The 144179-nt window shown below is 38.3% G+C and overlaps 1 protein-coding gene and 1 long non-coding RNA gene across 5 annotated transcripts; one reads left to right on the forward strand and one right to left on the reverse strand.

Moving 5' to 3' along the window:
* Positions 1–47584: 47584 nt before the first annotated feature.
* On the reverse strand, positions 47585–56713 carry LOC112970930. The gene is made up of 5 exons (XR_003255204.1): positions 56625–56713; positions 53266–53423; positions 50599–50871; positions 49962–50181; positions 47585–49856 (listed from the first exon to the last, which is right to left on the reverse strand). It is a non-coding gene; the product is annotated as an uncharacterized LOC112970930 (long non-coding RNA).
* Positions 55575–107198, forward strand: PCMTD1 (protein-L-isoaspartate (D-aspartate) O-methyltransferase domain containing 1). 4 transcript variants are annotated; one of them, XM_026075846.1, is made up of 8 exons: positions 55575–55813; positions 57654–57780; positions 80908–81333; positions 85252–85354; positions 97817–97988; positions 98506–98526; positions 99558–99681; positions 104500–107198. In XM_026075846.1, exons 3-8 carry the CDS (start codon positions 81027–81029, stop codon positions 104868–104870), a joined length of 1098 nt encoding a protein of 365 aa, XP_025931631.1. In that variant the 5' UTR covers positions 55575–55813; positions 57654–57780; positions 80908–81026; the 3' UTR covers positions 104871–107198. The 4 variants fall into 4 exon arrangements, with proteins under 4 accessions (XP_025931631.1, XP_025931630.1, XP_025931633.1 ...); XM_026075845.1 differs by lacking the exon at positions 57654–57780; XM_026075847.1 differs by lacking the exon at positions 55575–55813 and having other exon boundaries at positions 57737–57803.
* Positions 107199–144179: the final 36981 nt, after the last annotated feature.

The following is a 144179-nucleotide window of genomic DNA, read 5'->3' on the forward strand; positions in this document are numbered from 1 at the left end:
AAATAAGAGTAATGGTTTCCTAGAGTTCTTCAACTGAAGAATGCACATGGGCTACTTGGAGGTTAATCATCCGTGGTTTATGTGGGTAGGTTTTACAAAAGCTGTACTTTTAAACATTTCGGATAGGATGCTATAAACAGGGCAACTAGAGGCAATCAAGAGAACACCTTTTCCTTCAACAGCTCCTCTCGTGATGACAGGGAAAAGGTAGACTTTCAAGTAGAGCAACATTCTTGCAGCTATTCTTGGCTTTAACACCTTAATCCTTCAGAATGTGGGGAAGTCACTTAATGGGATGAGGCTGAACAGGAAGATAAATCTTCTTTAAACTCCATTTACGCTTCAAACAGTTTGGTAGGTGAAAATAGTGCATGTGTGATTTCTCACTCCTGTTCACACAGAAGCAAAGGATGTGTGCAGGCATTTGGCTGCCATTTGGTTATGCAAGTGCATGAATCAGCAACTGTGAACATGCTGGCACCACTTCTGTCTCACCTTTTGCCTGTGAAATGGGAGCTAATAATGTTCTTCTCATCTTGCTGTTAGCAGTAGACATAACCAACATCTATAGTGGTGTCTGGGATGCTCTCGGTGCAGTCCTAAGTGTTAATCAGTGATACAACCATTAACAAAGTCTCGGGCAGTTCAGACAGGACTTCTGTGCCTGGCATACCAGGTACAGAAACAAACCAACAAAAAAGAAAACACCTCTTATTGTCCCAGAACTTGTTCAATAAAACCTCATTCCAGTAAAAGCAGCCTATTGCCTAGTTTGGGTTCCTGATGTTCCTCAAATAAAATAGGTAGAAGAGAGAGTCACAACAAACATCTCCTTGGAACTCCAAGTCTCCCTTGGTTGACACAATTTTAACAGAGGTTCACTTGTTCTGTTTCTGTGTTTTTAAAATTGGCAAGGCCAAAGTTTGATTGGCTTTCTTTAAAACAAAGACTACAACACTAGATCAGATGTTTGAAGATCACTGACATCCAAATTTTTGTCAGGCCCGGATTGCAAAGAAGTGGTTAAATAGCTGAACATCTGTGTACTCACTCACGTATAGTTGCTGTTTCACCCACAAGCAGCTGTGGAGTACACAGGCAAAAATTCTCTACATGGAGATAATTACAGTGTGCATTACAAAGGAGGCATAGTCACAAAAGCATGCAATCAGCTTTTTTTTTTCTTTCTTTTTTTTTTTTTTACTTTATTTGGAATAAGGCAACTCTGCTAGATCCAAGGCTAATATTCACAAAATGGATTTCTTGGTCAAAATAAAGAAAGATTTGTTCAGATCTGAACAAGACTAGGAAGCCAATTACTGAGCAGAAAACTTTTCCTAAGGTCAAATTTTCTGGTCTCAATTCTACTCAGTTCTGCTATAGAAGCAATGATTAAGAACTACCCCAGTCTACCAAACTCTTCCAGAGACTGAAATATGATTGATTATCCACGGATTTGCAATTTGCTTTAATAAGATCTTATTGCTCACTCCACATGCCTGTTCTGTCTTAGGCAGAAACTATTAGCCATCATATTGCCATTACTTGCTACTAGGTTAGTGGTGAAAGCTGAGCATCCTTATCAGAGCTCAGGATCTTTTCATGGCTTATCTTATTCTCTTTCAGCCTCTTGGTCACATCTTTGTATGAATGCTATTGCAGCCAGGAAAAAAAAAAAAGCTAACAATGAAATCTCTCACGCAAGACAAGCAGATATGCACCACAGAAAGCCTATGAAGTAGAGCTTAAATGAGATAATATGGGATTTAATTAATGCACAAGCCTTGTATGCTTGTACCAGACTCTTTTTTTTCCTGCATTCAGTATCTGTGAACTCAACTTTCTTCTTTGTTGTTAGGAGCTGAAAGGCATTCAGGTATGAAACAATGCTTTCCTTGGGTTAATTTTGACCTTTCCAACTTGTTATTTGAAGGTTAACATATCTGATTTTGGAATAAGAGTGTGCCAGCATACTATTTGGGGGATCAGCCTCTATTCATGCAACCACAGAGCAGAGTCTCATCTTAGGTAAACAGAGCAGACTGGGCTGTGACAGGAGTTAGTCTTAATCATAAAACACAAGAATTATGCCAAAGTACGAGAAGATTAAACTGTGTCTGAGTTCAAATCCCATATCTTATTGTAACATGGCTGTGTTTTATAATCACAAGGATTTCTGGTACAGTAGAAACTGGTGATTACACGGCAAATAAATCCTTGTAGATATACCAAAATCTTTTTCTAAGCGGTAGTTTGTTTTATGTGTTTATATGACATTTGTGGTGAAAAGAACAGAAATAAAGTTATTAGTGTTTTTTTACCACCTGTGATCCTTGTTTTCCCACCTGAAATGATCAGCAACTGTGTTTTATTCATTACCTACACAAGACCCAAAATTTCATTTTTTTTTCTCTGAGGGAAGATACCAAGCACAACAAAATTTGTGAGGGGAAAAAAAAAAGAAGAAGAAAGATAGGTCACTCTGTGAAAGCAAACCAGCTGTCAAGGTATTGCTTGTTCCCTTAACAGCTAGCTACAGAGTAGCATTGTTTTGATAGAATGATTGCAAATCTGGGATCATGGCATTATGCTTTGTGCACAGGAGGAAAATAAGGAAAAGGCAGGCTAGGTTTAATTTAAATGGGAATCCTTCAGAAGGTGAGAGAGAGCCAAGGAGCTGGAATGGGAGCTGTGCTCCTGCCCGTGGTCAGCACCCATGAACCGCCAGGCTGGGCACAGGGGCAGGCTTGGGAGAGCTAGTTTTTGCAGAGCTTGAGAATAACTCATTGAAGTACCAGGCACAAGGGTGCGTGCAGATGCCTTATAGTGCTGCTTGGTGCCCAAAGCACCAGGTACCTCGCGCCAACAGATGATGCAGGGTCATCCCTTGGGTGTGTCGGCACTGGGGGTGTGAGCAAGCGCTGGCTCCCTGAGAGGCCTGGTTTGTTAGCAACAGGGTTGGATCTGAACAGTTCCTGGCTTTGGCCTGGATGGCAAATATGCAGCTTATAACATGTGTGGAAGCTTTGGTCTGTTTGTGCCTGGCCACACAGCCATGCCCCTGAGCTGTGCTTCATGCTCCTACCAGCTTTAATGCTGTCAGGAGAGACCCTTCTGGTCAATAATGTAATAGCCTGCAGAGACCTGAAACAATTCATTGGACTTGTAACAGTTTATATTAGCTGAGATTCATCCCCTTTTATTTTAAGCTCTACAATAGAGAACCAGAATTTGGCGAGATGGTGGAGTTCAGGATCCTGCGAGGAGGGGGCAGGGCACTAAGTAGGATTGCAACCCTGGACTTCAGGAGAGCAACCTTTGGCCTCTTCAGGGACCTGCTTGGAGGAATCCCATGGGTTAGGGCCCTAGAAGGAAGGGGCGTTCAAGAGAGCTGGTTAATATTCAAACATCTCTTCCTCCAGGCTCAAGAGCAGTGCATCCCTATGAGTAGGAAGTCAAGCAAAGGAGGCAGGAGACCTGTATGGATGAGCAAGGAGCTCCTGGCAAAACTCAACCAGAAGAAGGAAGTATACAGAAAGTGGAAAGGGGGACAGGCCACTTGGGAGRAATATAGRAAYGTTGTCAGAGTATGCAGGGATGCGACGAGGAAGGYTAAGGCCCGTTTGGAATTAAATCTGGCTAGAGATGTCAAGGACAGCAAGAAGGGCTTCTTCAAMTACATCAGTAGCAAGAGGAAGACTAGGGAAAATGTGGGCCCTTTGCTGAATGGGGTGGGTGCCCTGGTGACGAAGGATGCAGAGAAGGCAGAGTTACTGAATGCCTTCTTTGCTTCAGTCTTTACTGCTCAGGCCAGCCCTCAGGAAACCCAGGCCCTGGAGGCAAGAGAGAAAGTCTGGAGAAAGGAGGACTTTCCCTTGGTGGAGGAGGAGTGGGTTAGAGATCATTTAAGCAAACTTGACACCCACAAATCCATGGGCCCTGATGGGATGCACCCACGAGTGCTGAGGGAGCTGGGGGATGCCATTGCTAAGCCACTCTCCGTCATCTTTGAAAGGTCATGGAGGACAGGAGAGGTGCCTGAGGACTGGAAGAAAGCCAATGTCACCCCAGTCTTCAAAAAGGGCAAGAAGGAGGACCCAGGGAACTACAGGCCAGTCAGCCTCACCTGCATCCCTGGAAAGGTGATGGAGCAGCTCATCCTGGAGGCCATCTCCAAGCATGTGGAGGAAAAGAAGGTGATCAGGAGTAGTCAGCATGGCTTCACCAAGGGGAAATCATGCCTAACCAATCTGATAGCCTTCTATGATGGAATGACTGGCTGGGTAGATGAGGGGAGAGCAGTGGATGTTGTCTACCTAGACTTCAGCAAGGCTTTTGACACTGTCTCCCATAACATCCTCATAGGTAAGCTCAGGAAGTGTGGGCTAGATGAGTGGACAGTGAGGTGGATTGAGAACTGGCTGAATGGCAGAGCTCAGAGGGTTGTGATCAGAAGCGCAGTCTAGTTGGAGGCCTGTAGCTAGCGGTGTCCCCCAGGGGTCAGTACTGGGTCCAGTCTTGTTCAGCTTCTTCATCAATGACCTGGATGAAGGCACAGAGTGCACCCTCAGCAAGTTTGCYGACGATACAAAACTGGGAGGAGTGGCCAATACACCAGAGGCTGTGCTGCCATTCAGAGAGACCTGGACAGGCTGGAGAGGTGGGCGGAGAGGAACCTCCTGAAGTTCAACAAAGGCAAGTGCAGGGTCCTGCACCTGGGGAGGAATAACCCCATGCACCAGTACAGGTTGGGGGTTGACCTGCTGGAAAGCAGCTCTGCGGAGAAGGACCTGGGAGTGCTGGTGGACACCAAGTTCAGCATGAGGCAGCAATGTGGCCTTGTGGCCAAGAAGGCCAATGGTATCCTGGGGTGCATCAGGAAGAGTGTTGCCAGCAGGTCAAGGGTGGTGATCCTCCCCCTCTGCTCAGCCCTGGTGAGGCCACATCTGGAGTACTGCGTCCAGTTCTGGGCTCCCCAGTACAAGAGGGATGTGGCACTACTGGAGCAAGTCCAGCGAAGGGCTACAAAGATGATTAGGGGATTGGAGCATCTCTCTTATGAGGAAAGGCTGAGAGAGCTTGGCCTGTTTAGCCTGGAGAAGAGAAGGCTGAGAGGAGATCTTATCAATGTGTACAAGTATCTGAAGGGAGGGTGTCAAGAGGATGGGACCAGACTCTTTTCAGTGGTGCCGAGCAACAGGACGCGAGGCAACGGGCACAAACTGAAACACAGACAGTTCCATCTGAACATGAGGAAATACTTTTTCACTGTGAGAGTGACAGAGCACTGGAACAGGTTGCCCAGAGAGGTAGTGGAGTCTCCTTCTCTGGAGATATTCAAAAGCCACCTGGATGCAATCCTGTGCAACATGCTCTAGGTGACCCTGCTTGAGCAGGGGGGTTGGACTAGATGATCTCCAGAGGTCCCTTCCAACATCAACCATTCTGTGATTCTGTGAGATACTTAAATGTGTTAGTCTGAATTAAATACAGTTGTTCTGCTGACCTTAATGGTGCTATTCACAAGCTTACAGTAAGGAATGCTTTGAAGTACTTTGCTGAATCAGCTCTTACACATCTACTAAAATATAACAGTGATTTTTCTAATCAAGGCCAATGCCAAGCTCTGGTGCATCCCTGCCTAGAGTCAAGATATGAGGCGATTGCTGCTGTGTGTAGTAGCTGGCATTGCAGCTCCTCTTCCCAGGCCTGCTAAAGATGAGCAGGAAGCATCCACACAAATTGGCTCCTGCAGCTTCTTTAATAATTCATGTATTTTTGCTCTCTTCTATAGTTAATGAACCTCCCCCACTCTCACCCTCATTCTCTCTCCCTCTCCCATTCAGTCAGTTTGTTGTGGTTTCATGTATCTAATCCATCTGTCACTCGATTATAGCTATCGAGCACCTGTTATGGATTTCTAGAGTTTCATTCAAGCTGTTGACAAGTTATTCACAAATTGGCCCTTGTCATACTGTCATCGTGTGGAGTGCACTTTAGTGAATTCTTTTGGGTACACAAAATAATGAACAGAAGACAGCAAGGCTTCTGAATTAAGCAGTTTCATGTCCCCAATATTTAAAGAACCGTTAACAGATTGGAAGTTTCTTGTTGGTGATATATTTTTCAAGCCTTTTTGTTAAAATATTTTGTCTTCTCCATCCAGACCCTTTTGCATGAATAATCACAACATAACTTGCTTGAGTTGTCAGGGTGAGCTATGTTGACAATGACGCCTTATTTTATGCAGCCTATGTTGCAGCTATGACGATGATTGTTGCTTCCTCTGCACAGTCTTCCTTGCGTACTCTGTTTTTATGCTAGCAAGGAAAGCAGAGAGGTAGCTGGCTAGCTCCACTCATTAGATGTTAAGATCTTCTTCTCATCTATTTATTTATTTTATTTTACCCTCTTGGATGCCAGGAAGAAACCAGGTATCAGAGACAACAAGCATATCTATCCAAGGGTGAAGTGTCTCCTGAACAAAGACCCCACCCTTAAGAAGAGTTAAGGTTAGAAGCAGGGTCAGCTATTTCTGATCTTTATAGTCTAGAAAAATTCTCACTTTCCTTACAAAATTTCAAAAACCTCAGTAGCGGAAGGTCCAGAAATGAACTGTCAATCAGCCAGTTATAACTTCTGCTTCCATACTGTTGTTGATTACTCGTTACCACCTAGACTTTTTGTCTTGTACTGCCCATATATCTCTTAGCTTCTGATTGCGCTCTGGTCTGATTAGCCAAATACTCTTGCCACTGTAAATAGGTTTTTAGTATGTAGTAAGGATCTTGAAAGTAACATGGTACCAGAATGCCATAAACTAAAGGAGAGTTCTAAAAATATTCCCATATTGCAGTGTAGTGGTGGTATAGAAGAATGCATTTACAAATAAATCCAGAGTGATTGATCTGTTTGCAGTTATGAAAGAAGCTATTTATATGCAGTTTGGCTGGAAGTAAGTAAATGTAGTGCATGCATATCTGTATATTGAAATCTATTTTGCATCAATAAACATATGCATGCTTTTCTAGGGATGTCTGTGAATCCTTTCAATAAGATTCCATAGCTTCAGTGTTTAGATCTTTGAAAAACATTTTTTTGTTGTTTCAAATTTGAAGAGAGAGCTAAAGTTTAGCAATTGCCTAGACCAGGTGGGGTGCTAATACAGCACTAAAAAACCTACCTGACAGATGCAAAGTGGCTACATCACTTCTGGTCACTTACTAGATTTCTTACTGCTTAGGGTTATGATGTTGTAGAATATTTTCATTTGTGGTATTACAGAAAGAAATCCACCCGCTCTGATCATTGCAGTGATAAACCAATAGGTGGCAGGACTTCAAAGCAAACTGTAAAATAACAAAGCAACATTACATCATAACATAGCTTAAAATAGAAACTGAAGCTGTCTCAAGCTTAACAGTTAACTCAGAGGTAATATACATTCCTTTTTGAATTTTTTTGAATATATTTATAATTATTCAGTGTTCAGCCTGTGGACTGCAAATCAGATATCCATAGAAGTTCTCTTTCTACTTAAAAAAAAAAAAAAGTAAAAAAAAAGGGGGGGGAGTTATGGGCTCCATTTGTAAAGACTTTTAGGTATTCAAAGATGCAGATATGCACCCAGGACTTTTGAAGTGTGTAAGGACCAGATTTCCAAAAATAATTAGATACCTAAATATTTAGTTACGTATGTTGATGTGAAACCGCTATGTCCAAACACCTTTAAGAGTCTAAGTGTAAGTAGGTTATGATAATAAATTCTATTTTTGAAAACAATTTATTTCCTCCAAGCCAGATCATAAGACCAAGTTAAGCACCTGAAGAGGTTTCACTGAGCATTTTAAAGCTGCATCGTAGTGAAACCATCACTGCAATTCAGTAGTAACACCTTCCTACCTGCCGCTATTTGATGTGTTCAGGTCAGCCTAATCACAGCTTCAGGTCCAAGGCAGGACAATAACCAGGGGCCACTGCTAGACGGGAGGAAAGCCCAGCACCACCCTACACAGCAGCTAGGGAGTTGCAGAAGAAGCACGATAGCAAGATTGTATTTGAGATGGGCAGAGGTTTCAAAAACTAGGACACGGGCTGCTTAAGGAGTTGACTTGGCCACAGTGCTGGGGTCCGGTGGGAAGCTTGCAGCCGAGGAGCCTGGGTGAGGGGCTTCCCTACGCTGGCAGCACATCAGTTGCTCAGACACATAAGCCCCATTCTTTAGTCTTTCACTACTGGCTAATTGAGGCAGCTCCCTGCTCAGCTGTTTGCCTTAAAAAGATGAAAATCCCTTTCTTACAAGCTTAACAATTCCCATATAGGGATCTCAGGCTGCAAATAGGCACGCAAGTTGGTGCTGAAATTGCAAGCTGCAAGCTGCCTAGGAGTTGTGTTGGTATCTTCTGCCAAACACCACTGAAAACCATCTAAATAAATCCCTTCAAATCCTAAATCTTGTTGGCTTCAATGAAACTAGGCTATGGGGGCTTAAATCACTTTTGAAAATGATGTAAGATCCTAAGTTTATGTGCCTTTGAAAAATTTACCCTTGCTCTTCAAGGGCGAGCACTGAAAGTGAATTCCCTCACAGGTAGCAATGTTAACTTTGTGAAATTATTCATCAAGTTTGCATGAATAAACATTATTCACAGAAAGAAGGGTATCACCATTTCTCTCAATAAAAAGCAAGGCACAAAACAGGACCAAAAACATTAAGGTATTTGGGCTTTTCCAAAGAATCACTTTTTAATTAATACCTTTTTCCTGTTTTTTTTTTTAAAAAAAAACCATAAATAATGTATTCCTTCTAATTTTTTAGAACATACGAAAATTACAAATTCTCTAAATATCTCAGACAGATGTTCTGGGCATTTGTTTAAAGGATCTGACTAATGAGGATGTGTTAGCCCTTAAATTGTTTTCTTGGGTGATGCCAAAAAGAAGTCTCAGGTGTTTTATAACTGCTGAAGTATTTTATTGAAAGAACTCTCCCAACACCCTTGGGCTTATTTCTGTATGAAAGAATAATAAAAGTATTATAAAAATGATGTATTTTTCTTCCATTTCAGTAAGTGTTAGTCCTTTGTTTTCAATGATGAGGTTTATGGATGCTCCTTCTTACCCTGAAATGGTTCAAGGAGTGAATAATTCTCAGAAAAAGAAGTGCATATCCCCACCCAAAAGTAGCTGCTGAGGATCAGTGACAGAACTGGATGAATCTGGGCTAGTTACACCATTGAAAGGTCAGCACAACTCTAATTTCTCTACACAGTTCGTATGTCACTACATTTCCATGCTCTGCACCTCTGATGGGATGTGAGGCTGAGCAGGTCACCCTCTGTGAAGACTGCTTAGTTGCCCTGGTCTCTTGAGCAAGAGCAGTCTTTGCATATCTGTGTTATTTCCCTCAGAATGCCTTTCTTGTTAGTCATTCTCAAACATTTTAAAACTGTGCCTTTCTCTTCAGTAGTTTGGGCTTCCCTTATGCCTGTGTATGTGAATACTCTATACGTATTTTCATCTCTAGCATGCCTCAGACTCTGCATCCAAACTTCTCCCTCGCTTCCCATTTTCATTGTTATACTCCATGATATCAAGTCTTCTTAAAAAGATAGTTTTTCCACACTCTAGGAAAGCCACCATTGCCAAAGTGATCCATTCTGATCTCTCCAGCAGCCCATGTGGCTCTCAGCAACCCAAACCAGAGCTGCCACAGGGAAAGAGAATCTGTGAGAAGTTTGGCAAAAAGGGGGGGAAAAAAGTGAGCACAGACAAAAACAAAATAAAATTTTTATGGGGTCTTCTCCTGCTGTGAAGATTTATTCAGTCTTCCCTGTACACCACTAATTTAAGAACTATTGGTCTAAGTCGTTGTCTCTTCAACACATACACACAATTGTGGTGCTGAGGTGGCTTTATTGCAGGTAATTGTGGTATTTCCCCTACTTGACAAGTGTATTCCCCTGCCATGTTTTGTTCCTTTACTTCTCTTATTACTGAAGAGATGCTCAGAATCACATGCCCTGAGAAATTATGTGAACTCTTTCTTTCATAAGACCTGTGTGCATGTCTGGCACTCTGATGGCCTAGAGAAAGTAGATGTTTGACTTTGCACAGAACAAAGGCTCCCAAATTCATTGTTAGGGTGTACCTGTGGGGGAAAAAACTCTCCCTACTTGCATTTTGACATGTATTACAAAAGAACTGAGTTGGTGATAAATAGCCTATGTGTACATGTAAATTTGTGCTCTATCAGCTTTCCTTGTTTGGAGACTGCTGAAGAGAAAGTCTATTTTTAGTGCATTTTTTTCCCCTGGACTCAGAGAAAACCAAAACTCTACAATATGAACAAGGTAAGGATGCTAAAAGAATGTATGTGTGTGTAAATATGTTGAGGGTTTTTTTCTACTTAATATTGCTGGATCTGAAGCTTGCCTTAAAGCTTATAACTAATTGCTATGTGTAGACTACTTGGTCATAAGTGTCTATAAAAATATAAATATTAAAAATCTTGTTAACACTGATGAGCATTGAAATAAATGTTTGCTGTAGTGCTTATCCCACCCTCTTTCATTCAGCTCCAAATAGCAGACTTAGATAGAGAGGCTCATAGTAATGCAAAAAAGTAGCAGCTAAGGACTATAACTATTTCTATACAGCTAGCAGAATGGATCACCACTTACTTATATGTATGTATATATATGTATGTGTGTATATTAGCTGAGCAACTATTATACATATGTTGGTTGCTATGGTTTCATAGTTATATATTAGTTTAAATATATATGTATGTATATAAAAATTGCTCTTGACTACCAGTGTATCTTAGACAGGTGGAAATAATTGCATAAATAGGAGCTGATCAGAGATGTAAATTCTTGCGCCTTTTGTGCAAGAGTATATAGACAGTATCAAACTCCCCAGGTCAGTGACGAATTAGGTTTGTCAGAGGAAGTTTTGACTCTTTAGCAGGCCTTCTATACAGCAGGAAGAGTGCCTTTTTCTAATAAAAACTTGATGTCAGTCAAAGCCACCATATAGAGCATTTATTCTAATCCAGCTGCATAAGAACACAACATTATAATCAGTCAGGTAATGGTAAGATTCTTTTTCAATGATTTCTCATATGAAAAGGGCTGCATTTCTGAATAAATCTCTGTGTAAAAAGCTTTCACCATATCTATGCATTGACCTTTCAGGAAACATAGGGTGAGTTGCTATTAAAGGTTTTTAAGGACATTATTGGTGAGTGCCATTTTTTTATTTTAATTTTCATGCTACTTTGCTTTTGACTATGCACCAGGGATATTTTTAGATTACTGATGACTGCACCATCTGGCTGTATTCTATTAATACCAATATAACTGAGTTTTGAAAACTCTCTTTCTCCTTTAGTACAGACCCTTAGGCAATGTATACTTCCACAGTTAGAGAAGGTACTCTAGAAAGAATGACCTTGGTTGCCTTACTTACACAAAGTATTTGGCTGTGTTTTAAGCAGTATTTCTACCTGTACTTTCTTACAGTTGCATGCCTGGGGTTTCAAAGTAAAGGGAATGAGATGATAGATTTCAAGGTTAACTATCTTGTATCTTCCACTAGTGAATCCAGCTGGATTTTGTTGAACACAGGATTTTGACACTAAAGGTGCTGGGCAGCAATGACATCATCCAAAGAAATGCTGAAGGACCTTCCTCAGTATAAAGAGCTGCAAGAGGGCTTTCACCAAGGAAGCAAAAGTTCAGGGTTAGATTCATCAGTCAAGTGGTGGAGGTGGACTTGGATAACACCCTGATTTTCCTGTGTGTCAGGCTTCTTGCTTGACTTTTAGCAGGTGGCTATTTTACACAGTGTTTCCAGTGTTGCCATCACCAAAAAAAGCCCCACAGTGATTCACAGATTTCACAAGAAACTTGGATGAAACTCTTGGCAACTTACACAGCACTGCATGCTGTATTTTATTTTCATTGGTAATAGTGCAACTCTTTAAGTAATCATAATTTTTTATTCCCAGATCTGTGATGTTTCCTATTGACTTTTTATGAGAAGTATTTGTTAAAGCAAAAATTTAGTTCAATTGCTTTCAACTACACCAATAGGTGTTTTGATACTACAGTGCTGAGTATCCAAGAATCTAAAAACAAAAGCTATTTACAGACTTAGAGCAAGTGAATTGCAAATAGCGAATGCTCTGCTTCCGCCACTACCTGACACTAAGGGGTATTTGCACTTAAAAAAAAACTAAAAAAAAAAAGACCCACGAATTGTTTTGGGGGTAATTCTTGATGAGAGAAAAGGCTGAATTAAAACTTTGTAAAAGTGACATGAATTCTTTGTCAGGCTAAACTCAGAACAAAGAAAATTACAGTGATCTTATGTCATCTGGATATACGCATGTATGTAAAGATATCTAGATAGACAGACAGGAAGAAAGCCTTCTTAGAGAGCTGACAACGGGATTTGAACCAAGGACATCTCTCCTGTGTGAGCTGCAGAATTAAGTCCATTATCTGCAGCAGGAGCAGGCGTTACTGACTCTTATTCAGTCACAGCAGAAAAACAGTCGTCTAAAAACATATTATACTATCTTTGTGTTGGTTACAAACCCCTGACTATAATTCTTATGGAAATTAATTTTATCTTCTTCAAAGGGAAAATGTTTTGGAAACTCCCTGTGGGTTCCTCAGGCTGTTGGTTCATACATGGATTACTCCTGCAGTGTTTCGGACTCCCACACTCTGGTCTGAGTTTTGATTCTATATCTATCTGCATTTCTTTGTTTCACTGCCTTTTTCTTTTTCCAACCCACATTTTTCCCCCACTGGGAAGTAAATTGTTTCATATTTTTCCTTTGAAGCTAAGGTTCCTTAAGTGACTTCCATTGAGTTTTTCCAAATCAGGTTCCATTAGCAGAACAAAAATGAAAACAATTCCTGCTGTGGTGAGCCTTAAGAAATGGATTGTGTAATGAAACAAGAGAATGGATGATTGACAGTCAAGGATTCAAATGGCTTTAGCCCACTTAACAAAGCCTGGTTGCATACAAAAAAAAAAAAAATCACAAACAGATAGACTCCCATGTCTTTCCTAACCTCAGCAAACAGTCAAACTTATATACCTATACCAAAGTAAATAAATAATCACATTTAAGGACTTTAATAGTATATGTCCTTGATAATGAAAAAATTGGTTAATATTCTTTCTTGGTGCAAATTAAAAGTAACTTCAGAACTGCTATTGCAACACTGTTGTTTTGGACTAAGGCACAGTGAATAATGGAATGAGTGGAAGAGTTAAGCGGGATATTGCAAAAAGCACTGGGAATGTAAAGTAGGGATGTCCAGGCATTTCTGTAATAAAATGGCCTGGTGTCAGCTGGGCTCTTTCACACAAGCTCGCCAGGTTGGGTCCTGCTGAGCCACTGCAGCATGTGGCTCCCATAACGACTAGTCCTTCATGGTCAGGGGAGACTTATAAGTGTTGTTGAAGCATGGCACCAATGCACGGAGGCAAGTTCAAAACCAGCACTGCCATGAAATGAATAATCCTCCCAGAACATGCATCATGATGGACTGCTGTGCTAAGGCAAAGCACAGGCTCTTCAGGAACTGGGTCTGATCCAGCAGAAATTAGGTAGTTTGGTCCAGCTCATCTTACTAGCTCTGGTATACCACCAGTTACGGCAGAGACAGGCTTGGTCTACAGAGAGCTGCATGGATGTGTCTGCCCTTTACTCTAGCAAAGGATCCACCTAGCTCTGTGTGTTTTCCTTGGATGTGACCCTCCCTGGATCTGCAACGTGTCAAAGCACAGGGAGGAACAGTAATGCTGTAAGTTGTCAGCACAGGTCTACTACAGCCATATATAATAAACCTTCCTGGGCTAAGTGGCCTAAAATGATGGCCTGCAAAATGATGAGGATGTCTTATCGCTGTGCTGTTTATTGTAAGAATGTGTTGAGGACCTCACTGCAAATGTTTTGGGGTACCTAAAATAATCCACTTCAAGCAGATCTGATGTTTTAGACAAAAGATTGACATTTTCTGAAAGTCTGTCTTTGTGATGTCTCAAATAGTCACACAAAACCCGGGAGTGACAGTAGCCACTAGATGATTCTGAAAAGTGTGGTCTGGGTTTTATGAAATGTGTTAGCCCTTTTAGCTAGCCGCTAATCTGTTAAAATGATGATCATCCAAAATATGACGTGTGTGATTTTTCAAAGCCATTTTAAAGTATTAGCTAGTTTTTTATGAAATGAGAGTGTAGTGTTGTGAGCAGAGATTAGCATTTGAATGGGAAATGAATTATATTTGTAAGGAGTGTGTATACTTTTCAGTCCAGGAGGAGTTTAGAAAGGGTTCATACTCAATATTAAATCAATTGTATTATCCTGCAAAATGTTCCCATGAGATCTCAGAGTCTGTATGATATTATAGGTCAGTTTAGCTTTTATAAGCAGTGAACACTTGCAACAGCCACAGATTCAGAGGGAGTAGAAAGCCTGCAGCATTTCATGTGACACACCCTTTCATCTGCATTTTTTCCATCCCAAAGTGTATACTGGTGTCTATCACATTTTGGGTGCCAGTCTTTAGATTCCTCAAAGTTCCACCTCAAAATCTAAGGAGACTGAGATCTGAGCATTCAAAGTCAGTCCATACCTACCTCACTGGTAAGGAAGAGAGAAAAAGCCTGCTTTGCACTGAAAATTACCCGTTTTCTGCTTGTCTGTAATTTTTTTATCTAGGAGTAAGAGGTGACTCACTCAAACCTCATCCTACATATGTTTTTTGATGAAGGCAAGATGAAAATACCCTGAGCTAGGGAAAGTGTAATGAAATTGCTATGCAGCGAGATAGGATGGGGAGAATTGTGCTTTTTGGTTAGTCCTGTAACACATTTTGTGTTGATAGCACTTCTGGATAGCTCTGGTCTGGACAGATGGCCCACACAGTCCCTATCTTAAAAAGACATGTGTTCTGCTCTCTTCTTATTCCCCTGTACTACTGGAATGGGTTGATGAATAACTAGATATTATTTAATAAAATAGAGGTATTAACACAGAAGCCTGTGCTATGGAAAGCAGTATGTGTTCTTCTCAGCTTGGAGGATATGACCTTAAATAAAGCTGCAGCACTTACTTCTCAGCCATCTATGCTTGCTTAATAAGAACCAGGACCAGCAATCAAAAGTGGGATTGCAAAAAGGAAAGCTTTTGGGGACCACCAGCATAGGTTATCGAACTCCTCTTTTTTTCCCCAATAAAATTTTTTAGATAAACCTTAATCCTAGCCTCAGAATCTGCTAATGCAGTAGCTGGCAAGGTAGAAAATTTATAAGTAGCTTATTTATTAAGTTTTGTATTCATTAAGTTTTGTATTAATGCTATGTGGGAAGCAATAAACCAGCTTCCCACTTTTGGTATGTCTTGCAGCATGTAGGAGGATACTAATTTTTTTGTTCAAGTTGTAATAATTCACACTCATCTCATTGCCAGTGTTAAATAATGTTGCAAGATACACTCAGGCAACCTTTGTTCAGAAAAATTGTATGTTATTCAAATCACTGGACCACCACAGCTTTTCACAAGGAGCTACTCTACAACCTAATAGTGCTATTAGAAAATGTTTCATATGAAGACACTCTATTGCTTTGCTCCATTTCATTTCACCATGCTCCATATGTAATTCTTTTTTCTCTAATTGTCCTTAAAATGCTTACAACCGTATTGGTTCTTGGAAGACTTTGGGTACCTGTAACAAATAGTCTCTGGCATAAATAAGGAATAAATTTGACTGTAACTGGAACGAAAACTTAACCAATAGGAAGGAAAATCTTGTTTTTATCAATCCAGTGTATCTAGGCCTCTTTGCTTTTTATCTGCCAGCTGCAGCAGAAATGGAGAAAAGCTCTTTATCCTAAGCATCTCACACCAGGTGTGGGTAGGTGGGATTTCTCTGTGAGAGATGTGTACAGCAGTCACCTAAGGAGGTGCTCTAATCACTAAGCTTTAGCACTGCTTTTACTACTTCCTCCCACTCTCTGCATAAAGTGATCACAACTATGTTTTTGTGGAGACATCTTGCACGTAGGATACTTTCTGAAAAAACAATCGAAATTGGCAGAATCTGAGCGAAGTGGAGTCAAACCTGATTTTTGGATCCTAACAATAACCTAGGCAGGAGGCAGGCACTGAACTGCACAAATAAAAGCATTTCTGGGCACACATAAAAACAGAGCTCTAGCTGCCTCGAGAACTTCCAAGTCAAACAGAGCTGCAGCTATTAAACTCAAATATCTCCAGGATTAGGGAGGATTTTAGGTCTCAGTCTGGGATTTGGGGACCCTTAATTCTAGCCAAGCCCTTCTGGAGGATTTCCTTAAACTCCATAGCAGGTATTCATTTCAACTAATTACAGACAATCTGTTCTGGAGAAACTGAGTATTAGTACAGGACTGAAATGTAATAGAAGACACATCTGAGCGTTTGTGAAACATTCCCACTTCCAAAAGCATCAGGAACATTTACTCATTATTTTAAGGAACCTGAAATCATCTGATAATCCAAGTAGCCCTTCCCCAAACCTTCAAAATCCACAATTAGCTCCTAGCACTCAGCAACTTGTCCTTTTTGAGAATTTTCTCTGATTCTTTTTCTACTGATAAATATCAGCTCACCAAAATGAAAACAAGGCAACCATTAGAGTGCCTCTATTTCAAGTGGTTAGAGTGCAACCTGAAAATTTCAGGTTGCAGCATCAACAGTTAATGTTCAGGATATATAAAAAGGACATCCAACAGACATGAAGGAGTTAGTCTAATCTGGAAGTATTACCCACATCATGATTGGTGCTTTTGTGCAGGTCTGTCTGGATCCAAACTACTAACATTTTTAGAGTCTCCACTCCATAAAGTTAAAAAAATGATTGTTTGTATAAAAATAGAAAGCCTAAAATACCACTTGTTCTTGAAAGAATCTATTGGAAACGAATTTTCTACCACTAAAATAAAATATACTGGGACCTAAAAATAAATCACAGCCTAGTATTTTATTAGTCTTGTAGTTTTAGTGTGCATATTTCATGAAATGTCAAAAAATTATTAAAGATAACAGTTGACTATAGCAACCTAATGAAGCTTTAGGGCTAAATTTTAAGGAATCTTTACAAATTCCATTAGATTACATATTGTAATACATGAAATAAAATTGTCTTCAGCTTATAAACACACTTACAAACACAAGTAACTGCTTTGAAGGAAGTGAAGCAATGAATGAAGCTTAAAGCATCAAATCAAGGAATACTACTAGGTATTTCCTCTGGCAGGGTAGTTCTAGAGGCACCATTAGGATAACAATGTACCATAGACCACAACAAGAAGTAATAAAAAATGCAGCCTTGTGTTGATGAGCTGTAGGGTAGTGCTTGCAAAAAATCACAATAAAAAACAGACCAATATGGAAGGAGAAATATGATGGAAAGATGATAGACATCGATGTATTACTCACAAACAGGAATTAACAAAATTAAAGCTAAAAATGTCCATTAGTTGGCTTCTTTGTTTTAAGCTGTAATGTTCTCCACAGTCAGGAATGAATTTTTTAAGCTGCATCTAGGAATCATCATCTGACATAAAACATTGAAATGCAAACACTGATTTTCATTTTTTCTGTCCAACTTTCATCCTGAATTTCCTGCTTTAGTAAGCTAAATAGACACAGAGCTATTTGTCTATAAGGGGTTCAAGGTTTGTTTGTTTTAAAAGAAATTGTGAAATATCTATATGCTGTTACACTAGGCCATAGTGTATTTAATTTTTACTTCGATAATTAAAGATGCATTCTCTTCAAAGCTATCACACTAATAAACTAAGAGCTTTTATATTAGGTGAGGCAAGGGTGGATAAAGACACATTTTATCATGACTGGAGAATTTCCTCAGCATTTCTTGATGAAGCTGCAAAGTCCTTCATCCAAAGTTGCATAAAAGTTGTCATCTTACCTTCAATACAGATCCTCAGTCATTCATTCAATTTTCTCCTCTCTCTCTCTCTTGCTCTCTTTTAAAAGTACCCTGAAAATAACCTGCAGCTTCTTTAAAACATAAAGCTTTGGCATTTTGGAGAAACTGTAAAGAGCCAATAAACCCAGTTTGGAGGCTGGTTAGTATCACATAAATTAATTTCCCTGCTAAATGATCAGAGTCACATCCACCTTTTTCACTACCATCTGCCTCACAACAAAGTTGGCACTGTACTCCTTTGAGAGGTGGACTGTAAAAGTGTCATTTAGAAAAGGCTTATTAACAAAATCCTTTCTAAGTTCCAATTTTCCTGTTCCAGGGTAGTGATCACAGACAGCCCATATATACCACTAGTAGGAAGCACTGAAATGTCCATATGGCATGCACTGAAAAGAATGTAATTGGAATGTGTGTATGGATCTATACAGATATCTACCTCCATTTTTAGGGATTTCCCCAGGTGTTTTATCACGACAGTTTTGCTAGTTGTTATTTCTGCCTATGAAGAGACACTGCTTGACAGTTGGGGTATTTCCCCTTTTTGCACTCTGGACCGTATAATCAAGCATTTTGCCACACCTACAAAATGGTAAGGGGACAGACCACTTTTCCAGAGCTTGCTCTTGATTTGTTTTCTCTCTCACACCTCTTCTGAGGTGTGACAGACATTCGAGGTCATGCACTCTGCAGTCTCACCTCATTCTTCAACACAGCCAGGTACTTGGCAAGTACTTTGTAACAAGCTGATTGTGGGGCACATGCAGCGAAATTAATGTGTGCTTCACCTCCACCCAAAAAATATCCTTAATGTCAGAAAATCTCAATTCTTAATTTCAAAAAGTATCCTTAATTGTAACAATCCAAAGCTCCAGATGGGTCTTTCGCGAGTGACTGGAGCTCCTCAGAGTTTGCCAAGGAGGGATGTGGTATCTTCCTCCAGCTGAGAGGACGTGATGTGAAAGCCGCAGATAAGGACTGCAGTGCCTCAGCAGCTTCTAGTGGAAAAAGTCAACCGACAGTCACAGTATAGATGCTCTGCGGTATCAGTACTGTGATTCTGGCTTTGCACTGGAGCCACTTATCACCTGCAGGGTCTCTGGAACATGATCTGCAAGTAGCAGGCATAGGGCAAGCTGTGCCAGCTCTTTGAGCTCTTTATCCCATGTGGGATAGAGGGCTCCCTGAAACCTCTTCAGCTTTCTCAGGTTTCTATTTCTGTTTGTCTGGTTTTGTCTGCAATTTCCTGCCTATTTTTATCCTCTCGCCATGTTTCTTTTTTTTTTGCTTCCTGTGTAATGTGGAAAAGCAAGCTGTCTTTGTAGTTTGCAGAAGCCATTTAAACTCTTCAAGCTTAGCCTTTATATTCAACAACTGGGGTAAAGCAGGGAAACCTCAGTACATGGTTTCTAAATTCAGCTTCAAAACATCTTTCTGGAACTTTGTACAAGTTGTGGGTAAAGATACATGCCTAAAGTGAAGGTGATGAAGTTTTAAATTTAGACAGAGACTTTGGTTTCCTTTTTCCATCAATGAAAAAAATATAGTGACAGCATTGATTCATGGGACAATGGGGAAATGTTTTCCCATGTGAAAGAAGTGAGGATAAAGTTTATTAACCAAATTAAAAGCTATAAATAAGTTTCTCTTTTATACAGCAGAGCCAGAATCTAACAGTGACATCAAATGAAATTTTACCCATGCCATTTCTTTTGCAATGAACAGCATTGTCACTTTCTGGGCTGAGGTACCTCTGGCCCTGAACATTCAGACAAGGGAACAATATCAATATGCTGTGCAAGGATCATGTTATGTTGTTCTCTGTTGCTAAATCTCCACCCAGCATGTTTTTATTCTACCATAATCAAGCCAGTAGCTTTGTTTTATTTTCCAGGAATAAACCTTCATTATTTTTCTTCAAATTGTTAATTCTCCATTTTTTCCCCTTATCACTAGCCATAAATCCTGAAATCCTAGAAACAGGAGTTTTTCTTGGGTTATGATGATCTCTGCATTCTAAATAACTGAAAAAGACACTGTTAAGATAGTTTTCATAATTTTCTATCTTGTTTTTCCTGGAAACTTGAAAATGTAATCAGATTCTTTAGTTTTATTTTTCCCTCTTAATATGTACTTCCTCTGGTTTGTTTTTATAGGTGATGTAAGAAAGATTTGGTTTCAAGAAATTATTTTCAATAAATCTAGTCAGGAAGCTCTTCAGAGTTAGTTCTAAGCAACAAAAAACTGTAGCAGTAGCTGCATGAGTCAAATTTCACTTCAAAGAAGTTCTTAAAACCAAACAGTGTATTTCTGATCTGCGTGTTCCCTGTGCTTGAAATGGAATCTAAATGCCTTGAATGTAAATTAATAATAGTAAACTGTACTAACGTAAATGTCAAAAACTTGACCACAGAATTACTGACAGTGTTTCCTTCAGACCTATTGTCTTCCCAAATCTGGAGAGAATTGAAAACTTTCTTTTCCATTGAAATTACCACAGCCAGTAGAACATCTAGAAAACTTAACATGCTAAATCTTTTGCTCATCTTTCTCAGGGTCTTTATTGTCTGAAACGGATTTCCACTCAGGAAAAGGACCATACTGTATAAAATGTAATTTCTCTGACTTTCCATTTCTGTATAGAAATTTCCAATAGAAAATTTCCTTTTCCAACAGAAAGACACTTAATATTGATAGACCAGGATACTGTGTTTTTTGGTTTGTTTTATTTTTTTCCTGTTTAAAAATATATATTAAATAGTAGCCTAAGACTATTTGGAGGCTGGAAGTATCAAAACATCTTGTTCTGAATGTCTTTTCAAAATAATGAAGCCCCACAGTGCATGAGTAAGGTACTAGATAGTTTGGCAATACCAGTATTAGGCAATAATAATGAACTATGTCCATGTCTCAAATACAGTAAAGTGAAGGGGCAGAGGTTTCTGTTTGCACCTGCCAGCAACTTCAGGAAGTTCTTCTCTTCTTTTTCTGGAGGTCAGTATAGATGTGGTGGTTCATTATAGCTTCTTACCCAGTCATGAGTGCAACCTGTCTCATAGATCCTGAAAGAATGGAAGGGTCTATTTTGAGGTAGACAGGTTGCTTAAAAATCATACTGGTACTGTTAGTTATACCCTGCATTCTAGGATTGGGATGAGGAGAAGGCTCCTTCCTGGCTTTTGTGGGTTTCTCTGGGTATAGGAAATATTCTAACAATGCTTTATAAATACTGATTGCTTTTTCCTTATTCCTGTCTTGAATATCCTAAAAATACAGCCTGTATTCTAATTCCTGTTATAGGTTCAGAGTCATTTCACTGTCAGCTAACACAGGCAGTGTTACACCTATCAATGTAACTGAGACCTCAACTTGTCAAGTAAATATTAATCTGGACAAATTTCCACAATGTATATGGTCACACATAACAGAGCCCTGCTAATCTTTTGTACAAATAAGATCATATACACGAGACACGTTATTAGTATTATCACTGGAAGCGTACTGTGTATTCACAGAAGACTATTTTAACGTATATCTGGTGTATTGTACTCTTTTATAGACCTGGTTGCTGACTTTAAAATAAAGACATTTTTGTTAACTTGCCTACAACAAAACCTAAAGCTTGGAAATTACCATTTCTGTGTACATATTTTGGGGACAAATACAAGTTTTCCCAGAGCTGATTGTAGGGTATGTTACATAGTATTCTGCACACAAAAACGAGTCTGGTCACTCCATGTTTTCAGCTGACTGGACAAAAAGTTGTCAAATATACAGAAGCTACCTAACAATATTTAAGATGAGAACATGTTTGAGGTGGCAAGCCCTGTTCAAGCACAACACCGTACTATCTGGAAAGCTTGCAAGGCTTATTAACCCGACCACAGTACCATGTAAAATGTGGCTCTGCCATTTCCTATTTTGCTCTGAGCATATCCAGACATGAGACACCCTGGATAGGTACATTTTGAAATACAATTGTGAATACAAAATACTCAGCTGGGAGGAAGGCATGAACAAGGAAACCACAATTCAAGCTGTTGTCTGCTCTGTTTACACAGTCAACTGACTTCAGTAAATGAGGAGCAGAATGAAGCCCTAGGACCTGAATCTGTGCTCTTCTTCTGGAGCACAATCAAATGCTGGAGTGAGCAGCATCAAGCAGGACTGAAGAATTATTTGGACTTGTTTAGATGCACACTCTCAATAAGCCACACCTTTGAGGTAGATCTACATAAATCTCTTCCTCAAAAGCAATCACTCCCAAAAGACCAAAGAGCTTTTTTAGATGCTAGGTTTTGATCAGAACAGAAACTAGGAGAAAACACTTTTAAACTGGAGAAAAATCAAAACAGCAAGAGAACACAGAACAGAACTCTAGAATTTGTAAACAAATCTGTCTTCGTGTCATAGCAGAGCAGGCCTCCCCATTCATTCTTGGTTTCAGACTAGTCACCAAGTTGTTAGTCTGAAACCAAGATTGGACAGGAAGCCTGCTCTGCTACAACACAAAGATGGTTAAGACACACTACCCTCTCTGAATCCCCAGGAAAGGGTGTTTTTTTTTTCCTCTCCTCTTGTTTCAGCTGTGTTTCTAACCTCTGCTCTACTCAGGAAGTGCCCAGTTATGTTTGTTCTGCCAATTCCTTGCTGGTTATGGCTCTTCAGTTTTCTCTTCTGTATGCCTTTTCCCACACCTGGGAAACTTCTCTCCTCTGTACATGTCCATGAGTTTCCAGAGAAGGCACCATCGCCAGCAAGAGGATGACCTAGTGTGCTGCAGCTAGGCAAAGAGAATTCCTGTCTGCTGTCTTGCCACACACTTTTGAAAGAATGTAACGGAGGAACTGAACAACCCCCATATCCCCTAAAAATCAAAAAAACTCTTAATATAATGAGTCTTTTTTAATTAAAAAAGTGTTAAAACAAAATGAAGACTGCAGTCTGAGTTATAGAAATATGCCAAAGCCTAATGTAGATGAGCATATGTACCATTACTATACACATTGGTACATCTGAGAGTTTTCTTCTCGGCTAGAGCACAGAACACATGGAGTTAGTAGCACTGTAAGGCTGACAGTAAAAGCAAAAGAAAATTGCTTTCCAAGCTTCACTATATTGCCCCTTTTCCGCCACACATGCATTCTAAAGTTGTGTTTTCTGGGCTGTCCTCATGTTAGGCCCTGCAGATGTTTAAGCTCTGATCTTGTATACCTGCCGCTCCCAAAAGGACCTAAGCAAGGTGTCAAAACCCTGGAACAGGAGGTATTGAGATATGTCCCATGTTCAGCATTTTGGTGGTGCCTGTTCAGCATTCTGACTCATCAGTACCCTATTCTGAGAACTCAGCTCATGAAGTCTGCAAGTCCACAAGGTCAAATTACCTAATCTGAGTCCTACAGCTCTGAACCCCAGTCTAAAACAAACAAATGAATAAAACTTCCAAATTTATCAGAAACCAATTCAGCAGTACCAAGTGCAAGGACATGGTCTTAAGAACTAAATCTTCTATAAAAAGAGAGATCATCTATTTAAAAACTGTTTTCAAACAGGTTAACTTAAACCAGAACAGCTATGGGAAAATCTTGGCAAATTATGGGACTGGAGATTAAGGAGATTAAGGTTCTGCTTTACACATTCAAGCATGTTCTCTCCACCTGTGTTTTGTCCTAAACAAGGCAGTCTGTGACTGAAAGTCATATACCTGCATCAGTACAGATGTGAGCCTGGATTGTTCCTTGCCAGTGTTACTAGGTCCTGAGAGGCAGGACTAAATAAATATCTTAAGCACATCTTAAAGACTAAACACACAGAGATCTGCCTAGCTTCAAGCCCAGATCTGCCTTGGGTTCAGCTAGCCCAGAGCACGGACCAAGCAAAACCACTGTTTCCCTTTCCCTGTCAGTCATACCTGAAGAGAATTTGGCTTGTTTAATCTAGAATAACAAAGGCCAAGAGAGAGGACTTTTATACTTTAAATATATCAAGCATGTAAACATTAGAGACAAACATCTGTTTAATCTTAAAGTTAACGCTGGATCAAACACAGACAGGCAAAGACTGGATGCAGGTAAACTTAGGTTTGGATATGAGAACAAGAAGGGAAACCAGTCTTTCAGTGGGAAGTGCTTGCAGCTGGGGAGGAGACGGCAGACAAGGGGAGGACAAAGCTGTATTAAGGCTATTTAATCAGACTGTAGTTAAAGGTGAATCAAGAGCTGTTAAGAAAAAACAAAAAAGAAATAGGAAGATGATAAAGGGTAAGGCAACAAAAGATGAACCTGTTAATTGTTTACAGTCTGGTTGCTCTAATCAATAGACATACTTTGCCAGGACTACAGCTAGAGAGACACAGAAGTGGTGGGTCTATAAAAAAGCATTAGTCTGTAGGACAGTGTTATATGTCAGCTACTGTTCAGTGAACAAGTTTACTCATTATACTGTAGGCAGTCTGAAAAAAATAAAATCTATTTGGCTAACAGGTGTACGCATGATGGTACAAACAGAGTTTAGTATTCTAAAATCCTTGTTTCCTTAGGCTAATCAGGGTTTAATTTCTTTGAAAAGTTTCAGTGGTTAATCTGTAAATATATATATATTTTGAATTTACCTTCAAAAAAGAAGAACTGATGACTCAAACAGGCCATAGTTTGTACCCAAATCCTAGTTAAAGCATAGAAGCAATGTTGTGGTTCCATACTAATGGAGGTGAAAGTTTGAATTTTGTCATGTAAGGGAAAGAAATCAGAAAGGACAACAGTACAGCTAGCTTATTAACTCTGATAGTCTGTTCTGTTGTGTGGCTTTTGGAAGCACTCTCCCCCAAGACACATGAAGTTCACAGGGAAAGAAATTCAATCCACTTTGCTTGGCTAAAAGTGGGGATGGAATTTCTGTTGTTCTTGTATGGGGCTTTTACTATCTTTGGACTCATTTTTGGTGGTGGTGGTGAGTTCTGGGGTTTATTGCTTGGCTTTTTTTTTTTCCTTTTCCAGTTCATAATGTAGCTCCAGCTAGGAAGAGACAGCATTTCCTATTGCTCATTGAAAGACAGCTGCTCTTTACAGTGACGTTTCTAGAAATGAAATCAAAAGTGCAGGTTGAGAAAAATTGACTGACATTACAACCTATCATCGTGCTACTGCTTTTCAGGGGAAATACTATTTTTAGTGAGAAACAACTAGGCCATCCTCATTGTTTTGGCAAGTCTTTGGAAGTCTGAAAGTATGCTGGAGCACTGGGTATGGGTATATGGATATTTTAGTGTCTATTCATGTCATGTACTGTACTTTTTGAAGTAGCCTTAAGTATCTATATCACCAGGCCAGCATAGCTACCACACTGTGAAGAATTTGGAAGAAGAATGGGAGATGCTTTCTGTTTTGGACTGAGAAGAAAACTTCATAAAATGTTTTTAACCTGACCCAGAGGAAGATTTATTCCACTTGGACAGGGGAAGCCGTACAAGACTGCGTACAGCTGGGATCTATGGAACGTGTCGGTGAAGAAATTTGAGCCTTTGTGCCAATCCTGATCAAGGGGAATGAAGCGCTAGCAAAAGGGTTGTTGACCTGTTACTAGTCCCTCAAAAAGGCACAAAGGAGTTATAGCTAGACATGCTAAAGGCCTCCAGTGCATCCCAGCAATCCACCTGAAGCAGGGAGAGAGGTCCTCAGTGAAATAAACTGTTTAGGCTTTCCGCACTAGTGAGCAGATCGCTCTGTCAGTTCCGTAAGCTTCTGCAGTTAACCCAGTATTTATCAGATTATAGCATGTATTTTTTTCTGAAATACACTGCTGTTATATATGCATATGAGAAGAAATATTTCTGTTGATTGATTAGGTGATACTGTCAGATTTTCTGTATAGATCTATCCTGACATTGAGCTGTGAGGTACTGTAAGTGGGGTGCTTAGATGTTAAGGTGGTTGGGAACCTAAATATCTAGAAAGATCCCTAACAAGTGATATGTGCTGCAGATAAACCTCTGCCAAATTCTATTCAAATGGCTAAGAGAAATTGTGAATATGATTCTAATGAAGGAAGGCTAGAGCTGCCATAATGCATGCAGGTGCAATTGCTCCAAATATCTCTTAAAATCCATTTTCCTGCCAGTGCTCATTCTTCCTTTAAACAGAAGTTAATACTCTGCTGACATTACTGAACTCCATCATGCTCATTATCTCAGGCTAGCATTTAGATCAGGTTTTTGGAGGTGAAAGACCAATTCATTAACTGTATTGTGTCACACAATGACTTCCTGTAGAGAGATCATAAGTCAGATGATGGGTGTCACTGCTGGGAGATAAAAGACAGCTATAGAGTAGGGAGACAACTGGTGCAATTCACAAAAACACAGAAAATAATAATGATAAAAATATCAAATACTCTATAGCCTTTAATTTCTTTTCATAGTTCAGGTTCTAAATATGTTATTTAGATAACAGTGCATTTGAGGGATTTTTGTTTGTTAGTTTTAGAAATAGAATGGAAGAGGTTATTGGTTGGTTAGTTCTTTTTGATTTAAAGAGAAGAAATAATATAAGTAATAAATAGTACAACAGCTCCTGCAAAAATGAGTTTTAAATGGGTGTTTAAAAGCCAGAAGTGTTGAGGTGCCCATATACTAACTAATCTTGGCTTAAAGGGGGGGAAAAAAGAGCGCTTAGAAAATTATTGCTTTGTCAAAATGATAATGTTACAAAACCTTTTAAATTTTTGTTAAAGGAAAAAAAAAACCTCTTAGAAAGTACAATCCATTTATTTGATTTGATTGAAAAACAAAAAAAGACTCTTTTTCCCCAGAGCAGAAAAGTGTTTATTTGTAGAACACTCCTTGGGATAAAAGATTTTTTTAAAGACATTTTTAACAGAAAATAGATTCCTAATACTACCGATTGTTAACTGAACATGAAGCTTCTCAGTTTGCACATGGGAAACTAACAAGTGAAAATCTTTTTTTGTTTTGTAACTGAGATTTTTTTTCTAAGAGAATTTTCAAATATGAGCCTTTTCAAGTGTAACTAACAACTGCTAAACTTAAAGAAAAACTATGTCAAATAAGGAAAGCCTCTGTTAAAGAATCTGGACCTACAGGCTAAGGTCGAGCTCCCTATACTTGTTGCTCAAGAAAACTGTGAGATCATTCCCAAGCTTTAAAAAGCTGAGGGGGACGGGAGGGATTTTTAAGAATATCAACTCTTTGTAGGCCTTCTTTATACCTCAAAGCACAAAGAACACAAGCATATTTTTTAAAGACTTTGGAAAGCATTTTTACAAAAAGCCTTTAACAATCTTGGAATAACTAATAGTCACTGAGTGCATTTGTAAGGGCCACATCTAGCCAGCAAAGGCTAGGGACAGGCCACTTAGGAGGAATATAGGGATGTCATCTGAGAATGCAGGGATGAGACTAGAAAGGCCAAGGCCCATTTGGAGTTGAATCTGGCAAGAGACGTCAAGGACAACAAGAGGGGCTTCTTTAAATAAATCAGCAACAAACGGAAGACTAGGGAAAATGTGGGCCCACTGCTGAATGTGGCAGGGGCCCTGGTGACGAAGGATACTGAGAAGGCAGAGATACTGAGTGCCTTCTTTGTTTCAGTCTTTACTGCTAAGACCAGCCCTCAGGAACCTCAGACCCTGGATGGAGGTCCAGAGAGGTGCCTGAGGACTGGAAGAGGCTAATATCACTCCAGTCTTCAAAAAAGGGCAAGAAGGAGGACCCAGGGAACTACAGGCCAGTCAGCCTCACCTGCATCCCTGGAAAGGTGATGGAGCAGCTCATCCTGGAGGCCATCTCCAAGCATGTGGAGGAAAAGAAGGTGATCAGGAGTAGTCAGCATGGCTTCACCAAGGGGAAATCATGCCTAACCAATCTGATAGCCTTCTATGATGGAATGACTGGCTGGGTAGATGAGGGGAGAGCAGTGGATGTTGTCTACCTAGACTTCAGCAAGGCTTTTGACACTGTCTCCCATAACATCCTCATAGGTAAGCTCAGGAAGTGTGGGCTAGATGAGTGGACAGTGAGGTGGATTGAGAACTGGCTGAATGGCAGAGCTCAGAGGGTTGTGATCAGAAGCGCAGTCTAGTTGGAGGCCTGTAGCTAGCAGTGTCCCCCAGGGGTCAGTACTGGGTCCAGTCTTGTTCAACTTCTTCAGAGTGCACCCTCAGCAAGTTTGCTGATGATACACCAGAGGCTGTGCTGCCATTCAGAGAGACCTGGACAGGCTGGAGAGGTGGGCAGAGAGGAACCTCATGAAGTTCAAYAARGGSAAGTGCAGGKTCCTGCACCTGGKGAGGAATAACCCCATGCACCAGTACAGGTTGGGGGTTGACCTGCTGGAAAGCAGCTCTGCAGAGAAGGACCTGGGAGTGCTGGTGGACACCAAGTTCAGCATGAGGCAGCAATGTGCCCTTGTGGCCAAGAAGGCCAATGGTGTCCTAGGGTGCATCAGGAAGAGTGTTGCCAGCAGGTCGAGGGAGGTGATTCTCCCCCTCTGCTCAGCCCTGGTGAGGCCACATCTGGAGTGCTGTGTCCAGTTCTGGGCCCCCCAGTAGAAGAGAGACATGGTATTACTGGAGCAAGTCCAGTGGAAGGCTGCTAAGATGATGAAGGGCCTGGAGCATCTCTACTATGGGGAAAGGCTGAGAGAGCTGGGATTGTTCAGCTGGAGAACAGAAGACTTAGTGGGGTATCCTGCAGTGTCCTTTGCTCTGCTTTTCATTTGGATTGATGCAGTCTTCACAAAACCTTTTATCATTTTTCATCCATTTCATTTCTTCTTTTCATCCCTCAAATCCAATTTTAGGCTGTGCTCGCTTGTGGTATTTTCTGCTAGTAACAGACTGGTTGAATTTCTTGCATCAACTAGCAGCTATGTAATTGGAGACCTAAGAGTCACTTAATATAAAGATTGCTGAGAATCATAAACCATTTTCTTCTTGACCTTTTCTACCAAAACATTAGCTTCTGAGTCAGCCTGCTTTGAAGCTACAGAAGCACTACATATTGTCTTGTTGATTTCTGACTTCAAGCGATTCTTTTCCTCCATTTCCTCTTATTTTTAGCATCTGAAGGCTGATATTTTACAATATGCTGTTGCTCTTTTACTTTTTTAAGGGAAAAAATGTCAGCATATCAAAAGCTCACTGCTTTTAGCATGTCACTTGAGATCACTGTAAATTTTTTTTTGTGTATCTCCTTATTGAATCATAAACCGTAGGCGCTACTAAGAATATTTTTCACAAAAGCTGCAAGATCAGTCATTTAAGACTTACTTCACTGATAAGGAAAATCCATAAAAAAATCTCTACAGGTTTGGGACTAAAGAAAAGCATTATCCCAAAGGTGAAGGAAGGGGTATGCAATCAGAACACAGTTTTTCTATGTGTTTTGTTATACAGATAGTATATTTTTCAATAGATTGTATAGTATTTTTAATGAAAATAACTGTACATTCACACACACACACACATTTAAATTGCTCACTTCCCCCCCCACTCTGTTTAGATGCCAGTCATAAATCTGCCAGCTGTGAAAGACTTCCTGCAGCAATGCAATCCTCTCTGACAACCAAAAAATAGTTATTTGTTAGTCAGGCACACAGCTTCTAATTTCTAGGAAAATGGTTCATATCAGCTGTTCTGATCTTTCATTAGTAGAAGGCGGAGGGGTGGAGTCATCGCAGACTCATTTAGTAGATTTGAACAAAAGCCATGGTGACTGGCCTACCATCTTTGGCCTCTGTATATGCAGATACTTTATGATCATATAGAGCTACAGCTGTGGACGCAGTCAGCCTCCTCACAAGATACATATAGCTGCAGTTTATAGGTAGTCTGAAACACAATGTATACATTAAGATTTACGATGACTCTTATTTTTTCTGTGATAATCAACACTTCTGTGTCCTGCTTCCTGACCAAAGGGACACTGAATTTAATGAGCACCTGGGAGGGATGCAGTAAGCACAAAGACTTTGATAATTTTATCACTAACAGCCACCACAACCACACAATTTTGCAGAACTTTGTTCAGTTGGGCATTCATCAAGTTGGTGTCTAATGCAATGAAGAAACTGAATATATTAAATGCTGATACAGGGCTGCTAAATTGCCACCTAGTGGTCTTATAATGAAGTTATGTGTCTGTTATACTGAGCTGGATGGAAAAATAAGGGTATAGTTTTTGTATTTTGTCAAGATCTCACTGTTGGTGTTCACTGACTCTCTGCCCTTAACATAAGCAGGGTCGAGGGATGGCTGAAGACAATTTCTGAGCTGTCTCAAGGTGGGACTGCTGGAACTGCTGGTACCCCAGGGGAAGTTTGTTCAGTACTCAGACAATGTACTGCAAGGGAATTTCTAGGCCAACCAGCTGGCCTGTGCCTAGAGATAAGAGTCCCAGTCTATTGTCTCTGTTATATGTTTATTTTCTTTATTTTTAACCAAATATTGTTTTGCTAGTGTTTGACCTCACTCTTTATTAACTTCCTCACTTTTCTTTTAATTTCATTTAAGTTCTCTGTAGAGTGAATAGTTATGTATAAATGATTTACTACTTTCAAGGCTACAGCTTCCCTATTTTTTAGATATTACTGAAATACAATAATAGTGAAAGTTATATGCAGATTACACAAACTGACATGCCACTAATTCAAAGTAGCTAACATAAAAAAAGGCATGCAATTGAAAGTCAGTTTAGTCCTTAATGTACTTTAGGTGATTTGGTCTTTAAGGAATATAACAATAAATGGTGAAAGGTAATCAATGCAATATTGTCTGAGAAACAGCAGTTTTAACCACATACCCCCTGTAAAATTGTTCAGGGACAGAATGCCCTATAAATACAAGCAGCTTCTTCAAAAAACTAATGACCTGTTCCAAACCCCTGTAGAAGTTGGGAAGCCACAAAATAGTATCTAGATGGCGACTACTCACTTAGAATTGTAATGTGTGGCATGAATTTCATCTGTTTTCTCTAGCCTTTCTTCAGCTGAACTCTTCAGTGTTTATTAGGCCTCAGCTATGGGAGTTAGCTATCAATCTATCACTGTTCTGCTATTCCATACCAAAAAAACCCAACAAACCTCTTTTTTTTTTTTTCAGATCCTGTTCAGACTCCCATGCCAAATGGCATCCACACATAATTTCGGAGGGCATGCCTTCCGTTCCTGGGGCCTCATGCTTGCAGTTGATAATATTGAATGCATTCAAATACATCTTGGCAGCTTCTGCCGATGTTTCCAGGTATGTTGATCTAGATCGTCCTCTCTTCATCCCTATAACATAGCAAGTGCTAATAGTTTCAGATCATGTCAGATGGATCATTTGTTACATTTTTTTACTTGATGTTTATGTATACATTTATATAAACATCAAATGCTCCTAGCAGGAAGGAAGTGTATTCTGGTGTTACTGTGCTGGCCTTGAGCAAGAGAAGTAACTATTCAGTTCCCAGATGTAGAAAATGTCGCAGCTTGAGGATGGTGAGAACTTACTTGCACGGGACCTGAAACGGTATCTTATCTCAGGCTTGTCTTTGTGCTGGTATGGCTATGTGTTTTTTACTCAGCTCAGAGCACAGTCAGAACGAACTTGTGCTCCCTCCCCAAAAACAAACAAACTTGTAGACACACTTAAACACGTGTTATGTGGGGCATATCTAGACTGACTATACAGGCAGAGAGCTTCCTTAAGACTTTTAAAAATTGAAGTACAGATAAGCACTTAAAAACAGACCATAGCTTCCTCAGCCAGTTAGCACATCTGAGGTTACCTACTAAAACAGAGCTTTCACAGGAATTTGAGTGATCTTAAAGATGCTAGCAAGTCACTCACTATAATAACAGACCAGCCATGACTTAAGAAAAGATTGCTTTTTGAACATATATAGTGTTTTTCAGGCAAAGGGATGTAAAAGCTGAGGTAATTGGAACACTGATTTTTTTAAATTATTATTTTTTTTAAAATTGGATGAAAAAACCCTGACCTTTTACTAGTAAGAGTTATTTATTCATTTTTTTAATTTTTACTTTGTGTGTGAATGTACGTATGTCTGCCATCCCCAGGAACAAGAACAGCTGGGATACTGAAGTCAATTTTCCTTCTGCCTTTCTTTATATGGAGCTGGTATGTGTAATGATGAGCCTCCAGGCAGTTCTGTCATGTCAAAACTAAATTTCTGAATTATTGTTGTTCGCCTGATTTCACAATCAGCACTTTGCAACCCACAACACTGTCACTAACAATCTGACCAAAGGCAAGAATGGCTTTAGTGTCTAGATTGGTTTGTGTTGGATAATCTCAACAACTTTCAGCAGCAGCAGTGTTTAAGTACAGCTGAAGTAAAACAAAATAGAATATCTGAATCAGAAAAAAGCCTCCTCTGTCAGCTCTTCTTTCTCTCTTGCTGGAATCCTGAATCCTGACTTCAAGTAATACAGTGCTGTGCTTAAAAACTTGGGCAAAGAGAACTTATCAGTGAATCTATCAAGTGTTTCTCTCTTGTCCTTTAATGTGAATAGAAAGTACAAACTCTTGTCTTTTGGAATATCACAGGAATAAACAGCCAGAGACAGTGTCTTGCAGCTTGAAGTCTGTTTCCAGTTACCACGATTTTTTTCTTTACTTTTACGTGACCACCACTACTTACTTCTTTCCTAAGAGAATATGAGGGAGATGGGATATAGGTTGCGGGGGGGGCAAGGGGAGTTGCTTATGTCCATTCTCCTAACTTTCACCATCTTTTCATCTCCTTTTCTACAAAAACAAAGACACTGGTCAGCCAAACTCGTCTCTCCATATGCACATCTGTTGGGGTAAAACATTTGGTTCTTATAATTATTTGGTTCTTATAACTATGCCTAATAAAGATGGATACAGATTCACACCAGCCCTATTTAAGTAAATGTATTTGATATACTAAGCACTAGTAAGATTAAAAGAAAAAAAAAAGATATGTCTGGCAGCAACAGAACTGTTCAACTGCCAGGATCCAAGTTGAGATGAACCTTGATTAAAAAGCTTGAGATAGGCAAATGATACCAGGATATGCCAGGACAAATACTTTATTTCACAAGCAAGGACCAGATAACAAACAATGATACGCAGGCCTAAATCCAGAATAAGACATGTGACTTCTTTCTAGCCTTATGATAGTATAATTCAGACCACAATCTGGCTTTAATTCTTCTTCATTACTGGCAGGAGTTTTATGTGCTCTGGAGGCAGCATAGCTAGTTCATGACAGGACTAGAAGAGTTTTGCTTCTCTTTGAGGAAGCTCTGAATGAAACCTTACTACTAATCTTAGCTAATTGCCAAGGGAATATCAGCAACTGTACATAGCTAGAATAGTTCTGTCACTGAGCCACTCCTGGGCAGGGCAGAGTGTATAAATTGGAGAGGGAGAAAGGATGCATTCCAAATATTTATTGCATCTCTAACTTCCTAGCTTCTTCCATACTTTAACTTGATATAAAACGTGTACCAGTAGAGGGCATTACATGCCTCAATAAAATAAAGACTGATAAACAATGTAAAAGAAAGGGGAAATTCTTTTTCTAACCTTTTTTAGGATATTGCATATTTAATGTAACTCATCAAAGCTTAATATAAACTGAAATTTCTGAAGCCGAGGGCCTATCAGATGTTTCTCAAGCGCTCATTCATTTCAGTAGCTCCTTTACTGGAACAAACAGTAAATGAGAGTTTATCACTTGTAAACAAAGGGTGAAATTGAACTATTAGTACTGAAAACTTTTTTCCTTCTAAACAGATGAGTCAGAACTAAGAAAAGCATGTTTATTTTTAACATATTCATTGCATATTTTTTCTTATCTTTTCTCCTAATGCTTAGCAGACTTTTTCTACTTAGTGAGCCATATTCTCAGCTTATTTATGTGAAGTTTGCTTTATTAGTGTCAAGTAATATTGAACTCCATCAGGTAAGGAGCCAGCCTTTGAATATAATTAACTATACAAATATGGCAGAGCTAGGGGTGCCTTTGCAATTTAACTTGTACACTTAAAGTTTAAAAATTTATATTAGAAAAATAAATGTTTGTTGCTTTCATTTAACAGTTCTGCAATCTTGTACAAGGATCCTGAGTTTTTCTCATTTCAAAAAGTTCAACATGTAGGGAGACCTTACATTTCTACTTATAAATTGTAATTTTCTATAAATCAAGTAAAATGCATGTAGTCATTAGACCTGAAAGACAATGACTGGGGAAAGCAGAAAGCAAACTACAATTTTTATAGTTTTTGTGTAGCTTCTCATTGCAATTGACTCAATCTCTGAATTTAAAACCTTGAGAGTTTTTTGACAGGGTCTGAGTTTTTAGTAACACTTTTAAGGATCCCTTGATTTCACATATTAAAACAATTTAATCATGAAAAAAACAATTGTCTCAAATTACCTTTCCATCTTCAGGTTTAAAAAGAAATTCTCTAGGTGCTCTAGGTGACCCTGCTTGAGCAGGGGGGTTGGACTAGATGATCTCCAGAGGTCCCTTCCAACCTCAGCGATTCTGTGATTCTGTGAAACTATGGGGTGATATTAATTCAAACTCTAAGGTGAATGCAGCCAATATCTGAGCTGTAAAACAAACTCAAATGGAAAGACCCATGCTACCTTTTTCTAAATGCTTACACAGGTGTTTAAACCGAACTCTGAAAGCTGAGCTATCAAAGTCAATGAGACCGCTCTCAGGATAAAGAAAAAGTTTGTGCTAGATAAAGTTTGCAAGGAAGAGGTGGCAGGAGGCTTTACAAATACCTTACATTTCTTGTGGCTTCTTTGACATAGTTTCTTAATTTAAAAAAAAAAAAAAAAAAAAAGCAAGAGGCAGTTCAAAATGCACTTGTCCGCATAAAGTGAAAATGTTTGCTTTTTTGACTATAATAGCAAATTGCATATCACAAACACTGTATCCCAGTTGGCATGCAAGGAGGTTAATTTTACTGATTTCAGCCAATGCTGCTTATGCAAAACTTCTGCAGAAATCATAAATAAAAATAAGTATGTATGTGGTAAATTTTCATCCTAACAAGCAATAATTTTAATGAAAAGCTATGCTTTCTAGCCAAGAGGTTAACTTTCAACAGAAGTTTTGAATAGTCAGGGTTACTAAGTTATTTGAAGATCTATGATTTATGAATGTGATTTTTCTTGTAAGGGAAAGAGACTAATTTTTAATAGCATTGTTTCTTTTCTGATACACAATAGATAGAAGGGAATCACTGAGCGTATACAACATCCCAGGCTAGCAAGGCTTGGACAAAAGATGTACTTAGCTTATTTTTCCTGCACAAGGAAAAACACACTGCCACTACTACAGGTATCAAGAAGAGGAACTGCAGGTCAATGACAGCAACTGGAGGGAACCTAAAAAAGAGGTGAGGAAAAAATGAGTCATTAGCATAACCGAGAGAGATGTCTCTGCATCACGTGTAAAAAAGGCCTCTAATAGTGTTTGCTACTTTTTTAGCACTTGAACAATTCATAAGACTATGGCTTGAGACTTGAAAGATGGTTTTAGCTCCCCTCTCCATTATGCAAGTCCTGGATGGCTTTGAGCAAAACATTTCTCACCTGAATAATGAGGATAAGAATAATAACACTTTTCTACCTCAAAGGGCTGATTGTGAGAATGGATTAGTTGCTCAGATACTACAGCAACGTATCGAAGTAAGTTTAAAAATAATTTTGAAAACAAAATAATTGGATTTCCATTATTTTTTAGATGACTGCAATTCAAAAATCTCTTTTCAGCAATCATAAGCTGTTTGTATGTAAGCAAATAATTTCTGGGTGGTTAGCCTCAGAAATGCAAAGAATACTTATCAGGAAATACTTCAGAGAGCTGACGGAAAAATGGATAAAGAGATGATCAAATTATTAAATGACCTACACAACAGCTTCTCAATTGCAGCCAGAGCAGTGACTTCTAAGTTGCTTAGTCTGGTCCCTGCTAGTTTGAAAAGTGATTATGTAAAAATAGCACTTCCTACTCAGCAGATCTGTTCCTGCGTGCTTTAGTGGGGAGAGGGAAAAAAAAAATCACTGCATGTCTTCACTGCTGAGCTACCATATCCCTGGGAAAAGAAACTGGACTATACTCCACTTTGTAAAACATCATCAAAATCGCCAACTTAAAACTAGTGTAATTGGGCAAAGCCCATCATTTCAAATTGTGTCCCTTGAAACTAGACCTGCATAACCTAATTATCTTCAGCTGAATGGAAATGAATGAAATGAAAGGAAATAAATCCTTCAGACTGAAAAATCATGACTGGATTTCCTCCAGTCTCCTATCATCACCCAAACTAATCAAGTTATTTCTCCCCCAAGCGGAAAATGAAAAGAAAGTGAGAAATAATGATGATTCTTTTCTTAAATATTTGGCAGGTCATTTCAGAGCATGGAGCCCATATAAGTTTCAAGAGGTTACATAAGGACTTCAGAAGACTAACAGTATGATAACAGCTGCTAGCACAGGGATGTGAGCAATGCAAAAACCAGATTCATATAGTCTGGCCAGCCATTTCCCAAGGATGTCAGACTCTTGAGTGATGGAGTGGGCTTTGCCACTATCAACTGTCTCCTGTTTTCAAAGGATTAATGTATCACAACAAATGTTCCTCTCTCAGCCTTTCAAAAGAAGTCTTCTTTATCACTGTGCTCATTCTCCCCCTCCCTCCCCCGCACCCGGGAAGAGCAGATGAGGATGCTCAATGTTTTGTTTTGTTTTTTTTAAGTACAATCTTTAACACTGGAAAATGCATACTTAGTATCTGTCTAGAAATTTGAAAGGTTACTTTGATCATTTTTGCCAATTATATACCTGTTAGAGGAGAGCATATTTACATCTTCAGTATTCAGCTAATCTACAAAAACTTCTTTGATCAAATAGACATGCTATTTATCCTCCAAAACTGTGCCAAAGTCTCATCTCTAGATAGTCTAATGTGTGAAGTGATGAATTTGTTTTCAAGTCTTTTGCAGAATGCCTTCCATTTTTCACTTTGGATTAAAACACCTACCCTTTTAACAAGTGGATTGCATCTCCTGAACTCTATCTTTAAATAGAAAAGAAATGATATCAGAGTGATTTCCTTAGGCTTTTGCCTGACATTTCACTACTTAGAAAAACTAATGACATGATGCTTGCAGACACAATCCTTCCAGACAAACAGAAATAGCTAGGTATTTTTTTTTCCCTATCTGTTAAATAAGTCATTCCAGTGGGCCTTATAGCCACAGACTCTGAAAGCCGTCGGGTAAGTTCCCAGAGCTGTAGAACTTAGAAACTTCACTGAACCTAGAACTGCAAGTTTTGAGTTAGGGCTTCCACACTCATTGCAAATGGTCACACACAGGAAGATTAACTTTGCAGGAAAGAAACCCACATAGGTTCTGACAGAAGCCCATCTAGCAATGCAGGTTTTCCAACAGAACCTGGATTCAGATCTGTTACATCAGATTTAGACAAAGGCAAATGCCAGTAAAAAAGCATCAAATTTCTGTGATCAAATTGTGTTCTTACAAAACATGCTTTCCAAGCAATGACGGGGGCTGTAATTTGGTTCTTTTGTACCAAGCTTTCTCTTAAATCTCTTCAAAAAAACCTCTTTCCCCAAATGCAAATCCATCCAAGAATGTTTTATTCAACAGAAGAGTGAGAGTCAAAGCCAGCATCACAATTCCTTTATGTATTTAGAATGTAATATTTGCTTTGAACCTCAGGCTGGATCTTGGAGCCCCTTCGAGCATGGTCTGTCTGCATGTTTACTGAGAAAACCCTAAAACTGAAATACCATAATAGACCCTTCTCAGGAAAAACTGCTAGAATTGCAGTCCTGCCAGAATTACTCCAGTATTTTTGTAGAACATTCTTTAGAGTTCCCACGTCTGGGAGCATGTGTACCCGTGGGCTGCACGTGCAGGCAGCTCAGGTATGTTGGAGCTCAGTAGGCTAGGCTCCATCTATCACTAATATGACTCACTAAGGGTATTCAGGTCTTGAAAGAATAACTAACTGTGCACAATCTTGTCCTGGTGTGAGATGCAGCTATAGTCTGACTTATTTAAGCAAGGATTGCAGTCTGCAACCCTATAAGATGCAAAAAAAGACAATGAAAATATTAAAGGGAAACATTTAATTTTAGAAAAATTGATCCTCACCTATCATTAAAATATTTTGGAGGTTGTAAAGCATCATTTCTCAATGGTTATGAGATGGGAAAACAGTAGAATGTGCTACAAGCATATCAGGAATATTCTTAAAAATTTACAAATAGGTAAAATTAAATACAGTCTTCAGTGAGATGATTTTTTTTTACTTTTTTTTTCCCAAAATCTATAGTTCTTTTCTTTTTTGGGCTTTAATCAGAAGACTCATTTTCTTTGCAAAAATGTTTTTCTACCTGAGACAAATTTGTGGAAACAGATTTACTGAGAATGATTTTTGACACTTTTCTGGCAACTGTCAGTGCTGCCTGGTGAAAGTAGCTAAATTTTGCTGTAGATGAGATTTGCAAAAACTCATGAAAATAGTTTCTGAATTCATCCAAACATCTCCATAAAGACCAATCTAAATAGAAATGTAAGGACTGTAATTTTTTACTTACAGCAGGAACTCCATTTGGCATACAGCACTCACAGTTTAATATTAAAGCATTAAATTTTCCCCAAGAAAAAAACCTGACTTTTAAGTGTTGATTCCAAATTTTATTTTTAAAGCTGCCTGAATTGGATTTCTATAATCTATTTTTTCAAAATTGCAAGGAGATTGATTTGCTTCCAGTGATTTCAAGTTGAAGACTCCAAAATCTGGTAAGATTTATTGAAGAGAAAAAAAAATTGGCAGGGATCTCTGCTGTGTCCAACTTCCGGTGATCCGACACAAGCATGTAAAAGATAGAGGGTGCAAAGAGCAGCTAAGGGCCCTGTCCCTGCAAGTCATGAACAATGAATCACTCCTTTGTCTTGTAAAAAATTAAGGCTCAGGGCTCTAGGTACGAAAGCAACCAGAGGACATCACCAGTATTTTGGTGAGGTTGCACTGTTTGGTGATGATTTGCACTGTTTAAACAAGGTTTCTAGAGCTAAGCAATTTGCATCCTACAAGGCAGTGTGACAGGGACCTTTAAACTGTATATACCTGACAAAACTCAACTTCAGTGCAATGCTTTTTATATTCCTTGTCTTGATGGTTCATTTCTCAAATGAACTTTTGGAAGCTTCTTATTTAAATTCTTCATAGTATAACCAGTTAAAAGGTGCTTCAGATGACAACTTAATAAAAGCTGATCTTGTGAAAACAGAATAGAACAAGATGACAAGAAATTAGAGTACTATTCTTGGTATTCCATAGTTTTTTTTCTCCTTCTGAGAAATTTGTTTAACCTTGCTATGCCTCATTGTACTCTCTATAAAATAAGGATAATGATACATACCTATTCTACAGAGATCTGGGAAGATAATTATCTTTATATTGAAGGCTAAGAGAATGAAAAGTATCATTACTTCACTGTTATTTAATTGTGTTAAAATTATCTTTCAACTTATATTAAAGTCTTTGGTATTAAATATAAAAAGACTGAGTAGAAGTATTCAGTGCCATAGTCCTTTACTTTCTCCATGGGTGAAGGTGTTTGCATATATGACTTGATTGGCGGTTCCAGGTCCTTTTAGAGAAACAGAGCCTATCTTCTCTTTGTAGGAGGAAGAATCCCTGTCAAATTTGTATCTCCTATTTAGTTCAGGTTCTTCATGGCCATCTTATAATGTTTCAGGTTTTAGAACTTTTTGGCTTTGCTAGCATTATAATGCTGTTCTAGTAATTATGCTACAAAGAATAATCATCTAAAAATACACTAGAAGGCCAGTCTCTCTGATGGTAATGTCCCAGCTGGAAGGATAACAATAGTAGGATGTTGACTGAATACAAATCTCTCTGCAGCTTTCTAATAAACTTTCCTCAGTACAGTGATAATATAAACAATGTTTTTCAAAGCAATTTCTAATGGTAAATATGATTCCTATTTTAAGACAGGTCCAAAGTCTCAATGAAAATTAGGAACAATTAAGATTAGTGCAACTTAACTCCCTCCTTCCTTTGCTCTAACCAGTGACCATGTTTCCCAAAGTAATTCTTGTAAAATCAGAAGAGTCTTGTCAGCATAAAGATTACCACATCAACACGAGAAAGTCAGATGCTATTTGAGCTATTAAAATAGAGCGTTTTGATAGGTGAGATATGCAGGTAGATAGATATAATAATAGAAACACGTAATGACATCCGTTGCCCCCAAAGAATTTACAGTCTAGTATTAGGCAGAGGAATTAATGAAGATCTTGGGTGTATTAGCCCCTTCTGACCTTTGCAAAAAAATAAAAAAGAAGAAGAAAAGAAAGCTCTGTGTATGTGGTGGAGATGATATAAGAATAACCCTAACAATATTTAGAGGGTACTTAAATAAGAAGCATCAAGGAAGTTTACCTGAGTTCACATTCATACACACACACACGTGTGTGTGTGTGTGTGTGTGTGTGTGTGTGTGTGTGTGTGTATTTAGATAAAATAAGTTTATATGGCTCCATATAGGATATAGGTATTGAGTAAGTTGATTTGAAATTTTGGGAAATGGTTATAGCAGGTCAAATTTTCCTCCTAAGATACTAGGAAAATTTACAGAGTGACTCACCAAGAAGGCAATCGGCATCACTCATTTGCTGGGTCTTTACCTTTCTGTGCCAAAATGAAGAGCATATTTCATCCTCTTAAGTGTCTTCAGACATTACAGTCCCCTGCAGCTCCGAGTCACAAATCAAGTACTTATTACAGCATGGATTCTCAGTATCTGATTGTGTTCTGGTTCCCAAGTTTTGATTGCGAGGAATGGTATAGCTCTACTGCAGTAGCTAAATTAGTTTTAAAAACCCACTAGAACCATACATATATAGTTTATTTCTGTTGCATTTCAGAAAACAGATTAGCCTGTGATAAATTAATAGCGGTGTTCAGAGGGGGTCAGCATACAAATTAAATAAATGCTCTGTAAGACTGTTCTTATATTTAATAACCACAAGAAAGAAAAACTACTGTTATCTTCTGAAATGATCTTGCCTAGCTACAGGGGACAATGTGAGCGTAAGGAAAAGTAATACATTGACTTTATTACTGTCAGTGATAGTAAAGATCGTGGCAAATAAAAACCCAAGAAAAAAGCCTCAGGGTCACTGTGCAACAGCAGCACAACCATATTGTACAAGGTATTGAAGCTACCCTGACAGATAAGGTCTAAAGGGTCCAAAAGTTCTAAGCAAGAAACTTCACAAGAAATTTGCAGATGACAAAACTGGGAGGAGGGGCTGATATACCAGATGGTTGCACTGCTATTCAAGGTGACCTTGACAGACTGGAGAAACCAGCAGAGAGGAACCTCATGAAGTTCAACAAAGGGAAGTGCAAAGTCCTGCACCTAGGGAGGAATAACCCCATGCACCAGTACAGGCTGGGGGCCAACCAGCTGGAAAGCAGTTCTGCAGAGAAGGACCTAGGGGTCCTGCCAGGCAGCAAGCTGAACATGGGTCAGCAATGCACCCTCATGGCTAAGAAGGCTAACGGTAACCTGGCTGCATTAGAAAGAACGTTGCCAGCAGAATGAGGGACATAATACTTTCCCTCTGCTCAGCAGAGGTGAGGCCACATCTGGACTGCTGGGTTCAGTGCCAGGCTCCCCCAGTACTAGATAGTCATGGAGCTACTGGAGTGGGTCCAGTGAAGGGCCATAAAGATGATGAAGGGCCTAGAGCATCTCCCATAAGTAGAGGCTGAGAGAGCTGGGACTGTTCAGCCTGGAGAGGAGACGGCTCAGGGGGAGATCTTTACCAATGTATATAAAATCTGATGGGAGGGTGTAAAGATGATGGGGACAGACTCTTCTCACTGGTGCCCCGTGACAGATGAGAGGCAATGGGCACAAAGTGAAACAGAAAATTCCACCTGGACACAAGAAAATGCTGCTTTACTGTGAGAGTGGTTGAACATGGGAACAGGTTGCCCAGAGAGGCTGTGGGATCTCCATCCTTGGAGATACTCAAAAACTGACCGGACATGGTCCTGGGCTCTAGCTGACCCTGCCTGAAGAGAGCAGTTGGACCAGACGATCTCCAGAGGTCTCTTCCAACCCCAACTATTCTGTGATTCTCTGATTTGTAAGGATCTGGGATAAGTGGATCAAGCAATGTCTAAAGCCCCATAACAAAAAATAAAAACTCTTAAACCAGAATCCAAGAAATTGCACCATTCGTAAAATTATTTAGAACAGTTTTTAAATGTCTATGATGCATCTTTCATTGTGGCTTTCCAAAATCTGTTTCTATTCAGTTATTGCAGAAAATACGATGCTCCTACTCTCTCCTCTTCCTAGCTGAGATTCAGGAGATGATAGCAGTTCCTTTTCATTTTTATAACCCTAAATAATCCTCTGAAGATTCTGGCAACTCTTTGGAAGGTGAAAGGCTATCATAAAATATATGAAGAGCTATGCAGTAGCCTTCATATAGTATTTTATATGTTAAAGGATGCACATGGACAAAACGGAGTGTGATTAAATAGTTTAGCTGTATGAGATTTTTTTGTTCTGTATATCTACTTTTTACACACCTGTATAATTTTACTCTTAATACAGAACTATATGAAGAAAACAAATGAACCCAGCTGGATCACAAATAATTTCATTTACCATACAAGTGTTAGCTACATGCTTATTTACACACTGTCTAGTTTCTAGTGGCTTCTAGAGACTTGAAATCATTTGAATGCTACTCTATTCCTGTGTCTTAATTTCTACCTTTGTTTTCATTGTGGGTTCAATTGTGATGATATATGCCAGAAATAAAGTGGCTTAATTCAGGTGAATTAAAACACACTGAGAAAAAGGCTCAGGAACTTTCCTTTGTATAAGAAAGGAAGTTCCTGAGCCTCCTTTCACATTCTACAGCATAAATCTTCTAGAGAACACAAGTCCATGGTGGTCTAGAGCATGCGTCTGCATCTTTTTTCTTCAGTAGGAAAAGTGTTATGTGAAGGACTGAAACACCTAAAAATTAGCTAAATACTGACGTTTAAAGAGGGAAAATCAATAGATATAATTAGTGGGCATTCTCTAACATTAACACATTGTTGCCTATGCACTGCAAAACATTTTCACAGGAGTGCACAGATTCTAATTGGCTATATCCCCAAAACTGTAAAAAAAGCACAGCTATTTAGTTATAAAATAGCTTGTTCCATGGGAGAGGAAAAAAGGGTTTGAACTATTCTTGCATTTTTGCCTGCTTCAGCAGCAGGGAACTGTCATACAAAAGCAAACATACTATATAAAATAATGATTTTTCTTTAATATACTGAGATACTAATTGTTTCAGGACCGAACTCTGCCACTGCTGTTACATAGTATAATGTAGACAGAATACATTTATAGTGCTGTCTCAAAGTCCATTTAACACTTTTCTTGTCATCCAAAGGCTCAACATACACACAATAAAAAACACCCTGCAGGCATACCCTTACACTTACATGTAGTCCCATTGATTTCAGGCTCACATTTTACATGATTAAAAGTTGCAGACTTCAGCATAGCAACTTTCACACTATTCAAAAAACAAAAAAACAAAAAAACTTACACAAAACCCATGTAGGAAAGAGGAAATTCTATGAAAAAATAGAAAGAGGTAGAGTAAAACAGTTAAACGCATTCAATCCCTATCAATATTTAAAGCTATTTATTGCCTAATGTTTGATTTTTTTTTTTTAATCTCTTTGGGTTAGTAGAAAATTGAGAACTGTCAGGAATCAGGATGATACAATTTTCCATGTGATTTAAAAGGGTGGAGACTTAGACATTTATTCAGACCTTCTGGAGTATAAAACGCTCGGTTCTGTGGCTGCATGTTAGAATGAGAACATTTTAACAAGATCTTCCCCTATTAACAATGCGCAATAAAAGAAAAATGCTGGCCTTTGGCATTCAGTCAAAGCTTAGAAAAAGAGTATTCTGCTTACTTGTCCTTGTCTTGCACATTAAGATGTATGCATTATACCAAATAAAACAGTTTAAAAAGATCACAAACCTATTTGTTATCACAAGAGTCAGCCATGTCATTTCTACAAGAGACTAATGCCTGTTCAAGATCATCTGAAATGATCAGAAAACTTTTAATTTGGTGAACCTTAAATATGACTAATCAGTACAATCTTAATCTGGTGATTATACTCTGCACTAACACATTCACTGCAAAGGTTGGCCTGCCAAGTTATGTCTTGCAAGAACTCTGTTTGGGCTTGATCCTTTGAAAAGCTCAATGTCAGGGCCACGTGCACTAATAGGCCTTAGCAGCCCCGACAAGCCTCACCTGGGGCCTCTGTCCACACCTCCTGCCCATGGCCCTGGAACTCCATTTAACCTCAGGCCTGTGTCTTCAGCATTTGTCTGATCTATGCTGTAGGCGTACTGACCACTCTCTGCCCTGTTCCTGGATTGTTTTTTGGATTTCCTAGATTGACCTTGGTCCTGGCTTGTTGCCTTGCTTTTGCCTGATGATTGCTGTACTGTTGATATGGCCTGCTGCTGTCATCACCTTACTCTGCTCATCTGGCTGCAGTGAGACTGCCCTGCTGGTGAGGACACCACCAGGTTGTGTTGTGGCCACCCTCAGCTCCTGATTTGCCTTCCCTTAGGGAACAGCTCTGCTTTTGCTGCTCCTTGATAATGGTGGTCACCATTCACAGAATCACAGAATCGCTGAGGTTGGAAGGGACCTCTGGAGATCATCTAGTCCAACCCACCTGCTCAAGCAGGGTCACCTAGAGCACATTGCACAGGATTGCATCCAGGCGCGTTTTGAATATCTCCAGAGAAGGAGACTCCACCACTTCTCGGGGCAACCTGTTCCAGTGCTCTGTCACCCTCACAGTGAAAAAGTTTTTCCTCATGTTCAGATGGAACTGTCTGTGTTTCAGTTTGTGCCCATTGCCTCGCGTCCTGTCGCTCGGCACCACTGAAAAGAGTCTGGTCCCATCCTCTCGACACCCTCCCTTCAGATACTTGTACACGTTGATAAGATCTCCTCTGGATTCCTGGCAAAAGTGCATCTCTTTAAAAAAAAAAAAAAAAAAAGTCAGGCACCTGAAAACACTCAATATATCACAAATACTTTTTTTTTTTGTTACATGTGTGGAGGAGCACAAGTCTACCATGCTCACTATCAGCATGTTCCAGTTCTAAGATACTACATTCAGCATCTTCTTTTTCTTTCTTCTTCTTCTTTACCCACTCTTTCTCCTCAGAACCTTTCTGAAGTGTGCCAGTGACATTTTCTCCATTAAGTAGGCACTACGATCTACCTGTACTCCAAACTATGTGGCTCTGTATGAGAAAAGCTGAAGACAGAAAATATTTAGAAATTAGTGCTAGCAGAAGCAGCTTCAGAAATGGTCAGAGATTTGTATACTCAGAGAAAAAAAAAAGTTAAAATTTTGAGCTTTGTTTTGCTCCATTCTTATTGGCTATTTTCTGCAACATTCTGTAACTTTTCAGATCCCAGTTGTGTGTCACAACCTTTTTCTTCTAACTCTCATCTTTTCTTTCCTGTCTTGCCACTTCATCCATCTTCTTTTCTAATTGTTTCACTTACTTTATCTTCTCCTAATTACTTTTATATCCCATAAAGATGTGCAACCAGCCTAATACTTACTATTGCTATATATTTCACTCTGTTTGTCTGCTGTACCTCTGTTTTCAATGTGCACCTGGCTTGCTTATTTAAGAGAAATCATTTACTATTCTGGATCCTGACTGTGCTAAGTGTTTTAAAAAAATGATTGTGTTTAGGCACCAAGAGAGTAAACATTACAGTATTATCAATGATACTGTCTTATATAATCAATAATAATGTCACATACTTTAATCTTTGTAGAATTGAATAATATTTTTATGTTTCCATGTACTTAAAACACAGAATTCCCATAGAATTAAAAATACGTTTGGAAGCATACCCAGCTAGCTTCATTGTAAAACATGACTAGTATCCCCATATCCATATATGAATGGTTCCTTCCAGTGCCTGTATATTACCTACCTAACCTCTCATTATTTTTACCTTTTTCACCATTACTCCAGGAGCTGGACGTAAAAGGTAAAACACGCTTCCAAACAGGGGAGAATACTTACAGCATTTAATTTCTTCTATTATACATCTGACAGAGTACTGTACATTCAAGGAAAACACTCTAATTGATTGGCTGAATACAGATCTGTTCCACATAGCCTTTACACCTATCCTAACAATCCAGTTTTATGTAATTTACTAAATAATGTGTTCACTCAGACATATTTATGAAGTTTCACTTGTACTGTCTCAGCCATCTGCACATATTCCTAGGATTTAACTATAGCCAACTGCATCATCCAGAAACCAAAAAGCAGCAAAAACCTCTGCCAAATTTGGAGAAAAATATCAATTGTTTTTTTGAAAAGCATCAAGAGTTTGGAGCAGGCTAAAAGAAAAGATTATGTTCTGTTAAGGCCTTTACAAAGCATTCTGCAGGCTGAATATTAAGCACAAGTCTTTTGGTAAGTCTGTTGCATCTAACTTTTTCTTCCTCAGTTTCTCATAAAATGCTTAGATGTTGAATACTATATACTATGAACTTAAAGAGAATATCATGCTAACTTTAATGACTGCTGTACAAAAATGAATGTTTCCTTGTCTTTTTGGTAACCTCTTGATAAAGGCTGGTTCTATACAGTCCAAAAGAAGAATAAATTAACATCTAACAACTCAATACTATTCATTTAGAGATTTATGTTTGGCTAGACAAATTAGTTCACGAAAAATCATATACAGCTAACCTTATTACTTTGCCAAAATACTAAATGCATAAGAAATGAAACTAGAAGAAACATTTGGATTTTTGACATATTTACAACATGTAGATAGCTTTTCTCATCTTTCCTACTTAAAGATAAAAGCAGCATGTAAGAAAGATTGTCATTCTGCAAGTGGATGGTCGGCCTTATAAGCCTCTTAAATTATTGCACATAGGCAAGTTGACTATCCAAAGGAGGACTAATTATAGTGTACTTTCAGCCCACATACAAAATAGAGGTTCTACAAGTTAATTGTTAATTTATATCAATGAAATTATATATTGCTCCATACTTCATTAAACGTCTGGCAAAAATACAGACCAATCCCCAACAGTTATTAATTTTAGAATACATTTTTAGCTATTATTTAAGATGCAAAATAAAGTAACTTCTTTTCAACAGTGACTCATTTAAGCGAAACTCACAGACTGGCTTCAAACTATTAATCATGGTGGCACATAATTTTTCCTCAGTCATAAGGGCTGTGTTGCTTCTGAAGAAAAAAGAACCATAAACTTAGCAGAACACCCTATTGATTTACACAAAAAACAACACAAAAAGTCTGTTGTTGAATTACTGTCCACTACAGCTAGGAAAAAAAAAATCATCATTTTTTAATGGAGAATGTCTTGTGCTTGCAGTTTACAATCAACAAATAGGACAGAGGTGATAATAGATGACACTTTCTGCTGACATACTCATTCTGCATACTAATAAACTTCTGAGACAAGTTACAAATTGTTGAAAGCAGAAAAACAGAAGGAAAACATTTCTTTTCCCACCATGGGTTATGGAGAAAAAAAAAAAAAGTAATGAAAGTAAGTATTCCTAATGTTTTGAAAGGGAGGAGTGGCTTAAAGTACCTTATTTTTTGTAAAATGCCATTACAGACAACAGGTGAATTTTATCCTTAATATGATTGCCATTATCATCTAAGTTAGGTTTCTATTAATGTGATAGTTATATGATGTGCTTCTAGGTCCTTCACTAAGAGAACTAGAAAACTGTAACGAAATACTAGTAAGATATTTTTCTGTTATAATATCAGTGCCAGACCACTTAAAGAAATGTGCACTAGAGAAAGTAAATATCACCTAGCAATTCCTTTTGATACCTCTTTGAGCTCAGGCCCCTGTAGCTCCACATTAATCTTTTATAGTTCTTTGAAAATATTATTTTATTCAAAATGTAAAAGACAAACACCTGTCTTGATACTAAATTTATAAAAGATTTCATTTTATTTTTTATTGTGTGACTAACTTTAAATTTATTGTGTATCAACCATAATTTTTGTGCTTCTTAAGCTAGGGTTTGGTTTTTTTGTATAATATGATTAGTTATGTTTATGAACAAGATTTGGTTATATAATTATCCGTGACTCTAGGTTACTGGAACCCTTCCATTCCTATGATCTCATGTTTGTTCCTAACAGAAGAAAATAAGACAAAGGCATGAGCAGTAAATGGGAGAAGCAACCGCAAGAAGGTCAGACAGCAGATCCTAAGAGACACATCCTTCAAACCAATGTTTATGGTCACAGCTCCCATTTAATTTAATTTAATTTCAGACATTCTCATCTTTCACTTAAAAAAAAAAAAGTATTTCTAACATGTGCTTTCAGTGTTTTAGAATATGAACTGAGCACAACTTATGTTCTGACAGCTAAAAATGATACTTCTGGCTATGTGCCATCCTTTGCACGCACCCAGAAATGCTCCCAATGATTGCTCTAGGAAATCTGAGAATGCTCACACTGCCCTAGCAGAGGATTTTATAGTAAGTGAAAAAAATTCCTGCACTGTCCTAACTAGATGTATACGGGTATATAATTTTTGGTAAATACTGCTGCTATTCCTGCTTACTCAGGGCAGCAAAAGAAGGAGTTTCTGCTACTATTCTATCACATTCCCTCTGATAAAGCAGATAGGAGTTGCAATCACTTAAATGGAGCATAAGAGCTGGGATACACGGACAGATTATGGCGATCCCAAACAAATATATGTGCCTCAAACCCCAGCACATTTTAGTTGGAACTGATTTTGTGTGCTTAGAGGAGCACCATCGTGATCCACATGGTGTGTAACAGTATTCAATTGTTTAATGGCATTTATGTCTGGAGAGAGTGTATTTCAAAATCTACAGCAATGAAAATTTCAATTCCTAAAATTACAAATGCCTTTGAAAGGCTATAGTACGAATTTTCCTCACAGGAGGGGGCAGGAAAGGGATAGTATGCAATACTAAAAGAAAGTTAAAGTCACAAATAAGTCTTAAAGACCAGTAGGAATACTCTATGAAGTAATGTGTCACATAAAGACATGCTTTTTGAATTAACTAGTTCTGGAGCCTTTAGGAGAGGTTATTCTCATATTAAGCTTGATCAGCACATGACCACTTCTGTCTAAGACAGTTATCTGGAGTTTGTTTACCTAAATTGCAATTAACGAAGCCACAGATGTACAGGAGCTGGCATATGCACAACTCACTAGTCTTACAGGCGAGATCTTGCAGGTCTCACCTGTCAAAACAGCACTATACAAATTTGACTAAACTAATTACAGAGCCAGGTCACATCTGAAAGCAAAGTAGCCGCATTCCTGTGATAGGAGACCAAACGAATAATGTACAGAGCCAGCTTGATATCTCACTGTGTATTAGTAATGGGGGTCATGATGTGAGAAGTGACGGTGCAGTCAGACTAGTCCATTAGAACTTATCTGTGAGAAGGCTGGTGCTGTAGGTGCAACTGAATGGACGCAGCTTGGGTTTGGCACTGTGTGAGAGCTAATCAGCCTTCCTGGGACCTGGAAATCCCAGACACTACTGATCTTTGGAGACAGCACGATGGGTGCTTGGATAGATGACAGCCACAGAAGGCACATTCCAATATCTGGAAACAAGGAATGCAAAAACAAGTTGAAATGTTTTTAAAGTATGATAGGGAGGCCAAACATCAAGGATAAAAGAAGCTGCTTTCCAGCAGTTACTTCATTACCTTTCCCTCTGTATTACTTGCAACCTCCTCAACAGTACAGTATTTTTTGCTCTGAGACAAGATGTTAATAAGGAAGGACTAATTCTGGTAGAGAAGAGAAAGTCGCTGCAGTGTTCCTCCATTTCAGAGCTCTCTTCCTGAAACAGGCTGCACCAATGACAATGCATGATACAGTGTGAAATATGTGCTCACCGTATCCTCTTGCTGGAAGTGACACCTCCTGTAGGGAGCAGAAGACAGTATCTGAAATTGTAACTGCTACTTATATGGAACATGCTCTTTGTGCTCTACACATACAAGACCAGTCAAAGCCAGTCAAGAAAAAAGAAAATCCACCAAAAATAAAAGAGAAGAAATAGGGCAATGAAAAGAAAAATTTAAAAGATGAAAAAAACCTCAATGACATAGTAATGAACATACTGTACTAAGGCAAGAATATCAGAGGAGAAGACATAAAAAACAGACATAGGGAATCAACTGCAACATTAAAACACCTGATAATTGAAGATGAAACAAAAAAGCAAAACGAGATTAGACTGGGGGAAGGAAGTCTAATGAGATTGCAGAACCCTGAGAAAAAAATAAGTAACAACTGTAAAGAGAATGAGAAACAGGATGTTACGTATCAAAGACTTACCCAAAGTTAGAAGATTGAATATAAATTATAATTATTTGAGTGTTCAGTTTAGTTTCTGGTGTGAAGACACTTTTTTTTTTTTGGAAGTAGGAGGAAAGCAGCAGCTTCTGATCTCCAAATCAGCCTAAATATTGGACTAAGTGTGAGTTCAGAAAACAACGGATTCTTCTCATCCTACTTATGGCTGCTTGTGGTGAAACCATTTGTCTAGAGTTCTTCAGCCCCAACTGTTTTAGCTTCTATTGACAGTGCTACATTGGCCATATATTATCCCTATGATAAGAGCAATATAAGAAACAGAGACAGCAAATATCATTAACTCTGAAAATACTAATCCTACCATATTTTGTAGGTCAGCTTTTGGTTCCTGCTTTACTGGCATAATGGAAGTTGACAGACATTTTCAATATGGAAAAAAATGTGAGAAAAAAATTAAATTTGCGAGAGCTGACAACACTGATTTTATGCACCTTTCAGAATTGTTTTATTTAGTTGGACCACTAACAATTGGAATTATTTGTTGGATTATAAATTTATAATCTTAACATTTCTTACATTTATTTTAAAAATGACCCTCAAATTTTTTTGGCTTAGCTCTTGTCTGGCTCTAATGTAAGAACAAGTACTACTTACCCAGATCTCCATATTGTCCCATTCAAGCCAATTCATCTGAATACAGATAGAAGGACTATACTTTAAACATAAGCTTAGCTTTAGCTTTTTCATCAGGACATCTAGTTAAATTTCCATAGTATTTTGGGTGTAACTTGTATTGTACATTAATTCATCTCTATTTTACTACTCTATTGGGGTATTTTTTATGTGGGCTTTCTGGACTACATGCAGATCCAATACTACATCTTCCTTGCTTTGTTCTTTTTTGTTTAATTTTATGCCCTTCATAAAGCAGCAGCTGAAAACACAGGAAGAAGTAACTTTCCATAAACAAGAAATTCTAATTGTTTAGATCTCGGGGTGACCATCAGTTACTTTATTTTTTCCTGAGTTAACTAAACCTCTGTATACATATGCATTAGTTATAACTTCTTTAACAACATTTGTTAAGTGCTGACATTCAGAACACTTCTTCAGAAATTTGTCAATAGAGAAAGCAAATGGCAAGTAACCCACATAACAATAAAGACCCATAGATTAAAACAGCTACTTTAGAATTTGCTTCTCTGTCTTTGTATTGGTGCCTTTTTCACACATCAAAAACAACAGTCAATGCAAAATGGGAAAGTTAGAATTAAAAATTACCAGTAAAATCTGGTTTCATTAACTACAGTAAAGAACAAAATCAGTGAAAATGAAAAGGTTGACCATTTCAAAATGATAATTTCTAAGTTTTCACTATTTTCTGGAAAGCTAAGTCAACATTCAAATGCACAAGCCACAATGTGAAATAACTGAGTAGACACAAAGCTTAGGTATATGTCTTTTATATCCTTCTCCTTGCATTAGGTGTTCCAGAGCTAAGCAAGGGAGTACAGAGATTCCTACTTGATATAGATAACACTTAAAAAATACTCCAAACCCTCAGAAATCCAACAGAACATTATAATGCTGTAACTTTATTAGACTGTACTGCAGAACATAAGAACTATTTTAAAAAGCTAAAGCTTAGGCAAAAATTTTACTATACCAAGCTTTATTAAATTACTAAAATGTCTGAAAATAACATTTCAAGAAAAGTGTGTCCTTTGTATATATTTCCTGTAGCACTGGAAAGTATTTGAAAGTGATTTTTCAGTATCCCAGAACATAAAGTTGAAACCGACTTGAAGCAAGCAATCTTAAATAATGGCAATGATGATACAACTAGTTTTCAATGTCTGAACTGAGATGTGCAAAAAATACAGGCAGCATATATAAAATGTTACTTGTCAGTTTTATGTTATCAAGATTACATTTAAGAAATGTTCTTTGCACCATTCTACTTTTAAGCTACTGGCATTTACAGGAAGGTCAAAACGCTGTTTTAGTCCAGAGAGCAACTTTTTTCTGTATAGGTAAAAAATTAAATACCTAACTACTCATGATATTACATTATCTTTATCTGGAATAAATTTTTTATTATAAATTGCTGTGTATATCTGCTGTGTATATCTGATTTTCATTTCAATATGGTAACAGACTCAGTACTTTACTGATCACTAGTAGCAAATCTCAATTTTTATCGGTAAATTAGAAATCTTAAGTATGTACTTTTTTCCAGGCATCTGTTATAATGTTATAATCTTGACCAGCAGCACAGAACAAAGACAGACTTAGTTTGTTTGCATGATCATGAAAAAAGTAACAGAGAATCAGGTCAAAGTACTGAAACAGTAAATACTGCTTAAATCCGCATAGAAAGTAAGAAAACTCCAAATAACAAAGAATTTTGGGGATACACAAACTTAAATAAGCCATTATTCTATGGGGGTGAAAGGATATTCACTGTGCTGTTCTTAAGTGCCCTACACAGGTTTTGAACTCAGCTTTGACAGCCTGTCATGTAATACTTGAGCTGACATATGTTTTCTGAGAATGTTAACTTACACCTAAATGAAAAGAACGGTTGTCCAATTTATGCACATCTCAAATTTAAAATGATGTGACAATAAGTATATTTCACATCAAGATGCAAAAGTTATATATTGCAAAAGAAAATATGTGTCTTACCTCTGGTTTGATGATGGATGACAGGAGTTAAATTAGATTTACAGAATTGTACATGTTTGAGAGTAGAATTTCCTGCTAAACCTGAACATTGAGGCTTCTACTTTTCGGCTTTGAGAGAAGAGGAGAGAATGACCTTCCCAATCTGATGTCTCTGTCTGCTGCAAATGAAAAGAAAATGGAATCAGTTCAAGCATAACATGGTAATTTATGGGGGGGTGGAAAACACTATCAGAAAATTTCCTCAAAATTAAATGAGCATAATGTGGCATAACTTCTGTCTGGAGTGAATACTGGTATGATTAAGTCCATTTGGTCTGACAGGCAATGAGTACGTGTTGGTCATGTGAGAGAACACCTAAGGTGCGATGGAAAGAGAGGGAATGAAAAGTAAGAATTTTCTATACACGCAACAGGTGGGGAAATACAGACGCTTATTACATCAATCCAAAAATTCTTAATGAAAAAATGTTTAATAATCAGGGCCAGCAGAGATGATCTATTAAGTTTACTATTTGAGGGCAAGGCTTATTTCAAGGTGAAAAGGAATTTATTTGTTTCTTCTCACCTCTACTTCTCTCATGTTAGAGTGCATCAGTTACAGCAGTAACATGACGTAAAATTGTGTGACTCAAATCTCTCAGTCCAGTTAACAAAAGAGAGAATTATTTCTCATTTTAGCCCAGCAGAAGCACTTCCCCCTTATGCTGCCAATTATTTCCCCCTCAGTTGTTGCTATCTACAGTCATTGTGTGCTGAAGGCATTAACTACTCTTTCCTCACCTCTGCTCTCTCCCCCCCTCCCCAACAAGGTAATACTCACTGCTGGCCTCTTACCACCTACATTTTTATGTAGTTCATTTCTCATGGCTTTTATTTAGAAATCCTGTTCCACCAGTATTCAAACTTTGGCTAAAACTCAAAACCTTATGCCTCTCAGCTCTATTTTGCAAATCTCTCAACACTAAAACCACTTCAGTTTAAATTATCATTGTGAATGCTACCAAGTTACTTAAGTTGCTGTTTCCATCATTGTAACATCAATTATCAATCTTCAGGTTTCCATATCCAATTGGCTGAAATCCCTAAACACTATGCCTTTTGCCTGATCAGCTGAACCTTTCTGATTCCCCATGTGTGAATACCATCAGTTTTCTTACCCTCATCTCCAGCCTTTCTCTCTCCTTTCCTCAAAGGAAAACTCATCAGCCAAGACAGCACAAGTCCTGCCACCTGTAAACCTTTGCTTCAGTTTTTCAAAACACCATAAACAGCCTACTTTACCCACTCTCTGATTCCCCAGATTTCTTGACATTTCTCCAGCCTTTGAGGCCAAACATGAGGCGACGACTGAGAAATCTAAGCTGTCTGTCTCCCACTGCCACAATGGGCCAGAAACTTCTGATCAACTCGGGCTTCTCCAGCATGTGGGACCCCTGGCTGCCTCAGTCTCCACCTGGTCCTGTCGTATCCCCTTCCACTGTACTTCTCTCCCCAAATTCCTTCAAGCTTTCCCTAGATCACTGCAGTTTTTAAAATTATCTCATTTTTCAGAGCATTAGCAACATCAGGGCGCAAGGTCCCCTCCCTGTGAGACAGCACTGGGGGGGGGGGGGGCAGAAGTGCTACTTTTTGCCTTCCCCTGTGCCAGGCGCTACAGACGCCGGGTCTCAGGCGATGCTGTCCTGCCTCTTGGCTCTTCCCGCCAGAGAAGGGAGAAAACGCCCTGAAATCAGGAACCCCGGTGAAAGCAGAGCAATTCCGGGTGGGCATCAGGAGTCAGGCATATTTTTTAGAGATCGGGCCTGAGAAGCTGTGTGTACTCCTCTGGCCTCCCGCCGGCGCTGCCCCCGCCCCGGGCCGGTCTCCGCCGCCGCCGCGCCCGGCTGCTCGGGCCCTCGCCACCGACCCTCCTCCGCGCTGGGGTCTCTGTGGCCGGCCTGTCCCTCCCCTGCGTCAGCCTGCTCCTGTTTCCCTTCCGCTGTCGCTCAGGGCAGACAAGCGCGCTGCCGCCCCCCACCAGAGCGACGCCCCCCGGCGGCGGGGGGAGGGGAAGGGATGTGGCCGGGCATCGGCGCCGGGAGAAGGATCCCGACGTCCCCGGGCGACTGGTGACGAACGCCGCGAACGCTGCGCTCCCATTAGCTCTCGGGCTGGCGAAGCGCGGCCAATCACGGCGCGAAGCGAGGCGAAGCCGCTCGCGGCCCCCCCCCCCCTTTTAAGACGGCCCTGCGCGCGGCGGGGGCTCGGCTGCCCGCGCAGGCGGGGTCACGTGGCCTTCTGTTTACATCCTCTCAGCTGTTGGGCCCCTCCTTCCCTTGCGGTGTCTCACATCAACACAAACAGCGGCGGGCGACCCGCGGGGCCACCGGGCGTGCGGGGGCAGGGAGGGGGCTGCTCCGCGGGCTGGYCGCCTTCCGCTCTAGCCGGGTCCGGTGCGGGGGTGATTGCCCCCGCTGCGCTCCGCGTAGGCGGCCGGAGCGCCCTTCCGCCTCCACTCCCCCCCCGAGGGGGGGCTCCCGGCGCGGGGCCGGGGGCCGCTGCAGGACGGGTGAGTGTCCCGCGCGCGGGCCGTTACGGTTGCGCGGGGGGGGGCGCGGAGGTGGCCGTCCGGGAGCCGGGACGGTTAGTTGTGGCGGGAGGGGAGGGAGCGCGGCCAAAGGACGACAGTAACGTCCGCGTTACTGTGCTGCCGTCCGTTGGCCCCCGCGCGCGCGGGCTGGCGAGGCGCGTGGGGGGAGGCTGTTTTCGTGCCGCCGGGACGGGGCGAGGGTCGGCTGCTTCTGGCTTCCCTTGCGCCTGCAGGGATGGGGAAGCCCGGGACGGGAGAACGTGTACGCCCTCGGCACCCTGTTCCTCCTTCTCTCTAACTCCCTCCCCCCCCCCCCCCGCGTCCTTTCGCTGCCTGCATAATGAATAATCTCTGGCCCTAAAAGGGAGGTGAGGAGAGGGTGTTTGTGTAGCTGCCGTGGGTCCGAGCAGGAGTGAGGGGACGTGAATTTAATGGGGGGGGGGGGGAGAAAAGGCTACAGCCTCGAAATCCGGACGAGTTTGGGGGGGGAGGGGGAAGCGCTCGTCCCCAGTAACGATGCCGTGCTCTGCCTCCTCCCCTGGATGGTCTTGACTTTGGGGATAGAGAGCGAGGATGGAAGCTCGCATATTTTCCCTCTCAAGCCCTAATAACGTCGGGTTTTGTAGGGGGGTTGCGTTTTCCAGGTCGAAACATTATGGAGGGAGCAAAAGGGATTGTGAAACAACGTTCTGTTTTGTTTCAAGAAAAAACCGATCGGCTGGGGAAGGTTATTTCTTTCCCTCAGAAGCGGTGGCGGCAGAGAGAGGAGAGAAATACTTTGTTTACGCACGTGAAGTGTATAAAACGCCGGATAACTCTGGTTTTCGCCCCTGAAACCAGAGCAGACAGACGGTGTGCGCTGCTGGCAGCAGCCGCAAGAAAATGTAAAGGACGCCTCTACCCCCTGCTTTGCCATAAACGCACATTTTATCTCTGTTTACATTGTGGTCTCGGCTTTGGCTGCGAGCGGCGCAGGGGGAGGAGCAGGAACTGGCTCCGGGGCAGCCACCTCCTCCCGCGCCTGTTTCTTTGTTGTTATCTGCGCGGGGGCGGCGTCCTGGGGTCACCTCTGCCTGCAGCTTCACCGCCGTCTGCGGTGAGCGCCGTCCCTCCTCGGCCGGCACTGCGGGCTGCCGCCCTCCTCCGCCCCCTGCCTCGGCCCGAGTCGGAGGCTCGCGGCAAAGTTGGAGCGAGGGGAAGGGAGGGCGGCGGGGCAAGGAGCCGTGGCTTTTCGGTGAGACGTAGTCGGCAACCTGGGCCGGGCTTGTGCAGCTCCACCGTCTTTGACAGCAAAAGAGAGAGAGAAAGAGGAGGGGGGAAAAAAAACAACAAACAAACTAGGATGGGGAGGGAAGATTCTCTTTTCTTGGTGGTGAAAGACTAAGGAAAACATATTTACGGTCTAAGTGAGAAAAGAGACGGAGCTGCTGCACTGTGTGGAGAATGCATGTGTACTTGCAATGCCCCATAAACTACTGTTCTCTTAGAAGGGGTAGTCTGTATCTCTCTCAAGTTTTCATTCGGTCAAGGCCAGCTGAATTGCAAACTTTAGCAGGGAGGTAAGGTTTCTTCTGATAATGAGCTGTAAACTGTGAGACACACAAAAAAGTCACAGATAAGGGTAGTCAGCACTTTAATGAATTAATGAAGATACTCAATCCCTCTTGACCCTATTCCCTCCATATTAAAGAGAATGCTTTTAAGGTGCAAAAATCTAGTGCTTATAGTTAGTAAATACCGAAACCGAGAGTGCCTTTGTAACTGTAATTCATTATTCATTGTAAATGAATCATAATGTGTGATGCATTTTTTTCCACAGGACCCTTACCTTACTCTGGGCACTGGACAGACCATCTTTGGAATGAATCAGGCTTGGATAAATGGAGCTGTTCTCTGTAGGACTCCTGCCTGATTTGTTTGAAAAGTTTGAAAAACCGTTTGGATGTGTAGGTGGACAAATATGTGAAAGGTCCAGAACGGTATCTTAACTAACTTTGGAAGAATAAAGAAAGTATAAAGTAGTAATGTAAGAAATACATGAGTGAGGTCACAGGATCACAATGAAGGCTTTGGAGATGGACACTTAGCCAGATGTTCTTGACAATAGTCAGTGCCCCTCAGAAATGCAAGGGAGAACAATTGGATGTTGTTGGGAGGTCTGCGATGAGGAAGATGTCATGAAACTGCAGAAACAGAAAATGTTATGTAATACTGTATTTATACCCTGGACAGCTGAATGTTATYTCTGAGTCTCCATAGGGTTAGGTTCCTTGCCTGCATAATCTCATGTCTTCACTCCAGAATCCTTGTAAAAATCTTTCAGCCTCTGTTAAGTGGCTTTCTCTGTTGATTTTTTTCATCTAATCTCAGTCTCCTCTTTAGTTGTTCCTTGCTCTAGATATTTGACCAGCCACTTTGGATTTCGCGCTACTTGATCTATTAATTTATGAAGTCTTGCCATTTTTATAGTGCTAATCTTGCCAGATTGGTGAGTTTTATTGTTTTGTCTTCAGTTTTCCTTTCAGTGACTGTGCCAAACCGCAACAACTCCTTTAGAAAAGGCTTCTGCCTAAGAGACTAAGAATAGAAAGCAACTGCCGGACTTGTATTGTGTGGTCCAGTACAGGAACAGAAAACTACCAGAGCTATGTTTTCGTAACCTAGAAGTGCAGCTGGTTTGAGATCATAGGTGTGTGTTCTGAAGCTACAGGTAGGCTCAGGGATGATATCGGTGTAAGTCGCAAGAGAGTATGTTTCCTGTGACTTTTTTTAGGCAAATATGAAAGAAAGAACAATAAGACAAAGACCTTAACTCTGCCAAATTTCAAATTCCTACTCTGATGCGTAGTCAGTAAAAGTGTTCCCCCCCCCCTTCAGAGATGCTCCTAAAACTTAATACAGAGAAAATAATTTTTCCAAGCAATTTTCCAGAAAGTTTTATGTTGGTAGTTTAAATTTTTTCCAAAACAACACATTAAAAGTAATTTTGAAATTGGTATCCAGTATGGGAATACGCATCCCAGTTTTCAATGCATGGTGAGAAATGACTGAAAAATACAGGCATTGGCCTGTAGTGTTTCAGGATGAATGTCTTTATCCTGACCTGTTCTTTTCATTTCCTGCTTTGTTCCCATTTTCAGTAGAAATATCACAGAGATCTAATGTTTTGTCCTGCTGAACTAAAAGTGATTCTCTGAAGCCAGTCATTAATTAGCTGGCAGTTTAAGAAAAATCCTTTGAAATCTACAGACTTGGCACAGTCCTTCCTGCAAGCATCACTGAATATTATCTGATTATTTTACCTACTTAGAATGTAAAATTTCAATGCAAAGGCTGGAAGAATGTGTGTGCCATCTTGTTTTGTAAATGAATAATCAGGTCTGTGCCTTGCCTAAAGGCACTTTAGGCATCTTCTGGCAGGGTTAGAAGTTGATCTGTGTGCTTCATCATCTCTAACCAAAAGTGTACCTTGTGAAGTAGTGACTCAAAAAGCAGCATGAGGAAATGTTTCTGTGCTTGTCCGTGCTGTTTGGTCTAGTTTTGTTAACTGTCCTTAAAACAGTGGTGTGAGAATTTTTTGTTATTATTTTACTTTCAGTCCACATTTGATAAACATCTAGAAAAGCGCTGATGAAATGGAATGAATGTGAGGGTTTTTTTGAAGGAGAGCTTTTTTGTGTATCTACTTCACAGAAGCATGATAACACATTTCTATTTCTTCCTTTTACAGAGTTCTAGGGAGTGAAGTACTGTATGTTAAATGTGGGTATAATTGCATTAAAACATAAGGAAACAGCTGCTGTGCTCCATTTCCTTTGAGGCTTATTTGTGTGTACTGGATGTTAATGAGAGCCTTCAGGCCTGCTGAACACAAATTCTTAAGAGTTGCTCATGCTATGTTGTTTTAAGAAAATTGGGCTGGACTTTCTGGCCTTGAAGAAAGGATAGAATTTGTAGCAGTTAAGGATGTTGAATATCAGTTTTTTCAGCAGTAAATGATTACCCAGCTGCCATTCAGAAGAGTAGTATTAATTTTCTGTCCTTTTTGTCTTACTGGTACATCATACCGAATTTCTGTTTGAGCGTCAGTGTCACCACTTCAAAGTTGGCAGTGAAGTTAAGTAATTTAGGAGATTGAAATCCTGATGATTGTGTGTGTGTCAATCCTTTTTTAAAAAACATGTTCAGATACCTAATTTGCAAGATGCATACCATCTCTGGTTAGGAGCTTATTGGAAACTTTGAAAGTAGTAAAGTATTTATGCTCTTAAAATTTAAAAGGACTAAAATGTCTTAAAAAGTTGCAGTTAATCCCCAGAAACTTCTTTCTGAAGCAAGAGGTATTGGAAGCTGTTTCTAGAAAACAACTGTAGTGTCTATCATTGTACACTGATAGAAAAATAAGTCAAGTATCTCTTGTAAAGAATTATATCAGTCCCTTAAACTGATGCCCAAAAACATAAGTTGTGCTTCTCTCTGAGGATAAAACAGTGTTTTAGAAGTCATCGTAGAGCAGTTAAACAACAAAAAAAACCTTACAGTCCTAAAATAGTGTAGAGGTGACATCAGGAGTCACCATGGTAACTCCTAGGCTACATATTCTGGTGTATTCTTGGGTGGAGGAGTTGTAGAGTGGGGAAGTGAACATGCAACAAGAATAAACTGTTTCTCTAGTTGGAAAGCTGTTTTGTGGCAGAAAATGGCTTGGAACGCACTGCTCAGAAGATGCTTTTAATGAAGGCTAATCTTGAAGATCTGGCTTTGCTTTATATAGTGTTTAGTGATGAAGGCTAGTTTATTACAAATGCAGAACATTAATTTCTATGAATTGTAGGAAATTGAGTTTTAAGATGAAAAGGTAACTTAATATTGAGGCTTAGGATTTTTCTCTGAATTACTGCATTACATTTTACTCAATTTTCTTAAAACAGTATTTGCTCAGCATATTGTTACAAAATTAATGCTAAACTTGGGTTTGCAAATCCAAATTTTTCTGGGGTGTAACAGAAGAGAAATGGACTTAATGTTTAAAAGGTTCTTTGTTACATTCTAGATTGTTTCACAACAAAAACTTATCTCTAAGCTTAAGCCTCATTTATCAAGTGGCTTGATAGCAACGTGGGATGTTGGAATCCTTTATGAAGGCTTGTAAGGAAATTAGTTCCACACTGCAGATATCGAAAGATACTTTAACATAGATGTGTAGTTGTATTTTTAGGTGCTATGGGGTATCTGGTTGTCTGCATGGAGCTGTTAGGTATGACACAGGATCTGCTAAAGACCTGCYGCCTTCTGAAGGAGAAGTTAAATGCCAGGCAGGATAAATCTAGGTAGAGATAAGTGAGCAGTCAGAGAAAGGACAGCCTTTGTCTTGCTAATGGGCAAGGTTTACAAGAGCTTGTTTGTATGTTTATATGCATATGTACACATACACAGAATATACAACCAACCAGTTGTGCACCAGCATAGTCACTGTGAATGGGATCTCTGTTCTGAGAGTTTTGAGAACCTTGTAATGATACACTGCAGATACACTGCCTATATTTCTGTGAAGTGTTTACAGGTCTGGAGTGTCTCTTTGTTTCTGGTCTCTTCTCTTAGAAATTTTTTGGCTGATGATGCCTCAACTTCCCTGGTTACTTTTCCTGTTCCAGCTGTCATGTTCCCTTCCAAGGACACTTTCTTCAACCTTCTTTAGTTTCTCTGTTCAGATTAGGGGCTCTTAACTCGCACGATGACAGCAACTCTTCTTACTTATGGGGAGGAAGGGAGGACAAGATGTGGGCAGAAGAGGTTTGAGTTTTAAAGCTAATTGCTGCCATAGCATAGGCCAGATAGCCTGTAATTACCATGAGCATCTAAAATGGCACTAGAGGTCTGTGTTTAAGCACCTGAATCACCCCTCCCATATCTCAGTGTTTTGTTATTACTGTTATCATTGAGGACTATAGGAAGACAATTGGCTGTGCATAATTTTAATGGGAAATTAACCATTTTGAAAATTATTTTCAGGATGAATAGAACAACATGTTAGTACTGGATAATTTTCCATCAGGAGGCATCTGACAATGTCATTGGGAAGAGTTTTTTGTTTGTTTGTTTGTTTGCAGTTGATGTCTATAACTGCTTTTATAGATTTAGAGGTAAGAGGTAAAATCAAAGTGGAGTCCTATAATAGCAGTTTAAGACATATTGAGAGAAAGTATGAAATATGGTATATACAAAATACACGTGCTACTCAATGTAATTACTGAAAATATCTGTATTGGTACTGACCTTCAAGCAAAACAAGTAACATTTGCTATCGGTTCCAGTTGTCTTCAGGAGTGAAAGGGGACTTAACCTCAAAGAGAACATCTAATAGATGACATGTCTTACTTGGTTCTTTGTATTTTTTTATTCTAAAAGCAAAAGGAAGCTGCTTGTCTAAAGAGATACCTACATCAGTTTATGGCTTCCATATGCAAGGTGATAAAGTTATTCAAACTGTTTATGGTAATAGTCAGCTAGTGAATCACATCCAGAAAGTGATATGTTTGTGGTGTACCTGTCCCAAATGAAAAGCTTCATTCCTATAAATGATTGTTTTAACACTGAAAGAGGAATTAGGACCATGTGGGGAGGAGATGAGAAGGGGTTACTATTCTTAGGACTTGCTTGTGGTATATCTGTAGGAGATGCTTTCAGTAGACATTCAGGAATTACCATGTGAGTTTCCTGACAAATGTTGGAAAGAAAAAGCCAGGTAATACTGCTCAGCCCAATGAAGATCACTGTGCTTTATAATGGTCTACATATCGAAATCAAAAAGAGCAGAGACTTGGAGGCCCTGTCTTGGTAATCGTGTCTGCAACACAATTGTTTTTGTTTGAAATATCTGGCTAAAACTTGTGCAAATTAATATTGTTGAAAGCATGAACTTCTAAGATCAATACATGAGATGCTTAGTTTCAGCAAAAAGGTAAAAGCTTAATATTCCTGCAATATTAATAGTTTCAAGTAGTCAGGAATGCTATGAGTATTCTTATTAGGACATCAGTTTGCCATTGATTTCCATCTGAAAATCTTTCCCTGAGACTCAGAATGTACTTGTTTGCTCTTGCTGATGTTGGATTCTGCCAGGTGAAGTCTGCTGGCTCTTCTGCTGAGGCATGCGACCCTGCTGTTTATTTGCAAAAGTCTCCCCTTTACCCTTTTGAAAATGAAATGTGTTGCAGATTTTTGTTTCCATTCAGTGTGGTCACCTGCAATGTAATCTTTACCATGTTGTTGTTCTTTCAACAAACTCCAAATTTGTCATTATTGCAGTCAGTAGGTCAATGAAACTGGTAGGACAATGAAAAGTTGAGTTGCTGAGTTTCTTTATAACTTCCAGCGAGCTGACAGTTGCAGCATATGAATCCCATAGGCTGTAATGGCTGCTTATTTACTTCAGTTAATTATGCATTCATTTTGACTAAGGCTCATTATTGCGTAGTTTCCTGAGATTGTGGTGTCTTCTGGAATAACTCGGTTCTCAAAAAAAAGTCAGTGTAGGATCTGACTTCTCTATTCTGGCATGCTTTGGATATGGTGTATTCTTGGTATGACTGAAGCAGGTTATGTGACTGTAGCAGCCTCTCGTGATATGGTCTGTAAACTACACTTCTGTCAGGTGAAACCCAGGTGCTTTTCATGACTGAAAAGAAGTTATGGGGTAGGGTTAAGGGGATAAAGATTTCACTTGTGCTGTTGAAGTGCACAGCTGCTACATCAAGCAGTAATGAAAGGTTGTCAGCTTCCATTTTGTGGTGAAATATTTGTCTAAGTATCTCGAAATGGTTACCCAAGCTTTTCTAAATGCTCTAACCCAGACACAGTATATAGCCCTTGGTTACTAATTTTTAGGTTTGAACATCTGCAGTTGCTAGTACTATAAGATCGTAACTTTGGAGCCATATTTTCACTTGTGCTTGATTCTTACCTGGAAACAAAACGATGCCTAAGCGTTTTCAGTTTAAAAATGTGCATATGTATTTTGGTTTTGGCTTTTAAAGAAGGCCTGTGAGTTTTTGTTCAAGTATTTGTAATTTTTGGCAGTACTAAAAACTGGTATGATTTCAGGCCCCCTTGAGGTTGTTTAGAGACCAGAGGCAGGTTGGCACATTTGTGAAGAACAATTAACCATTTGAGCAAAGTTCTAAAATAATGACTATTTAATAAGTTCTGTTCACAGTTTTAGACATTAACTGTATGAAATTGTATTGCTTTTAATATTTACCATTTTTGAAAGTTGTATTTCTGTCTTGTAATCTTTAGCTAGAGAAGCTTGTCAGTATCTTAGACTAGGCAGATTAGAAGTTTAGTATAAGAGATTATGCAAACCAGTTGTGTTTATAAATTATAAAAATGATTTCCCTTGCTTGTTTTCACTCTTCTGCCCCTGTCAGTCACCTTCAAAAGGATACCCTAAGCCAAGACTGCTATAAAGGAATGACAATAACAATGTAAAAGTGTTTATGCTTTTTCAAAGAGAGGACAAGTGTGGAAAATTTTAAACTAAGTGAAAAAGAAACATTCTTGTAGCTCTCAAAGAAAAACATCCGTAATTTAAAAAATAACTGAACATGGAGTTTTGTTTATGCATTCTTTCTAGAATATGGTTGAGAAGACAGCTAGAAGTCAGTTTTTCCTAGATTTATGTAAGTTTTTAACAGAAATCCCTTAGAACTCAGGTGAATAAGCATAACTCCACCTTTCTTCATAAAGTAGTTAAACAGTTTCTTACTGGGTGTAGTTTCCTGTCCTTAAAATAAATCCATAGAATTGTCTCTTGGATCAGTTATTCATTTTGAAACGATCTGCTTAGTCACAAAGGAAAGGTCAGTTTTTGTTGTTGGGCTTTGATCCTGATTTAGCTTTTTATATTTGAAGGTATTACTGATTCCTTAGTGCTATAAAATAAAACTAGGCCCTGCTTATACATGTATGTTTAGCCACGTTAAATAGCTTAAAGGTTTGGGGCCATAAGGAGGCAATGCATCTGTCGTCATCAAAACTCCCGGTAACTGGGCTTGATTTAGGTACTGATGTAAGTACTGATGACATTTGAAACATTTTGAGGAAATCTGAGTGAGTAGACTTATGCAGAATTAATTTGAATATGAGGTTAACATTTGAATTGCCACTTTCTAACAAGGGGCTTTCAAATATCATTTGTTTCAGAATTATGTCTGAATGTAAGTCTGTCATCTGAGTTTTCATTTAAGCATGCACAGCTTTGTATGTGTCGCTTTATAATGGAATTTTTGTTCAGGAGTTGCTGAATCTGGTAGCCCAATAGAGGTGAGGCTGCTGCAGCTCCATGCCTTCAGGTCCAACCAGCAGTGAGACTGTACATGCATTTCCAGTGGCCCGCACACAAACCCGTGTATGCAACATGTTTTACACACACACACAGCAACCCACACAGATAAACACAGACAGAAAACAGCACTCATGCAAACTCACACAGCACCAATGACTTTGTCCTGTACCCTTCTCTGGCTGATCGGGATTAAGGTCCATTAATGGGAAATAAATACAGTAAGGATCCTTTCAGTAACTGGCCATAGACACAAAGTCTGTCCTGTAACTGGCACTTGAAGCCTTTCATCTTCCCTTGCTTCATACACACATGCATGGGTCTCTTAGTCAACCCCCAGACCCTACGGTCTCCAGCAGTTGGCCTGGACCCCTTGGTCCCTCCAGTAGCTAGCTCCTCCAGTTGTTTCTCACACACCCACCTACCCCTGGCTTCCAAGCCACTTCCCATGCTCTCTGGCTAATGCAGCTTGATATTTGCTAGCCATCACGCACTGATATAGGAACCCTCACCTGCTCCTGTTGTTGGCACCACAGACTCACAGGCCCCTGTGACCTGTGATCCCACTCTAGTTGCTGGCACTTAGATGTCTATACATGCACACAGAATAGTGAGCCCCCTCACCCAGGAAAATAGTTAATGAGCTGACAGGACAGATGGTGGTGACCAGGCACAGGGCATGGCCAGACAAGTGTACTGACCAGCAGCCTGTTCACAGGTGGCCAGCCCCTTTTATCCCCTTATCCCTCTATTTTCCCACGCTTGTTCCTCCCCAAACCACCTGGATTCCTTCCTTTCCCTCCCTAAAGGTTTCCCCTAAACCTCCCAAGATAAGTCTTGTACGATGCCCAAATGTTTTTCCTCTGCATCCCATAATAAGTCTCATAGCCCCCCATGCAGTAATGCCCCTCTGAAAGGTGCTCTGGAGAGCTGAACCCTTCCTGTTGACCAGAGCTGATGGCTCTCCTGCGATAGCCCTGGGAGGAGCTGGGTCATGGTATTCGTTGGGGTTCCTCCACCTGCCAGTCTGCCTCTGTGCTCTTTTGTGGGTGTGGAGATGAGCCTTTTATCACATAACCTTCAGTTTTATCTTTCATATGTGCTGGCAAATAAGCTGTCTCATCACTTGTGAGTAGAGCTGAATGCTCGCAAAAATGAAATCTGTGGTAGAAGTAACAGGCTGGCCATAGAAGTGTGAATTAAAGTGATATTGTTGCAAAAGCAAAACTTATTCTAAAATGTTACCTTTAAGTAGGTTTTTCAAATAGCAACAGGAATAGGGAGAGTGCTAGAATGACTGTAAGAAATTGCTTGTGGAACAGGCTTTGGTAACAGTGCTCTAAACTTTCATTGGTAAACCGAGTTGAATGTATTTTCTGAATGACTTTTGCATTTGCATAAAGACTCTTTTTGATATACTTTTAAAATCCATTTAGTTCATATTTGGCTTATAGATCTTGATAGTTTTGTTAAATGATACTTTTCTTGGTTAAGAACTGTGAAGGATGGATAATGTCTTTTATATAAAGTAGGCATTGAACATCTTAATAAATAAATGGGATTTTTGGACTAGGTTGAGCCATTTTAGGAGATGCTGTTGGCTTACAGATTTATGTGGTGTGCCTGGAGAATGAAGCAGATTATGACATGGGCCTTTAAAGTGTGAGGAGCCTTAGAGATATACAGGCTTTGAGGATTAAAGGGAAGAAAGTTATGTACAAGTAGCTATATATAATATATATTTTTTAATTTATCTTGTCAAAGTAATTGTTACAGGGTTAGGTGGGTTTTTTTTGTTTTCCTAAATCAGGGTAAAATTGATGAATTCAATGTGACTCTCTTAAATTGCATTAGTGAAAGAATTTAGGAATTAATTGGGAGTTGAAGATTTTTGCATCACAGCTCAAAGGAACAGAGAAGAGAAATGGGGAACAAAAGACCAGGCCTTACTTATTCGTCCCCCTTAAAGATTAAAGGCCTAAGTAATAAATAAAGTAACTTCTCAAAAACATACTGTTGTATTACACTGGACCATATTAAGAATCTAGTAAACGTGATCTTGGTGATAAACCTTGAGTGTTTTTTCTTTTTAAAGGACTATGTTCTTCCATTACTAAAGATTTATCTATGTAGATATAAAGATCTTGCTTGCTCTCATGCTCACTCCCTCTTTCTCTAAGGCATCAGATTCCACCTAGCAGAAACCTACTAGCAGTCTCATTATTGCTGGACTGATAGTTCAGGTTTGGTACAGTAGACACCAAATTTTTTTGATTAGCATTTTATGAGAGACACATAATAAATTTAAATAAAATTTGATATTCTCAGACTGAGAAACAAATATTTTGATAAAAAAATATTAAAAATTGTTCATCTGTAATCTTACTGCATGCTATTGTGATACTTCTGGAAATATTGTATCTAAATCTCAAAACCCCAAAGGTTTTAGTACACTTGGAGCTTGATAAAGTTGACTTTTGTTTGAGGTTGGGCTTTTTTTTTGTAGAGGCTGCAGTAAATACATAGCTCTAAGATGAGGTTTCAAGTGACAGGAATGTAACCATCTTCTATTTTTACACTTGACCTCATTTCTATTTTTTTTTTTGCTAAAGGCAAGGCATATGTTGTTCTGTTGCTGCTGGAAGTGAGTTATTTAAATAACTTGAAATGTTTATGTGCAGTAAGCTTTCAAACTCTATCAGTGGCTGAACTAGTGAATATATTGTCATGGGCCACATTTAGCCTACTCAAAATTAAATGAACTGTGACTTGATCTGTTTAAGACTGTAGCTGCAGAGGCTACAATTGTACTAAAAAGTTAGGAGAGTATGTTTCAGTTTTTGCACTAAACCTGTTTTATATTTCATTCTAAAAGATTCTTCTTTTTCCCTCAAGCTATTATTGGTTTTATGAAAGTGATACTGAAGGAAAAGGAGCATCATATTACTGTCTCGTTTGCTGCATATCATTAACTAATGTTCCACAGATAATCACTTGTGTATAAACTATGATTCTGTGTTTTCTGGGACAGAGCTGCTATTGCAGATGTCCTGTTAACTTGAGATGAAACTTGTTGTTTTGGGTCCCTCATAACAAGAGGCTTTAAAAGTAATACATAAATCTTCTAAAGGCCCAGATGACACTGACTACTTGTGAATAACTTTGCTTTATATATATGCTGTTTTTAAAGTTGCATCAAGACATTGCTTACACTTCTATTTTTAAAATGTTAGGCTTTCTTGATGCAGAAATCAAACAGGTTTTCTTGAATTTTTTAGTAGAAAAGTCAGTTAAGTTTATCTTAAATTGTTTTGACTGTCTTCTCATCACCACAAGCTTAATGATTAAGTAGTTCCTTTCATAAAGAGAAACGGACTTTGGTTTAAAAATGTTGAGGATTTGGTTTGTCTTTTATGTCAAGGTGTCTGCTTAATTGATGTATGTTCAGTATAATGATAAACCTTTGCAGAAATGTTTGTGTCACTTCTATGCCTTACAATTTTTTCGGACTGACTAAACAGAGTTAGATCTTAAAGCTTTTTACACATCTCTGTACATCTCTTCTGCTTCTTAACTGTTGACTGCTATTGTTTATGTAAACCTGTTTGAAATGAGTATTCTCTGTTAAATACTCTTGTACAAAGCTGTTTATTGTGGCAATGAATTTTGCAGCCTGGCCATTCTGTAGCTCACTAATTCCTGTGAAATATGTGCACAGACAGCAGTTTATCTTTTGAAAAACAGGTGCATGATGCAGACTCAGTGAATATCAGACATCTGTATATCTTGAACATCGCTGATTCCTATCTGTCTTAGGAAGTCCTGATATTTCTTGCCAGTGAACTAGCCAATATTATCTGGCACATCGTGTTTCTGTGGGTCTGTTAGATTCTCCAGGGCAGCTTCTCTTCTTTTCCCTTCCTCCCAGCTGGTCTGTAATAAAGCGGTACTCTGAGGTCTAATTTATACTTGGCAGACTTAAATAGTCCTAGCCTGGGAATAGGCAGTGCTGTAAGCACACCTCTCAGGAGCTGACTCCTTTTAAGAGAGTATACTACAAGGAGACTTGCCAGATTGTTTTAAGGACACCGCTGAGGAAGGCTGTTTTTGTTTTTTTGTTTTTTTTTTCTCTGTGTTGGACATTGGGTTAAGCTGACATCCTTTTTCTTTGCTTATAAGATCTCTTAGTGGAACTATGATAGGTCACTGGGCCATCCTAGGCTCCCCAGAGACAAGAACAGTTTGTGCATAGTGTCTTACAAACAACGCATCACCAAACTTCGTGGGCTGGTGTGGGGAGAGAAGCAATATAATGATTTGAAATGTGCAGCTGAGAGGATACTTCCGAGCACACAAGTTATAAGAGCAGAGCTTAGCATTCACTCATTAAGGCATATAACCTCTTGAGGTGGTGGTGTTACTAATTTCCATATGACTGACCACTAAGGATAAGCAACAGGCTGGCACCTGTGGAACCTATTGTTGTTTTGCTGACACTTAATATCAGTGTGTGTTGCAAAAAAGCATCTTGTGCTGCTCTGACCCATTACTGGCAACTGTGTAGTTTCTCCACTGAAGCTGCCTCATACCCTCTCATAGGTGTCAGTTCCTGTCACTATCAGAGACTTTTTTATTTTTTTTTCCTTGTTAGGAGTGAACGCTCTTCTCTGATATTTTAGAAAAACACTTATTTCTTTTAATCTTGTGGATGGTGTCACTGGACTGACAAACGCATAACAAACTAGTTCTTTGGTCTTCTGTAATGATGGTACTAGCTCTCAGCATCCTCCTGGTTGGAAAAACTGATTTTCAGAGGGCTGAAGAAGGAGGCTATTTTCCTATCAGTGCTTCTGTTCATCTACTTGAGAATGTGAAGAGGTGCTGGTTCTGGGGACTAAGCAGCAACTGATTAGTAGCATTATCCATCAGTAATGGACAAGCTCTTTCGTGCCTGGCAGACTAATATCTTCTGCACAGGTAGTAATGTCAGGTGCTTAAAAATCTCATGAGACCTTTGCAAAGACAGTGCCTAGTTAGAGGATTCCAAAGCTGCTTATCTTATCAGCTTCTCATCCAGGGAGGCTTTTTTATTTTATAAATAAAAGCATTTCTTGACAAAAGTTTTATGGCAGATACGATAAGTATTAATTTAGACAGTGAAGTTAAGATATGAGCAAATCCTGTTAGGAGAATGGGTTTTCCTGTGCTTGCACTCAATTTAAAACTTTTCATATAACCTGAATGACTAGATTCAAAATGTTTTTAGGTATGCAAACCCCAAAGATCCCATGTACTTGAGGAGGGGAGAGGAATAGTCTTAAGCAGATGACTGACAGGTAATCTTTGTTAACAATTAGAGTCACTAAACTAGGGCAGTGAGACAGCTTTCCTGTCTCTCAGCAAGGAGTTCTTACAGGATATAATTAAGAAAGGTCAGTTGGTGGCCCAGAGGGCATTCCAGGATATGAAGAACACTGAAGCTGGGTCTGTGGTGACCATAGTGACAACTATTGGAGAATCATAAGTGGTGCTGTTTGGTATCCCAAAATAGATACACAGAGCATGACTGAGGAGTTGCTCTCTGAGAGTGTAGAGTTACTTAATCTTTGTTGGATATAATTCTATGCTCTTAAATTCCAGAAGTTGTCCTGCACCCTCTGGTTTTCATCCCTGTATGACATGTAAGGGCACTGTTAGCTATCTCATGTGAAAACACTGAACTCCTATTTCTTTGTTTTGAAGTAGACCACTGATTTCAGACCACATTTACATGGTGCTACAGATGAAAGACTTTTCATCTACAGATGAAAGAAACTTTTCCTGAAGCCTGGGAGGTTGAGCTTTGCAAACACATTTTTGGTCATCCAGATTTTATGCAGTAAAGAGTACTGAGTCAGGATGTGTTGCTAAACTGCCTATTAAAAGTTTCATCCAGGAAACACTTAGGACTCTTTGCTTTGCTATGTAATATGAGGTAATGAATTTGTAAAGTCTTCATCAGCGTACCTGAAAACAGCCAGGTACCTGACATATAGAAAATGCTCCTTTCAGTGTTCAGTATTTGCCATCATAAAGAAGGTCGTTAGAATTTCGGATGAGGAAAAACAAGTGTACTGTAGAAGAAAACATATACTGAAAAAGGAAAGTATCCCAGTCCAAAGAAGGAAAAGTCCCGCCCCCCCGTCCCAGCTGGTCAACCAACAAAATTCAACTTTTTTAACTTTCAGTTCCTGTAAACTGTCTCAGTTAAAAAACAAAGCAAAAAAAAAAAAGTCAAAAGCTCCAGTGAACATTCAGAAAGTTTGGTCCAAAAATTACACCCTTGTGTAATCATCAAGGCTAAGCTCATTTTTATAATGAAATCTGCACAGATGCGCTTGTCGTTGCTCTTTCATTGGTGGAGTGCCACAGGCCTCAGTGGATCTTCCGAGACAAATGCTGTAACAGTGTGGTGTTCAGTGTGTATAGGAGACTCAGGGCTGGGGAAGAAGGAGTGAGAGCAAGCACACACCTGAAAGCTTGTATCAGCATCTTCTGGAAGCTCTTAAACAGGAGGATCAGGGCTTAAAGCTTTTATCAGATGTGACTAACATTTTCTGCCCAAGTAGGTCAATGCAACTCAGGTAAAATCAGTAGTTGTAGCTTCCTAAATTCATTTGGCTTAACTTTAATCCTGTGGTCTGTTCCTTGTTCCRTTGCTGTGTTGCAAAGTACGCTTTGTGGAGTGCATTAAGTCGGACTCGCCATACTTGTTTTTGTATGACTTTTCTGTTTAACCCGAAAAGCTTCTTGAAATGAAGTACTGAACAGTAGGTTAGGAGTGAATGTTTTCATTTGGGTGAGACAAGTCTTTCTAGAATGCAGACTTGAAAAGCTAATGGTATTTCCAATACTGAGTTTTCCTTATTCGACAGTTAGTTCAGTTACTCTAGCTACCCTGAAAATGATTGTTTTCCTCCTTTCTAAACTATTTGGCGTGAGTGACAAAACAAATAGCTGTGGAAGAGAGGGCAGTTTAAGTAGGAGTTACTCTTCCAGAATATTTGGACTTTTTATTGCCTTTAGTTGCAGTTTAGCAACAAGGCTAAAGTATAAGAGTTTTGAAAATGTTTTTAATTCCTACATTCTGGAATACCTGTGTCCCACAGTTTATTCTGATTTTTGGAGTCACCTGTTAAAGTCAATCACCTCCAGCACAGACAATTCACATTTTGGCTTTCTCCAGCCTTTGCCTGGTGTGAAGGTAAAGGAATAATTTCTCTTTTCCTCTCAGATAGTAATCAATCATTCTGTTTGTTCAGAAGGTTCTGCTAAAGCCTCTGCTCTGCAGTTCGGAGTTCAATTTCCTTACTACTGCACTTTTATTATAATTAATATAAAAAAGGAAGCTAAACTAAAAATGGAATACTTTTTTTGTGGGAGTCACCAAAGACAGGGCAAGAACAGGCAAAACGTGCAGTTGTAGTGAGCTCAAGATCATAAGTTGCACAAATTGACTAACAGCGGTAGGTTTAATGTTAGTAGCCCAGGAAACATTGAATTTCTGCTGATGAGAATTGGTGTTGCTGAATTCTGTCATGAGTAAACTGCAACTGTAAAAATGGACTGAAGTGTTTTAGGTCCTTGTGTGCACATGGGTTAATTCCCTCCTGTCCCCAATCATGGAGTATTTCTTATTCTGGAAAATTAACAGCTGGCTCCTGAGTCTATTTTAATGAATAGTTTTACAGTTTATTGTCACCTACCAAAATAGGTGTGTTCCCCCCCCCCCCGGGCGGGGAAAGGGGGTGCCTTACCAAGCAACTCTGTGTGCCGTAGTGCAAATGATGCAATCACAGACTGAATTCAGTATGGTGTTTGAATTCTCAGAGCTGACTTTTTAATGAAAATAGTGTATTCTCAGAATGCCTTAGTTCTGAGGAGCAGACTTAAAATATGGATGATCACATTTATTTTATTTTCCATTTTGTTTTTCATCCTTTTAGACAAAAGTCAAGATAGTAGGATCAAATAAGTTATATGGATGATCCTAGAAAATGTGGGGTCAGGATATGGCAGTATTACAAGATTTAAAGTTTGTAATGTAATTGAAATTATAGGGATTTTCAAAGGGTGAGGTTTTGTTTATCAAATTAGCTTGATACCTTGGTAATATGGTATTTAGCTTGTGTTTAAGAAAAGCTTGATTGTTTTAAGAAAAGCTTAATGACCTAAGGATTTTATTTACAAAGTGCAAATGTATTACTTGCAAAAATTCTGAAATGTGAAAAACTCATTTCCATTTGATTGATGGCTGGTAAACAGAAGAACTTGCAAAGCTTACATTCAATTACTAACTTCACAGATCAGAGTTTATTTGTGTGGCTTATAGAGTGATGAAGAATTTAAATGTGCTTGTCAGCTCTTTTGTAGCTTCACAGAGCCCTAAAATACCTGTTTAAAGTGACAACAGAAGAAAAATCAGATATTATTTATGATATGGAATTCCAGTAAAACTGGTTGCAAGTTAAGTCACGTACAAATCAGAGGTACGGTACATTGAAAATTGTACTGACATTTCATTTTTATTGGCATGAGAAGAAACTTCTCAAGATAAACTACTCCAACATTTAAAAAACAAATTTATGAATAGCACAGAATAAGAAACAGAATTATTTTTTATTGTAGCTGGTTTTAATCAGTAAATGAAATTTTTAAAAGACTGTATTGAAACTACAACTTCTGTTGGTTACTGGATTCCAAGTATTGCTAAGGCTAAAGAAAATTGCTGCATTTTATGTTAATGTTGTGCACCTGCCTCTTCTTCCAAAATTTCCATACTTCTTGGTATGATAGTCATCAGAATGCTACTCGTGCTGTTTGTGAACTTCATGTGTTTCAATGTAGATATCAGTGGAATTCACAGGATGCTTTCCATAAGCCTTGTGAAGTGTAGCTAGGTAGATTTTTTTGTATCTTAGTATGTTCTGTCTATCTTGGTCCTGGATCACCTGTCACAAGGAAACTTGGGCTAACTAGCTTCTTTTTCCCCAAATCTACTGAAATAGCTTGTGGGGTAGCTTCTTTTGTATATTTAAAATAGTAGCAGGTGTATCTGACTTTGCACATCTCTAGCCTGTGTCAGAAGCAAGTAATTTTACTTTCAGAGGGCAAACATAAATGCATTGAAGGGAAGTGTCCCTCTAAAAAATATTTCTTTGCAGCACGAGAGGTCACTTTCCATTGAAAGATCTACGTTGATTTGTTTAACTTTCTAGGTATTGTTGTTTACAAAAATATTTCTCTCTTGAGCAGGGTATTTGCTAACTGTAGCTGCAGAGGCTGGAGTAGGACACCGTAGTTGAATAATAGAATCAAAGCAAAAGCAAGTTAACTAAAACAGAAGCGAAGAATGTCCCTGCCCTTACTTAATCTCGCCTTTTTTGGCCATGGGTTATGTGTTTATCCACAATTAGGAGAAGTCATCAACTACACTTCCAACTAGCCACTCAGCTTTGCTGTGTATGCCCTAGTCCAAAGCACTGCAGATTGTAAGGGTGCAGTCTTTTTCTTCCCTGCTCCCTCCAGTGCCATGGTGTATATCAAGCCTTTTTCGTTTTTGCCTTGAGATTCTGGGTGATAACCATTAATGAAGATGAAAGGCTTGGTCAGTGCCATCAGTAGCGAATCTCTGATACTCCAGTAACCTGAGATATCAGAAAGCCCTGAGAAAATAAAATTACAAAACACTTAAATTAATTTTGTTTTAGTGCAGTGAGTTATTTTGAAATTAGCAAATGTTATTTTATGGGAAAATAGTTTTTTGTGAAACTAGTAAAGACATTCTCTGATAGAAACTATAAAGTTTTGTTACAAGTTGAAAGAATAACCGTTTTCCTTCTTAACAGTTTGTGCATTGCCTGCTTACCAGTTGAGCATAGGTGGTTGGTGAAGTTCTCCATCTGGTGGTTGAATGTAGTTTATGCATTCTGGAGTCAGGGCAAGCGGTATTTCTGTTTATCAAATGTGGCAGCCATATTAATCAAGAAGCTTGGTGTTACACTTACTGTTTAATTAAGTGTTTTTAAACATATTTCTAAAGAAAATTATGGATTTTTTTTTAGGGTGAAGGGATGATGAGAAATATTGTTTCTTAGTCACTATAGATTATTTCAAACTCATTAGCTATCATTTGATTCAACAATTCATTAGTGTTCTGTGAAGATAAATTTATCTTTTAGGTGTGTTGCAACTGTGGACATGTGAGCAAACCTGGGATATTTTTACAAATGAAATTGTCCCTTCTTTCACAAATAAAAAGGAGCATGCCTGGGAGATTACACATGTACATCCTGACACACACATACGTACATCCTGAGAAGTGCACTGTTCTGCTTTCACCAAAGGTTTTCCTGCTGGTTGATCATTGTGTCTGGTGACTTATTTTGGTTTGACTTTTTACCTCTTCCCACTTCAGTATGTTAATAAGAGTTGCTTCTGGTTCAGATGGAAACATACTGCCTGAATGATGGATAGTCATCAGCTTCCCCATGATTTTACCAGGGCTATAGTAGCCATGAACCTTCTTCTCCCTCCTCCTCCCCCTGTACCCCTCCCCCCCTCCTTTTTTTTTTTTTTAATGTATGTAGTTAAGGAAAAAAGTTGTGACTATGATCTGGACTGGTAAATTGGAGTTTGCATGTGTGAAATATTTAGCTATTAATCTTAGTACTGGTAGTATACAGTTATTCATCTTTTAGTGACTTGGTATTTTATGCAAATTAATGGAGAGGGCAACAAGGAAACATTTCTATCAATCCAAACAACAAATAGAAATGAAGCTTCTTTTGTCGGAAGACAAATCCTGAGGAGAACTGGGACTCCCAGTACTTCTAGTTCCCTGTTTTGCAGAAAGAATCCTGAATTTCGCAAACTTGCCCTGGATTCCTTGACTATCTTCTAGCAAATGAGCATGTTTCTGTTTTTTGTTTGACAAAATCTCTTCAAAATTGCTAAATGTCAGTGCAGAATATTTTTAGATTCCTTTGAGAAAATTGATTGCTTCATGCTAAACTCTTAAATTTAAGTGTAGTAGTGATTTGTTGTCTCAATGTCCTATGTTGTTGAGCACAATATGAAGTGCTCATAGTTGCATTTGATCTGCTGAAATTCAAAAGAAAAGCTGAAATGTTTAAACATCTTCATTTGGGATTTGCAGTTTGAATTTAGCATAGTTATCATCCAAAGTTACTGATGTGGTTGTACAGATTTTTGTCAGTTCAATGCTTTGCACTGTGGAGCAATAAACATACTAAATAAACCACTGCCTAAACATTTTATGGCTAATGCTGAAACAATTTCACTTCAAGTATTCCCTTTCTTCTTTGAATTGTTTTCCCTCCCTGTCATCAAGTAACTGTTTAAAACAAAATTCCAATCCTCAGATTAATGAGAGGTGTGGGTTTCCTTATGAATTTTGTATGATGTTTTGCAAGACTCATTTCCTTAGGAGGCTATGGTAAATAACCCTTTAAGCAATGCATAGTTAGGTTTAGCTCTCATGTCCAGATCTTCAGGACTCTGAGCCTCCGAGTGGTCCAGGAAACATAGATCTGAACTTAATGCAGTGCTATGTTTCAGTTTTGTTCTTTATGTAGTTTACCTGCCTGTAAGTTCTGATTATTATTTTTTTCCTCATTGCTTCTTTTCATAGTCCACTGTTTTACTAGTGGCACAAAGTAATTCCAGTGTAGGTTAAGCCCTGCCTATACAGTTTAATTGTATGCAATTCCACTAAAAATATAAACTGTCTTATTCTTAGGATGTTTTATATTTCGATGACTTAATATACAAGAAACTCATCTGCATCACTTGCTCTTATTGTAACTGAGAATCCCATTGGAAATTATTTTGAGAAGATTAGTTGTCCTTCTTGGACAACTACCATTAAAAGGAGATAAAAATGGCACAAAATATAGGCTTCCAGTATTGAGGTAGAGGATTTGATCCTTTCAAAAGGAAGGGTAGTAAAAATGTTAGCTTAAAAAAGTAAGGGAAAGGCCAAGTAACCATTTCAGCATATGATTGCATACTCTTAACAGAAACCATCAGATCGTGACTTTCCTTGAGTCTGAGGGCACATTTGGATGGGGATCCCATTTGAATGACAGAGACTTAGTAACGTCTTTGGGGGATCAGCTTTTTATGCAGTCACAAAATGAGTATTCATGCAGTAGTAGAGAAATAGCAGATGTGAGCAGTTTTGATTTCCATCACTCACAGCCTTAGTAACTCAACTGCAGGGTCTCTTGGAGCAATTAACTCTGCATACTTAGAAAGTGAAATACCTGTTCAGACTGAGTTAATTCTGTTGACTTCTGAATATTCACATGTATGTGTGTGCCATATGATTTCTTGGCTGTTCCAAATAACTGGACTGTATGGGAAAGGACATGCTTTGTTGCAGCTTGTACTGGTATGAGGTGAGGAAGAACTGTAAGCCAGTTTTAACATCTATCTACTTTAGTAACAAAGTAAATAAACTTGCTGGAGAAACAAGCAGCTGCTTGTCTTTGTAGGTAACTTACACAAACAGTAAATGCCTTTTTGCCTATGCTATGTGTGTAGTTGTAGCTGTTTGCGTGTGTATTTACCTTTCCTGCTTAAGTAAAAACAGTCAAAATCCTGTGAGAACGGATGTGTGTGGATTGTGGCTCAGTGATAATAGGTGATACATGATTCTCTCTGGTATTGTGGATATTCAAAATGGTTTGAATGGAACTTCTGTGAATGTGACAGCATTTTTCTTTCCCTATTTCTCCCCTGCCCTAAAACTCACCAAATCTAAACACCTTCAGAATATCTGAGCACCTGTATTAAGTCTTCTTACATTCTGTTTGTGTTTAAAATCATGTGATGTGCTTGGAACATGCATATTTCCAGTTGTCCCTGGTAATAACAAGATGCTTTATAGCTGTTTGTTGTGGAGAAACGTACAGAAAGCCCTGTTGAATTTCTGATAGCTTGTGGTTATTACCTTGGAGAAATACAGGGGGAATATGTTGCCATTCCACTAAGAACAGGCTGTTTCAGATACAGGCTATAGCTATCAGGCTATACCTATCTGTCAGGCTGGAAAAAAGTCAGGGGTTAAGACTGGACTACTAGTGAACGCTATTGTCATCTATACTGAAATGGGCAACTTTTTTCTCATAAGCTGCATTTTTACAAGAATATTCTGGAATATGATGCTGTTAAAATATGTATTTTGGGATGGGTTGGGGAAAAATACTTTTGAAATATTCATTTATTTAGTTCACTTGCTTACATAGTTACAGCCAAACTGTGGTTGAAACATCTTTCAGTCTCTTCTGAATACCCTTATCTGTAACCTGTTCAGCAAACTTCATTTATCATGTTTGCTCAAACAGAGGAAATCGCAAGAAAAAATCATGCATGCCTGAGTCATACTAATGCTTGGTTCCATTGGAAGCTTAAAGTTCTGAACAGCTGAGGTCTTCACCCCTAGTTGGAGAGGAGATAACCATGCAATATTCTTTTCTACCTAACTTGCAGTCACTTCTGCCTGTGCGTGCCCTTTCTGCTCAGAACAGGTCTTTAATAATTTTAGTGCTTTTTTTTTTGGGGGGGGGGGGGGAGTTTGGTCTTCAGAAAAGCGAGCTCAGTCATTGGACTGTAGTCCAGCAGGTGAGCATGTTTTAGGTAACAATTCTCATTCTCAAAGGTGTGTTAATACTCTGTTTCAGAGTCGTTGTTAGCAGTTCAATCCTTCAGAAAAGTGATTGAGACTCCAAAAATCTTTGTTTAGTGATGCAATGGGAAAAAAACCCACAAATTTGAGTTGCTGTTAGTTTATGGAAGTTTCCATTTGGCTTTATGGAAAGGCTTAATAAAATTRTTTCGATAAAGACCTCTTAAACATGTGGAAATGGATTCATGAGTGTTTTAAGAAGTTTAAGTTGTTTGTGTTTAAAGTATTTTACTGTAAAAATTATGTTGCAGTTGACCCTGATGATCTAAACTTAGGAACCAGCTTCATTCTGATAACTTAGATGACCTTGGGCATCTGGATTGTGTTTGCAAATTCCTGACTTACTCGTTTACACAAGTAGGCATGTATAAAACAGGAATTTGCAGAACTGCTTAGATAAAAAGATTATGTCCATATTTTTAAAAATAATGCTCAGTGAAATACGGTGGTTTGAAGAGACAGCTGGAACTTTTGAAATATTGTTGGTACTCAATAGTACAATGAAATATCAGCGGTGAGTGTTTTGTGAGTAGTAGTCCCATGTATAGCTTGAAGTCATTCTGGCTAATGTTTTTCTGTTGCTCATAAAAGAAGAACATTCACCATGGTGGCTGCTTATGTTCTTGTTCTCATGTTTTGTCTTGTATACATACCTCTTGTCACTCTACTGTTACCTTTGAAAAAAATAACCTGACTCTTTTCTTTTTAGGTTTGTAAGCCAGTCTTTTCTTCTGCTGCTTGAGAAAAGTCTCTCAAAGGTGTTGGATTTTGAAAACAATCCACATTTGTTTGGACTTGAATTGTGTAATGTTGGATGCATGTTAAAGGAGAGACTGTTTTAAAAAAAAAAAAAAAAAACCTAGGAAAGGGAAGTAAGGTTGGCTACGATGTGGACCAAAATCCTGATGTTTTTTTCTTCTGTTGGCTATCTAAACTTAAGGGGACTGAATGATCCTTACTAAGCAAGACTTTGTAATTAATGCTAATATCTAACGTGCTATGGGTACTGTATTCATCAATGAACGGGTGGAGAGAATTCATAAGCATAGAGATGGTAGAACTGCAAACAGAACTCAGGTTTTAAAACAGACCCTGGTAGGCCGTCTTCTTGGAAACAAGATTTAAACTCTTGTGTTCCTTTTTTCCAGTATTTTGTTGCTATTTCACTGGTAATTCTTGCAGCATTCAAAATGCTAACCTCTGGAATTGATGAGTTTAGTGAGGAATAGTGTAGTAACTGCAGAACAAAATACTGCTTTGAAGGATTTGTTTTCTGAAGTAAACATACTACTTAGAGCTTTCTAGTCATCTAAGAGCTGGCAAGCTGTTGAAAGTTTTTAGGTACTTAAGGAAACCATACTCCTTTAATGCATATGGCAAGCATTAGGAGGAGCTTGGATACTCTAGAAGGTGTTCTTTTGCTGCATCCAAAACAGAACAGTGTGTGGTTGTGTCTGCACTAGTATTGTGGTTCAGCTCAGGAGTGAACATTTGGAGTGCACTTCCTGGCCATCGCCACTCAACCTGGCTTTGTTTCCCACTGCAGAGTGATTTCAGAGCATGTGAAGTCAGTTCCTTTCAAATAAAACTAAATTGGAATGTACTCCAGCTGCTGATGGACATTTAGTTCTCAGGATGGAACTAGAGCTAGTCCAAAGACACTTTCCCTCTCTGCAAATGTATATAATGAGCGTTAGGTTCTCAGCACTAGATGTTTTCATTCTCTGTGTAAACTCCTCTTATGCCACCTCTCTGGCTAATGTAGACAGCCCATGTTGGCATGTTAGACCTAAGCCAAAAAAAGTGGATTGAGTGGACATGAATCTGGAGGGCACATTTTTGATGAAATGCTAGTTATCCTAACTCTAATAGTTCTGATATAAGTGATTCTGTACTTCTAACGTTTTGTCACCTTCTAATACTTGTTGATTTGTTTTTCTCTTTTGAAACTCAAACTGTGTAAACATATCTTTCTTTCAGAATTCATTTGTGATGTGCTTTTGAGAGAAGAACAGAGGATCCATTGCACACTGACGCTTTTTGGAAAACGCTCCTTCTGATGTATTTTGCAAACTAACTGGATTAAATAGAAGTTCATCATGGGAGGAGCTGTGAGTGCTGGAGAAGACAACGATGACTTAATTGATAACTTGAAAGAAGCTCAGTATATTCGCACTGAGAGTGTGGAGCAAGCCTTCAGAGCAATTGATCGTGGTGATTATTATCTGGAAGGATACAGGGACAATGCTTATAAAGACTTGGCCTGGAAGCATGGAAATATACACTTGTCAGCACCTTGCATTTATTCTGAAGTCATGGAAGCACTGAAGCTTCAGCCCGGATTGTCTTTTCTAAATCTGGGTAGTGGAACCGGATATTTGAGTACAATGGTGGGATTAATATTAGGTAACTTGAACATTTTTATTTTAATATACTGTTTCTGCCTATATTTTTAGAAGATTATACAAGCCTTGTAAAACTTTACATATACTTCTTTAAAAGTAGCAGTGCTATACTTAAGACTGACTCTGAGATGTGTTTTTTATAGTATTGGATGTTATCTACAAGTTGTTTGCTGACATTTCATGAAGTGTTTTGGAAGAGAGGCAATTGTTCATGTTTGCCTGTCTAAAATTTGCATTTGAAAGAAGACGGTCTTTTTGTTGCTTAAACAGAAAAGTCATAGAGGAACAACTGTAATGGGGACTAAAATTTTAGTCTGCGTTTATACCATATTTATGCCCTTATACTAGGTTACCGGTTTGATTCTCAGTTCATAAAAAGAAAAATCTAAATTTTGAAGGCTAATGATGCTTGGAAAAACTTATAGAAAAAATAAATCTGTATTGTTAGCATTCAAACAATTTTTTTTAAGAGATTAGTACTTTTTGTTTGTTTTCAAGTACATTTCCTGTGTAGAGAAAGGAAGAAATGAGATATTGCTGGCTAAATGTAAACTGTAAAACCTACCTTAAAGAGAACTTTTTTTGTCTCCTCACTTTGACACTTAGAATTCAGAGGAGGTGTTCTAGCAAATACTTTTTTTTTTAACTGACCAATTTCATTACATAAAATAACTTTTTTTATTTTAGTAAGGAGTTTTCACAGCTATAATCTTACTGACTGTATAATACAGTTTTATTTCCTTTTCAGAAAACTTGCTGAAAGGCAATACACAGGTTTTGCATATACATATACCACTCTGAAGTGTGAAGTGTTGATTTGCTAATTTTTAAAATGGTAGGAATAGATAACAAGTTGTTAAAGAGCCCTAATGGGTACACAACAAGCTTCAGTATTTGCCCCCTCAGCAGTGTCATTTGTTCCCGTTATTATAAATAAATCCAGCAGCTGATTTGTTGCTCCCTCTTGTGGAAACAGGAATTAGTGTTCATTCACAGGTAAAAATTAAAAATGAAAGTATATTCCAATGGTGTTGCTTTGCCTTTTTGAAGAGTTTCTGTTCAAATAGATGTTTTTAATTAGATTATAATATCTTAAGTTCAGAGTTATAGTTAATTATTTGTTTAAAAATTAGAAAATACTACATTTTTTTCCTCTAAAAATGTATGCTTGGAGTAGTGAGTAAGGGTATTCATCGATTTCTCTGCATTGTGGAAAGCTTTGTTTCATTATCCTGTCCTATGGTGATATTTTAAAACAAAACTACAGATAATGTATATTGCACTTATCTCTGTATTTATCTAACCTATTTTGAGTGGCTCTTGGAAAGCTGTTGAATGCTTCTGGGTTTGACCTCTCCTTACCAAGCAGAATTCCTGTCCTTCAGAATGCTTGTGTAGCTGAAATTAAAAGGGAAAAGATTTGCCTCATGCAGAGGAGGAGGTTGGCTGACAGCCCCCTAGGAGCATGATAATTATATTGCACATGTTCCCACAGAGCAAGCTCAGGTGCTGACACTTCTCTAAACGCTGCTAAGGAGCCTGAAACAGTAACTCCTGAACTATGTACCAGCTGATTCAGATACAAAAGCAGACTTTCCATGTTTCTGTGGTGCTGTACCCAATCTCCTAAGTCTGTGTACTGTTGTAATGTGGTTTGACTGCTAGTCTGAGGTGTGGAAGGTATGAATGATGTGTGTGCCTTTGTTTTCTGCCTGTCTTTGGTGAAATTAAGTTATGTATAATCATTCTTTATTTTAGTGTTTATTGTAAATCAAGGAGCAGCTGCTTTAACAAAGGAAAAGAAACAGAAGTATAATTCTGACAAACAGTATATACACTTTTAAAAGCCTACTTTTTAAAACCAATTTCAGCATGCACTGTAATTAGTAACAGAGGGCCATGTGCTCTTTGACAGCAGCTGGGTATMTAGTGAGTTGACAATGCAGTGAGTAATACTTTTGCTGTGTTGTTTGTATCAAAATGACATAGATTAAATTTGCAAGTGATTTGAAATTGAAGAACACTTGTAAGTATAATGACATCTAAAAAACCCACACTTCACAGAGACTAAGTTAACTGTTATTGGCAGAGTTAAAATCATAGTTAAGACTAAGTACTTTGAAAGAGCCTGGTTGACTTCGGAGAGTAACAGAAGAGTTGGTGTCACTTTTTGAGAATTGCTGACTCTTTTGCTTCAGTGTGCAACTATAACTTTTCCTGATGAGAGAAGAGAGTATGTATCTCTGATTTCTGTTCATCTCAAATAATATGGTGTATCATGATGCAGTAATGGCTTGCGTTCACAGATTTGGTTCCAACAGTTTTAAATTTGCATTTACTATTTTTTTATTGTTTTTCAAAATTGAGTATCGAAAGGAATACATGTAAAACTTTGAGATGGAGGACATTGATGCATTTTTAATTTACTTTAAATTAGCAAATGAAGTACTTTACAAGGTTAAGGGAATGGTAATTAATATTAATTAAAGCATACCTTGGCAGTTGCCACAGAACAGTATAGTTGCAACTGCACTGTTTAGGAACGTTATAGCTTATTAATGTGCAAGGGAGGATTAATGAAATAGCTAGGAAGAGATTGACTGTGCTGATTGCTTTTCTTAATGTGATAAACAATAAACTTGCAATAGATGAATGAGTGTCAGGAGGAGGTATATGTTTTCACAAGTTCAGAAGGCATCTCACTCACATGATCTGCCTACCTGTTGCCTGCCATCAGAGACCTTACAAACAGTGTATATAGTAACCTTTTGGATCCATTTTTATTTCACACAGAAAATGTTCTAAATTATGTTACGAATTGTAATTATTGATCAGCCTAGTGGCATATACTGATTTTTCTCTTAATGCAGTGTAATGAAACCAAATGAAACCTTTGTCAGTAACCTTGGTCTGTTTTCATGAATCATTGTCAAAAAATGACAAATTGAATTCTGTTTCATTGGCTAACATTTTTGGCCTAAATATTTAGAAAATATTTAGAATACTGTAGAAGAAATAAATTTAATTTTTGTGTCATGTTATTGACATTTTCTTTCTCTTCTCCTTCGCTCTCCCTACCTCAATTCTATGCTCCAGTGACTAAGGTCTCTGGGCTATGAGTACATGTTAAATATAGAATCCCCACAGCAAATGTAACTATCTGATTCAGATTCCTTCCTGATGTGCACTAATGTTAGTAATACTGTCTCATGATTTCCTCCTGTTCCTGATAAATAACTTAACTTCTGGCACACAAATTAACTTGAAAAAAAAAACCTTGGATACCAAATACTGATTGTAGGAAAGCAGTGTTGCAACTGTAATGGCATTGTGACGAATGAACCTGTAAGTGTGGTCAACTTCAATGTGCTGTATGGAAATTGATTATTGTAAAAGTAAATCAGCGCTCCCAAGTTCTGATTTGGGAACCTGCATAACAGAAGAACAGATGTTATGAAGGGATATAATAATAAAAAAAAAATCTTCAAATTGTCAAAAGCTGAAAAACGTGCCATAAGAAAACTTTTCAAACTTTAAATATCAAAATACAAACTAAATTATAACTTGAAAATGTTGTCTTCCTACAAAATTGTGTTGAAGCAAAAGGATTAACTCAGTGACTTTAATGTAGTCAGATTCATTTTTCTACATCTTTATGAAGAAAATTGATGATATAAAATTATGTTTTGCCACAGTACTATCCTAGTTCCCTCTTTGAGCCTATGGTGGCCTTTTACCTCATCATGTATTTCCCCTTAAACATCTGTAATGCAAATACAAATATATCTTTGTTCAGCTGCATTGGGAGACTTATTTAAGTGTTTTATGTGATGTTAGTGCTTTTACAGATGAAAGGTATAATACTGTTCCATGTGATTGGGCTGTGCTTAAAGAAAAAAAATGCTGTTTTTATTTACAGGACCTTTTGGGATAAATCATGGAATAGAGCTTCATTCAGATGTGGTAGAATATGCCAAGGAAAAATTGGAGAGCTTCATAAAATATAGTGATAGCTTTGATAAGTAAGTATTTAATTTGCCTAGTTCACTTTGGAGCTTCTTTTTTGTTTTTAAACTGGGGTGTGTCAATGCGCAGGAGCTTAGGGAGGGGAGGAGAAGAATGGCATCACATGGTGAACAGTGTTTTGTAATAAAAACGTATAACTTCAAGTTTGTGACATTAATTGTTGAGGTAGGTTAAGGCTTAAAAAAGCAGCTTTGGAAGTTGAGAGTATTGCTGCTGTATAATGTTTGGCAAAATTGATCCGCTTGCAGTTTTGAGAAGGGGGTGTGTGTGTATCTGTGTGTGTGTGCTCGTATGTATGTGTACATACATAAAGAATGATCTGTGATGTGCAGGTGTCTTTCTCTGCATGTATAAAATAATTTGTATCCATTAAATCAGTTTAGATTATGCAGTTGGACATCCTCTTCCTGTACAGAATCAACTTTTTTCTTCTAATCTACCATTGCTGGTCTAGGTATGAAAGACATGAGTGAATTTACCTAACTGACTTTGTTTATTACCTGAAGAGAGATGATTAGCAATGTTCATCTATGCTCACGTGCCACTCGCTTTTACTGGTTCACTTCAGGGTTATAGGAATCTTATTGGCTTCACCTACCCAACAATTCAACATGGTCTTTTTTTATTGTTGTTTTGAAGTATGCCCATAATCTGGATCTCAGCCCTCCTTCCCATGAAAGGGACAACACGGTATCTGTTAGGGTTATTCTCTGTAAAGACTTTTTTCCTGTTAAGCAAAAATTCTCCAGCAGTTGTTACAAGGTGGCTTCTGAAAATCCAGTAAAACTTTTGAATTGAAGGGGTAGCACAAGAGTTGCATGTCCTAGTCATCTTTTGTTGGCCAGTAGAGAGCAGAGAAAATTCTTCCTATCCCCTTGCATTTGTTGTAATGTGCTTTAAGAAGTGCTCTGCTCTTGGCTGTCTTGRCTGGAGCTCTGTTCACTTTCCTCTCTGCCCCAGACTTTTAGAGCTCTTGTCTGACCACAGACCTTCCTCTTTCCACTCCTGAGGAAAGGAAGGCTCTTTTAAATAGTGTGTGAAGTTGAGTTTAAAATACCATTCTAGTTTTACCTCTAGCTGTGTTCATTTCAGTACTTATAATATTGGCAAGATAATTTAAGTACTACTTTGTTCCCCCCACCCTCTTTGAGTAGAATAAATAAAATTATATATAAGAAAATAAGAGTATGTTTCATTACTGCAGTTTTAATTTTAATTCAGGCTTGTCTGTTAGCTCAGGGTACCTACCCACAGAAGCCAGAATAAATAAAAATGGATTAAATCTAGAACTTTATGGAGCACTTTATATGTCACTTATCATTACTAATACTGTATTAGTGGCTCTGTTTGGTTGGATGCTACAGCCAGCTAATCACTTCCTGTGCAATCATTCAGATGTACAAAAAGCTCTGGTTTTGACTGAAATGTCCTTCTGGCCTGGTGATATGTTTATGTAAAGAAACAAAGAGAAATTGAGTGAAGGGGTAGCAAGTAAAAAAGGGATTATTGGTTAACCAAAGTTAATCTTATTAGAATACTTTTGTAAATGAATATCAGAACAGTGCCATTTATAATTTAAAATATGAAAACTGGAGAAAGTTGCTAAATTTGTCATACGTGAACATTAGTATGTATTTTTTTGAAGGAAAAAAAGTGGTTATATGTAGTAAAAGATCTCAATGTTCTTAAAAGAGTAGAAATGAATTTTCCTGTAATTCAGAAAAGATTGACTCTGGGTGCAGTGGTCTAAATGTTATGTGCTATTTTTGATGATGGTTAAATTGGTCTTTATTTATACAGTTTTATTGCAGTGGGAAAAAAGTCAGCAGGTCGGCAAATGTCATCCAGACTTTATCACTAATTGACATACTACATCTCAGCATACGCTGTTTAACAATCCACCTTTTCCTCACAACAATAAAATACTAAGCAGTGGCTATAAACCTTCCCCCCACTCCAAGTAATCTGACAAACATTATACTGCTGTGAAAGTGCTTTTGATATAAATCTGTTCAGTAATAACTACTTCAGCTGACATAATGCTGACTGGCTGTTTGGATTTTCTGTTTTGCTGGGGGGGGGTTGTAACTTTTTTTGTCTGATTCTGTCTAACTGCTTTCTTTGTAAATACAGTATATTTTAATGTAGTTAATGAAGGTAGTGTGTTTTTCTTCTGTGATTGACTGGGTTCTTCTATATCTTTAGTGTTTTTTAATATAAACAAATTTATACAGCATGTTTTTGGTTTATATCTGACTCTCAGAATAATGTGCTGTGGAACAGTAATTCTGGTGTTGATTATTGTTTCAGTAAGTCTTTGTTGCATTTTGGTTTGTAAATGAAAGATATTTAGTCCACAATTGTCTGGACTGTGATTCTAAACTTCGCTGCTGATTTGATCTGCTTAGTATTTGGATGAAAGACCACCAGAGAAAAAGGATTGATAAGGTGTGCAGTGTCTGTCTACTGTTGATCACTGGTGTATATCTAACAGGCATCCTTACTGTTTGAAAATAGATTTTATCTGACAGACTGGTATAAATGAAGCTAATTGTCTCAGTGGATGTGTGCATATTATGGGGAAAAAAATCTGTTATGCTTGTCAGCAGTCTCCAAAGAGGAACCTGGAGGATGGATAAAGCACAGAGATGGCATTCAATTTGCCTGGTAATAATTGAGTTATGTGGATGGGGAATTATACAAAAATTTACGTTGTCACTTCCGTGCCTTCCATCACTTTGTAGTGGGTAATAAAATTCTTCAGACTAGTCTGAATGCTTTACAGCAATTTCCTTTTGAAACAAATGTAAAGGGTGGTTAACCTTATCTTTAGCTACTTGAAGAGCTTCAAACTAGATCCTAAATAAATACATTGTAACATTATTTGTATTGTTCTGTCACTTGAAGCAATAGGCTGTAGTCTTTGCATATGGTTTTGCATGGAGCTGGGTCATGATGATTTAGAATTTTTTCTGCTAAAACAAGTTGGAATATTGCTTGGAAGCCTTTTTTATGGGGGAATGATGTATTGAATGTCAAATCTTGTGTTGTGTGGTATAATATCACTTTTTTTCTTAATTCCTGGTAAGAATGTTGTTGAAACTTAATTGAAAGTGTTTTTATATGATGGCAGTAAGTGCTTGATCAAAGACTGGTAGCAATGTGAAAATAAAATGTCTTAAAGGATTTAAGACAATCTTTCTACTTAAAGGAGAATTATCTCTGTCTGGTAGCTGGGATTCTCTCTGTTGTTGCCTCTTGAACTGTTTGTCAGAGGAAAAGCTTTTCAGGTACCTGTTTCAGAAGGACAAATAGTTTTGGTAATTGCTTGTATCTGTATCCATATCCCACCAATCTATAAAAATAGTTTTCCTCTTAATGGAGGTGGAGTTGATCATTCTGAGAGGTAAAATGCTGCCTTGATTTTATTTGACAAGATATTTTGCCAGTAGAAGCAAAGGAGAAGTGTCTTCTGAAAGCTTTTTCCAAAGCGTCATCGTGGTTGAGTTGCGAAAGATTTTTTAGATATGAACAAAAGGATGTTCTTTGAGTCTGAAATACACTTAAGGCTTTCTTTCATGCTTAAAACCTTGAGAGAATGCATGCCAGTTATGGGAAAAGAAATCACTCCTTAAGAAGGCTCTATCTAAAACACATGTGCAAGTATCAGGCCCCACTTCACCTGTTTATTGAAGGGGAATGTGTTGTCTTTTCTGCTCCCAGTCAACTTCTAGACCTAGAATATCCAGCTCGGAGAGAGAGCCACAGGGCAAAGCTAGGTTGCCCATCTTCTAGCACCCTATCAAAACCAAACCTGGGTAAGCTGGTGAAGTCCCTGCTGTGAAAGAAAATCACCAACCCTTCTCAGGATCAAAAGAAACCACTTCAATGGTAAGTGACAAGAACCCTAGTACTACTTCTGGGATAACTGTTATGGGTGAAACTTCTTCCTGAAGTCATATAGTAGCTTGTATTGTCATTGAAAAATAGTAAGTTTACTCTCACAACAGAGTATTTGTCTTCATCAAAATTCAGGGCTCTTTATAGGATGCTGAAGGCTCAGTTTTGCTTTCAGAAAAGCATATTTGAAACTGAAGGTTCCGTGTATGTACACAAAGAAAATAAAGCTTCTTCCTTCCTGTGCAGCTGGGTGATGATTGCAGTAAAAATCTAAGCAGGAAAAGCAAGCAGTCTCCCAAACTCACTGGCAGCTTTCTCCATTTAAGACTTACTGCTGACTTAGTCTTGGATTCAAGTAGTGAAAATGCTTATTTATTAAGTGGTGAATAGACTCTCATTGAGGTTTAGTCTAACCAGAAGAACTTTCTTTTAGTAGCATTCTTTGATGCCAGGAATTATGTAAATATGAAAGGAAAAAAGGCTTTTGAAAAAAGACATTTTTATTTAGAGCTATTGAAGAGAAGTAATATTTCTATCCAAACACCTTAAAAAACAAAATTGAAAAAAAAAAAAAGCAGTTGAATCTACCCTTACTTAAGCAGAAACTTAAACTGCATTTTTAAAGTACTTGATAACTGAAGAAATCCTTACTCTTGCTCTCTCATAACCACAAATAAAATACATTATAAAAATAAATAAAGAAACCCTATGGTGAACGCTTTCTTTTTTTGGAGATCTTTAGTTGCTGTAAGTTTTGATAGTATTTGGAATGTTTGTTGCATTAAAACTATCGATGAAAATGTTCATCTCATTGTTCCCATCAAATCTGTTGCTTCCCCAAAATCTGCACTGTAAAACATGAAGATTTTAACCTATAAAACTATTTTTATCTGTTAGTAAAAAGGAGAAAAAAAAAAAGGGGTGTGTGTGTGTGCAAATACTCTTCTGTCTATAGAAGAAGCTTTTTTCCAGACTTCTGTGTGTGGATTTAATAGCCCCTGATAGGCTGAGGTGTCACCCTGAGGTGACAGAAAATTCTTTTCACCTCCCTTTTGCTGTCCACCTTTCTTAGAATTCACTGCAGAACTGATATAAATTATTCCTTCAATGCAATTCTTTGTTTTGTCATCAAAACTTAGATACACTACATAATGAAGTTTAAGTTTTGAAACCAGTTTTGAAGGGAGAGTGAGGTTAGTCATAAGAATTTTTAAGAACCAGTGTTCAGATTTCTTCAGAAATCAGTAATTTTTTTTTGGTCCATCTCAATGAAACTGAGATGATTTGTAAACGGGAGAGCTGAGGTCATTTGATAAAAGGACCAAGACAAATTAATTTATTCCAACTGAGAATAACACATACAAATAAAGCTGAAATACAGATTTTTCACTTACTGCCCTACTGTACTGTCTGGAAACTGAAAAATTGTTCCAGACAGAACTATTGAACAGAAATTTCACCTGCATCACTGTTGGCTATATTTCTAATATTGATAAAATTTCTATTATTGTAATTGGATGCAAGTGACTTAAGTTGTTATTGTAGATTAACAGCTGTTCTGTTTTCCAAGACTTAATATTTTTCTGTTTCTGTTTATTCTAATGTTCATAGTATAAATGCAGAAGGTCTCACAAATAACAATAGTATTAATTAAAATATGTATAATGTTTCAATGAAAGCTGCAGGTATTCCATGAAAACGCACTTACTCTACGTGAACAAACACCATCTTGATGAGTTTGAATAAAGGGTTTAAACAAGGCAGAGAATGAACAGTACAGAAAAATACAAAAAAAAAAAGCATTGAAAGGACTTGCCATCTTGACCCTCTATTGTTCCACTTAATTGGAAGAGAATTGTCTTGTACAATCTTGCAAATTGTTGTCCCATATTAGCAGATGCAATTTTAAAGTTTCTTAGCTAGCTATTTAATCTTAAATGGGCATCTCTTATAAGATAAAACAGGAAATATTTACTGAGAAACAAATGGGAAAACCTTTTCTTACGTTATGCAATATGTGAAAAGCACCTTTAAATCTAGTTGATAATCGTTCAGAACAGACTCTTTTGCATTTGAGTAAAATGCTAAAGGCTAATGAGGCATGGAAATTGGAAAATACTTCATCAGTCTGTTTCGCACTTTGTTATCTCACAGAAAGCCATATGAGTATTGACATTCATTGGTGGTTTTTAAAGATAAATTTTATGTCAGCTTAAAAACTGAAAAATAGATCAGATTATTTGGAAGGTTCTTGAAGAATTCTTTCAGTAAACTTGGTGCTTAAACAGAGGTTTTAGGAATACTTGGAGTAAGTTTATTGATTTATGAAATCGTTGTGTTTGAAACTCAGAGTATTTGTTTCTTTTCTTGGAGCCAGAATTTTCTAGGTTGTTCTTTCATTTGTAGCTTTACAGTCTGGATCTGAAAATAAGCACAGTAAATATTGTTTTTACTTATTACATTATTTTTAGCTCCTATATCTATATTTTAAAAAGATGGGCCAGTTGGTGAAAAGAGTAAGAATCTTCTAAACCAATCTGCCAAAACTGACTTGTACCCATTCCTTCCACTATTCGGAGTGATTCTCTTGGTGAAAATATGATGAGCAGTGTATTAGGATAGGACAAAAATAAGTGTTACTTTCTTGTTGCAGTAGCAAAAATGATTAGAATTTTAGCCTACTTTTTCAAAGTATAACAGTCTGCACATTCTGCAGATTCATTTCAATGTCTGCTTATTAATGGATGGTCTAAGGGGAGTTTGATATAAAGCAAATTTCAAGGGTTCTAATGCTGGATTCAGTATTCTGTTTTGAAATATATATATTAAATCTGCTTCTCCCCCCCCCCCCCATGAAGTATGATATCCAGAATCCTTCTTGGGATGCTTTAGAACTCTTTGCTGAAATCTGGCATCAGCATAGGTCAAACGGCAAGTGTTAACAACTTGAAAACCTTTTTCTTCCACTTTGTTAAAGTTGTACAGTAGTCTTTTGTGCCTTAAATTTAAATAAAAATTCCTTACTTTGTCCTCCTTCCACCACCCCCCCCCCCAAACCCTCCAGAGGAAAAAAAAAAGATTCATTGTCACTTATTTTAATTTTGCCTTTCTGGAGCTGCTGAGGTTTAGTGTGTATTTTATTTTTATTTGTTCTGTTGACTCCAGCTTGTGGAATGTTAGAGGGGAATCGCTTGGAGCAGCTTGACAGCACCGACTGGGATTCTGCCCTGCTGGAGGGGCTGTCACTGAAGGAAATGGGTGTGGATGATGGGAAGCCAGTATACTAAATTTATACTGAAAGTTTTCTTTCTGTAAGGGGTGTGAACAGCAAGATCAGATTTGAGTGTGGTTTGTAAATATAATGATATGCAGAAATGTGGTGTTAGATGGTATCTTGGAATGAATATAGCAGTTACGGAGAGGTGTAAAATGTAACTGGATTGGTACTTGTTCTGAGAACTAATTATTTTTTCTCTTAGCAGAGGACAGATGTAAGTAGCTTAAGTAGTTCCTCTTTAGGATTGCTTTTTAAGCATCTTGGAATATGTTTTACTGATTACATTAAACAGAAACCTGTGAATATTGAAAGTCTTTTTCCTCCCAAATTACTTGATTCCCCCCCCCCCMCACAGTTTTATTAAACTTGCTTCTTTTTTAAGAATTAAGTATGTATACTACCATTGGGGAGGAAAAAAAGGAAAGTGGAGGAAAAAAAAGATTGACAATTCGTGATCACTTTGTCTGTTCTCATCTTCAAGAGACATCAGGATTAATAATGGCCTATGTTGAAGAAAGGGTGTATAGATAGAAAGGCATGCTTAGACCTTCAGAGCTGGAAGTAATGGGTAGATTTGGCAGGGATTCAGTGGATGTTATGGCAGGACTAAGCAATCAATCTGCTTGAAAAACTGCTGATAGGGTAGGTTATTGTACTATACTATCCTGTTTTTTAGTAATATCATGTTACCACACAAATAGATTGGTGGATATGGATACAAGAGCAACAAACTTTAACCTCTTAATTATTTGCTATAAATATTTGTTTGAAAAAATATTTTATTGCAATAGTAATGTTTCACGATGTTGATACCTATGGAGAATCTTACTGAGAAGAATGTGGGCAGTAGCAATCTATTTCTCTGCTAATTTTTTTTTTTTAAGTTGTTGCGCTGAGGACAAAACCAGACTTTAAATTCTACAGATGCTTTTTGATGCTTATCTGGAAGAAAAGCATTGTGGCTGTGTTGAACMTATACACCTGTAATGCTGAGAGGATTAAAAAGCGCACCCTTGAGCGACAGTTCACTGAAATGCAAAAGATCAAACATGTTTCATATATAAAACTTCTTGTTTATCTTGGGCCATTGCTAAACATGATCTGTGTGTACTTAACCTATGGCAGGTGTTCATTTAAACACAAAGAACCCTTTTTGTTGCTATGTTATTTGTAATGGGAACTCTTAATTTCTATTCTGTTGGCTGCTGTACCACTCTTGTAATCAAAATACCAGATTCAATGAAGAAGCTAACGTGATTCCAATTTCTCCCTATTAGTCCAGCACTTTTTTTTGCATCTAACAGATGAAATAACATAAACTTTCTCATTTACTGGAATAACTGTCTGTAAGGCCACCCTGTCAATTTTGTAAAGGTCAGCAAAAGGTAAATAACGGTTGGTGTTTCTTAAATCAGATCTTTTTCTTAGTTCCATTTCAAATCAGTAACTAAGCGAAATGTACCTCATCTCAATAGGTAGCTTATGTGTCTGTCTATATTGCACATTCCAACAATAAACCGATCTTTTTCAGCAGAGTCATTAGTCTAATTAAAGATAGCTTAGTGTTACAGAGAAGGAAATTGAATCTTCAATCTGTTCTGATATCCCAAAGGCACTGGGAATAAAATAAACCAGTATGTTGGGTACAGTGGCAATTAGGGCTAAAAGAATTTGGGTTTAACTGGGTTAAGTTCCATAGTAAAACAAAGTGGTTGATCCTGTTTTCATAGTGTAAGACTAAAAAGCTTGTGATGTTTTTGGAAGGTATTAAAATGACTTAATCCTTTGTATTTGCAGAATTTTTGTATTTAAAAGTTTTATGCCAGATCAAATGGTAGAGTCTCTCCTTTTCCAAGTTATGTTTTAATAAAGTTGAGTTTAATGTAGCTTGTTTTGAAAACTGTATGGGCAAGTTAGTGACACAAATTCTCTAAATCCTCTTTTAGTCTCTGATGGGAAGTTGCCACAAAATACTAGATTGCATAAATACAACAACACGCTACATGCATTTATCAGTTGTTTTTAATTTTCAAGGGTGCACATCCTTCTGTGAAAGCAGAATCAGCTGAAAATTCAGTGGGTGAGGAAAGAGTTCTGTTGCTGCAGTGACTAGGTTTACATTATTACATGGGGGCGAAGGGGAAGCACAGTTTACTGTTGTACAGCTAAACTAGGTTTGACAAGCCCATAATATTCTATTAAGGCCTGTGTATGCCCTTATTTCTGGTATTTTGTCATTGTTCTTGCCTCACACCCAAAGCAGTTAATTCTGTGGGCAATATGAATGAAGAGATTTGGCTTTCGACCTCATGTATCGACATGACTAGACACCATTACAACTTTTTCTTCCTGTTTCTTCTACCCATTTTTATGTGGCTTCCTGTGTGTATACCTTGGAAACCATATATGCCTGTGGCAATTCAAGACCTGTGTATGTTCTAAATGTGCAGCCAGTGTACCCAGGTAGGCCAGCTGCGTGTTACTGTTGAACTGCTAGGTGAGCTGAATAGACCCCCTGATTTCTCAGCTGACTTGGACCAAAGAGTTGCTTTCAAGAACTGCAGGTACCCAGAGTCCACACTGTATAGGTCTGTTATGAGAAATTATCTTTCAGGGAACTCTTACTTCTGACAAACTGGGTTTGAAACTAGCTAAAGATATTTGGAAGAAGACAACATTTTTGAAGCATATGGACTAACAAATGCCTAGCCAGCTTGGTCGTAAGCCTCATGTCTCCAGAAAACTGTACTAATAATGTGAATCATGGTCTAACTAGGCTTTATGGTGCCTATAGGTGGAGTCAGTCTTGTTTGGTCCATCTGATTTTTACAGGCATAATAGGAAGTGGAAACAAAGACACATAAGCAGCTTAATGCACTTCTAGCTGTGTACTGTGGAGTTAAATGAGAAATGCTCTTCAGCTTTTACTAAATCTGTAAAGCTGCTTTTTGCATCCACTGTTTGAATATAGTATGTTTTGTGTCTGGGGATGTTTTGTAGGTTTTTGTTTTGTCTTAGTTTTTTTGTTTCCTTGGAGAATTTGGGATTCCTGCTTGTTTTAAGAAGATATGGCCAGTGGCTTCACAGGCATTAGGGTGGTTTCCAGTAAAGGAAGCTGTTTGGAAGTATCTAGTAGTAATTTTGCCAGCTTTTAGAGGAGCATTTTGAGAAAATCCCCCAAAAGTTGTGAAAGTTGCAAAGTTAGGCAGGCAGGCTATTTTTGCTTGTCTAAGAACAAATTACAGCAGGCATCTATTTCAAGACTTAAAACTGCATTTTTAGGAAAGTACCATGTTTCTCCCTTCAGCCCCATTTTTCTTGCATTTTTGAAGCTCTCAGAGGGACTTTTCTCAATCTTTCAGGTTAAATCAGTGTGATGATGCTTGACTCGAATTGTAGGCAAACTGAAATTAAAGCTATAACATGAACTGCCTGATTGGTCTCCACGGAATTTTGAAAATACGTAATGCTTTTCCATGAACCTATGAAATGAGATAGTTTCTTCAGCAAAGTGATGAATGCCTTTGGTTTCATTTTCTTCCCAGCATTTAACCTTGCCTAATGTGTTTCTAGATCTTTGTTCATCCCTGTTCATCTCTCTGTCTGTTCATCTGAAATTAATTCAACCACAGTTCAGGCTTGCTGCCCAGTTGTGTGCAACAAGGAAGTCATTCCTTACCCCTTGCCCTCCTTTTTTTTTTCTCTTTCTTTCTAATCTACCAATATTGTTTGTAGCTTGCAGTTTTTCTACTGGATTTAGATGAGGAACAACAATATACACTGTTGGCCACGTACAGCATGTGAGAGAGTTGCAATAGTTAGTAAAGGATTCTGGGGTCTATCCATGACTGTCCAAAGAAGGGAGCATTGCATTACTTTCAAGATCAAGCATCCCTTAGAAGTAAAATACACTGAATTCTTCAGGCAAAAACTTAATAGACTAGAATTCTAATTTGAATCTTCTAATTAAGATTTCTAGAATTCTTAATAGAATTAGATTTTGTCTAATTTGTAATAGAATGCTCATTTGTTATTGATGATGCTGTAGATCAGAAGTTTTATGTACGGTATCAGGAAGTAGCAAAAGCTGCCAAGCTTCACTGTAACTGAAGCAGCATTGATTTGATTGTCATCAGGTGTCATACTGGGATCTGCTACTGCTAGCCAGGGCAAAATAATTTCCTTTCCAGTAATTTCCTTACAGTCAGCTGTAAAGTTCATAAAATGGCTGCATGCATTTGTGAAGTATTTGGGAAAAAATCACTGCTTCTGGGTGAAATTTGAGATGCATTGGATTTTAATACTACCAGAAGAAGCTGATTATTTTCTGGACCTACAAGGTATTAGGGTTTACTTCAGAGTTTTTAAGAAAGCTGCATTCCTTTCTATAAGCAACTATGGTAAACCTTGTAGTCTCTCTTCTTAAAGTGGGTAGAGAAAATGTAAAATTTGAAGAAAAAAAGCTTATAATATGTGAATTATAGTGTCATGACATGAGCAAATTGAGCAGTAAAATGCTGCAGAGATTCAAAAATTGTCAGAAAATAGCACTGTAATTGGGAAGATATGAAGCTTTGGCAATGAAGTTCTATCCTGTGCATATGTTTTCTTTGGTATGTTATGCAGTGGTCAAGGGTCCTTATAATCCTTACAACTTCTGTTAAAACTTGGGTCCGCTTACAAGCAGTTATGTAACTTTCATTTGTGGATGAAAATCAGATAGAACAGGTGGATTTTTTTTTTTCCCTTGTTCTGTGTGTAGCCAAAAAATGAAAACCTTTTCCAATGAATTCTTTTTCTGGGAAAAATGAGTTGGACTCAAGGTGGAAAATAGGGAGATGGAGGAAAGTGAGTCTTAAGAGCCTAATTCAGCTGGTTATTAGGAATTGAATTGTTTCAACATTTGAGTGATACCCAGGTTGTTGAATAAACCTTGATAAATATACTGTTTTAAAGGGACTCTTATGGCTTGTAAGGTTGTTTAGACAAGCCTATTTGCCTGTCTTTAGAAAGTCTAATGATATTTTGAGTCCTTTTTTGTTTAATAGATAGAACTGCTGAAGATTTTTTTTTTTTTGTGGTGGTCCTTAATGTGGCAGAAACAATAGATTATCTTCTAAATAGTATTAATAGTATTGTAATACAGCTTTTTAAAGTGTGTATGCTAACACTTTTTTCATTACCTAAATCTGAAGATTATTTTTCTGTCTTTATCTGGACTGGCTTTCCTTAAAATCTTGTTTTGAAATGTCCCCTCTTTTTTTTTTTTTCTTCCCCTTAGATTTGAGTTCTGTGAACCTGCCTTTGTGGTTGGTAATTGTTTGGAAATAGCCTCAGACAGTCATCAGTATGACCGGATTTACTGTGGAGCTGGAGTCCAGAAAGACCATGAAAACTACATGAAAATTTTATTGAAAGTTGGAGGCATTTTAGTAATGCCTATAGAAGATCAGGTGACTTAGTGACAATTTCCCCTTGCTATCTTTTAGTATAATTATATAATTTAGGAATGCTTTTCAATGTATATTTGACTAAGTTAATGTTTGACTAATGACATCTTGGTTCAGCGTATTGCTGCAGCTGTGTAAATATTAGGTTTTTTAATGAAGTTCTGTACTTTTTTCCCTTAAACTTGTAGAAAAGCATGAATATCCTCATTCCATCAAAGTCTGTGGCAAAACTGATATTTCATACCAGTCCCAAAACTGCTTTGAAATCCCTCCCCCAACACACATACATTTTTACTGTCAGTACTTCAAAACAAAAAAACTCTAAACAAGTGATAGATTTTGGAGAAATCTGGAATTGCTGTGCTTAGTGGGAAACGGTATGGAGAGGAAAAAAATGAAGGAAGAAAATGACTTGCTTTCAGCAGCTTTCAGTGTTACTTTTGCATATTAGGTTAAACATTTTCCAGACAGGAGTATTATTCTAATAATACTTCACACTTCTATCACTTTTCATCCATAGATCCCAAAAAGTTTTACAAAGGTAAGTATTATTCTCCCTGTTTTGCTAATAGGGAAATTGAGAAAGAAAGGGTATGTTATTTAAGTTGTCCTTTTAAATCCAAATATTTACCAAAATATTTTATGATAAAAATGTTAATTATTTTATTGTACAGAAATAAATGTCATTTATATCTACTTTATCAAAATAGCAAATTTGTTTTAAACATAACCTGCATTGTTTGATTACATTCAATTACTTGAATATTTTTGTTTTCAGTATTTATTGAACTAAGATATTGCCATTAGAAATTGGTGGAATTCAACTTAAAAGTAGCCAAGATTTAAAAGCAAAATTAACACTAAGAATATTTCTGCCATATGTGCACATGGTTAGGGTGCTGGACCATGCGAAATAAGGAGAGACTGAAAGAGCTGGGTTTGTTTAGCATGGAAAGAAACAGGCTAAGGGAAGATCTAATTACTGACTTTACTATCTAAAGGGGTGGGTGGGTTACTGAGTAGACAGGAGTCAAATTCTCCTTGCAGATGTGCAACAAAAGGAAGAAAGGAATAAGGTTACAAATGGCAGCAAGGGACATTCTGCCTGGTTATAAGGAAACAACTTTTCACTGTGAGAGTGGCTGAATGTTAGAGCAGGTTGCCCAGAGAAGTTGTGGAATCTCCATCCTTACAGATTTTCAAAACTTAATTGGACAAAGCCTCTGAGTCACCTGATTTAACTTTGGAGTTAGCTGTGTTCGAGCAGGAGATTGGACTACAGAGGTTGGTTCCAGCCTAAAGTATTCTATAACCCTGTGGAAAATTTGGAAGAAGTTACCTTGGCCCTTCATTTTCTAATTGTATCTTTGCCCATTGTCAAAGAAAGTCCTGTTCATTACTATAGTGACCAAATAAGATTTCAAGGAATAGACAATTCCTTTCTGTCCATAAATCAACCTTTATAAATTAATTTCAAAGTATATTGAAAAAGCAATGTATTTAAACACCAATCTGAATAGTACTGAGTGTAATAAAACATTAACCACTTTTTTTTTCCATGTTTTTTTGCAGCTAACACAAATCTTGAGAACGGGACAGAACACATGGGAAAGTAAAAATATCCTTGCTGTTTCATTTGCTCCACTAGTGCAACCAAACAGAAATGATAATGGCAAACATGATGCTGTGGGACTGCGTAAGTGTCACTTGTGGTGTCTCTCTTTGATGTGACAAGCTTTTATAGTGCCTGCCAGTGTTTTTCTGGAAGAGGAGAGGCTATGCTATGCAGGCATGTAACATGATAGAACAGGAATGTACAGTTTAGAAAAGCAGTAGCTGACTGTTTATGTGCTTCTGGCTCATGTTCCGTATTGCTATACAATTAATATCTTGAATTCAAGTAATGCCCTGTTTCCAGCTTCTCTTTCCAGACTTCTTTCCCTTGAGATTCAGCTTCTTGCTTTCTAATGAGGCACAGGAAATCCGTTCAGCTAATACTAGGTATGTCAGGAGTGCTCACTGGCTGACTGCCTCCTAGAGAAAAATATTTCTTCCTTTTCCCTGAAATGGAAGGAGCAGATCAATACTACAGCTGCAGTTTAGTAGCATGTTAACAGCTGAGTGCGCTTATCTCTGTCTGCAACTGATACGGTGATGCTTAGCTGTTTTGGGCTTTTCTTTGTAGTTGCAGTAGTCTGAGTTGGGTTAGTAAAGGATAGAATGTCTCTGAAAATACATCTATTGCCAAGATGATAAGATAGCACGATAAGGAGAAATCAAAGGAAGGATCAGAGATGAGATGGTCTGCCTGGACAGCTAGGGTTAGGAATAGAGTAATATRTGGGGCTTTGGTAACATCTAAACCAGAAAGTACTAGCTTTTTTTCTTCTGTTCCTATGTTCTGCTTTAGCATGCAACTCGATGGGAACAAATCCCTGTCCCCTTTGTGTTCTTCCTCCCTCCATGTGCACTTCTAAAATGCAAAATGGGTATAAACACTTCAAGAGTCCAGAAGGTCATATCAGGTTGCATAGCATGTAACTGGCTRTTGGTGATCTGGTTATTAATTTTGAGGGTATGTGTGAGCTCACAAAGGATCGTTGCTTTATTGTAGTTCCATTTGCTTTTTTGTTTGACTTATAGATAATCTTTTCCCTTACGTAATCAGTTATTTGCAGAAATAATTCATTTTTGTAGCTTTAATGCTTGCTTTTTTTGAGACCTCAGAAGTTATTTTCTTAATACTGATTTTTTAATACAAAAACTTTTTCCTCTGTTCTTTGTTGAGAACTTATTCCATAATAGGATGTATCATGGCTAACAGTGAAATATAGAGGTGGCTTGACAAACTGAATGTCTGTTCTTACTATGATTCTGTAGAGTTTAATTCCATAGAAGATACAGGAGGATTTTCAAGTGTTCTGTTACCAGTCTTAAATTTTCATAGTACAGATGAAAACAGTGCAGACCAGTAACATTAAGAAATGAATTTTAGGACAATAAAGCTGTGTCCTATATGTAACTTAACATAATAATTTAAAAATAACTAACTCTTTAGTGAGAAGGGGAAGAGGTGAGTAACACACAAGTACTGCAAAGTTATCGCTATTCAAAAAAAAAAAATCTTCAGGGGACTGAAGTTGCGCTGTAAAATGAAATCAGTAAAATGTGCTGCTTTTTGCTGCTCAGGCTGGCTTAGCTTTTCTGTGAATTAAAAAAAAAAAAAAAAGTGACCTTGAAGCTCAAGAAATAAGTCCTAGCCAATTTCTCTTTTATAATACAATCCACACCTCTGTAAAGTATCTCAAATGTCTAGTAAATGTTACCCTCGTGTAAACTTTAAGCCAGAAATGGCAGATGTCATTGCTGATGTAAACATGGAGTCTGTGCCTTTCCTTGGACAGTATTAAGGAGTGATTGAATGCCTTCTGACATACATGTAATGTAGTATACTTACAATAGTTATAAGTGTTACATGTACATAGGGCTTAATAAAATATCTGTGAGCCAGTCATTCTCAAAGTAGAATCTTTTTGTCATGGAAGGCTGTAGAGGTGTTGCTAATGGATCATTTTACAAGCTTAATTATTGGTCAGGACGCGGTTCACTGCTGCTAGATAATTGGAAAAACATGCTTATTAAACTTCCCAAAATTGCATAATGTTCCTTCCTCTCTCTCTTTTTTTTTTTTTTTCCTTTGAGTACTTGAAGGAACTAGGGCAGATTGACAGCAAAATGCATCCAAATTTTCATGTTATGTAAATGGTTTAATAGGGGGTATTCAACACCAGATTGGTTACACCTGTGTGGCATATTGCAAGCAAGGGCAAGCTCTGTGGGTATACTAGAAGCCATGCAATAAGGGTCAGGCAGCACTAGCACTGATAAAGTAAATGTTCTGTATTGCAACAGAGCTTACATTTAGCAGTATGGTAATAGGACAGCTTAAAGCATGGGAAGTAAATTTGCATTAACCCATAAGGTATCGTGTGTACTAAAAATTCTGTCTGATCACTACTTTAGTACATCCTGACTCGCTGATAAATCACAATGATAATTCTAATAGTCTAAATTTCATTTTAATGTAATCTGAACAAAGGACAAAAGATGCAACATCCTAGATTCTGCTAAGTTTTATTAGAGTTTTTGAAGTTGGTCTAGCCTCGGAAGTAATTGGATAATAATTCTCAAGCAAAGTAATTTTGGGAGGATCACTGATCAAAATGAAAATGAGTCATGTTTCTTGCTCAGTTCTTATCATACCAATGATGATTTATTGAAATGAGTGCTTGATAGCAATATAGTTAATCCTACCCAGTTTACCGGCTAATGAGTGACAATAGCATAAGCAAGTGCTGACAGTGTATTCAGGTAGCTTTCCAGCAATTTTATGCTTTCAGGTTTTTTGTAGTTCTTTATGGTGGCACCTCTAACTCTCTTCATGTGGTCTTCCTCCTACTAAAATAGCCTTTCTTCCAATTTAGGATAACGCTAATACATTGTCTCAAATAACCTATACTTATTGGAGTGGAGGAGGAGGAGCAGTGAGTTCTTGGTTTGAATCACTTTGCAACTGTTGGTTACAAAATAGTCACTGCTCTTGAATATGCTTTCCTATTGATTAGGACAAGTGTCCAAAACTTCAATTTCCACCCTTACTTGTTAGAAGAGATAGCTTTCAGCTGTCCTATCTGTAATACTAATCTTTTATTAATAAATAGCTAAGTAATATTAGTAAATAACTATCAAAGATTTCTTTCAAAAAATAGGTATATAGTAAGTCTGAAGACTTCTAAACGCTCATTTTCTTTATGCTACCTGTTTGTGTGCCTGAGATGCTGAACAGAAATACAGGAGCTTTAGGTCTTGACTTATGTAGTATCAATTGTTTGGCAGTTCCTAATTTTAGCTTATGATCTGGGATGTGATTATAATCATACTGCTGTGCAACTTTCCTTAATTGCGTTCATATCTGAAGTACTGGTGACTGATTGTTTCTAATTACTTCAACTTTGAGGACATTTCTTTGTCTTGAAACCTTTTAAACGTTGAAATCAAATAGAATATAATCAATCATAACTAGCACTAAAAATAAAGTGTCTAATCTCGTACATGTTTAGCAGTATAGGTGTTTTGTATTGTCTTATAGGTTAAGATGAGCTTGAATAGGATGCCTTGTTTCAAGTTTTTTTCCATCTTTTGAAGGAAATAATTTGTCTTTCTTCTGACTTTGAAGTCCTTCTTAGTTCTCTATGGAATGAATGCCTGCCAGTTCATTTACTTTAACTTCTAAACGTCTTTGTGCTTGCATTTATTATGATTGGCACAGAATCTGTGATTGTGGCCTGTTTAGCATGATTTTAAAAAAGGGTTTTGAAAATGGTCAGATAGGGTGTGTTTGTAACTTTTGGGTTGTTTTTATAATAAACAAGTAGAGTTTGGATATTTTTCAGTTGGCAATAGCTGAAATCAGTGTTGCTAGAACTGGGATGTGTCAGTCATAAATATCCTTTGTCTTAAGTTTGAGTAGCTAGTATGCAACTGAAGTCAGTGTATGAAACAAAAGATTTAGTTAGAAATACATTGAATAGTTTTTTAAGCTTAATGCAATATTGGAAGTGTGTTCATCCAAATTACTACTTCACTAAATTCTCCCTTTGGTAGTCCCCATGAATTTTATGTTGCTTTGTATAGGAACGAAAATGAGAATCAAGAGGGTTGAATAGGCTGCAGAGTTGTCTGGGGTTTTTTTAATAATATATTATTATTATTATTACCATTATTATTTATTTATTTTTAATCTAGTGCAGGTCATACACCAGCCCAGCAACACTTAGAATCATCATCTGCCTTTCTGTCATTGGAAAATATGTGGCTTTTTGCTTGTTGCTACTCTTTTTGTTCTGGACTTCAGCAGTTTTGCTTCATTTTCTGCTGCAAAGTTATAGGTGACTTCACCTGCTTGGACAGCTGCCAAGCTGGCATGGCTCTCCCTTAGCAGTTGGGGCCAGCAGGAGAAAGGCATCTGTGCTGTGCAGACCAATGTGGCATAGGGGGCAAATTCTTTCCCAGCTGCAGAATCTTAGAACAGTACCATAAGCAGGTCTCAAGACTTTCCAGATGTTGAAAGGTGGCATTATTTGATGTATGCTTTCTTAAATACTTTAATAATCTTTCCATGCTTTCAACTTTTATTTCATATCTGTCAAAAGACACCTTAATTTCTAGGACTCTGTATTTTCTGTAAAAGATTAATGACATTCCGGAAGTCATCTTCAGCTCAAATTTGAGTTCTTTGAGCATGTCTGTTGAGTAAGATAAGTCTTTCAGTAGTAAATATGCTACAAGGTTTCTCAGGAGCTCTCTATCTCCCCTTGTTTTATTTGCGTATTATACCGTGTGCTAAAAATTCACTTGCTCTTAAACATTAGTCTTAATGTCTTGCAGCTAGTTTTTTGTTAGAGGGAAATTTCACTTAGAAAATGAATATAACTTTTTCTCTCTTTCTTTTTAGCTCCATGTGCTGTTAGGAATCTCCAGGACCTAGCTCGAATCTATATCAGACGCACCCTTAGAAACTTCATAAATGAGGAGATGAAAGCCAAGGGTATTGCTCAGAAGGCTCCTCCAAAACGAAAACGCAGGAGATGTCGTAGACGCAGGATTAACACCTATGTATTTGTTGGTAATCAACTCATTCCTCAGCCTCTAGATAGTGAAGAAGATGAAAAGATGGAAGATGATAACAAAGAGGAAGAGGATAAAGATCACAGTGAGGCCTTGAAGCCGGAAGAGCCTCCTCGAAATCTTCTTAGAGAGAAAATTATGAGCCTACCGTTACCTGAATCTTTAAAAGCATACTTGACCTATTACAGAGAGAAATAACTTGTTTTAAGTAGAAATAATGCCTACTGATAGTTCCTTTATTCTTGAAAATGTAGCATTTATTAAGAAATAGATGGACAAATTATTATTAGTCTTTCATCAAGACTGAAGTACAGTGATAAATTGTAACTTATCTCTATCTTGTCTTTGCTACAAGGAAGACTTGCATTCAACAGTAGAATCCCTTTTTAAAAATCTATTTTTCTTTAAATTTTGAAAATGCTGTTTTAACTCTGATAGAAATATATATTCCATTATGCAGCACTAATCAATATTTTGCATGGTAAGTCTTTTTTGATCCCTAACAGATTTGTATTGATAAAAGGGTGAGTGAAATTTTATATATGCTAAATAATTGTTGAACATGTGCATCTGACTTGAGCAATTTGTCTGTATTTATTCTTAGGGGAACACTTTAAATATGCAGACACTTATCTTCAGATGTCAGAATTGAACCCTTTTCAAAGTTTATTTTACTATGGCTTTGTTGCAATCATTATTACTATGTTGGTATAGGTGTATTCCAACAACACAAGTGCAATAACTGTATACAGACACTGAATGAGCTGGCTTTAATGAAACATGAAAATACAAGTTCTGACATGTCAGATGGCCCCGCTACTTCTGCATTTATCTTTTGCCAAAAGATCTTGCGAAAAGCAACAGCTTCTCTCAGAGCCTTAAGAAAACCCATCATATTGAATATAAAACAAAGCAATGCTTACTTCAGCTCTGCTTATTTAAATCCATTGTACACTTTCGGTATTTCTAATTAGAGGCACTTCCTCATTTCCAGGAAGTTTAGGACAGTACATCTTGTTTATTTCTAAAACTCACAGCATTGAGACACAATGTTTGGTAATAGAGATTGTAATTTAGATTTCAATCATCTATATTTACTGCTTTTAAGTAGAGGTAGAATTTAGATAACGTTTAGTTTGTATTGCTTATCGGGATAGCTATAATAGTAGAAGTTAGGATTAATTCAGCAAATGCACTTTAGTAAGTGGATTTTATACTTAACATGCATCTCCAAGAAGATAGACTTGTGCTAGCCTCTATTTTGTTCCTGAACATGGCTCTTAGCACAAAAAATATTTATAAAATCATATGCATCTTTTGGAAACCTAAGAGTAGCGGTGCAACTGTGGGAACTCACAAGAGTGCTGATTTAAATACTTTTATCATTTTCCTCTCTACTTGGTGAAGTTGCTTGCAGTTCTTTTTAGCTTTGTTTGCTTTTACCATCTTATTTCTTCATTCTCTATTGTAACATAACCACAAGGGAAATGTTGTTTATTAAGAACTTGGCATGATATGCATTAGAAGCCAGGATCATTGGCAACATCTGCCTGTTGGACCCAGTGGAAAACATTCCCCTTGAAGAAATATTCTGCACAATACACTTACAATACTGATAATGTTATTTTTCTAGTGTAGTAATAAAACAGCATCAAACAGTAATAACAGTAAATCCTATCTTTCTTCATCAGTTAAGTTGCCTAGTCCAGATATTTATAACCAGGCAATATTCATGTGGTCTAACAGTCCGATATTCACTTTAAATATGAGCATTTTGTTACATCTGAGAAAGAAGATAGTACATAATCCCATGATACTGATTCTTCAGTGTGCATTTCATGCTATAGTCATTGTTTTTTAAGATACATCATAGTAATCTTTAAATGGAACTTCATGAAGGCCTGTTGTACCAGCATGTGGAGTTACTTTCCGCAATATATTTACAGTATAAGTAAACGAACTTATTTGAAATAAGTATTCTGACTTCATTTTAAAAGCAGAAAAAACTAATAAGAAATAGTTTTCCAAAATAATGGTACTAATAAAGTAATTGTGATGCTTCAGCTGTAAGAACCGAACATAATTTTTTTTTAATGGATTATTTTAGATGGAGTTTAAGTGATCTGAAGTTTGAGATGTTTTGTCTGTCTCTCCTTCTTTCTTGGAATCTACATCCATAAGCTCAAGAATATGAGATTACTAAATATTACTTATATACTTTAAGGACTTTATACAGGATGCTTTTGGAGAATAGCTTTCTGCATTTTTTCACTCCTGTATACTTGGAAAAATGGACAATGGATGATTTGTCATGATTATTCAGTATGTATTTTTTTGAGTCACTGAAAGAGAATGTGTTTTTTCTGTGTTTTATACGTGGATTTATTTTACACTCTTGAATTTATATTTGCATAAATAAAAAGGTAGAAATGCAGAATGAATTAAAACTTAATTTTTGCCATCTCAGTTGACGATGGGGACATTGTTGCAATAAAATGGATTTTTGGTGGTTTCTGCTTGCTTTAATTTCTGTGTTTCCATATTAGTATTTTTCTCTCACTTGGAAATTCAGTTTTCAGTTTGTTCATAGTTAGTTCAGTAGCTTCTTAATAAATGCTATTATTGAATCTCAGAAATAAAGATAAACAGTAATATAACCTCTTTCTCAATTTTGAATTTGTGCAAAGGCCTGAAAAGATTAAGTATTATTCATGACACAAGGGAACTATTTTGAGCTCAGCACTACTTTTGAAATGCTAATGTGAAGTATTAATTTCTTCTGCAGAGCTTGGTCCTTATTAAGCTACATTCAAGAACAGGTTCGCTTTTTTTTTTTTTTCCTAAATACTGTGACTGTTTTAACCCTGAACAGAGAAATTATCTGGGTTACAATAAATAATTAAGATTTTGATGCAAGGGTGGGCAAATAGCAAGTCACTTTTCCTTTTGAAGCTCCCTCTTGATGAGGCCATGCTTCATTAGCGGTTAGGGATAGAGGAAAAATATAATGTGGATAGGCTAAGCTGCCTGCAATTCTGTAACTGTACTCAATATAAGCAAGGATGTGATGAACTGGAACTTTTTTTTATTCTGTGGACCAGAGGATGACTCGAGACCAGTGCCAAGATAACTTGGAGGTTTTTAAGCACATGCTGTCCAGGAAAAACAACAACAGCCATCCCAAAAATTTGGGAAACAATTATGATAGGAAATCACTGGGAGTCAAACACCTGAACATCTTTGTTCAGCTGAGCACTGGCTCTCTTGTTTAAGTGTTTACTCCTTAGTCTGTATTCTCCTCAAAGGAAAGAAAAAAACCCATAAAACTACTTTATGCACATGCAACTTTTTCTCTGAACATACTTTTTTATGCATCTCTGCCTGTCATTTTGAAAACAAACAGCATGGAATTTAATCAAATGTTCTTGAAAGCTGTTCTAATGTGCACTGTGTTCTTCCTAGAGGTCCTCAGAGCACCTTAATGAGCTAATAATTATTTTGACAATGGTTGTCTCATATGTGTGAAGCCCTTCCATAAACATGTTTTGGAAAGGTCACTGGACTGTTTTATTGGATCAGTAAATGTTAAAGTCCATCTATTTCTTGATATCCTTTCAGCAAAATTAGCTTTTTTATTTTCGTGAAAGATCCATATTGGCTTGGGTGCCTCTTTTGCTTGTGTGTAGCTTTACAGTGTAAGTGTCAGCTTCACAAATTACTTCATTTAACACAATGTTGGCAATCTTTGTTTTGAGTCTTCTGATTGAAAGCATCCTAGGATACAAGGGATGACAAAGAGACTTATCAGGGGAGATAAGGGAACCTCTGTCTCCCTGTTAAGTCTCCATCTTCTGCTGCAGTGGACTATGAGTCTATATAATTCCTTGCTAGGACTTTCACCAACTGCTTCAGCACTGGAGAGAAGCAACAGCGCAGCACAAAACACTGAATTGTTTCCTGTCCCTCTTCCTTCCTGCATGCATGAGCTGCCAGCATGATCATAGGGTGGAAGGAGAGGGGGCGGAAAGGAGAAGTATATCAATCTGGGTTAAATGCTTTTTTTTTCTTCTTTGATATGAGCATTTCCTTGCCATCTTGCTAGCCTCTTCCTCCTAAGTGAAAATTAATTCATTAGGGTTTCCTGGTTTAGTACAATGCAAAACTGTCCTAATACTATTGTACTGCTTGTTTGACTACCCTACTTCAAACGCTTTTAGTATACAAGGATGATCTCCATAAATTGAGAAATGGTCCTTGCAGGCAATAGGCCAATGGTTTTTCTTTGCTGTTTGTATCCTTTGTCTGTTAGTCTTTTCTTTCAGAGACATCCTTTGAGTTCTTCTGTTAGTGTCAGGTTTGATCTTTCTAAAAACCAGGTCCCTTAAATAAGGAAACAAGTTTAGAAACCCTACTTTAGACTCCCACTTCTCAAAACATGTTGGTGAATTTCAGACTTTGATTATAAATTTATCTGAAGTCTCTAAAGAAAATTATCTTTAGCTCTTGTGTGCTAAACAGTTGTATCTCAGGAATGTGACTACCCCTCTGTCCTAACACTGGAGAGGTTTTTGCTCCACATCTTCTAACATAAACCAGCATGACCAAAGCTGTCATTTTTACTGAAGTTTCACCTAATTTTTGGTCGAGAAATGGAGACTTGCTGATCTCTACTTTCTAGAACCTGGTAGGTAATTTTTTCTTTGAAAGGTATGCTCAAAATCTTGTATATGGGCAAAGAGGAAGCAAACCCATGTGTGTATGAAGTAAAGCCAAGCATTTATTGTTAGTATAATGGAAATCTTAATCTAATTCAAGAATCATTAGTCTAGATGTAATTGTTACAGAAAAGGAAAATTAATACAGTTAGAGTACTTATATGGGAACAAATTGCAGTAATAGTAGTAATAAAATTTTAACACACATGGACAACTTAGTTTTTATCCCTTGTCTTGGAGTTATGCTCAGCCTTCCTTTGCTCTTCTGGGTCTTAAAGTCATTAGTTTTAGACTGCTGGAGAAGATAATGCTATAAATTGCGTCTGGAGCCCTTCAGTGGGAGGGATATGCTGGTGATGTTGCTGATTTCTTCCTGTCTCTCAGAATCTGCTTGGGGTCATTTGTATATATTTGCTAACACACTTTTATGCCTTTTTCTTTCTTTGTTGGTCTACAGCTCTGTTACGTTCAAATTGACTATATATGCTTTACATTTGTTTATGTTAGGTTTGTTTGTTCTCTGTTACCCGTGAAACCAGTTTTGTGCAGCTCCAGGTCTGCATTTTTTTTTTTTTTTAACTGACCACGAGTGGGTCAGTTATAGCTCTGGGGTCTCCAGAGCCAAGTCTGTGCCCCATCTCTTATTGTCCCACACCTGTACTCCTCTGTGCTGCATCCTGTCTCTCCTCAGGGCCTCTGCTATCCTACCTGGCCTGGTTTTCTGTGTGCTACATCATTGTGTTAGAATCATAAATACCTTGTAGAATAACTGCTATCTACATACAACTGTGGTTATACCACACACAGATAAACAGAAGTAAAACAAATTAGCCGTAGACACCTGGTCAATTAGAGAAACTGCTGTCACAGATCAACCAGGTAAAACAAAGCTACAGGCAGATCAAGGAAAGTTCAGACAGCAAGCCTGACGAGCCTTAGTTCTGAGGCCTTGCAACCTCAATACCAAGCTTATGACCTGTTGCTAGTTATGGCAGTGCTGTACTACAGGGCTACACAGTTACAAAGCTGAAAACAAAACTTCTTATCTTTTTGAAGCTGTATAGCAAAATCATCAAAAAGTAATTTTTGGCATTGGAACAGGAGCAAGGATAAAGATCAAGTGAGAAATTTCTATGGGGATAAGTGACAGTGGTAAAGAGTAGCAGTAGGTCAGTTTGTTTACTTATATTTCTGAAAGACTTGACAAGGATTTTCCATTCCTGCTTCAAAATCTTTATTTGCCACTGGTTTCCAGCTGTGATTGTCAATCTGTTTACCTCAGATTGAAAGCAGATTTTGCTCAGTAAATGTTTTAACCACTTCAATATCTATTTTTATAAACTTTGTAACTTATATCAGTTTTTGTCTAGCCTTCCCTTTATGTCTTTATTTACTAAATGGGACAAAGAGTTTACGTGTTTTGTGCTGTTTGCTCTAAATCTAACATTCTGCAATACTGGCTTTCAGTACTCTGTTAATAGCAGTGACATTTTGGATCAACATCCTACAAAACTAAGTCTGTATGTGTAGTACTTCATTTGCTTCAGTCTGTCATCTTTCAGAGTTCAGGTGGGGTGGTGTTTTCTGTAGAAATCAAAAAGTTACACATCCCTAAAAACACTTTCTAACCCTGAAGATGAATTATATCAAAAACGCTGTGCATAATAAATTGCACCAAGAGAGGGCAGTATTGCCTTGCAGGAAATGTAAAGATTACATGCTGACACAACTGGTAGAAGAGGTGATAAAATAATAATAATAAAAAAAGTCTTGCATCCATATTGAGGGTTACATAGTGAAATATTTCATTGCTGAGTCACTTGCTTAGATATATATCTGAAAGATATATAATCTTACTTTGCTAAGTGAGTCCTATTACAACTTCCAAATACTAAGAACAAGTTACTTCTCTGAAATTTCTGTTTCAGGAGATACAGTATAATTGTTTTCTTTTGAGGTGTGTTTTAATGCAATTTGAGACCCTTCTAGAGTTGCTGATGTGGTTACAGCTTTCCACCCATGCAGGTCCAGGGTACCACACCATAGAAGGGTACGTAAAGGCTTGACTAGCTGCGTAATTAGTTTTCCAGCTATTAGATCTCTTAAATTGCCCAAGATTTTCTGGGTTTCTTACCAGTGCATACCTGAGACTGCCTGAGAAGACTGGACATTTGGGCATATGCAAAAAGCATGATTATATAGAAGGCTATCTGTCATGAATGGTATAATCGATACCTCTGTGTGGCTCATACAGACCTGTATAACTGCACTAGCAGGCTGCTGCTGCGCACGTTGTACCTAGCTGCTTTGGAGAACTGTGTGTGTGGCAGGTGTGTTTCCCTGCCACCTATGGCTGTGAGCTGGCAGACATGTAGCTGCCATGAAGCAAATATGTATTAAATGTTCCAGTGTGTGCAGCGCTAAAGCCCGGCCACAGCTTGGCGACGTTTTCCGGAGAAAGAGGCACCCCTGAGGGGAAATGCGCTGGAGCACCATTTGCTTCTCTACTGCGAAGGGCTCCAACAAAAGTCTTGTCTGTTCTTTTTCGCTAGATATGTCACAAATGGATCCCAGTCTTTCATTCAGTGTTTGCAGCAGCAGCCAGCCTAGCCCTCCAAAACTCTGGGTTATGCAAAGTGGACAGTTTTGCAGTGCAGAGAGTTTACTGTCTCTGGCAGTTGCTGGTTTACTTTTGAAAATAGGGAAAAGTATGAGGAAGTGGCCAAAGAAGTGAGTGTCTTATTTAAAGCATGAGACAAACAGATCTGTGGTAGTGTTGCCACAGTGTGATCTCAGCTTCACTGACGATGCCAGTGCTGCAATGAGCATTGGCAACAATCTTACTTGCATGCGGTTTCAACTTCTCCTGAAAAACAAAACACTTTTCTAAACTAGTGTGATAGCAGGGGGGAGTTTGAAAATGTGAATGCTAAAAGTTCAAAGACCAGAATGAGATTTTATAAGATGTCTCTAAGACCTGGGCACAAAGGTTGGCAGGACTTTTAACTCCAATAGCACATGGTACCACTAAATAGCTTTCAGACCAGAGTTTGTACATGCTGAGGGATGCAAAAGGAGGCAACAAGAACCATCTCCTTAGGAAACCCTCGAGGGCTTCATTCTACAGCCCCTCTTTTCTACTTGCAGCACTCTGCCTAAAATAAGGATCGTGTGAATATGTTCTAGAAAGCTGTAGTAAGAAAGATCATCGTCTTAAGTGACTGCACCCAGTGACTTTTCCAATAGCCAGAACTTGGAATTTTGGATTTCCTTTAACCCTTACTGAATCTTTTTAATATGATATACATCTTCATAGCGTGACAACATTTCCATGATCTTATCTCACTTTCAGAATCAGATTTAAAAGTTCATCAGACTCTTGTTTTCCAAGCACAAAAATATATTTCATTAATCTTTTATAGAGAGGAGGAAACTGACATTTTTGGAGATTGACAGTGGTGTGATCCTAACCTGATATTAATAATAAATTCTGCTATAATTTTTTTTGGCTCTAAGCATCATTCTTGCTGTTATCACATTATACTAATAAGCATATTAGCTATATTACTATTATAATATAGTGCTATATTATAGCACTATAGCATTATAGTTTGAATAAACTATTACACAATTTGTACTGGTTCCCAATATGACTGTGTAACAAAAACTAAAAACTCTTTTTCAGTTTGTAGACCCCAACTTCTATTTTTCTGCAGTGGTGGTATTGAGCTTTGCGAGACACATTCAGTTCTATAACAAGCACATAACCTTGCTTTTTTATCCACCACTTATCCCTTACCTTATGTCCAATCCGTGGACTCCTAGTTGTCACTAATTGCAAACTACTAACTGCATAAAATGCTGGTAGAAGCATGTCAGCTGTAGGAACTGATCACAGATAAAACTTTGAATTTTGGTGGATGCTGGTGCTCCTTTCCTAGAGGTTGCATATACTCCCTCATGCCCCCCCCCGTAAGTCCTGGACACTTATGGAATTTTAAGAGGAGAATAATTATCAGTCACAATCTTAAACTATAGACCAACTAAACCCATACCACCACCCCTGTGTCAATGAAACACACTATTCCTTGCCTCTTGCACCAGGTTACTGCACCACTGAACAGACTTTACTGTTACCTCCTTTAACTAAGGGGGTTTGGYATGACTATTATTTTATGATAATGCCAGAAGCCAGTGAAAATTAAATTCTGAGCATGAAATTCATGAAAGTACCAAAGGCAGATAGGTATTTCGCTCATAATGAAATACAAAAAGAATCAGAAACTTCTATCCATCAAGGCAGGATAGGATTTTCCATTAGCCAATGACATTACATATAATATATATATATTGTTAGAAAAAGAAGTACTTTCTCAAAAATCCTGGTTATCTTAGCCTTTGGGAGACAGTCTTATTTCCATTTGCTGCTAAATATAGAATTCATCTTTGCAAAAGTATCTGTGAGAACAGAAAGTGAATTAAAACTTTTGTGACTTATGTTTTCTTTCAATATATTCTGAAATGATGTTGTCAGTGTGTCTTCATCTTAAATGTTTACCATAAACATTTGTAAATTCTTTTTTATTAAATTTCACCTGTATCAGCCTATTAATTTTATATCTTTTAATTCTAAGGCAGGAGTAAAGATCTCAAACCTACATGTCAAAAAATTCTCCTTTTGAAGAGGCAGAGTTTTTAAGCCTTTGAGAATCAAGATAAAGCTAATGCCACATCAGCGTGGTTCGTGCTGTGCATTGATAATTACAGATTGGCCTGGCTGAAAGGATCTGATAAGAGGTCTTAAGACTTGCCATAGGACAAATCTTATGGGTTGTGACATGTTTCCTGAATTTTATTTGAAAATTGGTAGAGAAAAAAGGCACCCAGTTGGCATTTGGCTGTTAAAATCTATTTTGTGAAGTCTGAATTAAAGTAATTTCATGCATATTTTAGAGCAGGATTAAAAAGTGCAAATGATAGGTAAGGCCTGACAAAATCAAAATTTATGGACTTGTCATAAATGGCTTATGAAAAAAATGCTATCAGTCCAGTAATGTAAAAGATATAGCAAATAATTGCATAAATCTAATCCGGGGTGTGGTAAACACTTGGACTTTAGTATTATTGGACAAACTACCTCTGAACATTTCATTGGTGAATACTGCTGGGAATAATTAAGCCTCTGCAGGAAAGATTTTCCCGTCAATATGAACCTCAAATATCTACCCAATTCGTTGTCCTTAGTGTTTTATGAAATGACTGCATACTAAATTCTCAAGTATTTAATTTGACAGACCACTAGACAGAAGTACATTACAAAAAGTTCTCAGACAATCAAAACAAGGACACTTTTTGGTTATTCTTTTTCTGAACGTAAAAGGTATATTAATACAATATCAAGGAGTAGATTATCACAAAGGCCAGTAAACTCAGTTTAGGCTTCCAAAGTAATCTTAAATTTGCTGCCTGGAGTGTTTGCACCACAGTAGGATATAACAAAGTAACGAAATAATTGCACACAACACCGAGCATTGCCATTCACCAGTACTTTTCATCATTTTCCTTGCTTATCACAAAAAAGTAGATACATCAAAAAAAAAAAAAAAAAGGACTTTTGCTTTAAAAGAGTCATAACCAATAAGCTTGATTGGAAAATTATTTTTGATAAATTGTGCTCTAACTGGGGTTCAGTCCTCCCTTTGTATGTTCACTAGGAAATCCTGTAAATTAGCTGCAAAGCTAGCCTGAAGAAGACATCATTTAAATCTCTTATGCAGAATGCATTGTAACTGTGAAAATTAAACAATATATCCAGCTCAGGATATCCCAGCAGAATTTCTTTAGGGCAGGCATCTTTTCATGATCAAATAATTTTAAATCATCTTTACTAATTCAGTTAAAGCCAAATTCCAGAGTCAGTGAATAGGCACTTCCAGTAGGCACATCCCATTAGGGGCAACTAAAGTTAAGTGAGATGACTACTGTCCTTGATGATTGCTAGTAGAAAAAGACAAGGGGTAGTGTTTTCAAAGTCTCCCCAAAAATTTGCCTCTATGCATTTCTAAATAGGTTTAATCTCCTAGACGCTTAAATCACAGTACTTCTCTATGTTGTTTAAATACTGCAATGCTAAGTAGAGCAATGTGTAAATTCCTTAAAAACCATAGGTGATCACAGCAATCCTAAATCGAAGGGACTTGTAAATCATAAAGGCAAAAGTCCACAAAAGAGTTCAAATGTCTAGCTGCCACTTTAGGCACCTCAGATAAAAGTTTATCAGCCCACAGCTTCTCAACTGCTACTCCTGATTCCAGCCTGCCTGCCCAGGGGTTTGTACAGCTGGACAGCTTAGTTGCCACCTAAACCCCAGAAAGAATCACAGAGCAGGTTGTCCCAGTTCAGTTTGTCCATAAAGCTGAAAACAATCCTGCTGGATTGGGCCTCAGAGAAAGCTCGGAGGATGTAAATGATGCTAGTCCAGAAAGGAGGAGATACTGATGCAAATGCTTCTTCAAAAACAGGGAGACAAAGGTTTTGAATGAAAGTTCCCATATGACACATAAAAGGTCTAATTTCTGAGTTGAGCCAAGTTATGAAAGTGAATCACAGACATCTTTTCCTCTCTTAGGCTTCAATATTTCTGGCTGATTGACTGAATTAGCTCCCAAATCATAATGCTGACTGTCATGAATCCCATGCTGAGGTACTTTACTTGGCTGCTATTGAGAGTACTTATTTCAGACGTGTGGCTTCCACAAAATGGCAATGTACTACCTCTCTTTTATGCGTTTAACTCTTTTGAAAAAAAGTTTAGCATGGTGTTAGCACCACAGAGCAAAAGGTATAATTGCTTGCGTGTGCTTTATGTTAGATTCATATGTCTTTTTTTTCAAAGATGGCTTGTGCACGTCAATTGCTTTGAATGATGCAGCCTTGCTTTGCTGCTAAGTTGCTTAGAGATTTCAGAATCAATACAAAAGAGGGAGAAATGACACTATAAGAAGTGTTTGGTCACAAACAACAATAGTAAAGACACCAAGTACTCTTCTTTGACAATTTTTAAAGCTCTGAGCAGAATTCAGTTCTGTGTCAAAGCAATTTCCTAATTAGTGCTTGGGGATACTGCTAAGAACAGACAATAAAATCATTAAAGAAAATAGCTGAACAGTAAGCTTCTCCCTGGTTTATCCTCTGACAACTTGCAGTCTACTCAGGAGTTACAGTACTTAGTACTAAGAACAGGACGAAATCCTGGCTTCATTCAAGTCAATAGGATAAATGCAGGATTTCACTGATAAAAAATTTCCTGTCATCTCTGAAGAGTTTCCAATATAAGACAAAGAAGAGATGAAGTGTATGGGAAAGGAATACAGTATGCAAGTAGAATATAACCAGCCACATGTCACATTAGGTTTTACATTTTCTTTTTCCTTAAATGATTTTGTTCAAAATTCAAAGCGAGGCCTTTTCTGGATCAATTTGAAATGTGTAACATGGAGTATTCATAGGAGGATGTAGGGATTGTTAGTATATGAAGCAGAAGGTGACAAGGAGGAAAGTTGGAAGATGACAGACAACTGTTTTAACAAGCACTGGGGGTGGACTTGGCTTGCTCTTGTAGTAAGAAAGGGTGAGCGGGAGTGGGACTAATCAACAGCCATGAAAGAGAAGATGAAAGTGGTGTTGCAGCCAGGACAAGAAAGCTGCTGATTTTGTACTCCACCATGAGAAGCTCCTGAGATTTTGCAAGCTTCCAACACCCCGACCGGGACCCTTCAGCTCTGCTAGATTGTTGGCAGGCTGCAATTAGGCATCCTTGCTTGACTTCTGAGCTAATTTAACCAGAAAGTACATTATTCTAATTAAATCTTTCAGATTTGCCCAAATATGTCAAACTGGTGGCGGCAAGAAAATTTTGTGAAGAAACTTATGATGTTTCACTGATGAAAGTCTTTAGGTCTACTGGGTCTAAATCCTTGCTGTGCAGAGTGGATTGGTCTCATTCACATCTACATTTCTAGGTTCTGCAAAGTAGATTTTTCTCCAACCCTCTTGCTTTCAGGGTCCAATCTAAAATGTATATTAGGCCTCAAAGAAAAAATAGTAAACAATAGAATATATGTGATATGCACTTGCATTTCTGTCCTTGATCAGAGTGTGTTTGAAACTCCTCTTTGCCTTTTGAATGAGCTAACTATTGACCTGCAGATTATTTCGTGTTGTGGAGGAAAGAAAATGTGACTTTCTCAGTCTCTTCACTTGAAATTATTCTAATTTTCATGGAATAATTTAATAAGTATTAGGTCAGAGACACAACTAACAAATATGTATTTTTGGTGGGTAGGACCCTCTCTAGGGAGAGAGGGGACTTGAATTTTGGCTTCCAGTCCAGTGAGTGTTTTAATAATTTATATTGAGCACACTCATCACCTTGGGAAGAGAAGGAATGGAAGCCAGAACAAGGCAGCTAAGTTTTCTGTTCAAAAGGGGGAGGAAGGGTAATGGAGAGAAAAGGGCTGAGCTGGGATATCTCTAACCTTAGTTCCCAGCTGGGGAAAGGCACATGGAGATGGAGGGGAAAGTTGTGAGAACTCAGCAGGGCAGAGCCTGGAAAAACGGAGATGGTTTTGCCCCAGAAATAAGTAGCAGATATACAGAGGTCAGGAAAATAAGGGGGCTCTGGCTGCCCCCGAGGAGGAAATGGGGTGAACTTGCTGGCAGCCACAGACACTGATTTGGGCTCCTTCCCATCCTTCCGCTCCTGCGCCCTGCAGGGCCTGGCCAGCCCCAGCCCGGCCAGGTGAGCCACAACCACCCTTGTCTTTCACACCCACCCTATGTTTCCTTCTCTTTCCTTCTTCTTCCAGCTCCGCAGAAAGGTCTGAAGGGGACCAGGAAAACATTAGAAAACTGCTTCTGTAATTACTGAGCTACTGAAGAAAGAAAGGGCTGATGCTGGCACATTTTTTTCATGAGAAAGGAGCAGCACAAGCACCTATCAGGTCAGTGTTGGGGCTTTCAGTCTCAATGAAGATAAATGGCAGGACTGAATGAGGCACCCTGCTCCCAAAGCAGTGTGAAGTTTCGGACTCCCCTTTCTGTCTCAGTCGTTCTTCAGCACTGCCTTTAGCTATCTGCTCTGCCTGGCTTTGGTGGTTCCCCAGCCCTCTCAGCTCCCACAAACCTGGCTGCCTGAGGCCAGCCTCCATTTCAGAGCCTTGCAGAAGCAAAGTGATGACAAACGCTTAATGCAGGCTATTACATATACCTTTAAGTTTGCAATTAAACAAGGGACTGACTGGAGGAGGGGGAGATGGCAACTGTGGAGTGGTTCTTTGATATTGGGCCAAATGGGAGACTGTGAACAGATATTATAGACCCTCTACACTGTGATCCATGGGAGCAAAGTGGATTTCCTCTAAAGATTCCCTTTTACTTTAATCAAAATGCAAAGCTGAAAACAAAGAGCCTGTTCCCCAAATTTTCCTTTTAAAGCTTTCAATTGCTGCCTGGCAATGGGAACATTTACAGTCTATAAGCAACATGCCCAAAAGTTAAGTGCTGCAATGCTAAAATTGTGACATATAAGCCCCTTAGTGGATCTGGTCATAAATCTCCAATTCTGCCAACTGAACCAAGCAAACAGCCTTTCTTAGTAACAGGAACTCAGGAAACCTGAGGGGAATTGAAGGGTTATTATTCATGTCCTCCAAATGTGCTTTGTGACACTGAAATCCTTCAGCAAATACCTTTACTTCACTCTAAGAAACACTTCATTATTAAAATGTGGCCCTACACAGCTGCTGGGGATCATTTTCCACAGGTGCTGGTGCTAGATAAACCAAGTCAGGGACCCTCTTTGCTCCTAGTTTCTTCTTACTGGGAATGAACTAGGAAGATGGCAATGAAAGACAGGAGGGGGAGCAAGAACAAAAGAGAGGGAGTTTGCCTGCCCAAGCTGCAGAGAATTTGATTTGGCTTTTTTGCTCTCTGTCTAGATAGTTTCTTGCTGATCTCATCCTGAGATTGCTAATATTTCTGTGGAGCTTCAGAAGTGGACAGCATTTGGCAGCGCTCCTTTAGCATGACACAAGACAGCTTGGCATCGGCAACATTTATGCTGGCCTGTTCCCTCATGTGCATGCGTGCGCCTGATTTGCACACCCTGGCTTTGACTACTTTTCAGGAGAGAAGGTCTCTTGCTGCCTCTGTCTCCCCTTTTTCTCTGAAACGTTTCTGCACCCACCAGGGTGCAGATACCTTCCCTGGACATTACCCCAAGCCATGGACATGGCCTTGCTCTGCTGGGATGAAATGACTGCTTTGGGTCAGGCCACGCAATGCTCTCCCTCGCTCAGCTGCAAGGTGCAGACCTTCCCCACCGGGACCTCCCGTAAGTACCGTCACATCCCTGCCCCTTGCACTGAGTCCTACAGACTGTGGGTGGGTGGCTAGCCCCTATGGGGAAAGAGTCGGGCAGGTTCCCCAGTGGTCCCTGCAAGCAGCAGGGGTGGGAAGAGACCTTAAACGATGTCCCCGGGGCCATGGGGGGAGGCTGTGGAAGGTGGCCTGGGGATGTTGGGGGGGGCAGATGCGGTGGCCTGCTGCAGTGTCCCTGATGTGCTTGACGTTTCATGAAGGGGAGGAAGGAAAGGGGAAATGGAGCTGAAGCTGGAGTCTGGCAAGTGGCCCAGAAAGCATCTGAAGGGAATTTCTGCACTGGCCGTGGAGAAGGGGAGTGTTACGTGAGGCATGGAGCTGAACCCACCAGGGGTGTCATGGGTGGTGGGGCTGATGTGAAAGTGCAGGCAGTGGTGGCAATCCCTGAGGAAACTGAGGAGCTGAGTGGGGTGACTGCTCCAGGGTGACTGGAGGGGATGCCTGGTTTTGGGAGAGCTCCAGGGAAGGGTCAGACCCAGCTGACTGCGTGCACAGGAAGAGTTTGAGGTGCAAGGAGAGCTGGGGGGCAGTGGGAAGGTGGGAAACTGGCTCAGGGCATGAGCGTAACCTTGAAATGTTTGCATTTCTGGAAATATTGAAGCTAGACCTGCAGCAGCTCCAAAAAGCCCAGAGCTAGCAGGATCTCCAAGTGGAATAAAAGTCGACAGCAGGACAGAAAATTATCAGCTTAAATGAGAAGTTCCCTTCTCCTGTCCAGTGTCTGTACATCACGTGGTGCTCAGGTGTTCTGGATGAATGTAAAAGCTGCTGGATACTGTAGTAGTACAAATAATAGGAAATGTCTTCAAACATGCATAAGCTGAATAGTATTGTTGGATGGCAGCTTGGAGGCCACACGGTGCGACTGTCTGGGGGGATGACCAATGTGCATTTGTAGGTCTGGGCTTTGCTGGTTCTCCTTGCACCTTTTTGTCTGGTAATGAGAGGAAGACTCCCACACTACAGTTTTTAAAGCAAACTTCACTGCACAGAGTAATGGCAGATGTTTTTCAGACTGATTGCCTCTACTGACATTTAGTTAAGGTTCCCACATGTAATTTTTCTTCTCCTTATGATTGTATATCAGACGGGGGATGCATGGAAATGTTCATTTTGTAGGAGTGTAAAATGATCAAGTAACACTAAATAATAGTTGCAGCAGTGGGATTATCAGTGATCGTCATTTCAGAGTGTGAGTTTGTAATTGATTAAGTTTTTGAGCCTACTGCCTCCCTGTGAATTGTTTAAAATCAAAATTAGTTCGATTATAACTGATTAAGACTGCTGTGGACACACTCCATTTACCTGTCCAATTTTGTGTCCATGAATGTGATGATCTGACAGAGGAGTCACGCTAGTTTACCTTTAGAAAAGAGCTACTAGAGCATTGAGAACTTTGTAATCATTGTTTTTGTCTTAATAGCTTCGATGGCAACCTGCCTGCAGGTTTTTTTGGAATCTAGGAAGCAAGTGGTAGTTTATTAAATGGGTCAGCAATGGATGGCTGAAAATTAAAGGGGAATGAAAAATCTTTGGGTTGGATTTGATCACAATTGAATTAATTTAAAATACAGTATATTACCTGAAGCTGCAAAGCAGCAAGTTTTATAGCCACCACACTATGCTGTTCATTCAAAATCTCTTTCCGAAACTCAGATCAATAAAAGTGTCATCCTAGCTCACTCATTTATTTTGCCTAAAGAAGAAAAGAGCAATTCACAATTACAGCACCTACCCACAGCTGATTGCTGGGGTTTTATTTAAGAAATTGAATTGCTTGTGTATTATATTGAAATTAAATGTTGAATTACAACAGTATTATCAAAAACATTAGTATTATTGTTCGTGCTGTTAGAGGCACTAATCATGCATGAAGGGCCCATATGTGTCAAGAGTGTTGTGCAGTCCATGCACCGAAGAATATACAGTCTAAGGCTGGACCTTCCCAGCTCCTCAGCACGGGAGTCCCTTCTGTAGGAGATGGTGAGGTCCTACATTTATGCTACATAAATGCTCCCTGTTCYCCAAATGGAGCAACTTTCTAAGTCAGCCAGGAGCCTGCTGAGATGCTGCCAAAAGGCGAAAGAAATGTGCAAAGATGTAGTAGAAGGGGTGGAAGAACACAGGAAAGACCTTATTATAGACTGTATAGAAGAGAGAGAGTGAAGTGTCTGAAGAGAAAATCACTGAAATATCCCCCTTCCTTAATGGATGTGTTTTGCAGTTTTGGTTTATTTGGAGAAAATGTTACTTGCCAAAATGTTGTTTAAGACTATTAGTTTTCAAGTCTAATTTCCTGTGTGTCATGAGTAATGCAGTTACACGTCAAAAGTTCTGTCATTTAAAGGAGCATCACTCCCATCCAGGCTGCTGCACGTGGAATATCTACCGTTCCTTATAGCTGATCTTGGTGTCTAATAATCATCACTGTTAGATAGCTTTCATGAGAAGGAGTGTGGTTTTATCTTGTTAGTCTTTTTTCTTGGTGCATTAGAATTAATCAGTGGTTGGCACAGCACTAATATGGGATCTTAAATGAGAATTAAAGAGAAGGTACTGCTCAGAATGTGGAATATAAATAGAAATTAAATTAAAGCCTCTGGGCATTAAGAGATTTATTTTGAACTATTTAAATTAATTTAATGGTTCCAAAGGTTTGCAATATATTACAAACAATACCTTGAATTCCCACAATGTACTGCTTTTCAAGCATTTGACTTGAAAAAAGATAGAAGTGATAAAAAAGCTCTGCTCAGGAACATATCTGCTTACTTACCATAAYGAAAAAAATTACACAGTATTGCAAATATACCCACAAGAACAATAGGGAAAGGTTTGTATGCATTTAATTGGTCCTGTTTATCTTTCTTTATTAATTTAATCTATAATCTTATTCTGTCAAAGTATACAAAACTACTGCTGCTTAAATGTCAGCCAAATAAGCTAAATGCAGAACTACATGTACTTGAAATCCTATCCTGTATCTTAATTATTAACCAGGTTATAAATGCATGTGACACACCATTAAAGTCCCTCAAAAAGTATGAATCCCCTTATAAGCCTGAAGGATGGAAAATACCACTTCTTGTACTTCTTGAAATGGATCAGACCATTGGAAGATTAAAAAAAATTCTGGTAAAGAGTATTTTAGATGCAAACCTACTAATTACTAACAGTCTAACATTGTCTAAACTACTTCAACCGAGTGCTTTTTACATTATTAGCAGATGAATATGTTGTGCAATTCTCTGGTAAATTACATGGGCATCTACATAAAATATGAACAACATTTGGATAAAATTTGAATAAATAGGCCCATTATTTGGTTGCCATTTGAATATAGACGATGATTTCTCAGACATAAATTTCAAATACCTATTTAAATGTCGGGGGGGGGGTTGTTTGTTTTTTAGGATTCCTTTCATTTATTTTATGATACCTTTCTTTACTTGAAATGTGTCAAGTCTACGTTTTATCTATTTATGACAGTTTATTGCTTGGTGTAGACAAGAATAGTTTACTTATTCCTGTGAAGAAATCAAGCAAACTGTAAAAAGAATAAGGTTGGTCAAAAGATACTTTTCCATCTTGAAGAAATTATTTCTGCTTTGTCAAGGACAAAATAGGATTTTGCTTGAGGTTTGGCACTTCTCGTTCCATCTGTTAACCTGCGCACTCTTTTAGATCTAAAGAAGTTCATTTCTCCTTAGTGGGATTGGTGATCAAATGATGCTTTTGTTTTTCATGTCTGGCTGTTTTCTGCATGATATGCCTAAAGCTCTAATCTAGTGGGCTTATTCTTTTGCTTTGTATTTTTTGATACTCCAAGCTGGAAACTCCCTTTCAGTGTGAACATAATAGAAATTTTTTGCAAGACGCTTATGAAAGCATTCAGTTGTAGAAATGCCGTGAGTATGGAACTGATTTGGCAGCTGGTTTCCTGAACAAAGAGTCCGCATTCTTCTTCCATCCCGCTCCACCTGGTGTCTTGTCAAACCTGCCACTCTCTGATTGTCATTAGAGAATGATTTTTTTTTTTTAGTGTATTAATTATATCTAATCGTGAATCTCCAATATTTGAGCAATCTCTTGTCACAAGCTGGTCTGAATTGTCTTTAGAGACAAAGCAAGCAGGGACTGTGTCTATCCAGCCTGAAGTCTTTTGCTCTGCAGTTTGCTATGAACATTTCTGTTTTCTCACCTCTCCAAATCAAAAGGAAGAAGCAAAGAAGTTTATAGTATGGGTGCTAGATAGTCAAATTTGAAGTCTTTTAGAGAGACTGAAGGATGTTTGTCTTCCAAACATTTTTTAGATGGGAAATGCTGACAAGAGAGGCAAGCTCTTGTTCTTTAAACCTATATTTTGATGTATGGTATTATGTGGCTGCACAAATTTGCTTTGACACTGAGAGTGTCCTGAACTGTGGGAGGGGTTGTCAGATATATCTCAGGAGAAGCAGGGAGTATTGGCAAATGCATGCAGAACCCAGTCACATTTATGCTTAAAACTTATGTATGTATCTGTATACATCCTTATAGTTCTCAGCAGTATAATTTGGCAGATAGGAAGTCTGCCCTCCACAATCTCTCACACACTTCTAAGGTGCCCTGAAAGTATTCACGAATTCAGGTTTAAACTTGAACTAATAGAGAATTTTGTAAAACATTCTCCTCTACATTTTTTTAATGTTTTGTATATGTAAAAGTTTTTTTTTGTAAGGAAGAACCTACACTTTAAAATACAGATAATTGACCCTCAGAATGGTTCTATACAAACAAGACCTAAGTGACTGTCTTCCTTCCCTGTATGTGTCTGCAAAGTACTGGGATGTATGCAGGACTTTTATCTACTGGTTAAATTTCCATTCATGGCAATCTAGTCATCTAACAAAGCATAGTTATAGGCTCTTTGAGGAAACTGTGCTATTATTAATGCAATGAACATCACTGCATACATTAATAATCAGGTTTATGGAAAAGCTGCTAGAACTAGTATTTATAGGTCAAATCTAAAGTGCAAATATATGAATATATTTAATGGAACTTTAAATCCTCCCCTATCTCAGTTTACTCTTCCCAGATATCGGATGCTCCTGACCCTGTGTTCAGATTTCCCTAAAAGCCTCAAAATACATAGAGTAAAACATCAAGGAAAAATAAAGAATTGTTCCAGAACAATTTTCAACAAAGAGTTTCCCAATTTCCAGTCTGTCCTGTTTGGAAAAATTCCTTGTAAAGTTCTCCATGTTCTTAGAAATCTAATTTTCACTCTCCTATTCCTTGGCTGACGATTTCTTTTCTAAAAATAAAAAATAAAAAAWAAATCAAAGTTTATGGCTGTAGGGTTAATACTTTCATTGTCCTGAAGCAAAAGCTGACTGCTTATTGCTGTCTTTGAAGAGTCCTGTAAAACAGTTGTTTGGTTTGCTGCAGTTGTAGCACCAATGAACTGTACATGGCTTATGCTTGGGAAATGCAGCCCATGATTCATGAAGAGCACAGAAAATATTTTTAACATACTCAGCAACATCACTTTGAAAATAATTTAATGACAAGTTTCCTTTTGCAATATACATCCAGATAAGTCTCATGTAAAATACGTGAGGAGAACAGGAGAGCAGAGGAATCTTAATACTTCCCAAAAGTATTTTCCTTTCCCTACTGAAAGTATATTTTAGAAAAACTTTCAGTTTTAACTGTGCTTGGAAGACATTATATTAACTTTTTCATTCTTCTTCTTTTATGTGTGTTTGTGTTCCACAACATTAAATTGAGACAGATTTTATTGTATGTAATAGGGAGAAGTGCAGTTTATGTTCATTTTTATGTGGTTTACTGGAGATTACTTAAAGGATGTTAGACTATTCTTCAACAATTGTCAGTTACCATGTTAACTGGTAATGATCTATAAAAATGTAAACTCCTCAGTTCACGGGTATTAATGGTACATTGCTATGAATTCACTAGTAAGTAAATTCCTCTATTGGTATGTTTCTTAATACTGTCTCTGTTACTGAGTAAAGCTTTGTACATGGCTAAAGACAGATTGACTCAATATATAAATAACATTTTTTTTTTCCTAAATAACTCATGCTGTGTTTTTTTGAGGCGGAGGGGTTGCTTATTTTGTTTTAACAAAGGGGGGAGAAAAATTTGTGCGTCAGGCTGTTGCCCAGTTTCTAAATATTGAAAGATGGGCTATCCCATCAGTCTGTTATTAAATTTCTTGTCTTTTATTGGTACTGGCCCAGTGGTAGACAGATCCTAGCCCAATTGTACTATTGGTCTGATCCTATAGGAGTCCCATGTTATATTTGTCAGCTACCTTGTAGGCTTGACTGATGATTGAGTCATCACCGCCTACTACAGCTGAGGCGTGGTGAATGACCATATATGCACTCTTATTCCTTTGAAAAACTGAGACAAGGTGGTTTAGCTTTAGGGTTTTTTAATACTTAATGAGGAATAGTGTTAATAGAGTTCACTGCTAATAGTGAAAAAAGGGAAGAGTAAAATTATAAAAAGGGTGCGCTTTCAAATTTCTAATTGGCCAATAGCTTCTAGAAAGTTTTCAGTACAGTTTTCCTTTTGTTTTCTTGGATTAATAATGACAAAAAAAGCACACAAAAATTTTCCTAGGCTTGCATCTTTCACTTAAAATATGACAAGTGAGATGAACAAAATGGATTTAGTGCAAGTACAGGTATCATGGTTGTATGCTATCGTAACTGCATTACTGCCTGATAATTCATTCCAGCTTTGAATAACAGTGCAGTTTACAGCCTGAGGTAAATACTTAGCATAGGCATAGATCACAGGCAGATTTTGGTGGGGTCTGGGGCAAGCAGTTGCCTCCAAATTCAATTTTTTTTCTAGAAAATGTGACTCTGTTTTGTATGCAGCTTCTCCTGATAGGCTGGTATTTCTAACAAATACAATGCTTACTATTTTATATATGTTCATGTCTTATCCTCTATAGGTAAATATGTCTGGAAGGAAGTTCTTGGTTAAATAAAGTTCTAACAGTGAAAAGTGGGACTGAAAGGGATAGAAAAAGCAAAGGAAGTACACACAGAGAACACCACTTGTTCCATTTCTTTGATTTCTGTAAAGGATTAAGCCCCAAGGCCCACTCTATCAGTGCTATTCTGTGAAAAATTGCCTTGTATTTCACGGCTTTTTTTTTCCCCCCCCCCGAAAAGTACTGCCTTATTTCACTTGGAATGGGGAACCTTTTCTTACTGACTCCACCACATCTCCACTAGTTTTCAGGAAGGCCAAATGCAACATGCCTTTGTTGTGGTTCTTTCTTCTTATTTACTCCTTTTAACCTTTTTGATGATCTTTTCAGCGCGGGACAGCAGCTATGATGTCAGACTGCATCTCCAAGTGGATATGACTGCTTTGCATGTGCAAGCAACCCTGAGGGACACATCTGTCCACATGCATGTACAGCTACTGGATGAGTCTGCATTCTTAAAACAGAGACAGCCATCGGAACCTAAAGATCTTATACAGCCTTTAGGAGCCTAAAAACTTGTACATTTGTTATTGAAAGGGAAAGAAAATAATAGCCCTCCCATAGCAACAAATAGCTCTCTTGTACCTTTGACAAGGGGTACATTTCAGAGCTATGACAGAACATTTGGCTTCTATGAAACATGACCAGAACATGTCGTCCCATTTCTTTTTTTTTTTTTTTTTTCCAAGTTTTCATTTAGTGGAGAGGAAGACTTGTTTTTCCTTTAAGCTTGTTTGTTTGTTTTTTTGGTGGTGGGGGGAATGGTAGGACTCTGACTCAGCAGCTAGTCTGGTAAATCAGTTATTTGCATAATGCTGTGAAAGAAGTACAGTCCCCTGATGGTGTTTAAAAACTGCCTCTTCTCCCAGGACAGAAAAAATGCCAGCTAGAGGATGCAGGCTCATTCTGTTACATCAAATGGAAATTTTGCCAAAGATTTTAGCAGAAGCAATACTAGATCCTATATAAAAATATCCTATAAAAAGTTCAATTCCCATTAGTAAAAGTGATGTTAAAAATAAAATATTAGTCATCTCTGGGGAACTGTTACATCATTCCCTTTTCATTTTGTCTGCTGGCAGCAGTCATGCTGCAGCATGCTACATCCTACTAAAATGTAAGTTATAGAAGAGAAAAATCCTGTGTGTCACCACAACACAATGTCTCCAGAGCATTTGGCCAGCAAAGGTCCAGGTCCCTCGTAGATATCTCCTGATTGATCGAACTACAGCAGATTGAACTGACCAAAAAGGAAATCTCTGCACCTCCTCCTTGCCTGCTGGTGGCCCAGCACAGCCTCTGTTTGATGATTAACCCAAAATGTCAGTCTGGAATCGGGGTAGCTGAGGTGTAACTGGTAATCTCCACTAAAGAGCCGGCTGTCTGGCAGGTATCTGGAGGCTATAAAATCTTAAATCCCTGTAATAAGAGTCACCAGAGGAACTGCTGAAACCTGAGGACAGCTGAGCAAAAGCTCTACATTAACAATATGAATATTTCAGAATAAAGTATTCCACTTATTGGCACCTATTTAGTATTCTAACTTTAGTTGCTGGTACCAACATAATTCCTATGGAAATAGGTCTGTCCAAACTTTGTTGACTTTTCTGATAGTTCCTTGGAGACAACATGCTATAAAATTAAATAGTAGAAAGAATAGTTGGATTATTTCAGCAGTTTTTACTTTGCTTGTAGGTAGTGTTATGAAAACAGACTCCTTCGTTCTTTTTATTTTAAATTATCTGGCCAGTTTGGAATTGCATTGCAATTTACACCACGTAAGAGCAAGGTAGGCTGCATTTATCCAATTTAAATGTAATTTTTGCTTCTCCCCAGACATGCTTTAATGTACTTTGCTTGCTACAAATAGCATGCACTTTGCACAATTTCAATTGCTTTTTCTTTCTTGGGGGTATTTCTTCTACTTTTAGACAGGCTGCTAGCAGTAATTCCTGCTCCTTTTTATTCATGAAATTCAACATCACATGGAGGAGCATAGCTTTTTCCCTGGCTTACTCAAATTGTCTCATTACATTTGTGGTCTCAGGTAGGATTAAGAGCATTAGTCCATATGGTGGTTCTTTACAATACTGCAGATACCTAAAAATGCATATTATGCAGAATATCTGACTGATAAGAATTTGATTTTTTTGAATCCTTTTTCTTTTTGTTCATTAGGGTGCTAAGTGGAACACTTAGCTCAATAACCATAGAGAACCCTATTAATGGTGTGCTTTTTACATTTGTTTAGCTTTATTCTTTTTCTGTCTCTGCTTATCTTCTACTGTCAGCATGAGAAATCTAGTGTTTTATTACAGCAATCAATATGCTTACACTTATAAAACTTGGAATTTCTCTTAATGAATCAAAAGATGGGGATAGAAATTAAAGGTAGTCTAGAAAAGATAGCTAAATAAAATCAGCACAACTTCCTAGAGTTACTACAACTTACTACCTGACAATGTGAAACCATGGCTTTCACTTGTATCTTTTGAAATTCGTAACAAAATGACTAAAACTGATTCTTACTGTTAAAAGAAGCTTGCAAGTAAAGACTAATATGATGTGGTTAATCTTTTGAAATTCTATGTCACTTATTAAATTGTGCATGTTTTAAAGCAATAACTATAAAGGAAGAAGCATTTGGAACCTGTTGTTTCATTATTCCAGTTCTCACTGGATAGGTCAGAAACTGTGGATGAAMCAGCTGTGTAGCTTGCTCTTAGCTACTAGACAGATACAAAAGTAAGAAAATACCTGAATGAAAGAACGAGGTGTTAAAAATCCAGTTCTATTAATTGATTGCTTTCTTTTCATCTAACTGGGCAAGAGAAATTCAAGTAAGATGCTGTGAATAAGATAAAAATAAACACATGAAAGTGAGATTGATGAAGAGCTGCAGAAGAAGGGAGAAAACATGGAAGAATCCAAGAGTGAGCTAAAGTAGAAGAGATTGTCTTACAGTTTGGGAAGGCAGCAACATAAATAGCTGTGCAACAAACCCACAGTGGTAGATTTCTGACACCCACAGTTAAGCCTTGATGAAGAAAGCAATTAAACTTTGGGAAGCAAAACAAGTCACTCAGGCTACGCTGAAGCTTTGGGATACTGGAGATATGATAGTGAATTTGAAGAGCTGCTAAAGTCTAGAAGCAGAAAGGCATGAGGAGATTATAATCAGAGGTTATAAAAAATAGTGTTTGTAGTTGAGGGGGCAAATTTGTTTCAGAGATGGTGGGAGCAAATGAGGAAAAATGAAATCTGAAAAGTTTATCAGCCGATTGAATACAGTGTGACTGCATTTGACTTGTTTTACACTCATATGATTGTACTTGCTATGGCTAATGCCACAAGCGTAATAACAGAACTAGAACTACATCCTAAATTACTTGCATGCTGGTCGGTCCTTTTAAATATAGATGGGAAAACAGCTTTTTAGTGATGTAGAAAATATGTTTTTAGGTATTCACTGTTGGTTTAGAATTGCTGAATTTCTTGTGCTGACAAGAGGCTGACTACAACCAAATAGATACTTATGTAGGAAAAAAAAAAGGGGGCTCATGCCTCTGCTGTGCTTTTTATGCTGTCAAAGTTTTAAGCAGTGCACAGGAAATGCCATGTTGCTACTGTTCCAAAACAAAGCATCTTACTTAATGCGGTTGTTACCAGCTATTTATGTGAGTATGACTGAATCCACAAATCTCTTGATTCTACTTCATTTGTCTAGGTGAAATGTGATTTCTTGCTTTCTTGCTTACTACAAGTTTCAGATGATATTCTTTGATTAAAAGTAGCAAGAAGGTTGGCATTCCATGTAGTGTCATGGTAATTAGTGGAAAGAGGCACTATTGAAATGCTTTAGCCTCTTTGCCTAAGAGGCGCTATACTGACTCTTGGCTGCACTTATATAAATTTCAAATTTGATTTTATCATAGTTATTTTTACTGTTATTTTCTAGGGATTTCTGATATTTCAGGTACAGTCTCCAACTTTAAAACTACCTGCCATGATTTAAAACTATTAATGTATTTTTGTACATATGTTTTTTTTCTGTTTTATATTTTCTTACAGTTGATGGAAAAAACAGTGATAAACCTCTGTATGTGGTGTTTGCCCTATCCCTGCTCTCTGCTGAGGTTCTCTGAAGCAAATGTGTTCTTAATGTGTAACAGTAAGAGTGGTAAAGACTCTTCTGTCCAGATGAAAGGAGTTTTCTCTTTGTAGAGGAATGTCTGACAGTCTGCATGTGCTTGCTCTTCAGTCTCCATTTCACATCAAAACTGGGAGTAGAGTTGGTGAAAACATTGATGCAGTAAAGTGAGTATGTCTGTTCTGCTCTTGAGCAGCTTACAAGACAGAGACAGCACTTATTCACACCCCTTTAACAAATGTACCAGAACGAGGTGGGTTACTGGTGACTTCAGAAGCAAAACACCATTCCTGTTCAGTGAGGGGAGGATTCACTTTTTTTTTTTTTTCTGAATTCAAATTTATTTGGGAGCCTGGAGGTACAGGGATGGGGGGCAGGTGAGGGAATTGTAACCCCTCCAGATCTCATCTCCCAGTTAGCAACACCCAGCACTGGTGGTTGTGTGGCCTGGGAGGAGAGGAGCCTTCAGCTAGCAGCATAGTCTCAGGGAAGAAACTGGGGCTTTGTAAGTGTTTGAGACCTTGGTTGTATCACCTTGGGTAGAGAAACAGAATCTCATGTAAGCTGGCCCAGGGACCTTGAGGACATCTGTCCTGGGCTTATTTCTGGCAGCAGTAGATTTGGCTTGGTACGTAGAGTACRTACTTTAAATGTTGATTTCTTTCTGGATTGAAGGAGATGATGGAAAGATATAAATCATATTTGCTAACCGTCCAAGAGACTTCAAAGAGATGTTACACACATTCATTCAGGTACTTGCATGTGGCCATTTGCAGTCATAGGTCCCAAGGTTGAAACCAGATCTTTCTTTGGGAGATCTAATTGCTATAATACCAAGGCTCTGGCCAGTGAGATTGGCCTGCCATTTCTATATTACCTCATCTGATTCAAAGCAACATGTGTTGCTCCACATAATTCCAAATTTCTGGCTTGAATTGCATGTACTCCATTTTTTCTCAAGCAAAACAGGTGTCTAAATATGTGTAATTCTGTACAAAAGAGTCCAGTCGCTTACAATTCTTCCACTTAAAATTACTGCCGTAATCTTTTAATAGACTATGGAGTTGAATTGAATTGAAGCTGCAAGATTTATAATGTTATAAAAGGGAGGGGAAGAAATGTTGTGTAAAACCACTTCTAAGCAGACTTTATTTTAGTACTTTTCAGAAGATATCAGAACCTCTTTAATTCCTTGTGTGTCTGTGTTTATATTTGGAACATCAGATGTAGGATGGAGTACTGAGGGAGTTTAGGAATGATTCCTTATCATTGCTGACTTTTCAATGCAGATATTTARTTAGATATTATATAAGTCTCGGTTTCCTGGGCTGTTTTTCTGTGCCACATGGATACTCTGTTATGGATGACGTGGTTTTATTTTTATACATCTAAGCACTTTAAAGTTTCTTTGTTTACAGAAGTACTTCTCAGGGGCAGGGCCTTTGCTTGTCTCATGTACGCAAATGCCCTCCCCTCCACCTGCTCATTTAGAGCTACATAAATGCATGCTGGCGCACACAGGCAGAGGAGAGCTCTCATCAGCAGTAATTGTTGACCTACCGCAGTTCCAGTCAGTGATCAATAGATACTACTTTGCTGCACAGCAACAGTGCAAAGAAATTACAGAACCTACTGAGAATTTGTTTTCGACATGCAAACCCAACTGACAGCCTTCAACTGTAGCAGATGTCAGATAGTGACAGGCACCCTGGTGCACTGTTAAAGTACTGAGGGAACTTGCCTGGGGAAAAAAAGAATGCTATCAAATTACTAAGTGCATTCTAACAAATCACATCAAAGTGGAGAAAAAACTTGAGCAAAAGAAAATTACTACTTTCATTTTCTTTCTTATCTTCCGCCCTGACACAGTATGGGTACTGCCTTATGCAATGCCATCAACTACTGTACTAATGAGCAGTTCAGCTGCATGAAACGATGACGTTTTTACAGTACTGGCCAAGGGACTATATCACAGGAGAAAATTGGTAGATTAGGGGGAACATGTACTCATAAGAACGCATTAGCCAACTTTTTTCATTTGCATACAGAAGGTTCCTAAGTGTAAATATTTGTTAACACTCTCTTTAGTTGACTACATGAATCCAATCCAAACCAGAGTAGAAAACTAAACCAAAATTGCAATTTTTTTGCTTCTTGTGTTAATGTTGCATATGTACAAGATATAGCCCAGATGTTTTGCTTCCTTGTAATGCTTTAGTTCCTGGAGATGTTAATTCAGAATCAGGACTAGGCTTGGCAGTGTTTTGTTTTCTTCATTGATAGCTTTGGTTATCTCTATATGGTCATGATCAGCAGAGTAAAATGTGTGTAACTACAATATTAAACATGTATGGGGTTCATTTGTGTCCAGAAAAATCTTCATGTTCAGGGAGCCAAAAAGTATAGGAATATTTTCAGAAATTCTGTTTTCAAAGGAAAATAAAGACTTTGCTGGCTACCTTTTTTTTTTTTTTTTTTTTTTTTTTTTTTTTTTTTTTNCTTAAAGTGGAATTATATACCACAGATTGATCCTCTGTCCTGTGTGCAGAGCTCACTGTTGCCCTGGGTTTGGAGTGATCTTTATTCTGAGTAAGATGAAGAGCATCAGCCGTGCAGTGCGAATTGTGTGTGTGCTCCCAGTCCGAGGAGAAGCATGTACCCACTGTGTGCCTGGCCGGTGCAAAGCAGGCACATGTCTGTTTGGTGTGTGAAACTGTGGACTACTGCAGAAATGGACAATGGTAAAAATACAGCTGGACTGACTGGGGGGAGGAAAGTCCATACCTGCCTAGGAAAATCTGAATAGACAGTGGGGTATAAAATTAAGCGTTCATTTTAGACTGCAGTCCTGCAAAAGCTCATATAACATTATGCCTAGTTTTTCATTATGGTAGAACTAGTAGACTACTTTTTTTTTTTCTGCAAATAGTCACTTTCTCAAATGAAATGGTGTCCTGCCTCACTCTTTAGTAAAGAGTTTTGTGAATGATTTCTGCTAATACTTTTATTATAACTCCTCTGATATTTTTAAGCAAGAAGTTACAAAAGGCAGACAGTGCCTGCCTTGAACAGCTGTGAGCCATCTCCTACTGGACAGCCCATGCACTCTGTGTTCCTCCGTCTCTTTAGAGGACATAACTGTTTTTGATGGTCGGAAAGGCAAAATGTCTTCTTCTACAATAGTTATAGAAGCATAACGTTGCTAAAACTTGGCAGATTTGAGCTATCATGAGGTATGCTGAGAAGCAAACAACTGTCAGTATTCACTAATTTGGTTATTAGATATTCAGTTATAGTGTTTTAATAAACTATAAAGTAAAAAGTGCTTGTGAGTACACATGGCTGTTTTCAGTATGGATGTTTACATCTCTCAGAAATTCTCCTTGTCATGAGCCCATTTTAAGCACTTAGATTGTTTAAAAATAATTCCTTTTTTTAAGGATGCAAAAAGATGCTTCTTCCCCAAAGAGGAAATTAAATTAACAATACATAGCAAGAACATTGCAAACCTAGGAGCATTGCAAACCTATTTAGATACTTTAGCTCAAGTAAAGTTCTTCTGTTTGCATTTTTTTTTTAACTCCCTCCCCTACTGATTAACTTTAGCTTTTAAAACTCTCCAGCTGTGCCTCCAACCATAATTGGGCTCATTAGTCATTGCCTCCTCAGGTTAATTACCAGCACAATCCATGTCATCCCCTAAAGAAATAGAGCTTGAACAGGTTAAAGGCTGCAGTTACATACAAGTGGAAAAAAAAGAGAAGAGGAAAGATAAGTCTAGACTGTTGTCTTTGCTTGTTTGTGTTTCATTCTCTCTCTTTGACTTTGAGTTGCTTGTACTTGCTTCTACAGGTACTGTTTACTTTAACATGCTCCTAAACCTTAATTTAAAAGCAGGCCAACTCTTGAAGTCTTGACTGTGTTCATATTTAAGTTGCATGCCTTCTAGATGTGTTTCTTATCTAGAAGTCAGCCTGGTTCCCTTTACATTTCAGCATGAAGGGTGCGTTGTATTTGGGTTCTGGTGTCTGAACCTGTTCCATTGTGGCTCTGGCTTGGTGCAAAACTAAAGGGCTTCAGCTTTCGAGTTCAGCGTTAAAATGTTAATCATGTGCTGCAAGTGCAAAGAGAATGGTTAATGCACTGTAGCATTAATTCTTCTTTTTTTAAAGACAGATTTTTGAAGTTGTTCCACTGAATGTTGTTTGTAAAGATAAGGAGTAAAGAATGAGGAGAGAGATGTAAAATATATTTTTCTAGTACGGAGAAGATTGTTGCTTTGACCTTTGAGTATAAAATGAACACTAAAGTTTTATAGATAAATCCTGGAAGCCATCCCAACATGTAGTTTTTAAAGGCAGTTTTGAAGAAGAGCTCACTGTATCATCTGATGCTTCAGATAAATTACAGTTATTATGCTGATAAGTCAGAATGATTCTACGAGGGAGGAAAAACGCTAAGTGGGTCTCTAGGCTGAGATTGCAGCTCATTCCCTGCAGTTATATTTACATTCCTTTAGTAAAAGCATGAGACAAGAATATGTGCTCTGCAATATGTTTTCCTTGGATAAGAATACAGGGTTGTACTGAATTGTTTTTACTGAGGACTGAACTTCAGGGTAAGCTTTTGGTCACCGAAGAGTGGCTTTAATGAATCTGGTTTAGGACTGCTAGCTATATGCTGCATTTAATCACTCAGAACTGCAGGTTTTGGGGTAGCTTTTGTGCTTCCCTGTAAGGGAAGGAAGATGGAGACTATCTCTGTCCTGCTTTAAGGCAGAACATCTGAGCTCTTTCATGTGCGATGTGAACAATAAAAAGAGAGCTGAGACTTAGCCTTAAGCCTACTGTTTAGGCTGCAGAAAAATGCTTTGCAGGAGGGAGTTTTCAATAAATGGAAAAGAAGAAACATTGCTGTGCTCTGCTAACCACTTCTCCATTTTTATTTACAGACCTTTTCCAAGTTTTGTGTACCTTCAATCTGCACAGTTTTGAACAGCCTTCAGGCTGTCTCTGGAGGGAAAAGGTCAAATTATGGAAAAAGAATAGTTATTCAGTTGTATCTGAAATGTGACAAACTCCATCTCTACTGAATGCCAAAGCTGGGACTGAATGTAGATTTGCAGCAGTTTGCAGCTAGTGTGGCATACTCACACTGTGCAATTTGACCTGTGCCAATTGCTTTATTACWGCTTAAACTGATGTCCTTTGTGCTGTAGAGAAAATGTTATATATAACAGAAAGTATACATTGTATGAATGGCTAAGAACTATTTAGGTCCTACCACTGCTCCTATTCTTGGTGGCAGAATGGTAAGGGTTTTTTTGTTATATAATTTATCCAGGAAATGGTTTCTCAACAGAGAAAAAGGTTTTTATATGGACTTGACCATGTAGTTGAAGAACAAAAACATGGGCACTGAACAATCTCTTAAGGRCAAGAAGGGAAGGGAGATCTGCAAGGAGAAAACATGAAGTCAAATATATGGCTTATTGTTAACATGGGTCTAGTGCATTCCCACTGCTGCAGGGAATTGAGGGCCTGGGGGTAAAAGCTTACAGAATAGCTTCAGAGTCTTTCTCACATCACTCCCAAAGCAGTGGGGGGAAATCCTGAGAAACTGTGATTGTTTTCAAAGAGGAGGGTCACAGTCCACGTGCCTGTCCCTTCTGGGGGAGGAAAGATGGCAGCTGATTGCAAGGACCCTGCAAGCCTCCCTGCCACTTAGGGGGGGCTTTTCCCTAGGTGGGGGAACTGAAAAGGGGAACTGATTTAGAAGTTTCTGCTGGCATGATATGCAGAAATCCATATTTATCAAACAAACTTTCAATTTTGAAAATATTGATTTTCCTTTTCCTCTAGGAGGATTAAAATGGAGACTTTGCAGCCTTGCGCTGCAGCTGCACTGCAGCAGAGGCAGAATACCCTGGCTCTGTGCCTTTCCTGTGGCTGGGCTGGGGGAACGGGCAGAAAGGGTGGGAGATACTTCCAGGCATTTGGACTGAAAGACTTTTTGTCAGTCTCGCTTCCCAAGAAAGTGCAAATGAGCTGAATGTTTTGGATAGGGTAAAGTTCTCCTATAGAACCATTCAGCTAGCCTTGACACAGGAGGCTTGTTGGGACATGTGCACGTTTAGTTAGTAAGAACTAAGGCTTATACTGAACCTGAGAGCCAAACTTGTCCTGTTGTTTTTTTCAGGTTTTCTTTCATGACAAATTACATTTTGTTACTACTTTAATACTTAATGTAATTTATTGCATCTTTGAGACAGACAACTTATTTGGTATCATACTGTATGTGTTTAGGAGCATTTGGCTCTTCTTGGCAACAAATTACAAAAGTGTGCTTCGAAAGTTGAAATTAGCTGGAAATCACTTTSCTTTGCAAAGAGTTGTTTTGTTCTTTCTCTCTCTTCAGTTTTAGTAAACTTTGATCTGTCTGGCATTCCCCCCCACCCCGGGCAGACTCTTTACCATAATTGTGAAGTTGAGAAATGTGAGAACCGATGCTGCTATTCTGTCAAGTCATAAGAAAGTTTCCTGTTCATGCTTCTCTCTTTAATAAGGACAGATTATGCCGCAAATGGTTTAAGTTTTTGTGTGTGTGTGTGTGTGTGTGTTTGTTTTTTAAACAAAACAAATCAAACTATTTACTGGCAAGCTGAGAGATTGTTCAACAGAAATAATCTTATCTAACTGACTTGTACAGACTGTAACTGGCTATTGGGTGGGAATTCCGTTTGAAGTTGCAAGTTAAATTTAAATTAGGAACATAAATGTAAATATGAGTTTTTTCCAGTTCATCTCTCCTGTGTTAATTCTGTGTGTTACTATTTCTGTTTTATTACACAGCTTTGTCAAGAGGAGAAAGAAATTATGAATCTAAACTATAAGGCAGGTGTATGTTTGTGTGCAYGCAGGTGAGACTAAATTTTTGTGAAATACTGAGCCAGATTGCCAAGTTCTTAAAAAGATATCTATGTCTAAATCCTTTATTGCATCCTTGTGTAGCTACACACAGCCAAAATTGGAAAAATTCCAAGAAAAGATTTTGTGTGTGTGTGTGTCATCTTTTTACTTTTCCAGTGTTTATGGCTATCAAAAATAAAATGTTCTACTGTGGCTTTGTCAGAAGAGCTAATACTAATTTCCTCTGCTCCAGGGCTCCCATTTCGCGGAGGACAAAAAGGTAGCATTTCCAAAGTGGTTTCTATATTGACCCCTTCTAACTCACCCTAGAAAAATGATGTGTAAGAGGTGTGTCTTCAATCATTGGCAGTCCTTGTTTGACGTAAAGGACTCTTCTGATTGCTTTAAGTTCAGCTGAGGCCTGGTTGCAGGTTTGGCAGTAGTGTAAAGCCACTGTTTTACCTCTCTTCTCTTGTGCTGAATATAATTCAGGACTTGTTCAAAGTACTATAAATGTTATCTTACCAAAGTTTGCAAATGTGAACTTCAATAACTGATACTCATATTAGGGCTGGAAGGACCAAATCCTGAACTAGTGAATGCTGATGGTCAAAAATGGTTCATGAAATTTTCATGTTGTTCAGGCAACAATACAGAGCACATCTGGTGTGTGTTTGAAATGATCTCCAGATGCTCAGTGGCTCCTTTGCCCAGAGTGCAACTCAGATTTCATGACCTGCCCTACTAATACTGCTCAGGCTGCTTCTTGTGATAAAGTCTAACAGTGAGAAGATTTTCATTTTTCCATCTGGTTGTTAGAACTGAGTGATTATGGCCTTTTTAATATAGTCCATATCTTGAGAAGGGTGTATCATTTCTTCTTGGAAGTTCACAGCTTCTTAAGATTTTTTTTTTTGGGGGGGGGAGGGGGAGAGAGGGAGAAGCTACAAAGATCAATAAAGTGAGAAGCAGCAGGTCCTAACAGGCTGGATATTGAAAAAGGAGACAAGGGTGTGTGTGAAAATTAGATCTGTTCTTCTGTCCCTGTCCTATTTTTAAAATGAATAGACAACATCACTTTCTGAGGACTTTTTCATTCTTTAAAAGACCATCAAAATGCCAAGCAGATCTGTACTATTGCTCTGTAACTAAAATTCAGTTTTCTTTCCTCCTTTAGTGCTATGTGAAGAAGCCATAAAAATATAAGACATCTTTTCTCTTCAGCTCATTTTTATTTTCATTCCTCATTGGCATATTAATGGAAAAGGTTTAAGCATGACTTTACTCATGTCTTTCATTTCAAAAATAATTATTTTTAATACAGCTACTAATAAGAAGGTGTTTCTAGTGAATGTAATCACTAATTAAATTGATTTTCCCCAGGTGCCTACACCAAAAACATGTTATTGATCACTGAAGTTAGATAAGGAAAACTTATCAGGACTTCTGGAAGCTGTTCTCTATTTTGGACAAAAATGATTTCTTGAATCCCAGTGTTCAAGATGAAAATGTGTGTTTGTGGGGGTGGGTGGGTTAAGTTGTTAGAACATAATTCATTACCAATTACTACTGACAGAACTTTATTCTTGTGTAGATATCTTCTGTAATTTATGCAATTCCTGTGCAAATCCATAAATATTCAGTGCTGAGCTTGTGGACAAGCTGAGTATTTAGTCCTTTCTTTGCAAAAGGGTTGAGGAGCCTCCTCATTGCACAAAGAGGAATATACAGATATAAGCCCCATGAAGAGAAGTCACAGGTTTGATCTATTTTTTTTAACACRTTTTTGTCACATTCTTTATCAAAATGTAATATCATTTTGGGATGCCAGGTGTTCTTTTCTTATCCCATAGCCAGTACAGCCTGGGTGCTCAGGAAGCATTTCACTTCTGTGGAAGCAGTAACTTCTACTATYGCAGGAAGAAGAGAAAGTTTTAAAGACTGGCTGATCTATTTTATACCTAGATATGTATGACAAAATCAAACTCCAGAAAGTTTTAGTACTATTAATTTGCACAATAAATGTTCATGTTGTAGAAAGGAAAAGATGTAGTCTGCATTTAAAATTCTTTCTAAACATGTTATGTTTTGGAAAGCTGTTATCTTAGATTATGCTAAAACACACAGAAAAAGGAGGTAAAGACGACCTACACAAAACAGTGTTGATGTGTGGTAGGACACACACAGACCTCTTCAGCTAAGCTTCTCATGCTAGCCTCCCGCTCCCATTGACAGAAGTAAAAATGCTTCTGGACTGCAGTTCTTCTGAACTATTTTTAGTTTTCTGCTTTAGGATGAGATGAATCGCACCCTAGAAGGCACCTTTTCGCACCATAGACTCTAAAGGAAGCCTTGGGTGACTAGCTCAGACTTAAATGTGCTGTAAAACTAGATAAGAGAAATCCCTTTCCTGTTGGTGCATGATAGAAAAATTTAAGAGGTAGCTGATTCAATAGCGTGGTGGTTGAAAGCGCTGTGTTTTGAGAAATAAATGCCTTGATCTCAACAAACAGCAAATGGATATCAGTAACTTACAGAGCACATACATATTCCTTACAAGTCACCTACAGAGGAATGATCTTACTTACGACCTTGGAAAGAGGAACAATTTAATGATATACTTCTGCCTGACTGTCATTCTTTTAAAGCAAGGATATTAAATCAATCAGGCTCATCTTCTTGAGGCTGTCATTCAGATTTCATCTATTTTATGTTCTTATATGGCACTCGTAAGTACCACATATTTATCCCTACAAAATCCCTAGAAGAAATGAGGGGAGAGGGAGAACCCTACTTTTCTACTTTTTACAAATGAGTAACTTAAGCGTAGTAGATAGGCTTAGCCTTTGGCAAGTCCCACAACAAACCTCTTCCAGATAAGGAGACTCAAATACATCTCTCCCAGGTCCTTGGCCATGGTCCCAGGTCCTTGGCCATGGTCCCAGGTCCTTTAATTAATCTAATTAAATTCTTTTTCTCTACAGCAGATGTTAAAAGAAAAACCCCTCTGCACCAAGAACAAATACGTAATGGTCATAACTGGAGGTGTGGGGGAGACCCAGAAAAGTCATCCTGCTTCTCCTTTCAGGACTTTGATTGTATTTAGCACAGATGCAAGACCTTGCTGATGAAGCTGTTTTGCTTCTCGAATTGGATTCGGTATGCTACTGTAAAACACTGTACCTTTCCTGGAGAAATACTTTGTTTCAGAGGTAGCCCCTGTATCCCTGACATGGCATTGAACTGTGAATGTGCGTTAAAAGTCATAGCAGGGGAATCCTTAGCATTCGTCTTCTCAGAGATCCAGTATTAACAGAAGAGCTTGTTTTTCTTTGGCAATGAAGAGACCTTCCAATTTTAATAGATTAAAACATGGCTTTTCAAAAGTTATATTAATCTTCTGCCTATTGTTTATTAAATTGTAGCTTCTTCCATGGGTGGGTAAGTACAAAAGAAATCAAAGCATCTTAGTAGTCTATATATAGTGTGTATGTGTATAGTGTGTGACATAAGCTAATATTTGGGCTTGTCTGAATTCATACTAGCTGGCTTAGATACTGGTAGTATTTTAGCTGAGAAATCTGGGTGAGCCTAGGCTGTAGAACTTGCTGGGGAAGCAGAGAAAGCATTTGGACTTTGACCTATGTTGATTTCCATAGCTAGACTGAAATGTTGTGCCACATCTCTGGGTAAATATGCTTTTGGAGGCTAACTGGTGCTTTATAACAGTTGATAGTTTCCTGACAGCACATGGTAATACAGTATCTGAATCTTTCCTCTGATTCAGAATTAAAGTTAGTCTTAAAACATCTCTCTGAGCTGGTTAAGCGTGAAGTTGTTCCAGCAAGCAAGTGGGAAGCTAAATCCCAAGCATTTTAGTGGCAAACAGTAAAGAACAAAGGTCTGTTCCCTCAGTGATTACAGTGGGATTCAATATATCACTGTCCTTCCAAGCAAGGACTGAGAACTTGCAAGCTGGAGACAAAATAGTGCTAGAGTTGTGCGTAGGAATGAAAAGGTGTCTAAGATATTACAAAGAACCAGCTGTTGAAGGGTGGTGCTCTGGCACTATGGGCCTGCTGCAAAGGCACAGAAAAGAATATTGCTGGTTGTGATTTAACAGAATGATCAGAGGGAGAAGTGAGTGAACATGGAGAAAATGGGGCCTTTTTCTCTTTCATAACTTGGAACTTTTTCTGGAGCAAGCAGAACTTCTCACAAGCACAAACATGCCTCTCAGCATTTTGCCTCTACTGAAATGGCACATAACTCTAGCTGACCTAGAGATGGAGTGCTAGTCCCAGAGTAGTTCCTCACTGGACTGTGCACTGGGTAAGTGCAAGACAAAAACTGTCCTTTCAGCCCAAGCCTCTGTTTTGAAAGCTGTGCGGGGGAAAAAAATCACTTTCCAAATCTGTAAGAGAAGCAGGTGAGAGCTGAAACACTCATCCCTCAGTCCCCCAGGAAAATGTACTTTATTTTATGTAGATTCAAGATTGAGTCTCTGCTAAAGATTCTCCCCCTCCCCCGCCTCTACTTTCTGGGTGAGTTCTCTGATTTTCAGATTAGGGGCAGCTTCCATTCTAGAATAATATCTATCAGGCCTTCCTTGCTAGGGAACTGCTTTCTTGTGTCTATAGGTAGGTATTGTTTGGTTACTTCAGCTTGGGTCCCCAGCATCTCAGGCAAGCATCCTTACTGCTCCATTTATTTCTCTCCAGCTTTGTGTATAACCAATGGTTTATAAAAAGCAGACCACTTCCCATGAGAGCTTGAGAAGGATGTGCTTCAGACAAGTACTGCTGTGCATGTTTCTTGGTACAGTCAAACTTGTAATCCAAATGGGCTTCGAGCTCTCAGCGCTCTGGTGGGAGTTGAGTGCTGGGGCTGGCTGTTCTTGCTCAGTTCCAACATGGCCAGTCGAAAGGTTGCATACTAAAAGTTCAGCATAAAAACTCATGTATTTTCCCCAAAGTTTCAGTATTGGTGGAAAAATTGTTTCCTGGGGAAACAGGGCAGGCTTATGCCCAGCCAGCTCTAATTCTCATGCACACAAGCAGCTCCGTTAGCTTCCCTGGGATGACGTGTGAGTAAGATCCTCTCCCATAATTAAGCCTTACAGGATTAGGTTTAAAATCTATGGTTACTTGTTTCCAACAGCCAGACACCCTGAGGAGTGAGAAAATGGTGCCTCTGAGAATAGTTTGCTATGATGGATTTTTGTTCCAGAAATAAATACTTTAATTTGTGCCTGTAGCAAAAACATCATGCTGTCTGAGGTAAAGCAGAATTGTTCATTGATGCTATATTCAAAACGTTCTCCCCCCTCAATAAGGACCAGGTTTCCTTTTAATTTCAAGGTACTCTGGGTGCTCTCTCTTGCTTTCTTCCTAATAGCTACTACTAGAATCTATTGACAAAATTAGAAAAATTCTATTATGAGATTAAGCATTCATTTAGGTTATTTTATGAATTAAATATGTTCATGCTTATACATGAAAAATACCGTGTATTAAATATCATATTCTTCAGAAGCTTTTTTTTTTTTCTTATGGAACTTTCTGTATTTGCTTTTGAGGTTCAGGCATTCAGACAGAACATCAGGAAATATCTGGATAAATCTGGGTTCTTTTTTTCCCCTATGGGTTTTATTTCTAATATCCCATCTTTCYCAGTCTGTGTGTCTGTGGTATTTTTTTATAAAGAATTGTTAAGCGTATACTGGCAAAAGTTTCTTCCTTTCTTTTGGAAGAAAGCAGGCAATCACAAGGCACTTGGGTTTTGCTCAGAGCACTGACCTCTATCATGCCTGTTTTAATTCTTGTCATGAAATTGAGCTGAGGAGTTGGAAATCTGAGTAAATAGTGAATAAATGTAAAGCTGAGGAGAAAGCTTCTATTCCTTTTCCAGCCTACAGGAATACTAAATGTGTGCATTGGACCGCCTGAGCAGATGCTTGGAGACAGGGTCTCTCTGCTAGAAGTCTGGTACTGGATGCTGTAAACTGTTGCATTGAAACTGGAGCCCTGAAATATTGGGTTACAAGGAACTGGTCAGATAGTTGCAGGAACGATTGCTTGCTTTTTTGTTGTTGTTGAACATATGAGCGGTTTCTATGAAATTGTGGTCAGTATTTGTCATCTTTAGTGTTTCAGAAAATGGAGGTTAGTAGTGGTTAGTGTGTGTGTGTGGTTTTTTTTTTAACTCTTTTTTTTTTTTCCTCTTTCATTTATTTATTTCTTCCCTTCTCCTCTCAATAAAACTAGCAAAAGT

This window comes from Apteryx rowi, unplaced genomic scaffold (assembly GCF_003343035.1).
Source record: "Apteryx rowi isolate R43461 unplaced genomic scaffold, aptRow1 scaffold_412, whole genome shotgun sequence".
Lineage (NCBI taxonomy): Eukaryota > Metazoa > Chordata > Aves > Apterygiformes > Apterygidae > Apteryx > Apteryx rowi.

Bases quoted from the DNA above. Each gene is read 5' to 3' on its own strand.
- PCMTD1 (XM_026075846.1), top strand. From the start codon at position 81,027: ATGGGAGGAGCTGTGAGTGCTGGAGAAGACAACGATGACTTAATTGAT. The intron at 97,989-98,505 runs GTGACTTAGTGA...TTTCATCCATAG, and splicing joins TAATGCCTATAGAAGATCAG to ATCCCAAAAAGTTTTACAAA. The intron at 99,682-104,499 runs GTAAGTGTCACT...CTTTCTTTTTAG, and splicing joins ACATGATGCTGTGGGACTGC to CTCCATGTGCTGTTAGGAAT.